General features: G+C 40.0%; 1 protein-coding gene across 3 annotated transcripts; it reads left to right on the top strand.

Moving 5' to 3' along the window:
* Nucleotides 1-40739: 40739 nt before the first annotated feature.
* Nucleotides 40740-112257, top strand: kdr (kinase insert domain receptor (a type III receptor tyrosine kinase)). 3 transcript variants are annotated; one of them, XM_043690792.2, is made up of 31 exons: nucleotides 40741-41073; nucleotides 43349-43563; nucleotides 46732-46813; nucleotides 48109-48314; nucleotides 50321-50445; nucleotides 55350-55518; nucleotides 59512-59651; nucleotides 61949-62117; nucleotides 65707-65824; nucleotides 66447-66622; nucleotides 71629-71785; nucleotides 75685-75817; nucleotides 76136-76244; nucleotides 78297-78647; nucleotides 78922-79068; nucleotides 79951-80082; nucleotides 85008-85114; nucleotides 85568-85703; nucleotides 86357-86461; nucleotides 88147-88260; nucleotides 92996-93084; nucleotides 96401-96557; nucleotides 98392-98489; nucleotides 99036-99158; nucleotides 99899-100010; nucleotides 100113-100212; nucleotides 101317-101422; nucleotides 102882-103027; nucleotides 104173-104266; nucleotides 105116-105201; nucleotides 110069-112257. In XM_043690792.2, the coding sequence occupies exons 4-31, from the start codon at nucleotides 48155-48157 to the stop codon at nucleotides 110265-110267; spliced, it is 3858 nt and encodes a 1285-aa protein (XP_043546727.2). In that variant the 5' UTR covers nucleotides 40741-41073; nucleotides 43349-43563; nucleotides 46732-46813; nucleotides 48109-48154; the 3' UTR covers nucleotides 110268-112257. The 3 variants fall into 3 exon arrangements, with proteins under 3 accessions (XP_043546710.2, XP_043546727.2, XP_087844306.1); XM_087988180.1 differs by having other exon boundaries at nucleotides 43346-43563; XM_043690775.2 differs by lacking the exon at nucleotides 43349-43563 and having other exon boundaries at nucleotides 40740-41073.
* Nucleotides 112258-144179: the final 31922 nt, after the last annotated feature.

Genomic DNA, 144179 nt, shown 5'->3' with positions numbered 1-144179 from the left:
TTTAGTGTGAGGTTGCATACTCTTCCTGGTGGTCCAACCTCCTGCAGTTCATTCACCCTCTGTGAGATGACGTGGTGAATTCACAGTGACGTCTGCTGGTAAAATTCTCTTGGATTATTGAAATTCCTGAGCTAATTGAATTAAGGTATAGATCAGCCAGGATCTAACACAATGGTGCAACGGACTGAAGGTATGGCTTGACTTATTCTGGTTTCTATACAGGCAAGATATCAATAGCGCACTCAAATCCCATGATGAAAACTGGTCAGCAAGAGGACCAAACAAATTGGCCCTCTCATGGCTTCAGAAAACAACTAATGATTTGGACACAGCTATTCTCAGTCCTGGGGGAAAGAGACAGAGAGAGATGGTCTAATGATGACTGAAAGTGGTCCCTTTGTTTTAATGTAGAACTGGAATTTTTAAAAAAAGAGCCTTTTTGATGGCAGTCTCCAGTAGTTCCTTTTCTCAGACTTTCCACTTTCTTTTGTAGTTTAATTGAGGTTACATGTTGAACACATAACCGATTTAATTTTAGGTTTTCACTTATTGAGGTGTACAGAAATATACATGAAAGCTAATTCCATTATGCCTACTATAAAAACGTACACAGCTAAAACATATTCTCTTCTTCTGAAGATGAGTCATACTGCACTTGAAATGTTAACTCTTTCAACAGATACTACTAACGCTTTCTGTTTTTGTTTAGGATATACAGCCTATGCAGTAGTTTGCTTTTCTTTTAAAGGATATTTTCACTGTGTTGGGGACCTTGAAATACGTGGAATTAGTGGATTAAACAGAATCAAAACCTTCATTCGAAGTCGGCAGAGTTGATGGTTATGTTTTAGAGCTGTGAGAGATCTATAGAATTATGTGTCCTGTAGGTGAAGTTACATGCTAGAAAAAAATAGCTGGAACCATAGATGTCAGAAAAAGATTACTCTTGCCATCATGTCTACCCCAGTCCTTTCCTCATGGATATTAACTCTCAGGATGTGGGCATCACTGCCAAAACCAACATTTGGCACCCACCCCTATTTATTTTAAGAAGAGGATGGTAAAATTTCTCCTCAAGTCACTGTGCACTGGTTGGTAATGGGTCTTTTACGATGCCTATGTGACTTAGAGGGAAATTCCCATTCCAGTTCCCGTGTCTTTCAACATAGTCGAGTTCACAAATTTGGGAGATGCTGCTAAAGAATGTTTTGTTACACTGCATCCTGATGCAAGTACTCAGTCTTGCAATGGTATGCCTGTGATGGAGAGGATGCATGCCTGGATAGTGGATGGTCTGCCAATCAAACTGACTGCTTTGTCCTGTGTTGTGTCAAGCTTCTTGAGTGTTGTTTCAGCTGCACTGATTTAGGCAAGTGGTAAGTGTTTTATTGCGTTCCTGCCTTGCAAAGGTGAGATACTTACTGCAGAATACTCAGTCTCTGAACTGCTCTAGCATCAATGCTATTTCCCTGGCTGCTTCAGTAAAGTCTCAAATCTGTGGTAACTGCAGGATGTGATGATGGGGTCCTCAATGACGATATCACGGTTGAATATCAAGACAAGTGGTTAGGTCCTGCCTGGTTAGAGATGGTTTTTACCTGACCACTATAAAGTGCAAATATTACTTGCATATCGCAGGCCTATATGTGCCCCTGAGCCCGGGGATCGTCCATTTCTGTCTACTTTCCTTTTACATTTTTCACCTTTTTTTGTTTTCTTTTTCTTTACAGTGTTTTCTGGTGGGTTAATCAATGACTTCAGCAAGGCAATAGTGGACACAGTTTCTCCCAGGCTCCTCCCAGCCACCAGCGGTGATAGCGGTGGACATAGCTCCTCCCGGCACTCAGGGCTGGCTGTAGCAGCAGCAGCAGCAAAAACACAGCTCCTCCTGGTGATCAATGTGAGACTCACAGGCTGACTGAGATTTCAGACGTGGCCAGGCCTGGGTGCCTTCATTGCATGGAGAGAAGACTTTAAGATCTATACGTTTTCCTCACCTTCTGGCTTTCTTTATCTTTGATTTTTTAAAAAAATTATGGTTTTGTAACCAAGATGGTGACAGAGCATGGCGACTTTGTAACTTTTCACTGTCCTCATGTATTCCTATTCTTGAGTACACATGACAGTAAAACCAAATCTACTTCTGATTTTTGCAGATTACAAGCACAAATTGTCACAATATCTGAAGAATTGTGAATGGAGCTAAGCACTGTGTAATTATCAGCAAATAATTGACTTTGGGCCTACGATGGAGGGGTGGATACACAGCTTCCAATAACCCAACCATTTTCCTTTGGGCCATGTTCCATTCTAACCAGTCACATTCACAATTAGTCCTGTTGGCTTCACTTTTGCTCAAGATCCTTTTTGCCATGTTTTGTCAAACGTCACCTTGATATCAAGGTCAGTCATTTTCACATTATCTCTTGACTATAACTTTTGTCACCATGTTTGGACCAAAGTTGTGATGAGATGTGGTCAATGAAGACCTTGATCAATCTGAACCAACCTGCTCAGTTTAAATTTTACACAAACGTGGCAGTTAGCTGTCAGTCATCATCTAATTAGTGCATTCTCCACAGCAATGCCTGTACCAGTCAGAATCGATTGGCCAATCAATCAGCACTCTCACCTCCTACAGTATGAGAAGATTGTTTTCTCTTTGCATTAGTATTTCTAATTAATTTTCCTGGGGGACAAGGCAATAGCCTTTGACACAATGCATTGTTTTTTTTTAGCAATGCTATCTATATCTCTTTGCAGTCTCCTTATGTCTTCTTTACAATTATTTCCTACCTATTTTTGCATAATTATCAAATTTAACAATCATGCATTGCTTTAATCCAAGTTATGAATACAAATCATTAAAATTTAAGATGCCAATATTCATTCCGGAGCACATCATTGTCATATTTTGCCTCTGTTTCAATTTAAGAACAAAATTAATAATGAAATAATTTATATTTTCCCTTCTGCTAATGTATAATGATTAATTAAGGGAAGTACTCAAGAGTTGTTTTAAAAAAAATTATGTTTTCAAAATTAAGCTAAAGTTGGCATAGTCCCAAAATTACAGCACGTTACACAGACTCTCAAAAATTGCTAACTCCCTAATAGTGGTTACTCACCAATTAATCAATGCTATCATTATTTTTATCAACCCAGTATTCCTCCAAGTCCAGTCTCTGCATGGTATTCTGGGTAGTTGTGTTTCATGATGCATGGAAAAAGAGGATGCTCAAGATGCTGCTGCTTTTCCGAATTGGTGCTTGCATCCAACTGCTCCACATAAACAAAGTGCCCTTCAATTTATCCTGGAAGGTTTATCTGGAATCACAGTCTTCTGAACTCAGGATTTCTTTTATCTAGTGTAGCATTAAGATTTTCAAATGTATTTTTGATATTTCCTGAGTACATGACAGGGCATAATATTAATGTAACATTAGTCTTTCCTACTTGTTTTGTGTGGGGGCATTACCTCAAAGCCTTTTTTGCTTGGAATTGAAGTTGTTACATCAAGTTATGTGATTGGGAAATTACAACTAACAACATTTTTGTCAGCAGAAATGTTGCAGCAGTTTCCTGCTTTCACCATAACTGCAGCAGAAGATAAGTAGACACACTCAATTAATATCCCTTAATTGTAAATCTTGTGGCCCCAAAGTTGTTGAAAAAAATAACAGCTGTATTAATATACAAAAGGACTAGCTACTTGTGACAAGAACAAACACCTCATCAAATACAGATTACCACAAGTGGTTGGGTGATTTATGCTGTTCCACTATTAAATATATGTCCTTAACCTGTCCTTGAGTTTCATGAAGAGTTTTACATTAATTACCCAGTAAACCTATAGTAGAAACATAAATATAGTATAAAAATAATATATTTTCAATGTTTTGAGCATTTTAATCACCTACAATCAACCTCCGTGGCCTAGAAAATGATCAAGTTAAAATGTGGCATTTGATTCCTTTTGGAGATTTTAAGAGATTTCAGAGACCTTTTTTTAAAATGACAATTTTTAAATGTATATCTATTTTTGTTTCTTACTTTTATTGTTGGCTCTTTTCTCATGCGCACAATCTAATCTTTCTTTTCATCTCTTTATTACTTTCTGTCCCTGATGTGACACTGAATTCACTGAATCCATAAATTCACCTTGTTTTCATTCATTCTGCTTTTTTAAAGATCAGGAAGACTTGCATTTATATCACACCTTTCATGGCCTTAGGATGTCTCTAAGTGATTTTGAGAGAATTAAGTATCTTTGAAGTGTACTCATTGTTGTGTAGTGGGCTCCAAATGTAGTCTCAATCCTTAATCCTCCTTGGTGGACCTACCCATACAATTGGTCTAACACAGCATGCAGTGAGAAGTCCTATTCTAACAAATTCAGCGCCAATGTATTTTCCAGGCTTAGACCAATGCTTATTATATCCTAAAATCTTTACACATATCAGGTTGGTGTCAACAACACAAAGTTTAATTCCTGCTTCAGCTGGGCTGGATTCAGCTCTACACATAGTGCAAATTTGGTACAATTGATAGCTCCTGCCTTTGGACAGAGAACTCAAGTAAAAGATCTCTCCACAACTCACAGTCTCTTTCCAGTCAAAACTAATCAGACCAAGTATTGTAATTGCTACATCCTTTGAGACATAGACATTACTACTTCTATACTTAATGAGGAACTGTGCCTTTCAAATGAATATTTGATTGTTAAAGCTGTCTGCTGAGGAGACCAGCAGGATGTCATAATGTTAATTGGACTAAAGTGCAGGTGGCAACTCTTCTAACAAGAGGATGCCAGGGTCAGGAAACATGTGGAGAGGGAGGCTGTGATCATGCAATTTATTCTGAAATTATGATCAGATAAAGGAAAATTAAAAGCTGTCTAAACTCACTTTCATGAACTTTAATTGCAGAATAAATCTACAGTACCTTATCTACATTCTGCAGGGATAATGACCACAATAATAGGCTGTGAGTTCAGGGCACAGCTTGTTGTAGTAGAAAATACTAACTAGGGGAATGTTACTTATGGGGCTTAAAAGGAAGAAGTTGAGTTCAAAAATGATTCTAGCCTTAACCTAAGAACATTTGCTTCTGTTAAGTCATAAATTATATTGTATTTTACATTCCCCTCATGTCAGTTACGTTAAAGGTGCCAAAATTCAAGTCAATTTCTTGCCTTTCGATTGCAGTTTAATCACAAAACAAAGCTGGCTTAACCCTAAACAAGTCAAAGACATTGAATATATTACAGTTCATTGTATTGGTCATGCATTGCTTACATTCATTTACACGTTTCTCATAATTGTATTGCCAAGTTATAGTTTAGTAAATATTCACTGAATGGTCTGAGCAATTTATCAAAGCTCCAGTGCCAACGTCAGCAGCAGCAAAATTACAAACAGCAGAGAGCCAGGAATGTACTGTAGATGGGCAAAATGATGCATCTTATTCAAAGGAGTTGATTAAGTTTCTTGAAGCTGCATGGTCAGTGATCAAAAGCATTTTGAGTCTTAAAATTAATATGAATAAAGAATGACCAATACTTGTGGCCGTTTTGAGCAACAGTTAACTTGATCACAATCTTCAGTCTTTTATTCCCTTGACTTCTTGATTTTGAAAAATACACCCAGAATTTGTTTCAGCCACAATATTTTTGTATTTTCCCTCTACCCCTAATATTCTCCTTCACGACTATTGACTATAGTTACAATTCAACTTGTAGTAAACAAAATGGCAAGCATGAGAAACCTTATGGAGGCTAAAACAACTCATGTTCTTCATGAGAAAATTGGGGATGAACAATAGCAGGTTTAAAATGCCTGATGCATAATGTCCTTATTTTGCTTATCACGGATAGGAGGTGGGGTGCAGAGGATTGGTGGTGCAATCAGAACAGTCTTCCATTTTGATTACATAGTCAACCGATATTGCATTTAGTATTGAAAGTATTCAGCAAGCAACTTTTCATCATAGGGAACACCAAATACTAGTAAACTTAAATGTTCTTCACAACCTCAAGAGATTGATCTCAATCAAAAGATGGAAAAGGTTAAAGAAAAAATGGTCAAGAAAAAAAGGAGGAAATTTTGCTGGGTTCTGTAGGCTCATGGTGAACCAAAATAAATAATGGAATTTCCTGAAGCTCGTTATTGTGGAGTGAAGAAATTGTTTCACATCATCAAAGAGAAGGAAAGGGGTGACCATAGTAATTTGGCTGCAATGCTTTCCATTGCTGTGAAAACTGAAGAGTGTTCAGGATACAAAGGGCAACAATGTTCAAAATGAAACGCAAATAAAGAGGCAACAATTTCACCATCTAAACCACTCATGAGATAATAGAATGGTAGACAGACACTATTTGGATTCCATCAGATTGAAACCCAGCAAAGAGAACAACTATTTATGATAAATTTAAGACTGTCATTAGGTGCTGAGGTGATTAAGAAGAGACAAGTTTGATTAAAATATTCACTCCTAAGAAGAAATCCTCCACACCAATAAAAGGTATCACATCAATTCAGAATGAATCTCCAGGTAACCCATTTGAGAAAGTTAACAAACTGTTTTCAACAATAATTCAATCCCTGAGAGGGAAGGAGAAAGTTCAAAATATTCAATGTGTTGATGCAATAAGTTTAATAATTAGCACTAATGGAAGATGTTGTGCGTACGTATCCATGGGAGACACCACTGACAGGAGACAAACAGCATATAAAGTTCCAAGATGTTTTTTTTAGATTAGATTACTTACAGTGTGGATCCAGGCCCTTCGGCCCAACAAGTCCACACTAACCCACCGAAGCGCACCCAGCCAGACCCATTCCCCTACATTTACCCCTGCACCTAACACTACAGGCAATTTAGCATGGCCAATTCACCTAACCTGAACATTTTTGGACTGTGGGAGGAAACCGGAGCACCCGGAGGAAACCCACGCAGACATGGGGAGAACGTGCAAACTCCACACAGTCATCTGAGGCAGGAATTGAACCCGGGTCTCTGGCACTGTGAGGCAGCAGTGCTAACCACTGTGCCACCGTGCTGCCCACAAAGTGGTGTGAAGAAAAATATTAACTTTTAAAGCTGGAACAACACCAACAGCTTTAAGAACAGATATACATTACCAAAATCCTCTGCAAAATGAATATGAGGTTAAAGACCCTCCAGATCAAGGGAGCAACACAGACATCAGATTGTCATGAAGTAATTCCAAGTCAACTACTTCCTACCTAACACAGAACCATTCTTCAAAATCTAAATTAGGAATACATTTGGGGAGAATAATGAAACTTTCAGATCATCTTAATTTATAAAGTGGAAGATACGAAATGAAAAAGTAAATATAAATGCAAACAAGTAATGACATAATAACTATAGAGGAAGACAATATTTGGGACAATGTTATATTTTGGTCTGAAATGATTACCACTTGATTGAGTGTAGTACGCATCACATACTGTGATGTTGCTAATGTAATAAATGTCACATCATTTACTGAACAAAACTGTAAGTTGGATCAGAAAGATAGATATTCAACTCCAAGTAGACCACTTGACGAAACCAGGAAACCAACCACACTCTACAGGCTATTCCTCGGAGACTATTAACACTTTAACCAAGTAAAGACAATCTCAAAATGGGCCAAAGGGCCTGTACTGTACTGTTCTATGTTCTATGAATAATTGGACCACAACCAGAATATAATCTAACAATAAATACCTACATAGTAAATAAACCCTTTAAATGGTGATGTGAAGTTAATTCATCCTTTCTGTGTTGATTTGTACAAGATTAAGGTCGAACGTTGACTGCAGTATGGTGTTTGAAAATAGCAGCATTGGAATCAAATTAGTTTTACACCCTGATTGGATTGCATGTTGCTGTTAGTTACACACATACAAGCTGCTTTTGTATGCTAGATTGTGGAGCTCTTCCTACGGAATTGTGCACACATATATCAAAACCCAGTTTTGAACATTAGTTGCCTGTGTAGCATCTCAACAAAATGGGATGTTAAATCGCCAATATAGTCTACATTGTCTCTTACATGCAAATCAATTTCCAACCCAAGTCAAAGGCTACGTTCATTTCTGTGCAGTATTTTGTGTGGCATCCCATGAACAACAATAAATTAAATATGATCTAAATTTAGCCAAGCTTAAAGCAGAAATGAGCCACTTGACCTTTGGTGACCAGCACAGGAATAGCTTCCTGTAAGAATGAAGGGAAGTGTCATATAAAAAAATAAAATAGAAGTTTTATGAAAGAATAACTTAACTAGTCATGTGATTTTAAAAATTGCAAGAGTTTGGAAAGTAAGGGTGATTTCCAGGCCCTGAATGATGTGGGCTATGACAAGAAGTTTGGGAGAATCGCGTGAGAAGTTGAGTGAGACCTTCCCTACATCGAGACCAACAAGTTGCTTTTTCAAATTAAGTTCTGGCCATCAACAGGAGATTCTCAAAATAAAACTACCTCTCAATAACACATCAATATAACTCAATCTCACTTCACAAATATATTTTGACCTATTCTACTTCCCATCAGAAAGAAATTAAATACCAAGAACTCCCAACATGAAAGTCGGATTGAATGCCCGGTGACTACAGTTCAGCACTTGGGCACCAGTATCTCACTAGCTTCTTTGTATTGCCATGGTATAGTCTTGATGCACTTAAAGTAAACTTCTGCTCTGCTCATGCTGCACTTTACAGCGGGCACCTATCATTGCAATGCTGTTGCAAGTGTACTCAGTGTGCAGGGCCTGGTATCCAATTTGTAAGACCATAAGACCATAGGAGCAGAAACTAGGCCATTCAGCCCATTGATTCTGCTCCACCATTCAAACATGGCTGATAAGTTTCTCAACCCCATTCTCCTGTTTTCTCCCTGTAATACCTTGATCCCCTTTACAATCAAGAACCTATCTATCTCAGTCTCAAATATACTCAATGACCTGACCTCTATAGCCTTCTGTGACAGTGAACTCCATAGATTCACTGCTCTCTGGGTGAAGAAGTTTTTCCTTATCTCTGTTCTAAAAAGGTCTTCCCTTTACTCTAAGGCTGTGCCCTCAGGTCCTAGTTTCTCCTACCAATGGAAACATCTTCCCAATATCCATTCTGTCCTGGCCATTCAGTACTCTGTAAATTTCAATTAGATTCCCCGCCCCTCCCCCCATCCTTCTAAACTCCATCGAATGTACACCCGGAGTCCTCAAATGTTCCTCATACTTTAAGCTTTTCATTCCTGGGACCATTCTTGTGACTCTCTCTGAACATGCTTGAGGGCCAGTACATCCTTCCTGAGATAAGGCATCCAAAGCTGCTCACAATACTTCAAATGTGGTCTGACCAGATCCTGATAGAGCCTCAGAAGTACATCCCTGCTTTTATACTCAAGTCGTCTCAAAATAAATGCCATCATTGCATTTGCCTTCCTAACTACTGACTCAACCTGCAAGTTCACCTTGAGAGAATCCTGGACTAGAACTCTAAAGTCTCTTTGCTCTTCAGACTTGTAAATTTTCTCCCCATTTAGAAAATAGTCCCTGCCTCTATTCTGCCCATCAAGGTGCATGGCCTCACACTTTCCCACATTGTACTCCATCTGCCACTTCTTTGCCCACTCTCCTAGTCTGTCCAAATCTTTCTGCAGCCTTCCTATCTCCTCAATGCTATCTATCCCTATCTTTGTATCATCTGCAAACTTAGTCAGAATGCTTCCAGTTCCTTCATCTAGGCCACTAATGTATAATGTGAAAAGTTGTGGTCCCAACACTGAGCCTTGCGGAACACCACTTGTCACCAGCTCCCACCCTGAGAAGGACCCTTTTATCCCCACTCTCTCTTTTCTGCCAGACAACCAAACTTCTATCCATGCTAGCAGCATGCATCTAATGCCATGGGCCCTTACCTTACTCAGTAGCCTCCTGTATGGCACCTTGTCAAAGGCCTTCTTGAAGTCCAGGTAGATAACATCCATTGGTTCTCCTCAGTCTAATCTGCTCATTACTTCTTCAATGAATTCTAGTAGATTTGTTAGGTATGATGTCCCCTTGATAAACCATGCTGACTCCGTCCTACTTTACTATAAACTTCCAAGTATTCAGAAATCTCATCCATCACGATGGATTTCAAGATCTTACCCACAACCGAGGTTAGGCTAATTAGTCTGTAATTTTCTGTCATCTACCTTACTCCCTTTTTAAACAGGAGTGTTACATTAGTGATTTTCCAGTCCTCTGGGACCCTCCCTAATTCTACTGATACTTGGAAGATTACCACTAACACCTCCATTATCTCTTCAGCAATCTCCCTTAGAACTCTGGGGTGTAGTCCATCTGGTCCAGGTAATTTATCCACCATTAGGCCATTCAGTTTCTCTAGGACCTTCACCTGGTGATGGCCACCATACTCAGCTCTGCCCCCTCGCTCTCCTGAAATTTTTGGTAAATTATTCGTATCTTCCACCATGAAGACTGGCATGAAGTAATTATTGAGCTCTTTAGCCATTTCCTTGTTCCCCACTACTATCTCTCCAGCATTATTTTCCAGTGGCCCAATGTCGACTTTTGCTTCTCTTTTGCACTTTATATATCTAAAGAAATCTTCCAGTCTTCTCTTATATTACTGGCTAGCATACCCTCATATTTAATCTTCTCCCTCCTTTTTTCGTTATCTTCTATAGGTGTTTGTAGGCTTCCCAATCCTTTGCTTTCCCACTGCCCCTCACCGCATTGTATGCTTTCTCTTTTGCTTTTATGCTATCTTTGACTTCCCTAGTTAGCCACGTTTGCCTCATCCTCCCTGTCGCATGCTTCTTTTTCTTTGGGATGAATCTCTGCTGTGTTTCCTGAATTACTCTCAGAAACTCCTGCCATTACTATTCCACTATCTTTCCTGCTAGACTCCTCTCCCAGTCAATTCTACCCAGCTCCTCCCTCAAGCCTCTGTAATTGCCCTTATTGAGCTGAAATACCATTACCTTTGATTCTATATTCTCCTTCTCAAATTGCAGAGTAAATTCTATCATATTATGATCACTGCCTACAAAGAGTTTCTTCACCGTAAACTGCCTTATCAAGTCTGCATCATTGCACAACTCTAAATCCAGTATTGCCTGTTTGCTAGTGGGTTCGACCACAAGCTCCAAAAAGCCAACTTGCAGACATTCCACAAACTCCTTTTCTTGCAATCCACTACCATCCTGATTTACCTAGTTCACCTACATATTGAAATCCCCCATGTTCACAGTAACTTTGGCTTTCCTATATGTATTTTCTATCTCCTGGTGTATCTTGTGCCCCAGCTCCTGGCTACTATTTGGAGGCCTATACATGACTCCAATTATGGTATTTTTCACCTTTGCGGTTCCTCAATTCTACCCACAAAGATGCCACACTATCTGACCCTACTTTGTTTATTACGTTGATTTAATTCCATTTCTCACTAATTGAGCAACCCACCCCATCTGCCCACCTGCCTATCTTTTCGATAGGAGGTATATCCTTAAATATTCAGCTCTCAGTCCTGATCCCCTTGCAGCCACGTCTCCATGATGCCCACCATGTCATACCTGCCAATTGTGATCTGCGCTACAAGCTCATTTCCCTTATTTTTTTACACTGCATGCATTCAGAAGTAACAATATTAGTTATATATTAGCCATCCCTCTTCTCATTGTCAGTCATTTTTTTCAGTGTCCTTGAAGTTTGATTGCTAACCCTTTCCAGATACTCTGTCCTATTTGTGTCTGTGCTGGAGACTTCAATAACTTCTCCTGAGTTCTGCCCTCTTACCTCCTTTTTTCATTCAGGTTTATTAATTTCCCCTATAACTGAACCCTCCCCCTCCCATTTAGTTCAAAACCCTGTCTCAACCCTAGTTATGCGATTCTCGAGGACACTGGTCTCAGCACAGTTCAGATATAGACTATCCCATTAGAACAGGTCCTTTCTTCCCCAGTACTCGTGCAAATGTCCCATGAATTCGAACCCATTTCTCTCACACCAATCTTTGACACACGCAGTTACCTGCTTAATCTCATTGACCCTGTGTCAATTAGCCCATGGCTCAGGTAGTCATACAGTCATAGAGATGTACAGCATGGAAACATACCCTTCGGTCCAATTCGTCCATGCTGACCAGATATCCCAACCCAATCTAATCCCACCTGCCAACACCTGGCCCATATCCCTCCAAACCCTTCCTATTCATATACCCATCCTGGTGCCTTTTAAAAGTTGCAATTGTACTTGCCTCCATCACTTCCTCTGGCAGCTCATTCCATACACACACCACCCTCTGCATGAAAAAAATTGCCCCTTAGGTCTCTTTTATATCTTTCCCCTCTCAGCCTAAACCTATGCCTTCTGGTTTGCACTCCCCAACCCCAGGGAAAAGACTTTGTCTATTTATCCTATCCATGCCCTTCATGATTTTATAAACCTCTATAAAGTCACTCCTCAGCCTCTGACGCTCCAGGGAAAACAGCCCTAGTCTATTCAACCTCTCCCTACAGCTCAGATCCTCCAACCCTGGCAACATTGCTTGTAAATCCTTTCTGAACCCTTTCAAGTTTCACAACATTCTTTTGATAGGAAGGAGACCAGAATTCCACACAATATTCCAACTGTGGCCTAACCAATGTCCTGTACAGCCGCCACATGATGTCCCAACTCCTGTACTCAATAAAGGAAACATACCAAATGCCTTCTTTACGATCCTATCTACCTGCAACTTCACTTTCAAGGAGATAAGGCCTCTTTGTTCAGCAACACTCCCAAGGACCTCACCATTAAGTCTATAAGTCTTGCTAAGATTTGCTTTCCCAAAATGCAGCACCTCACATTTATCTAAATTAAATTCCATCTGCCACTTCTCAGCCCATTGGCCCAACTGATCAAGATCCCATTGTAATTTGAGATAAACTTCTTTGCTGTCCATTGCACCTCCAATTTTGGTGTCATCTGCAAACATACTCACTATACCTCTTATGCTCATGTACAAATCATTCACATAAATGATGAAAAGTAGTGGACCCAGCACCGATCCTTGTGGCACTCCAGTAGTCACAGTCCTCCAGTCAGAAAAACAACCCTCCACCATCATCTTCTGTCTTCTACCTTTGAGCCAGATCTGTATCCAAATGGTTAGTTCTCCCTGTATTCCATGTGATCTAATCTTGCTAACCAGTCTACCATGAGGAACTTTGTCGAATGCCTTACTGAAGTCCATATAGATCACATTCACCACTCTGCCGTCATCAATTCTCTTTGTTGCTTCTTCAAAAAACTCAAACAAGTTTATGAGACATGATTTCCCACGCATCAAGCCATGTTGACTATTCATAGTCAGTCCTTGCCTTTCCAAATACATGTACATCCTGTCCCTCAGGATTCCTTCAAACAACTTGCCCATCACTGACGTCAGGGTCACTGGTCTATAGTTCCCTGGCTTGTCCTTACCACCCTTCTTAAACAGTGGCACCACGTTAGCTCCAGTCTTCCGGCACTGCACCTATGACTCTCAATTATACAAAGGTAAGGACTGATTAGGAATAGTCAACATGGCTTTGTGCGCGGGAAATCATGTATCACAAACTTGATTGAGTTTTTTGAAGAAGTAACAAAGAGGATTGATGAGGGCAGAGCGGTAGATATGATCAATATGGACTTCAGTAAGGCGTTCCACAAGGTTCCCCATGGGAGACTGATTAGCAAGGTTTGATCTCATGGAATACAGGGAGAACTAGCCATTTGGATACAGAACTGGCTCAAAGGTAGAAGACAGAGGGTGGTGGTGGAGGGTTGTTTTTCAGACTGAAGGCCTGTGACCAGTGGAGTGCCACAAGGATCGGTACTGGGTCCTCTACTCTTTGTCATTTACATAAATGATTTGGATGTGAGCATTAGAGGTACACTTAATAAGTTTGCAGATGACACCAAAATTGGAGGTATAATGGACAGTGAAGAGGGTTACCTCAGATTACAACAGGATCTTGATCACATTGGCCAATGGGCTGAGAAGTGGCAGATGGAGTTTAATTCAGATAAATGCGAGGTGTTACATTTTAGGAAAGCAAATCTCAACAGGACTCATACACTTAATGATAACATCCTTGGGAGTGTTGCTGAACAAAGAAACCTTGGAGTGCAGGTTCATAGCTCCTTGAAAGTGGAGTCGCAGGTAGATAGGATAGTGAAGAAGGCGTTTGGTAAGCTTTTCTTTATTGGTCAGAGTATTGAGTACAGGAGTCGGGAGGTCATGTTACGGCTGTACAGGGCATTGGCTAGGCCACTGTTGGAATATTGCATGCGATTCTAGTCTCCTTCCTATCTGAAAGATATTGTGAAACTTGAAAGGGTTCAGAAAAGATTTACAAGAATGTTGCCAGGGTTGGAGGATTTGAGCTATACAGAGAGGCTGAACAGGCTGGGGCTGTTTTCCCTGGAGTGTCGGAGGCTGAGGTGTGACCTTATAGAGGTTTACAAAATTATGAGGGGCATGGATGGGGTAAATAGGCAAAGTCTTTTCGCTGGGGTTGGTGAGTCCAGAACTAGAGGGCATAGGTTTAGGGTGAGAGGGGAAAGATATAAAAGAGAACTAAGGGGCAACGTTTTCACGCAGAGGATGGTACGTGTATGGAATGAGCTGCCAGAGGAAATGGTGGAGGCTAGTACAATTGCAACATTTAAGAGGCATTTGGATGGGTATATGAATAGGAAGGGTTTGGAGGGATATGGGCCGGGTGCTGGCAGGTGGGACTAGATTAGGTTGGAATATCTGGTCGGCATGGATGAGTTGGACCGAAGGGTTTGTTTCCATGCTGTACATCTCTATGATTCTATGACTCTAAATATCTCAGCAAGAGGCCCAGCAATCACTTCCCTAGCTTCCCACAGAGTTCGAGGATACACCTGATCAGGTCCTGGGGATTTATCCACTTTTATGCATTTCAAGATATCCAGCACTTCCTTCTCTGTAATATGGACATTTTTCAAGATGTCACCATCTATTTCCCTACATTCTATATCTTCCATGTTCTTCTCCACAGTAAATACTGATGCAAAATATTCTTTTAGTATCTCACCCATCTCCTGCAGATCCACACAAAGGATGCCTTGCTAATCTTTGAGGGTCCCTATTCGTTGCCTAGTTAGCCTTTTGTCCTTAATGTATTTGTAAAAACCCTTTGGATTCTCCTTAACTCTATTTGCCAATGCTATCTCATGTCCCCTTTTTGCCCTCCTGATTTCCCTCTTAACTATACTTCTACTGCCCTTATACTCTTCTAAGGATTTACTCGATCTATCCTGTCTATCCCAACATATGCTTCCTTCTTTTTCTTAACCAAAACCTCAATTTCTTTAGTCATCCAGCATTCCCTATACCTACCAGCATTTCCTTTCACTCTGACAGGAATATACTTTCTGTGGACTCTCGTTATCTCATTTCTGAAGTCTTCCCATTTTCCAGCTGTCCCTTTATCTGAGAACATCTGTGTCCAATCAGTTTTTGAAAGTTCTTGCCTAATACCGTCAAAATTGGCCTTTCTCCAATTTAGAACTTCAACTTTTAGATCTGGTCTATCCATTTCCATCCACTATTTTGAAACGAATAGAATTATGGTTGCTGGCCCCAAAGTGCACTCACTGACACCTCGGTCACCTGCCCTGCCTTATTTCCCACTATTTTGCACCTTCTCTTGTAGGTACATCCACATACTGAATCAGAAAATTTTCTTGTAAACACTTAACAAATTCCTCTCCATCTAAACACTAAGGCAGTCGCAGTCTGTGTTTGAAAAGTTAAAATCCCCTACCATAACCACCCTATTATTCTTCCAGATAACTGAGATCTCCTTACAAATTTGTTTCTCAATTTCTCTCTGACTATTAGGGGGTCTATAATACAATCCCCATAAGATGATTATCCCTTTCTTATTTCTCAGTTCCACCCAAATAACTTCCCTCGATGTATTTCCGGGAATATCCTCCCTCAGTACAGCTGTAATGCTATCCCTTATCAAAAACACCACTCCCCCTCCTCTCTTGCTTCCCTTTCCATCCTTGCTGTGGCATTTGTATCCTGGAACATTAAGCTGCCAGTCCTGTCCATCCCTGAGCCATGTTTCTGTAATTGCTATGATCTGCCAGTCCCATGTTCCTAACCATGCCCTAATCCAGAGATCATTACCTTTTTGGTTCTGCTTTTTAATTCAGATCCCACCTGCTCATATTCCCTTAGCAGAACCTCTGGCCTGGTTTTATCTATGTCATTGGTACCTACGTGGACCATGGCCACTGGATCTTTACCCTCCCACTCTAAGTTCCTCTGCAGCCCAGATGAAATATCCCGAACCCGAGCACCAGGCGGACAATACACCCTTTGGGACTCTCGATCCTGGTCGCAGAGAACAGTGTCTATGCCCCTAACTATAGTATCCCCAATTACAACATTTCTCTTCTCTCCTTTCACTTGAATGGCTCCCTGTACCACAGTGCTGTGGTCAGTTGGCTCATCCTTCGTGCAGGCCCATCCCATCCACACAGAGAGCAAAATGTTTGATCTGGTTAGACAAAGCTAAGGGCTGAAGATCCTGCAACTCTACCTCCTGGATCACTCTATCTGCATCACTCACAGCCACACCCTGCTGTTTCCTGATTACTGGCTGAATTCGAGTGAGTTCGTCTAAGGGGTGTGACTGTCTCCTGAAACACAGCATCCAGGTAACTCTCCCCCTCCCTGAGGTGCCGCAATGGTTGAAGCTCAGACTCCAGTTCATCAACTCTGAGCTGGAGTTCTTCCAGCAACCAAGATTTAAAACAGACTTGGTCATTGGGAACCACAATGGGGTCCACCAGCTCCCACATCATGAAGAAACAACACATCACCTGACTCTCCATCCTCATTTTATTTAATCAGTTTTGAAATTTTTTAAATTTTTTAACTGCTTTTGTATCTCTGCTTATGTAAGTTGTAACCAATAAATAGGTTTCAACCAACAAATAAGTTGTAACCAATAAATTAACAAGATTCAATTTAACACAGATTCAAATTTAGCAGACCTCTTATTAACCAATCAAATCACAGCCCTCCTGTGATGTCACCTTTCAGATTTTCCCAATCAGATTCAGAAACAGAATCACCTACCTTCCCAGGCTGCTCTCTGCTTGGCTCCTCTCCTGAAGTCAAAGCCCTAAGTCTACATGGTATGTTTATAGACCACTTACCTTCCCAGGCTGCTCTCTGCTCGGCTCCTCTTTTGAAGTCAAGGCCCTAAGTCTACATGGTATGTTTATAGACCACTTACCTTCCCAGGCTGCTCTCTGCTCGGCTCCTCTCCCCTTGAAGTCAAGGCCCCAAGTCCACCCGGTAAGTTTACAGATTGGATCAGGCTGTATCTCAGGATTTGCTTGCTGTCTTAGTGCACGCTAACTTTGAGCCTTCCTGGATGCTCACTGAACCTCTGTCTTAATGACAAAGCCGAACAAGTTTAACATGCTTGTCAGCAGTGAATCATTGACAGGATCGCTTTGACAATATCATGTGCCAGCCAAATGTATGGTAAACCTGCTGCAAGTGCAATAAATTGAATGGCCTTGTCTCAAAGTCTCAGGGGAGTAGTCCTAAGTTGAGGGAAACATCCTTTGGTCAGGGAGTCCAACACAGTAAATCAGGCAGCCATTGACATCAGTCCAGGGCCTTGGGCACTGTCAGGTAGTAGGTCAGGATGGACAAGGACAGAGGATCCATATCTCTACAGTGTAGGGTGTGGGTCATAGTCAACTATGGGCCCGGTGCAATCAGTGTGGAGAATCATGAGAAGGCAGCCAGTGAGCTGTATGAATACCAGTTAGCGATCTGGACTTTCACTACTTGGAGCTGTCCAGCAAAGTCACTTAGGATTGGGCCAAAAGCAGTCCTGGGAATTTGTCCACTAAATGACAAGGGAGAGGTATATCAACAGCTAATGCATTGTGGGAGGCTGGGAACTCGATTGTGGGGATTGGAGTCAGAATGCTGGGATGCAGAGGCAATTACACCAATGAAAAAGGCAATTTAACATATAAGGGTGTGGACACTATCAATTATGAGAGAGAACATTATCATACGGGAAGGATGGAGGTTATCTGCTGTAAACAGCACATTGCTTTCCGTGAGGGAGAGTTCACAAATGGATCAGGCATCTTTACATGATCTGCCTGGGACTGAGGTGATAAAGTGGGCAGGTGGCGAACCTAACTTGGGACTTAGGGAAATGTAATGTCTATGGGGTAAATGGGGATTGACAACTGGAAAGAAAATTGTTTATGTTTGAAGATTCACCAAGATGGAGAGACTGTGCTGAAGACACACTGTTTGGGTGGGGGGGCTACTGCTGTTGTTTTCCATTATGCAATTAGTGGCAAATACATAATGGAGATGAAAATGGCTGTGACCAAATCCAGAGTTGGGGGGAGCGATGTAAGGTCCTTCAAAGGGCAGCAGCATTACACAGACACCCAGACACTGAAGCTGAACAACTCCTCTGATGCTTTGTGACCCTTAGGCATTAACTTCATGTGTACTGTACAGTCCAAATCCTGGCTGTAAGCTCCCATGGCCACCTCATACAGGACAATGAATGAATCTGTACGATGGCTGTGATGTAATAGCAATGTTTGCTGACCAAGAATCTTCAAGTCCCCAAGCCAAAGTAGCAATCGCCTGCCATTTACTCATTGCCTGATCGTGGTGTAGGAGCTACTCAGTTCACACCTTGGACCATTGAATGTTGTCTAAAACTGGCTAGGATCTGGGCTTCCAAAATTGTATTTGCAGCTACACAGAGATTTGCAAACATAGCTGATGGTGAAAAGTGAACACATTTTATATATATGAAATCTTGTTTATATTGTTGCCTTACTAATGCCACTAAGATGCCCTTGGGTCTTCATTTTCTCCCTACCCCTACCCCGCCATGCATTCCTAAGTTCTACAGCGGGGGTGAAGGGAGCCTGCCTGACAGTGGAACCCATTGGCTGTGGATGTTTGGTTGGGTGACACTGGAGGTATTTTCTTCTAGAAACCTTAGCTATACTGAATGTTTCCACTCAGAGACATGTGCACCTTCCTCAGCTCAATCTCCCACAGGCCTGAGTGAGGCAGGCAGGGTGGAACTGGGAAGCATGGCCCCCTCTGGAGTGGCCTAAGAGGAGACTTCTGAGGGACCTGTGTGGGTTTCCTCCTTTGGCTGGTTGTCTCCTGGCACTACCTTGTAAGGACTCTCCAACTCTCGTTGTGAGGACAGGGATACCTAGAATCCTTTGTCACTGTTGCCCTGCTGAGCACCAATGATTGAATAGTGGAGTGCAGGTCTGTGGGTATTTCCAGCAGGTCAGCTGGACCTGGATCTCCATAGCAGCCACCAACATGCCCAGGAGACAGCTAGACAATTGCCTGCCTGAGGCAGCAGGTTCCCAATTATGGTGTTGCAATCCTGCAGCCACATCCTGCAGTGTCAAACTGACTAGTACCTGGCAAGCCTGCTTGCTGCTCCTGTTTCTGTTTGTGTCTTTGTATAAAGTCCATAATTGCCTACACTATGATGTCCTCTCTTGCCTGGGGCTTACCATATCCCAGGTATCCAGCAATCCTCTGATTGTCAGCAACTTGGGGCATGTATCCCTCAGCCATTTGCAGAAATGTAGCAGCGAAGTGCTCATCAGCAGGTACCCCGACTCTAATCTAGCTGACATATCCAGCGAGGGGTTGGTATCTGAGCTGATGGTTGGTGCAGGAAGCAGCCTTGCTAATGTATCCTCCGAGCCCACTCTCTCCCTCGGAGGTAGAGGAAGGGATGTCTTTCAGGGTGACCTCTTTACCCTGGCCACCACTGTCATCCCACTCATACCTGCAAGAGAGAAAGTGTTGGGCCCAAGGTGGAGAAGTTCTGGCATGTTAGCAATAAATCCACCAGGGGGGTGGTGGGAGAGTCTCCACAAGACAACTCCTGGTCTTCACCAATCAGGACCTCATAAGGGGTGAACATGTCCTACCAACTTCCCAAACCTGGCTCTTTCAGCCCTGCTGTGGGTCATTTACTCCTGTAATAAGAGAAACCGAATGATTGAGTGGGTGGCAGAGATATAGGAATAGCAGTTGTGCGTGTGTGTGCATGTGTGTGTCTGGTAACTCGAAGTTCATTCAGTTTTTAAATATTTCAGAATTCCAAGAAGCAAAATGCAAGAGAATGAATGACAACCATGCTGTAGTTCTAGATAACTTTTCAATTTTCTGTATGCACACAGATCATTTCCAGGACTAATCCATATTCTCTATGGATCAGGATTTTCTGTGGAAACTCTTCTGCTATATCATGCCCAGGTCAATCATTGAATATTTTTATTATTACTGGATACTGTCTAGAGAGTTCCTTTCCAATATTTTTATTCACTCTCAGGATATTGATGCTTCTTTTAAGACATGTATATAATGTTTATTCATGGTTTCCTTTGGGAAGGCGGTGATGGTTTTTCTTCCTGAACCACTACACTCTGTGTGATGCAGATACGCCCACAGTGCTGTGAGGTAGGGAACTCCAGGATTTTAATCCAATAACAATGACAGCAGAGCAATATAATACTGGAGTATGACTTGTTTCACAAACTGGATAATATCAGTTATGCAGGACACTTTGGCAACACTTTGAACTAACAAAGTGGGTTCGCCTCTAGAGCCATTTACAGATGAAAATACTATCAGCTCAAAAACAGAATGGATGCAATTCACATGGCGTTAAAAAGATAATCTCAAAACCTGAGATTCTTTTAAAATTTCAATACTGGGCATAAGATAAAACAAATATGTTCAAGGCAAGATAGCAATCAGATTCCCTAAAAGACTGGTAGAATGCAAAGGTTGCAGGAATGTCTGAAGTATATTTAAAGACATGTGTTCCACCTCATAACAAAATGAAATTGAACTGAAGCCCAAAATGTGTACGATTTTTATCCCAGCAAAAATTCTTTGAAGAAGGGACTGATGTTTGAAGTGGAATGTAAAAATACTATTTCATCCATCTATATTTTTAATGGCACCCGAATCAAACATGCATCCTTCTGAATTGGGTGAAGTGACTCTTATTTCTCAATACTTTTGATTCACCACGCACATATGGTGTTGGTTACATGAGTTAACTAGGTGGCTGCTTTTTGATGTTAACAGTATGGTTCAGTTCCCACACTGGTTGAAGTTACCACAAAGGAGTCTCTTTCTTGACCTTCTTTCCTTGCCTCATCCTCAAGTTAAACCATCATCAGACATCCCTCAATCTAATGAGGGGTAGGGACTATTGAAATTTTGCCTTTTATAATAAGGAGTCTGAAATTTGTTGCCACTGTTGCAGGTTTAAGGCAGAGCATGGGTACAAACTCCTTGAAAGGTATTCATTCTCCACTAGAAGTCAAATCTGCTGCATTTTGGGGTTGCATGGCAGTTGCTGTTGGTCCTAATAAAGACATGTTATGATGATAGGTTGGAACCCTGAGTGCTCTGGATATTTTTTAAACTTTTAATTCCACAATGTGCTTTTTCTTAAAAAAAGAGGATGACCAGAAACAAAAGGAAAAGACTGCAAGATCTACATTCAGTGTGGTCTTGCAAAGTCCTTTGTGGGACTCAAGGAATGTTGACGGGTGTCAATTAACATTAAACTGAAAGAGAGATTTCAGATAGAGAAAATAAGGGAGCTATCTCCCTTCTCTCAGCAGAAAGCTACCTCTTGCAGACATTTTTGGGTTTTGTTCCTCCAGGAAGGTAGAAACGAGTTAAATACTGACCATAGCAGGAGAAGGGATGTTATTAAAAGTAGGTGGGGTAGTGAACTGAGTTAATGTACTCCAGCCTGGATTCAAGCAATTGTATGCTATGGAGGTCATTGTCAAACTAGTCACACTTGCTATATACGTAAAAATACTCTCTCATGGGGAAGTGCTAGAAACCAACTTGCCAGTAAGCCAATCAGAAGGGAACAGTACAAAAGAATTTCAACTGGTCTCCAAAAGCCAGGAATCTCAAAACTGACTGTCCATCTGTCAATGTTTTACTATCTACTGTTCACAAGCTACCCAGAAAGACTGTTTTGCATAACTTCTAATATCTTTGGACTCAATTCTTATTCATAATCTGTCTGTATATGCGTTGAATTATTATTTATTTCCAATTTAATAAAGAATAACTCTTATATTAACTCAAGAGAGCTTAAGTTAAGCTCCTTCTTAAATATAAATTCATTTGATCTTGGAGAAAGGTATTCAAAGGGAGAGATATCGTTCTTAAAACAAGGGGACTGAATGGATAAAGATGAGGAGCCTATTCATCCCTCCTCACCCAGGAGCTTGACAGTTCGGGGTATCCATCAGGACCCAGAATAACTTGGAGAACTTCATGTGGGATTGGTTGTGTCAGGCATGGCCCCCATCCACCTTCATAAAGGCCCCCACGAGAAAAGATGGTGATATCAAGAATGGGGATACCTTCGGCTTATACATTCCAAGTCCTAACCCCTTAAGGAAATTTAATAGAATGTCAGAACTAGTCTCCTGCCTAATGGAAATGAGTGCTAACTGAGGATAACAGATGATTTTTAATGCAAATTTTTATTTTAAAAAAAACTATTTAACTGCAAGCCCTGTACAACGGGTGCCATTTGTTGGTGATTTTCCATGCTTTGAGGAGGCCACAACATCACTCCACTTGGACTTGGCATGACTGACTCTGTAACAGCTTGAAGCAATAACATATTCATCCACATCTTAGACAATGTGTGTCTATGGTATTCAGTTTTGTTTGGCACCAGAAATGCTGAGGTTAAAGAGTTTTCCATCCAGGCAGTAGTATTGAGACCAGAGGGCCAGTTAATCTTTAATGAGATGAATATCTACTGTCAGGTAATTGTGAATAGCATGGATTCTATCACAAAGCCTTGCATAAAACCTGCCCTGATTTTGAAGGAGTCTCTTTAAAGATAGGTGTGTCATATCACCTATGAAGCAGCTGCAAGATTGTTGTGAAGTTCTTTGGACATTCAAATCTTCCAAATGATCCAAATAGTCCAAATTCAATTGATTTACTGAATCAAGTACTTTGATAATTTTGACGAAAGCATTGCAGAGTTCCTGGTGTTGTTCTCAATAATTTTCTTGGCTTTACCTGAGAACAAAGACTGTTAAATGTCCTTTGGAAGGTTCAAACTGTGTGTCTAGGAGGATTCCTTACGCATATATCTTGTGACTGCTACAGCTAAACGAAAACTGGACAAAACCTGAGCTTGGACAACTGGCCGCTCCCCTTCCATTGTTAAACTGTTAAACTTCATAGATTCCTCAGCATCTCTCTGCCTTTATGATCTCTATTCGAAAAAACCAAGGGCAAAATAACCTTTTTAAAGTGATAGCATCATCACATCTGAATGACCAAAATTATGATAATTAGCAACCAATAAAATCAGATCATTTTATTGAAACCATTATTCCATTCCCTAAATACACGTGACTTCAATCCAATGTTTGCTGTTTTATTTTAACAACCTTTCTCCAACAAAATAGCATAAACTCCTTGAAATTGTCATATAAAGAAGCATGATTCAGCAAAACACTGTCCTTCAGCTGCTGCCACAGCAAAAAAAAAATCCTGTTCATTCACAAGCTTCAGGTTGGTCATTTCCAGCTGTTTAGCTGGTGCGAAAATTGCACTGCAGCCAATTGGGTGGTAATTACCACATCATTGCCAAAGGAAATAATCTCAATATCACAAACAGTATGATGCCACCCATCATTTTCAGAGGCTGGATGAATGAAGGCCAACTACTCCCAGACAAATATAACAATATTTAACACAACTCTTCTCAGAATGAAAATCCAAATTACTTTGTGTTTGATTCTGAAACAAGGAAATAATTGTGCCTGTTGATTTCGACAGTAACAGCATAGACACTTTTTTTTTCTCAATGCATTAACAATATCACTAAAAATAGCAACCAGACTATCTCTTCTCTTCAAAATCAACAAACCAACAGATATCCCTGAGGACCACCATTCCAGGATGAGTGGCAGGATGTGTGCGCAACTAGTGATCGCTGATGATGTCACTGCACTAGTAATCCGGTGCCCCAGCCTAAGGCTCAATAAAAATCTGAAATTAAAAGCTAGTTTAATAATAGTCAATCTTTTAAATACCCAACTGTACACTGATATCCATCAGGAAAGGAAAACTACCCAAAGCAAAGTGATTGACTATTAACTCCCCTCTGCAGCTTCTCAGTTCGAGGGTGATTAAAAATGTCTATATCCCATAGTTTTGTTTTTAAAACATATGACTGTCATCTTCTGCTCCTGATCACAGGAAAATATTGAGGACTTTTTTTTCAATGGGTTCCTGCACCATCCTGGGGGTTTTATGTTGTGTGTAGTCTCTCTAAACCCCCGTGTAAATATGAACCCATCTCCACTTAGCCAGCTCCCTCCAATGTTTTGGAGGACAGCTCATTAATTCTTTAAGGATGATGCTTGGCTGACTCCATGAGGGAATCCTGTCTCAGAGAGGTGCTGGCCAATCCAAGCCTAGCAACTACATGTTTGCAGTACCAAGGCAGTGCAGTGCCCAATGCATGTAGGGAAGGAGGTGGTGTTCAGCAATATAACTGGACATTGAGCTGAGACCTCTGCAGTCCAAGCCAATGGGCCAAAGTGAGGAGAAGGTAAGGGGGTGGTACATATTAGCAGGCTGGAGCAGGTGGGACTTGAACGTGGGCCCTCTAGTCCATGGTTAGGGACTACCATTGCATTACAAGAAGCCCTATCCATTATATTGGAGCAGTAGGATGTGGCCTTTAATTGAGCAGTCATTGTCTACTTAAGGAGTCATAAGCAGGTGAAGATATAGTGATATATCTTCAACATGATACCATGTGTTAGGGGTGGGGGCCAGTTGAACCAGGATATGATGGTGATCGCACATGCCTTTATTACCAGATCTAACTGCATATTTCTCTGCTCGTGGGAGGGTCGAGTGTACCTTGGGCTCCTACAATAACTTATGAAGGCTTATGCAATGTGGCTTGATTGACAGACAACTGACTATACATTTAAACTAAGATTGTCACCCTCCTACAAGTAATATGTATGATTTCAAAAGTGCCAGCAAGATTATTTCAAAAGCAGAAAATCTGCAGGGATTTGCCAGAATCTTCTTTACCTGAAGGCATTTAGATTAATAAAAATTTGCAAAGAACAGTTGCTGCTGCGTACCAACTAGTATTTTCTTTTATCAAACACAAAGAATTCAGGAGAAACTTGGCAGGTCTGGCAGCATCTGTGGAGAGAGAAACAGTTAATGTTTCAAGTCTGGTGTGACTCTTCTTTAGAACTCAAAGGTGTTGGAAATAAGTTATTTTTTATACTTTTGACAAGAGGCAGAGGAGAAGCATGAGGGCAGATTGTGTTGCAATGCTCTGAGGTTGTTAATAATGGAGAAAGAAAAAGTGAAGTAAAATTGTGTGAATTAAGTATTTTCCTTAAAAGCATTTTTTTGGGAAACTTGTGTGTTGTCTAAATTACCCAACTGGCTAGGCACAATAAATGATAAGAAACTTTTAGCATTAATTTTAATGTTATTAGCATAGATTTTTCACATATCATAATAAAACACCTTTCTCCCATCTCAGAAGCATGGAACAAATAAAAAATATTGTTTTTTGTCTTGATTATGGAGACGACTTTACACGTATTTTAACTTTTTGATCTGTATCACATTTTGTCCACTGCATCAAAAAGTAACATTCACGCCACACAAATGGCATACCATGATCATCACCAGTAAAAGACAAACTAACTATTGACATTCATTGATGTTACCATCACAGAATCTCCCACTATCAACATCCTGGGAACTACCATTGACCCGAAACTCAACTGGACCTGCCACACAAACACAATAGCTACAAGAGCAGGTCAGAAGCTGGGAATACTGTAGCAAGCAATTCACCTCCTGACTCCCCAAAGTCTGTCCCGTCATCTACAAGACACAAATCAGGAGTGTGATGGAATACACAACACCTGCCTGGATGGGTGCAGCTCCAACAACACTCAAGAAGCTTGATGCCATCTATGACAAAGCAGCCCAATTGATTGGCACTACATTCATAAGCATCTACTCCCTCTACCACCGATATTCAATAGCAGCAGTGTGTACTATCTACAAGATGCACTGCAAAAATTCACCCAAGACTCTTGGAAAGTCCCTTCCAAAACTTATGATAATTTCCATCTATAAGGACAAGGACACCAGGTACATGGGAACACCATCACCTTCAAGTTCCCATCCAAGCCACTACCATCCTAACTTGGAAATATAGTGCAGTTCCATCACTGTTGCTGGGTCAATATCCTGGAATTCCATGCCTAAGAGCATTGTGGGTCAAACCACTGCTGGTAGAACATAGAACATAGAACATAGAAGAATACAGCGCAGTACAGGCCCTTGGGCCCTCGATGTTGCGCCGATCCAAGCCCACCTAAACTACACTAACCCACTATCCTCCATATACCTGTCCAATGCCCTCTTAAATGCCCATAAAGAGGGAGAGTCCACCACTGTTACTGGCAGGGCATTCCATGAACTAACGACTCGCTGAGTGAAGAACCTACCCCTAACATCAGTCCTATATCTACCCCCCCTTAATTTAAAGCTAGACTGCAGCAGTTCAAAAAGACAGCTCACCACCACCTTCTCAAGGGCAACTGGGAATGGGCAATAAATGCTGGCCCAGCCAGCAATGCCTGCATCTCAGCAAAATTAAATTTTTTTTTAAATGTATGACTAATAATTACAGCATCCTGTACTATTTGCTGAGTCATGGGTTCAAGTCACATACCAGAAGCTTACAGGACTCTCCAGGATAATTCACGGTGATTCTGAAATCATAGATATTGTTGAATATACTGTTGTGATGTTAAAATTTTTAAACTAGCATATTCCCTGTTATAACAATTTTTATTTGACTCTTTTTTTTTTTGAATTTCTGTGGCCTAACATAGATGTTGGAGCAGTCAGATTGATCCCTGGGAAGGTTCATGCTGCAGCAGACTGGCAAGATGTAACCTGTTCTGTAACTTGTTGGTTCTGTAACTTTCTGTCTCACTGGTAATTGGTGCCTGGCTGTAATCGTGACTGCAGTGTATACTACTGCAATAACAAATGGGTTATCAATTTGAATTCTATTGCAATATAAACAAATATGGAAAGATGGCTACTCACTCAGAAAATCAAAAATGTTTTGTGCTGTTGCGTGCAATTCTGGTCTCCTTCCTATCAGAAAGATGTTGTGAGACTTGAAAGGGTTACGACGGTTGGAGGATTTGAGTTATAGGGAGAGGTAGAATAGGCTAGGGCTGTTTTCCCCGGAGCATCGGAGGCTGAGGGGTGACCTTTTAGAGGTTTATAAAATCATGAGGGGCATGGATAGGATAAATAGACAAAGTCTTTTCTCTGGGTTTGGGGAGTCCCGAACTAGAGGGCATGGGTTTAGGGTGAGAGGGGAAAGATATAAAAGAGACCTAAGGGGCAACTCTTTCATGCAGAGGGTGGTACATGTATGAATAAGCTGCCAGAGAATGTGGTGGAGGCTTGTACAATTGCAATATTTAAATGGCATATTGATGGGTATATGAATATGAAGTGTTTGGAGGGATATGGGCCGCGTGCTGGCAAGAGGTAATAGATTTGGTTGGGATATCTGGTCGGCATGGACAAGTTGAACTTAAGGGTCTGTTTCCGTGCTGTACATCTCTATGATTCTATGACTCGACATGGTGGATGTAGAAAGGATGTTTACTCTTGTGCAAGAATCTAAAACTAAAATTTAAAACAGGGGTCCCTGTTTAAAAATAAGGAGTCACTCATTTAAAAAAGAGAGGACAAAAAGTTATAAAACTTTTCCTCGAAAGATGGTGAAAGTAGAGTTGTTAAATATTTCTAAGTGAAGATAAATAGATTCTTCACAAGCAAAAGAGTGAAAGGTTAGCTCAGGTAAGCAGGAATATGGATAATCAGATCAATGTGATCTTATTAAATCTGGAGCAGGTGTGAGGGGCTGAGTGGCCCAGACATGCTCCTAATTCAAACCTTTGTATGTTGATGAGAAGTAGTCCCATCAACACCTTTAGTACCCTTAAGTATGATACGACAGGCATGTTAGTGGGAGAGATTTAGAAGAGATCTAGCTGCTTAACTTAGGGCATTTATAAAGTTCTGTGACAATCAGCAGCAACAGAAATGTAAAATATAACTGAATATCCTGTTATGTTCATATGAACATAGGAATAGGGAGCAGCAGTAGGCCATTCAGCCTCTTGAGCCTGTTCTTTATTTCAATATGTCGTTGGATAGCCAGCATTTTATTGCCTGTGCCCGAGTTGTTCTTGAAATGGTGATAGTGAGCTGTCTTCATGAACCACTGCAGTCTGTGATTTTTAAACAGTCACCCTTAGTTCTAGATTCTCCCATAAGTGGAAACATTTTCTCTATCAATATGCCTTAGGATTTTATATTTTTCAATCAAGTCACTCTTCTAAATTACAGCAGATACCAATCTGCTCAAAGTTTCTCATAATCTAACCTACTCATTCCAGGTATCAGTCAAGGATGCTTTCACTGAGCTGCTTTCAATGTAGTTATATCCTTCCTTAAATAAGGAGACCAATGTTGTGCACAGTGCTCCAGATGCAATCTCATCAGTGTGCTGTATAATTGAAGAATAGCCTCCACACTTTGTATTCAATTCCTGTCATAATAAATGACAAAATTCTATTAACTTTCCTAATTGCTTGTCGTTGCATACTAGCCTTTCGTGATTCATGGACAAGGCCACCCTTTACATCTTAGGGCTTTGCAATCTCACACCATTAAGATAATATGCATCGTTTTTATGTTTCCTGCCAAAATTGACAAGTTCAGTTTTCCAGGGTATATCTCATTCACCACATCTTTTGCCACTCACCTGGACTACCTACGACCCTCAGCAGTGTCCTTTTGTCCTTACTTTCCTATCTATTTTTGTATCATCAGCAAATTCGGCAACCGTATCTTCTGTCCCTTCAACCAAGTTGTTTCTATAAATTATTAACAGTTCAGGTCCCAGCATCAATCCTTGTTGCAAACCACTTATAATATCTTGCCAACTTGAAAAAGATACACTTATGGCTATTTTCTATTTCCTGCTGGTCAGTTAATATTCTGCCCATGTCAATATGCAACTCATACACAATGAGCTTTTTTTTCTACAATAAACACCATGAATTTTTATTTTATTTTATCCATCACTCTGCCTTAGTAATTGAACATTACTAACAAGGTTCAATGAGCAATACAGAAGGGCATAAACAGGACAGCCCGAAGCAGACCAAAAAGTAAGTGCCAAAGAAGTGAAGCCGCTATAGAGGACCACAGGTATGATAAACAGCAGAAGCAGCATGCAATAGGCAGAATTAAGCCATTCCCCAACAAATGGATGAAATAAAATTCTGCAGTCTTGTTGCATCCAAGTATGAATGGTGTTAGACAATTAAGTACTTAACTGAAACAGATTCACCATGAACATCAACACTTTTAATCATGGCAAAGCCTTGAACATCATTGTAAAAGACAAGGCTAAAGTGTTCGTATCGTTTCTCAGCCAGAAGTGCAGTGTGGATTGTCCATCTTGGCTTCCTCCTGAGGTTCATAGTTTCACAGAACCCAGAAGTGACATTGGGAGAGCATAGAAATGTCAGCATAAACTATGAAATGGGTGAAATAGGATACCAGCCTGTAATTTGTACAGAAGAGAGTCGGAAGGATTGTAGGATGATTCCTGGACTAGGTTATGGGCAATCTAACTTAGATATATAAAAATGTTTAAAAATAAAATGCATAACTTCAATATAGAAGTTATTTTTTGTTACAAAAGTTAATCTGCTGTTATAAACAAAACAATAAACTTTAAAATACAGAATAAATTAAGAAAATGTTCCATCCTTTTTAAAGAAAATCAAAGATTTGGAATACTAGACAAGCACTATTTTGTGGAAAGTATCCCTCATGCAGTTCTAAATATTAAACTAACTACTTCTATCAATGCCTATTACTGGTGTCACTTTCATGCATGTGCAGAGGGCTATCTTGCAATTGTCCATGTGTATTGGGATGCATCACTTTCAGTGAACATCTCTGGGGGAACAGCCACACAGCTCAGGTGGTGATTGAAAAATTGATTACAATTTTACAATCTGGTCTTCTCAATAGATCCTAGGATCTACTTTAATAGAATTATTTGATCTTGAGATATTTCTTTATGTCAGTTTACTTGATGAAGCCAACTTACAAGGAAGACTCCTTACAGAATGAAACGATTCTCCTTCATCATCAGTAATAGCAGGTTTATGGCAGGCACATGTTTGATACCAAAAGGTTTAATGGATTGTACCAATGCTTTAGGTTTCTCAATAGTGATGAAAGTTGCCATCTCCACCTTTAATACTGCTTGCTGTATGCTGCATAACATTGCCATTACCATGCAAAAAGCACAAGAAGATGAAGTCAATTAACCCACACTCAAGACCAAAGGAAAGTATAAATGTTAACTAGCAGGCTAACAATGCAAATTCTGATTGAGCTGTATATTTAAATGACAGAATCACTGAACCGTTATCGCACAGAAGGAGCTCATTCATCTCAACAGGATAAATGCGGGAAGGATGTTCCAGATGACGGTGGAGTCCAGAACCAAAGGTCACACCCTGGGATAAGCCATAGATCGAGTGAATCCATAGAAGAGTATAAAGGAAGTAGGAGTATACTTAAGAGGGAAATCAAGAGGGCAAAACAGGGACATGAGATAGCTTTGGCAAATAGAATTAAGGAGAATCCAAAGGGTTTTTACAAATATGTTAAGGACAAAAGGGTAACAAGGGAGAGAATAGGGCCCCTCAAAGATCAGCAAGGTGGCCTTTGTGTGGAGCCACAGAAAATGGGGGAAGATACTAAATGAATATTTTGCATCAGTATTTACTGTAGAAAAGGATATGGACGATATAGACTGTAGGGAAATAGATGGTGACATCTTGCAAAATGTCCAGATTACAGAGGAGGAAGTGCTAGATGTCTTGAAATAATTAAAAGTGGATAAATCCCCAGGGCCTGATCAGGTATACCCGAGAACTCTGTGGGAAACTAGAGAAGTGATTGCTGGCCTCTTGCTGAGATATTTGTATCATCGATAGTCACAGGTGAGGTGCTGGAAGACAGGAGGTTGGCAAACGTACTGCCACTGTTTAAGAAGGGCGGTAAAAACAAGCCAGGGAACTATAGACTGGTGAGCCTGACCTCGGTGGTGGGCAAGTTGTTGTTAAAGGGAATCCTGAAGGACAGGATGTACATGTATTTGGAAAGGCAAGGACTGATTAGAGATAGTCAACATGGCTTTGTGCATGGGAAATCATGTCTCACAAACTTGATTGAGTTTTTTGAAGAAGTAACAAAGAGGATTGATGAGGGCAGAGCAGTAGATGTGATCAATATGGATTTCAGTAAGGCATTCGACAAGGTTCCCCAAGGGAGAGTGATTAGCAAGGTTAGATCTCACGGAATACAAGGAGAACTAGCCATTTGGATACAGAACTGGCTCAAAGGTAGAAAACAGAGGGTGGTAGTGGAGGGTTGTTTTTCAGACTGGAGACCTGTGACCAGTGGAGTGCCACAAGGATCGGTGCTGGGCCCTCTACTTTTTGTCATTTACATAAATGATTTGGATGTGAGCATAAGAAGTACAGTTAGAAAGTTTGCAGATGACAGCAAAATTGGAGGTGTAGTGGACAGCGAAGAGGGTTACGTCAGATTACAACAGGATGTTGACCAGATGGGCCGATGGGCTGAGAAATGGCAGATGGAGTTTAATTCAGATAAATGCAAGGTGTTACATTTTAGGAAAGCAAATCTCAACAGGACACATACACTTAATGATAACATCCTTGGGAGTGTTGCTGAACAAAGAAACCTTGGAGTGCAGGTTCATAGTTCCTTGAAAGTGGAGTTGCAGGTAGATAGGATTGTGAAGAAGGCGTTTGGTATGCTTTCCTTTATAGGTCAGAGTATTGAGTACAGGAGTTGGGAGGTCATGTTGCGGCTGTACAGGACATTGATTAGGCTACTGTTGGAATATTGTGTGCAGTTCTAGTCTCCTTCCTATCTGAAAGATGTTGTGAAACTTGAAAGGGTTCAAAGAAGATTTACAAGGATGTTGCCAGGATTGGAGGATCTGAGCTACAGGGAGAGGCTGAACAGGCTGGAGCTGTTTTCCCTGGAGTGTCGGAGGCTGAGGGGTGACCTTATAGAGGCTTACAAAATTATGAGGGGCATGGATAGAATAAATAGGCAAAGTCGTTTCCCTGGGGTCAGGGAGTCCAGAACTAGAGGTCATTGCTTTAGGGTGAGAGGGGAAAGATATAAAAGAGACCTAAGAGGCAACCTTTTCATGCAGAGGGTGGTACACGTATGGAATGAGTTGCCAGAGGATGTGGAGGAGGCTGGTACAATTGCAACATTTAAGAGGCATTTGGATGGGTATATGAATAGGAAGGGTTTGGAGGGATATGGGCCAGGTGCTGGCAGGTGGGACTAGATTGGGTTGGGATATCTGGTCGGCATGGATGGGTTTCCACGCTGTACATTCTATGACTCTATGATTTAGGACTGAGATAAGGAGAAACATCTTTACCTACAGGTAAACATCTTTACCTGTAGACTTCTCTTCCACAGAAAGTGGCATATTATATGTTTTCAAGATGGAGATATAGTTCTTAAGGCTAAAGGAAGCAAAGGCTACAGAGAGAAAAGAGGAGGACAATGCTGATTTGGATGATCAGCCATGGCCATACAGAATAGCAGAACAGGCTCAAATGGCTGACTGACCTACTCCTGCTCCTATTTTTTATGTTCCTATGGTTTCACCACTTCACTGACTGAACAATTTACCAAGTGCATTCTGCCACCATCTCTCCATCAACCCTACACATTCTTTCTTTTTGATCTAATTCTCTCTTAAGAACTTTTATTGAATCTTCCTCCACAATACTTTCATACAGAGCAGTCTCGATCATAAGCACTTGATGAACAAAAATATTTCTCATCATGTCTCAATTTCTTCTTTTTATAATTGGTTTAATTCTGTGCCCACTGGTTCTCAGTCCTCCCTTCACTGGGAAGATTTTTCTTGTCTACCCTTACGATTTGGAACACCTCTATCAAGTGTGCTCTCTACCTTCTTTTCTACATTGAAAAAAGTCTCAACTTTTCCAGACTTCCTACCTAACTGAAGTCCCTTGTTCTTGAAATAATTCTTAAGAATCTCTCCTAAGAAGGCTTCTCCAAAGCCTTCACATCTTACCTAAAGTTCAGTGCCTAGAACTACTACAGCTGAGGCCAATGCAGTGTTTTATGCAAGTTTGTCCTAGCTTCCCTGTTCTAATAATCAATAACTATATTAACAAAGCCTAGGTTACAATATACTTAATGAATTGCTTTCTCAAGCTGTCACCTTATACATAAGTACATCCAGGTCCCTCTGTGCCTGTATCCACTTTAAGGTAATACCCTTTATTTTAAGAAAATAAAAATACAAAATACTGTAGATGGTGGAAATCTGAAATCCTTTTTTTTTTGGTTGTTTAGCAAATGAGATTGCCATCAAAATGGATCACCTTAAACTTTGAACACATCTGCCACTTCTCAGACCATTCCACCAACTCTCCATCTCTCTCTGAAGATCAGCACAAAGTCAGATTCTGGGGAAATTATGGTTTAACAACTTTAGTTGCAAACAGTAGAGCGCATGTCACAATTGTATACTGTCATTTCCAGGACCGTGTTGTACATAATGTTCTAAACATTTAAAATGAATGATTAAAACATTATAAATTTCAACAGGCTCCATCCAATGTACATATCAGACTGTTGGCAGAGCGGGTAAGGCTCACCATCAACTCCTGGAACATATTCTGTATGCCAACTTTTCTAATACTGCCACTTTACTCTTCACGTGACCTAAAAGTTTGTTTTCTCGTGTTGATAAGAGCCAGGCGAGAAGAAATAGAGCACACAGACGATATGCAGCGCGCCTCATGCTTATCTAACAGAGAACCAGAAATCCAACAAGTTCTTTACTCAACTGGAAATCGTGACAGAAGCTGGTCGGGCGTGACTGCGGGGGATCATCTACACGGCGAACAAAACATTCGTTCGAGCAGGAAGCCTCTCTCATTGTGGAAAGAAAGCACTTAAAAGAAGGCAGCTTTTTCCGATGTGTTATAATAGCCTGTTTGATTAATGTGAAACAGTTCGGCCTTGTGTAAACTACGGCGGAACATATGACCCTCACACAGTCATAGACTTAATCTCCTCCTGTTCGTTTCAAGATTGGTGTTCTTGACAAATAAAATCATAATATACAGTCAGCAACCCAGCAACTTGTGGTTGGAAATTAAAGTCTGTGAGGGAATCTGATGCCTAGTGGAACTGGTTTCTTTCTTTGGGAATGCACACTCGGGGAATTGAAAGCTCGCGCCTCCAAATAAACCTGTTGGTCTAAAGTCTGGCGTTGTATGATTTTTTTTTAACTTTGTACACCCCAGTCCCACACCGGCACCTCCAAATCAGGATAATTTATCATGAGATTAAAAAAAGATTACTGGGAAAATCATATAAACTATTTACAGCACCAGGACACATTGGTGGAAATTAAACAGCGTGAGTCCAGTTTGTGGTGTGTTTAGGATTGTGTAGCGTTGAGTGACAGTGTCTTCTGAGAACTCGATAAGGACAGACAGGGTCTTAACTCGGATTATATTTTAGTGTTTAGCCACATCAACTCGGAGCAGCTTCCGTTGAAGTGTTAGAGATAAGCAAAGTCCAATGCAGGCCTCAGTGGGGCCACCTCTGCACTTTCAAAGCTGATGAGTAGTTGATTGTCTTGAAGGTCTTGCAAATCCAAACAAAACTCCTCATCCCACCACTTGCAAACTTCTGGGGAGCGTGCTCACGGTTGAAACCCTGAGAATCATGGGGATCAGGCAGAGGCACTGCTGACCACTGAGCTGGCTGCTTGCACTCTGCCCGCGCCAATGGAACCAGGAAGGACTTACCCGAAGGCACTGCAAATGCAAAATATTCCACAAAGTAAAACCCAAAGTACAAATAGAAATTGCTGAGAAGACTTAGCAGGACCGGACAACATCTAGAAAAGGAGAAACAGGATTTACATTCCAGCTCGCTGAACTTCCAGCGAAAGCTCATCGACCTGGAAGGTTCCCCCTGAATGGCGATAACAATTGACAACTGTTACTTTCTCCTGAAGTTGTCATACTTTTAATTGAGCGTCCTCTAGATCTTAGCTTTTCTGTTTGATTTTGTTTTCCCTCCTGAATTTGGTGACTCATGCCGGTGATAAATCTCTGCATCATTCCCATATACAATTGAAGGCAGTGACTATCCTACCATTGGCAAAAAAAGACTGTCAACTCCAGTCTGTCTCAGTAGCGGCATATACTTCTGTCAGCTTCACTGCGTTCTGAAATACAACATATAGAGATACAACATTCTGCTGATTTGAATGAAAATCTCAAAGCAGCCTCGATGTCCAGAATTCTTAAACAATATCGAACGTAATGTTTGCTATCCCAGCGGCTAGTATGTAAACAGCTGACTTGCAAATGGAAGGGAATAGACTTGTTTGCCTCCAAAGGTGTTGAAAGCAGCACGCGCCCATCAGAATGAGGTTTGAGTCATCTGTTTGCGTTGCTGTGCAAAGCAGAAAGGTATTTATACAAAACTGTACATGTATAAAACAATCCTGCATCCAGACAATTGTGCACACCAAGGAGAACAAACTCAGCGTTTCCTCTCATTAGCATGACTCAGATGGAGAGGCTGGTGTTGCAGGGACTTGCAGGTGTCAGCCACATCTCTAACCCAGACTGCTGTGGCAACTCGAAAGAGTATTCTTCTTCTGATTGTGTTTTTGTGTTGACTGCTCACCAATGAGGGAGTGTAGTGGGGTGTGTGGATGGTGGCAGGGCTGAAGACATCCTCCCTAAGCACCCGGTATCAGTACGAGCAGGTCATCGCGCTACTTCTACACTGTTCTAACTTCGCAACCTTCCTCTGCCACACTGATTTCCTTCCTCCGTTTCTCTCACAAGCTACACCTCATGAGACCCAGTCACCGCCGACTGCTGCCAAATGACCGATAGCTTTGGCGCTATGGGTTGTACCTGAAATAATATCCTTGCCCTACTTTCTGTAGATTTATTGCAGTCATCGTGTTTGACTCACAAGTCAAAGATTTGGGAGCACAGACACGATCTTAAGTGTGTCTTTGCTGGCAAACGTACAATTGTAATGAATTGTAGCGGGCGTGGATACAATAATTCATAAAGGACAGACAGCAGGAAAGAGAGCTCACCAGCATGACAACGTTTTTGTAAAGTATGATGGGAAAACACGGCTGAGTCACGGGCATGCATAAATCTTTTTGCATCTAAAGTAAAACACTGCTATTGCTTACAATTAAATGTAAAAAAAAAAGTGCTGTCTGGAATTAACCGACATATCGAAAACAAATTACGTGGAATTTAATGTACTTTGGTGCTCCTGGTGTTCAAATGCCTCTGGTATGGTCGACACTTTCCAAGCATAGACTGGGACTACCACAGTGTTAAGGATTTAAATAGAGAGGAATTTGTTAGGTGTGTGCAAGAAAATTTTCTGATTCAGTATGTGGATGTGCCAATTGCAGAAGGTGCAAATCTTCACCTACTCTTGGGAAATAAGGCAAGTGACTGATGTTTCAGTGGAGGAACACTTTGGGGCCAGAGACCGCAATTCTATTGGTTTTAAAATCGCCATGGAAAAGGAGAGACAGAATCTTAAAAATTAAAGTTCTAAATTGGAGGAAGGCCAATTTTGACTGTATTAGGCATGAACTTTCAAAAGTTGATTGGATGTGGACATTCGCAGGTAAAGGGACTGTTGAAAAATGGGAAACCTTCAAAAATGAGATAGCAAGGGTCCAGAGACTACGTTTCGGTTAGAGTGAAATGCAACACTGGTAGGTTTAGGAATACTGGATGACTGGAGAAATGGAGGTTTTGGTCAAGAAAAAGAAAGAAGCATATGGCAGGTTTGGACAGCAGAGATTGAGTGAATCTACACAAAAGTATAAAGGCAATAGGAGTATACTTCAGAAAGAAACTGGGGGACAAAAGTGGGACATTAGATAGCTTTGGCAAATAGAGTTAAAGGGAATCCAAAGGGATTTTATAAATACATTAAGGACAAAAGAGTAACTAGGAAAAGAATAAGACCCCTCAAAGATCAGCAATGCAGCCTATGTGTGGAACTGCAGGAGATGGGGAAGATATTAAACAAATATTTTGCATCAGTATTTACTGTGGAGAAGGACATGGAAGATAGATGGTGACATCTTGAAAAATGTCCATGTTGTAGAGGAGGAGGTGCTGGATGTCTTAAAATACATAAAGGTGGATAAATCCCCAGGACCTGATCAACTGTCCCCTAGAAATTGGATGGAAGCTAGGGGAGTGATTGCTGGAGCCCTTGCTGAGATATTTGGATCATTGATAGTCACGGGTGAGGTGCAGGAAGACTGGAAACATGTGCCACAAGAAAAGTGGTATGGACAAGTCAGGGAACTATAGACCAGTGAGCCTGACATCAGTGATGGGCAAGTTATGGAGGAAATCCTGAGGGACAGGATTTATATACATTTGGAAAGGCATGGACTGATTAGGGATAGCCAACATGGCTTTGTGCATGGGAAATCACGTCTCACTAACTTGATTGAGTTTTTGAAGAAGTAACAAAGAAGATTGATGAGGGCAGAGCAGTGGACGTGATCTATATGGACTTCAGTAAGGCATTCGACAAGGTTCCTCATGGTAGACTGGTTAGCAAGGTTAGATCACATGGAATACTTGGAGAACGAGCCAACTGGACACAGAACTAGCTCAAAGGTAGAAGACAGAGGATGGCAGTGAAGGGTTGCTTTTCAGACTGGATGCCTGTGACCAGTGGTGTGCCACAAGGATCAGTGCTGGGTCCACTGCATTTTGTAATTTACATAAATGATTTGGATGTGAACATAGGAGATATATTTAGTAGGTTTGCAGATGACACCAAAATTGGAGGTGTAGTAGACAGCAAAGAAGGTTACCTCAGAGTACAATGGGATCGTGATCAGATGGGCCAGTGGCCGAAGAGTGGCAGATGGAGTTTAATTTAGATAAATGCGAGGTGTTGCATTTTGGGAAAGCAAATCAGAGCAGGACTTATAATACTTAATGGTAAGGTCCTAGAGAGTGTTGCTGAACAAAGAGATCTTGGAGTGCAGGTTCATAGCTCCTTGAAAGTGGAGTTGTAGGTAGATAGGATAGTGAAGAAGGCGTTTGGTATGCTTTCCTTTATTGGTCAGAGCATTGAATACAAGAGTTGGGAGGTCATGTTGCGGTTGTACAGGACATTGGTTAGGCCACTTTTGGAATATTGTGTGCAATTCTGGTCTTCCTCCTATAGGAAGGATGCTGTTAAACTTGAAAGGGTTCAGAAAAGATTTACAAAGATGCTGCCAGGGCTGGAGGGTTTGAGCTATAGGGAGAGGCTGAATAGGCTGGAGTTATTTTTGATGAAGCTATGGAAGCTGAGGGGTGACCTTATGGAAGTTTATAAAGTCATGAGGGGCATGGATAGGGTAAATCGATTAGATTAGATTCCCTGCAGTCCAATAAGTCCACACCGACAATCCAAAGAGTAACCCACCCCTGTCTGACTAATGCACCTAACACCATGGACAATTTAGCATGGCCAATTCATCTGCCCTGCACATCTTTGGATTGTGGGAGGAAACTCGAGCACCCGGAGGAAACCCACTCAGAGACAGGGAGAATGTGCAAATTCTACACAGACAGTTGCCTGAGGCTGGAATCGAACCTAGGATCCTGGTGCTGTGAGGTAGCAGTGCTAACCACTGAGCCACCATGCTGGGAAGGTCTTTTCCCTGGGGTGGGAGAGTTCAAAACCCTAGGGCATTGGTTTAGGATGTGAGGGAAAATTTTAAAAGGGACCTAAGGGGCAATTTCTTCATGCGGATGGTGGTACGTGTAAGGAATGAGCTGCCAGGGGAGATTGGTACAGTTACAACATTTAAAAGGCATTGATGGGTATATGAATAGGAAGGGTTTAGAGGGCTAAGTGCTTCCAAATGGGACTAGATTAACTTTGGATATCTGGTCGGCATGGACAAGTTGAACTGAAAGGTCTGTCTCATGCTGTACATCTCTATGACTCTATGACTTCAATTTGATGTAACTAATTACAAGATTTACTCATTTGAGTATCAGATGTCGCATAATGATGTAGAGCTCTGCAACACAGAAAATGGCCGTTAGGCACATCGCGTCTGCACTTGTCAAAAGCAACAACCGAATTATTCCAATTCCATTTCCAACACTTGGCCTATAACCTTGAATGCCTTGGTATCACACATGTACCTCGAAATACCTCCAGGAAGATTCAGGGCGAAGTTCCATACTCCCAAATTCAGACACCTTCCACGTTATCACTGCTATTGACAAAAAAAACCTTTTGACTTTGGCAGCGTCTGTGGAGAGTCAGCATTTCGGGTCCAGTGGCCCTTCTTCAGAACTGGCATTGCGGCTTGTGAGACCAGCCGCCTGTAGTTTCTCTGAGCTCTCAGGATGTCTCTTCACCTTCGCCAGGATCTGGACTGAGGAACATTCCCAACTGATGAGGAGAGAGGTTAGACTGGAACTCACTTTGAGACTCAATGAAAAGATATGACTCCACCTGCTTATAAGTAATCTTAAGAAAGTGGTGTAGGTACATTTAATTAGAAATGCAAATAGCTGGGGAGGAGGTAGCTATTACTGTACCAAAACGGAGTAAACACTATTTAACCATCTCACTGCTCGCTCTCCGTCGAATATTTGAGGAGAAAGTGAGGTCTGCAGATGCTGGAGATCAGAGCTGAAAATGTGTTGCTGGAAAAGCGCAGCAGGTCAGGCAGCATCCAGGGAACAGGAGAATCGACGTTTCGGGCATAAGCCTGAAGAAGGGCTTATGCCCGAAACGTCGATTCTCCTGTTCCCTGGATGCTGCCTGACCTGCTGCGCTTTTCCAGCAACACATTTTCAGCTCCGTCGAATATTGTAAACCCCATTTGGAGACAAGTACACAAGTTCAGCTGCGTATTGCACGTTATCCAATTATTTTCTTAGTGTTTGCAATATTGGATGCAATCCATAAAACTTATTTTCGCTTCCAAATAATATCAATTTGGCGTCAAGTTGCCATAATTGCAGCATGTAGAAATTTTACCATCGTAATTGTAGACCTGTTCTATTTAAATGTCTTATTTTCAACCTGAAGCGTTAACATGTTTTCACCCACAAAGAAATGCACTTTTACAGCCAATTCGGTGAGAATTTTCCTTTCCTGGTTGTTCAGGATGTTTAGGATCAACAGCGCCTTCACGTCACGTGATGAATGGATCAACTTTCGTGGTTCGGCACCTCCTCCCGTATATAATCCACAAATTGCCATGTCCACTTGACACTCATTGAACTGACCCCAGAATTGCAGCAGCCTCCTTTTCAGGGCGGACTGGATCCGAGTACCAGCTCCTGGATTATCACTTGAGCGGCGTTTGCAGAATTCCTATTGACTCCCAAGTCATTGAAAGGCGACCTTATTATGTTCCGCGGTTCGATCGACACTAAAAGAATAAAGCTGTGAGAAGCAGCGAATATTGAGAAAGGAGACGGATTGGCAGAGCAACGGGAGACCACGTTCATTTGGATCCCGGCATTCCCCCACGGTGACATGTGGAAGAAGTGGGGTTTCGCGCTGTTGATGTGGCTGTGGACAGAATTTTCTAATGCAGCGGGTGAGAGGGCTCTTTGTAAACTAACCTGGCAATGTTGTTTAATGTTATATTGAGTGGCAAGAGATTCAAATCGAAGATTTGATGCACAATTCACCTTAAATCGTAGGACATTCAAACTTTTCATAATGCAAATTTGAGGTAGTTCTGCTAATTAATGAAAACATTGTGCAATAATTACATACTCCATGTGGTATTACATTTCGTTCGAAACTTAACTCTTGAGTGTCAGATACACTGACGCAAAAGGTGCTTTGTTGAGATTATAAAAATTGACAATGTGAGGTGTCCACTGTATTCAGATGCAAGGAGTCCAACCCAGAACTTGGTAAACCCCATTGAACAAAAATAATGCTACTTTATCCCTAACAACTAGGCAGACTGCACCTTCTCGTTGTTTGAAGCAGCTTGACAATCGAGCTTCAAATCACTTGTGTCCTGGTTACTTCGAGTTACGTCAGATTAGCTTTTTTCTAATTAAGCTGTTACACAGCGCTGGAGCAGGTGGGACTTCAACCCGCGCCTCCTCGGCCAGAGGGAGGGACATATCACTGTGCTACAAGAGTCCCACGGTAAGATCAGTAAAAAGAAGTTTAAAACAACCCGTTCAGAGACTTACATACCTTTCTGGAATAGGTGGGACTTGAACCCAGGCCTCTAGTTCAGAGGTAGAGACACTACCACTGCACCACTAAAACCCGAGGCTGAGAGCCTTAGGCTCTAACAAATGACAGGAATCTGGTGTGTCTTTATAATGCCGGTGATTCGCTTTGAATTCCCTGTTCAGTGAGATACAAAAAATCGTTAATCGTTGAAGAACTGTGCACTTCAATGGAATTTCTGTATTAATCTGTGGTTTACAATGGGTTATTGCCCAGCAGTATCTCACGGATAATCCTGCTCTGGGTCCTACTGACTGTACTGCCATGCCCCATTTAAGCCGAAAGCTTGTGGAAAAGTCGAACAGCAATTCGGTATAAACTTCATTTATATTAAAAATAAATACGCTAGCTGCTGATTCGTTTTATACTGTGGGGCTTTTTTAGGCAGTCCACCGTGAAACGATTCACCCAAGAATATAATCTGGTGAATTGTACTGTGAACTGACAGCTGTCAGTGCAAAAGCCCCTCCCTCAGTAGCTCAGCTTTTAACACCGCTCGGTAAATTCCCAAGTAAGCTGCTAGGAAATGGAGATGGGCCGATCGGCCGGGGAAGGGGCTGTGGAGATTTCTGGGAAGTAAAAGAAGGAACATCAGGTGACCGAAGTCCCATTCTTTACTCAAAGCCAGCAAAATCGACTTTCCAAACGGATGGTGGAACTAGCTGCCAAGATCAGCTGCCCATCCAGGATATTCTTCCCAATCTGGGCAGCAGCATTGCGGATTGAAGTCACAATTCATAATAACTCTTCTCTCCGGGACCCCAATGAACATCGAAGAAGAATATTCAGTAGGATAAACAAACCGAAGTTCTATCATTATGAAGAGGGGTTAGACAGACAGGCAGATAGGTAGATGAATAGATGAATGTGAAACAAATCGAGGAATTGTGAGCTGTGACAATCCGACACGGAAGTAGAGTTGACACCTGAGACAGACATGACCTTATACAGTGGAGGGGCAAGTTTGAGGGGCTGAACGGCCGATTGTTATTTCTTCTGGAGCACAATGGGTTCCCCAGTCACATTCCCACCTAAATACCTCCAGTCAGGGGCAAACCAATTACTCAAGCTATGTAGGGTATCCAACTCATAAAGGCCGAATCCTTGAGTAATATCATTCCCAGAGTTCCGGATTGTTAAACTATATCTCGATTTTATATACCTGGATCCGGCATCTCTCGCTTGAAATCATAATTGTTGCACCTAATTTGGGCTCCGAAAGGAAGGGAACCAAAACAAAATAATTTGATTTAAAACCGTCCATTTTCACATTTATTCCTAGAGAAGGAAATTGAAAAGTGCCCCGGGGCGGATTACCGTTATTTAGGCTTTATAGTCACTGCAGTTCCCTGGTAGCTAATTAAAGGTGAGCGGTGGGTAAATGGTGCGAGGGGGTTGTGGATTGGAGGAAGGTGGGTTGGATCGCTGAAGTCTGCTGTCAACACGGATTGTTTCCTTGAAGTAGCTCATGACAGATGGGCAGGGGACGCGGTAGTAGTTGCTGATCAGAGGAAATCTGTTGGACAATAAGTGCAAGTTCCCTCTAACAGACTTTCTAACGAGGTGAATCTCTAAGTACTTTAAACTGAAATTAGCTCTGCATTTGCATCCAGCAGACCTGTTTATTCGTCCTGCAACCTAATTAGATGGAAGGACAACATACAACATACCTGTACCACAGCAGGATAACAGTAAAATATTTGTACCGTTCACATTTCCTGAACCGTCACTGTGAGCAATTGTCATAACAACAGCCGTCTTTTGGTTGCTGGATAGACGGAAACGTTATTTTAACAATGCAGTCTTTGATATAACGTACTGTACAATGCCAGTAAGTGAACCACATACAATTTCCTGTTTTAAGCACTTTGTAATGAACCCTTCCTATTCAAGACCTTTTCAATTTGTCGATGCTACAATATAAGGAAAATTGTTTAGAGAAAACCTTGAAATTCTCCTGGGCCGAGATAATCTGCTGATGGTCCATTTCATTCCAATCGTTTACGTCCTTTGTAAGTCCTAAACATTAGGCAACATCAGATCGGAAATGTGCCCAGAGTTTCAGTCAGTTGGCTAATGCTTGACCATCTTCCCTCCTCCTGTTATGATAGAGGTTGCATGACGCCATGCAATTTGAACAGACTATTTCAGAACTATTGAACTACAAAGTAAAATGCTCTGGATCTATCATCAGTACATTCCTGCCATTGTTAAAGCGTCCACCTAGTTATTTGAACATATCCTTTTCAATGCTATGCTTCTGACGGTGTACACTGTTTGCACTTTACAGTCACTGCTTCTTATTTTATCTGCTTTCATTTTTCTGACCTATTAAGTTGAAGTATTTTGTGGGGCAGTGAAAGGTGTATTGTGTCACACAAACTCACAAGATATTTATAAAGGAAAAATACCATTAACCCCATCCTAATAGATCTACTCAAAATAAAATGATGTTCCTCCACATACTGTTATAGAATCATAGATCCTAATTGTTTCTTTAATGATTCTAGGGCCTTTGTCTTCAACAAAATCTTGGTGGCCTATTTGTGTTTTGCATAACTTTATTGTAATCAATGCCAATGTATTCATTGCAACAAAATACATGAGACATATGAAATTGTGATATTTCCCACCTTTCAGCTTTCCATTGCAATTCTAAATGCCATTTTAGACAGAGTTTATTGCATTTTTATTAGATTAGCAGAAATAAGACCAAAAACTGATGAAAATCAAACTTAAAATGCATTGATTCATTACAATTTAGGGAAACAAAATCTTTTCTATGAGGTTAATGCTAGTAACTAAAGTTCTCAGTTTCTGGACCTGTTCAGACTGTTTCTCATCTGACATATATATACCATGGGGTAATGGAATGGGAAATTATACACTGAGACCCACATACCAAACCTGTGCTGGTTATTTGTCCTATAAGAGAAAAATTAAAGCCCTTGCTTTGTAACACAGTTTTGATTGCTGAGCACGACTTCTGCATCTCAGCACCAACAAGAAATAGATGCTTTTTGGTTAACTAATCAGCCAATTGACTCCAGTCTTTGAAGGTGTCTGTCAGGCAGTATTTTGACACAGTTATTCATTTATTTCAAGGCTTTACTTTTGCTACCTTTTAAAGCTGTAGCTCATGGGCCTTAGTTAATTTCACATATCTATATATCTGAGTGCAGCCTAATTAAGAACTATTTATATTCTACTTCGCAAGCCAGGCTAGGTCCAAAGGAGAAAAGAAGAATCAGAGGAAATATGTATTGAACGTCAACCTTGTGGTTGCAGATAATTCAAATGTAGCATGCCTTATGCAATCTTATCTTCAAGGGAATAGAGGAAGAAATGAAGTTTCCTCAGTTGGCAGGCTTCATCTTATATATCTGGTGTAGCTACATGCTAAGTGATTGTTCTCTGTGATATTTCATTGGACAGACTGAAATGGCAGTATAAAGTGCAATGCTAAAAATATACATACCTGGCATTTGGGAAATAAGTGAGGGAATTCACCATGAATCTTGCTCTGTGATGTGACCAGACCTGCAATAACATGTTTTTTAGATTCCTTGTTAGGCAACATTGTAAAGTTGGGCAATGCCTAGACATGTTTACCTTAGTCATATTTCAAAAAGCAGCAAATTTCTTCCTCAACTGCTCCCAGCATCTGACTACATTTGAGATGCATTCACACTTGGAGCTACCTCAGTCCAGCTATTGTATTAGTCTTCAGAAGAAGTGTCCCCCATCCTTCTCTTCCTGTAACACAACCACCAAGAGTCCAGTCTGTAAAAATTCTGGTCATCATCCTTGGCTTAATGCAGCCATTTCAATCTGGCAAATTCTTTAAGATGATCTTGCCAAAACTCTAGGTAGTATTTGATATGCCCCTTTGCTTTGTATACTCATAGCAATACATTGTAAAGTAAGCTTACCTCAGAAAATCAATAATATAACTATCCTGATAAAGAATGTTTAAGCTGCAATATTTTGTCAATATCTAAACAAATGAGTAGTTTGAAAATATCCATCTTTAAGTAGACCTGGTAACTTTTGCATAAGTGGCATTCCCTTAAAAATAGCTTCTCTATCACCATGTTAATTAATGAATTAAGTTTACCATGAAGTTAACCTCTTCTAATGCGTTTCTACATTTAACGTTCTACAGAAGAATATTCACCAACTAGGTCATTGTACTTTCCATTAATTAAATAGAAAATTTGTTTTCTTTTAAAATGAGGCATTATATACATATAGATCTAACTCTAGAGTCAGGCTTTATTCATTGAATCGAGAGTGAAAACAAAACCTAGATTTTTTTGAAATCTTGCACATGCAATTAATATGGGATTTGTAGCAAACATTGTATATGTCATGTAGATATATGTTTGGAATGTTCATCGAAGAGCTTGTCATAGAATGTCAAGATAGAAAGGTTTATCATAAAACCTTAATGCAGCAAATTCACTTTTACTTTTAAAAACAATGTAGTTAATGTTCAGATATATGTTGAACCATCGCTACTTCATCCTCATTGTTCTATCACAATTTCCAGTCTTCAGCTGGATCCTCAAATATTATATAAGACATAGTCACAAGGGCTTGAAAATACGTATTTTAAAGTATAGTTTTACAAGGCTCCTCACAGGAAATAGTCTCTAGACCCACCCTAAAAGAATTTCCTTCCTATCTCCCTACAGCAGTGGTTTCACATTTTCTAGTCCAGGCTACACCCTTGTGATGCATATGCATATGATGCCAATTGATGGGTGATCCATGGATACATTTCCATTCAATAACAGTAATAACAATAAGGTGGTAAGGCAAACAAGTGTCACAAAACAGACAACTTGTTTTGTCACAATTCTGTTCCCATTTGAATTGGACTTTTCAGGCTTCAACCTCACTTTAACATGATCAACTAGTATGCACAAATGGATTCACTCTGATTAGGTTTTGTAGGTGTTTCTGTTTGAAATTAACCAGATGTTTTAATTTGCAGGCTCCTACTTTCCCCCACACCTTAGCATCCAGAATAAAGAACATGTAATTAATGGTAATGACACTTTAATAATTACTTGCAGGTAAGAGAAAGTTCTGCACTTTACTTGAAATAATACTTTTGAAAAATTCATCATATATCACATAACTTTGCACTAATTTGTATGATTGCAAATATGCATATGTAAATATGCGAATATATTTGCACATCTATTCGAATAATTTATTCTGTCTTTCTTTATATGACCTACACATCTACAATGACATAAGTTCATGTCTTTGAATAAGATCATACTATCTTTATATACAAGTGGACAATGAAAGATAAACAAGTGAACACTTGTGTTACTGTACCGATTATAGTGCGAGCATTAACTTCATCATACCTTAAAATAATAATCCATGATTCACAATGTTCTGTATTAAAACATCTTAGTTAGGAGCAGCTTTGAAAGAGGCAGCAAGATCTATAAAATTTGCTGTAGAAGTTTTATAACCACAACTAATCATCTTTTGCTGCAGTGAAATGGAAAATAGGACAATATGATGTTATCATTTACAGTCCACAGTTGAAATTTCATTTCTGTCATCAAAAAATGATATGTGGACAACATTCTGAGTTCATATCTTTTCTCTGTGAATTCTCATTAGGAAATTTCCAAAATATCTCAAAATCTGGGTTAACTCGAAATATTAAATTTGACACCAATAATTTGTATGTAAAAGAAGTGAAATAAAATTGCTACTGTTCTTGGTTTGAGGCAAATGTTCAGATAAATATCCATTTGCTATAGTCTTTCCCCTTGGATTTCTCTTCCCAATGCCTTCAACGAATTCCTTTCATTTGATTAAATCCGTGTTGATATCCCTGAAACAAACATTTACCCAATGGCAGACTACAATTCCAAATACTCTTTGAGACAGCCACTGTTGTAGCAGGGCGAAGTATTCTATTAGATAGCATGTTCTAGACTTGCTCTTCTCTGCAATTTTCATTTTGAAACATTAGTGAAAATACAACTTAGTTATAAATTCTATTCAACTAAATTGCACCAGACTTTATTCATTACGGCACTTAAACACTCACGATATAATTTCACTGTGACCTTTGTAGTATATTCTACAGATGTTCTCTTTATTCCTACTTTTAATGATTATTGCAATCCTCTTTCCAATCGATAATTATGTGATACATCTGTTTAAATATCATGTGGTAATTTATATCCTGGTCTGTATTCCTTTTCGGAATCATAATAGGGAAAAATAGTACAATCGTTCAATGTTTCACCTCTTTGTATTGAAAACAAAAAATAAAACCAACTTTAGCCAGCTCCGCATTTCTAACTGAAGTCATGTTGTTTCTGAATATTTGCTGTAGAGGACGTGAACCGTTGGAATGGTCATGGCCCAGGAATCACAGTAGCATGGAACACAGGATATCCCTGACTGATTGCAGCAACCGTACTTCGTTTTGCAAAACTCTCATTTTGACAAAAACCATTGCAAACGATACAGGAGCATATCGTTGTTTCTACAAGTATTCTCCGGTGCAAGAAGCTGCAAGTATCTATGTCTTTGTTCAAGGTCTGAAAACTTCTCTTAAATTGTCTTTTGGTTTACATAATACTGTACTTGAAAATAAATCCCAGTTTCAAACCCTGTTCCACCTTTGTCATTACTCCCCTAGTGGTCACTTCTTTCAATGTAATACGATCTAAACATTCCAAAGTTGTAATTTAAAAAGGCAAGTAATGAAGGGAAAAAATTTAACCAGCTTTATTTTTAAAAGACAACATTATAAGTGATCGCACAAGTGAGAGTGGCAGCGATTCAAATTTAACGTATGGATATAAACACAAACAGAACACACTTTCAATTGCTTACATTTTCTCCAGTAGGTAGCATTTCAATTTAAACCTGCATTTCCTGAAGCATGTGGATTTGTTCTGTTTTATCCTTTGATCTCGTGGCTATGCCTCTTTTGTGGGAGCTCATACAGATTCTTATCAGACGCCGTACAAATGATCACCTTTGCTTCAACTGGAACAGTGTACCCACAATAAAGCCCACCACATGCTGGGGTTAACCTCCATAGGGTTCCTGTTTTCCGACTTCCAAAGCAATGTGGTTAAACGCAGATTGCCTGCAGCACTTCCTTCTGTCTTACCGATCAGAGGGAGTTAAAACGAAAAAAAAACAAACCAATTTCCTGATTGGTGTCCTTGACTCTGCATTTTATGTAAGTGGTCTTTAGACAATTGCGAATTATCCGCAAACAGCAATTTTTATAACAAAAATTAAAATTCTCCACCATCTATAACGCTTAACAAAATAAAACTTTTTGAAGAACATTGCAGTGATTTAAGGGGAAAGAATGTGGTATGTTCGATTTAAAGTTAGTTCGCCTGATGGTATTAAGTCCTGATTAAATTCACTAAATAAAATGTTTTGTAAGATAGCTTATTTAATGAACCATACAGCAAATCTATCCCGGTTATATAAACAAGGCAAGTATTGATAATAAAATAAAAACAGTTTGAGAGAAAATATTGCTTCCTACATATACAGTATTGGCATAGTTTTAGCTTGTTGTCTGCCTAATAGCTGGATGATAGCTGATGAGCTGTGAAAGTGATTGTTGGAATAAACAATTTCTCCACGATCTTAGGCTCAAAAATGTTTTCGTGCCTCATTGGATTTTACAGGAGTGCAGTGAAACGCGCTCATTGTTTTAAAATGGTTTATGCTGTTCGTGTTTGGCTGTTAGCGTTTGGACTCATTGACTTCATGTAAATTTGTCTTTTTCATTGAGTGGGAATATACACAGTCCCTTACAAGCTTTTGGAACTTTTTACTCCAATACTGGCATTTTTGTGCATTTATAATTTATTATGAATATTTATTAAAATTGGAAGGACATAGGCAAACATTGGTTAAATGTGAATGTCAAATTATCTCTCTGATCTCACTAATTTTTAGAAGTGGCTTGGTTAAGTTGTATTCATTTGATGGCTATTTCAGATGAAAATTGTCTCAGTAAAAGTACAACTGAAAGGAAAAAAATGAACAAAAAGATTTAGACCTGGATTTTAGAGGTTATTTAATTGCCACAGCTAATCCTGGTGGGAGAAAAGTAGATTTGACCATTAAATAACAGTGACCTGATTGCTCGGCAAACTCCATTTCTCAGATTTTCCAAATAGCCTTGCAAGGTACAGAATCGTTCCTTTACCCAAAATCAGTGACATCTGGAGCTCTTATCTGACAATTCTCTTTATGCAATAGTTTGAAAGTGGAAATTTTATTCCTTACATTTATAAACTATGAAGAATTAGAAACCAGTTCTGTACCAGTAAGCAATAAAAGAACAGTACACCTTACCATTTAATCTTGGTGTCATTAAGTCTAGTAGACCATACTCATAGAAACTATAGGCATTGTTTCAAATGAGTAATCCAAAAAGTTCTGCAATTATTACTCCAAGGATTTAATTGAAATTATCAACATTAAGATCATGAAATATGCTTGAAAATCATTTGTTGTCATCAACAATTTATTCCACTTCAAAAGATACGTTGTTTTCATTTTAGACAGTCAAATTCCCTTTGTGAATTCCTATCCTGGGAACCCAGAAGCATTGTACATAATGGAGACCAAGACAATAGTGATTCCATGCAAAGTATCCATGCCGGCTCTTAATGTGACCCTACATACGGTAAATATAACTGCTTATTTACATGACTGCATCATATAACTTCCCCAGGTTATGCTAAATTACAGTTTACATCATAGCAATCATGTTATTCAAGATATAAATACAAATATGCATTTCAAAATGCAATTTTGTTGGCAGCATGATCACATTCAGAATAATTTAGCATTTATTTTGGTTTGCAAATATTACAGAATAATGAAGAACTCCCTGAAATGGAAATGTTAAATTTGCCATTTTAGTATATCACAAAAGTGCTATATTACAAAACTCCAATATGGAGGCAGCAAATATTGAAGTCCTGAAGTCTGATGTTCACAACCTAAGAAATAAGTTCAAAAATAGCCTCTCAAATGTAGCATCCTCAGGATTACTCCTATATCCACATAGTAATGAGAATAGAAATAGGAAGATATGGAGGATCAGTGTATGACTTGAGTCATGGTGTAGGTGAAATGGCTTCAGGTTCTTGCACTATTGAGACCAATTCTTGGGCTCGAGCAATCTATTTAAAAGGAAAACATTACACATCAATAGGCATAGGACAAATGTCCTGATGGAAATGTTCAATAATGTGCTCATAGAGAATTTGAATTAAATTGGCAACAGGCTGGGCACCAGAATGTAGAAGAGAAAAGGTGAACAAAGCAGTGACAGTGTTCGGCAGTATTAAAGCAGAACACAGTGAATTATTGGGTAGGGCAGACTAGGGAACTACAAGGAATATAAAGACAGGTTCTGAATGCTTACATATAAAAACATGAAGAACTAGATTTATACAACAATATGGAGGCAAGACCCTCAAAAATGAGTGGGATCCAGATTCAGAAGTCTTACTGCCGTTTTTGATAGATCCTATTTTTTTCTGGTCGGAGAAAATGGGTGATATACAACTCACATGAGGGAAAGCTGAACTCAGCCGGGCTATTTGAGCTCAGGAAGTCAACAATTAATAGGATAGATGTAAATACTTTTTGAAGGGTGGATATGGTCTGGCAAATTGTCACACTGTGAACTTTTTAAATCTCCAGCTGTTTAGAATATAAGAAAAAGCCTCCCTGCATCAGTGAGAATTGAAGAGGATGTTACTAGCAATGACAATAATCACCTTTCCCAAAGACATGTAACTGATGTCTGCTTTCCTTGACCTATAATTCCTTCTGGCATGTTCACAGTTTGATTCATAGCCCAAAAATGTTATTAAAGGACTAACTGTGTTTTATCTGGGCTGCAGTGGTAGTGTCCCTATCTCTGAGCCAGGATGCCTGGATTCAAGTCCTACCTGCTCCAGAGATATATTATAACATTTTTGTACAGGTTGTTTAGAGGCTGTGTAACCTGACTTTAGGTTTACCTGAAAGGGCAGAACATTTGAAGAGTACACTGTTATGATGTTTACCAATGAGGAGGACATCGACAACTATTAGTCAAAGATGAGATGACAGAGTTAAGGAATGGCATGCAGATTGATAAGCAGGGTGTACTAGAATGATTGGTTATGCTTAGAATGGATAAGATAAGCTTAGAGTAGATAAGATAAGTCCAATGGTTTGCATCCCAGTTTGTTAAGGCTGGAGATATTAGAAGGGCACATCATAACCTTCCTTGATATGGGCAATATACCAGAATATTGGAAAATGGCTAGTGTGCAAGACATTGCTTATATCTACACAGACCAGCCAGTTTAATATTAGCAGTGATTAAAGTTTTGGAAAAAATGAAGAAGTACTTGGAAAGGATTGAGTTAATTATCAAGATCCAGCATGGATTTGTTAAAAGTAGACCGTATTTGATTTATCAAATTAATTTTCTGATGTTGAATAGACAAGATTGATGAGGGGATTGCCAATAAATGTTATCTGTTTGGATTCAAAGAAAGCCTTAACCAAGTTACCACATAAGAGTTTGTTGACAAACCTGACGGTAAAATTTTCCTCTCCTTGTTGTGATGTAAGCAACAGTGAGAATGATGGAAAAACAAGAAAACCTCAATGTCCAGAAAGGCTTTTGCAATTTTTTTCCTCAGCCTTGACCAGCAACTTCATTGGGCAATGACTACGGTATTTCAATTTATCTGCATCTGATTAAAGATCCAATTGCAATTGTCCTCTTGTTCCCTGAAAATCCAGGCAGCACAAATTGCTAATATGCAAGTCAGTGAGTAATCAGAGGCTGCAGCTCTCCAAATGCTTGTCCCAGTCATCATTCAATAGATCCATCACTCCAACATTCTTTCCCGCTGTATGGTCAACATCCTGCTTGATGTTTCATCCATGCAAGTCAGCATTGGCAAACCACCAGTCTCACCACATCATCGGGTCTGCTGTCAGACCAAATCACGCAGCTTTTTAGCCCTTCAACACTTCGGTGCTCAGGAGTATCTAGGGCTGTATGTTCCTGATAGATCATTTTGTGTGCGGGCTCACACACACACACACAGACACACCATGTATCCACACAGGATGAGTCTTAAGGCTTTTTGCTTGCTTTCTTAGCACTCTCACACTGACTTCACTTTAAGGGCTAACAGCTTTTGTGTGGATCACATTGCTTTCTTAGTTCACAGGATATTTAGTGCTCAGTTACAGGCGGCCAATCTCAGTGGCTTGTTTTTTTTAGCACTTAGGGAGAAGGAAGCATGTCACGGTGGGAGCCTTGAACAGTTGAGGAGGTGGACATGTTGATGTGAGGCATCGTGTGCCACAGTACTCTTGCAACGTGTGCTGGCAGATTATGTGGCAAACAAGTTGAATATGCTTCAACCAAGTAGCTATGTGTGATCATTAAAGTCCTTAGTGAGACTGAGAAATACAGTCAGTTGAGGGACTGATTCAATCCCAGTCAATGAAGGTTGGGTCATGATCAGTCAGGCACTTGGATTCCTGGATTCTGATAGGACTGTCCCCTCACCCTCCAGGGACTGAGGCATGATCAATCTGCAGGTCAATTGTAATCAGTTCTAGGGACTATAGTTCCATCAATTGGGGTGCTGCTGGTGACATTAGTCTGGGGAGTTATGGCCCTATGGATCTGAGGAAACAGAGGGGAAGACTTACTCTTCTGGAGTGCAGAAGATCATTGAGCTTCATTCTGCACTGTAGGGCATCAACTTCACTCAGGGCCTAGCACTGACCTGGGCTATAATTTCAGACAAAGCTGGCTGAGTTTACTGCTGTCGCCTTGTGTGTGAGTCCTGTTAAGATGGACCCGCGGGGTCCCGTCTTTGCGTGTTCTTTCGGAAGGAGAGACTCACACTGGCAACTATGGTTAGACGCAGACAGCCATTTATTCACAGAATCTTAATTGGTACAACGAATCTACAAGCATGCATTCGTTAGAGAAGGCGTTCTCCCTTCTCGTTCAAACTTGACACAATTATACTTCGCGCTGCCTGGAGTCCCCAGTCAGTTCGCCTTCCCCATTGGTCCATTCATCTGCGTGTGCTGGGGATCCGTCCTCCTATTGGCCGCATCGAAGTGCCTGTCCAGCTCCTGCTGTGCTTGACAATGGCTCAGCCATCCCCGGGAGCGGTTCCGATCCCGTATTCAATAGTTCATTGTTTCAAGGAATTACTATTTGTCTGACAGGCTAGCCATTTTCAATAGTTTCAGTTTAACTAAATTGACAATTACACTTATCAACTTTAGACTTAAATAGAGCCATTCACACTTAACAGTTACAGGTTCCGATAGAGCAATTAACACTTGTCTAACAGTTACAGATTCCGATCGGTTTCTTTATTAATTCCGAGTTTCGATGGGGCAATTGATACTGGCTGGTATTTACAGGCTCCAAGATTTAATTAACATTATGCATATCCCTTACAAGCTCCAGCCAGGTACTCGTGCAGTCGCCAGCAGCAGCTCGCTTGGCTGTTGTTAACCATTTCAGGACTGGAACTAGAAGTGTCTGTTGCAGAACTAGTGTCACCCTCCCTAGCCCTACATTAAACACCCCAGTGAAATCTCCCCAACAGTCCACAGGAAGAGGGATGGCCTTCCATTGGACCAGCCAATGTACCAACACCTCTAGATACCATCTGTGAAGCACATGATTCTCTGGGAAAGGCGCTGTAGAGCCTAATTACATAATTGATGAGCTGAAGAGTGGAAGATTACCTGAGAAAATGCATTCCAAGCCATAGTGGGCTGGTCACTATGAATTTCATTCAACAAGGCACTTTCAGGACCAGGTCCAATGGAGGGCCATCCCTCTTCCTGTGGACTCACACACAAGGCGACAGCAGTAAACTCAGCCAGCTTTGTCTGAAATTATAGCCCAGGCCCCAGCTAGTGTACTGTACCCATGACCAATTACCATATTTGAGAAAGATGTGAAAACCTTTGAAAGCGAATTTACTGGAATGTTTGCAGGGATGAGGGTTTTTAGCTGAAAGGTTAGGCCAATGAAACTGATATTGTTCTCCTTGGAGCTAAGGTGATTGAAGAGTCATTTGATTGAAGTGTTCAGGTTTCAAGAAGATAAAGAAAGAAAAGCTGTTTCCATTTCCAGATACTACAAGGATGAGGGCACTACAACTTAAGGTATTGGTGAGAGATGCAGGAGGTGTATGAGAAGAAATGTATTCACAGTGCATTTGTTAATGACCTGATATTCACTCTTATGAGGGTGATGGTGTGAGAGACAATCAACAGTTTTAGAAGAAAATTGGAGGGCACTTGAGGATAATTGACTTACAGGTTTGTACAGATACAGCAGGCCAGTGAGACTGACTGAATTGCTCTATAAAAGGCCAACATAGACCCTACAAACAGAATCCTATTGTTCTGTGCAGTTATATCTCTATATTTGTGAATTAATGTATACAACATCAACAATAGTTAACAATTAGATTTTCATATCACATTTTTAATTCACAAAATAATTCCTATTTAATTTTTGAACAGAAATACCCAGAAAAATACATTGCTGCTGATGAAATGACAACTTTCTGGGACAATCAGAAAGGCTTCACTATTTTGAGTCACAAGATCAGAGATGTAGGAATGGTCACATGTGAAACAACAATAAACGGAAGAGTCTATAGTTCCAACATGTATGTGGTGGTAGTCTTAGGTAAGCAGCATTTTGTACATTTTTACTGAAGTGGTTAAACTTAAATTAACTTCGATTGAGAGCAATCATTGGATATTGAAAATTGCATGCAGTGGGCGGGACATGTTCTCACCTGTTCAGAGGTTTTATGGAGCACAAGACAATTTTTCACAGACCTCATGAGGGCTGCTGAATTTCAAATCCTGTTACAACAATTCTACACAGAGTTAGATGCATTGGTGGTGCGAGGAAGAAACTAGTTTCTGAGAAGCAATCAAAAACTTCCAGTATCTATACTGTATTTGGCAAGCCTTTAAAGCTCAAAATTCACAAGTTACTGACATTGAAAATAAAGTGAAATCAGGATTCAGAATCCATTAATTAAAGTTGAGAATTTGTTCACTGTGTACCCAAAATAGTTGGCTAGTAATTCCTACCATTGATATTTGGCAAATTGGGCCTGTAGTTGTTGGTAATCTATCAAACAGAGATGACAAAAAAAAAGAGCTAAATCATCTAACCATGTCTATTCCTGAAGAAAGTTTTAACCTTTTTGCTAAGATCTGTCTGAAAATGGGAGCAGGTGGGAACCAATATTCACCCAGTCACAGTTTTAAGATCCCAAATTCGCTATGTTTCAAAGTGCAAATGGTGTGGCAAGGACTTGAAAATTAGTATAATTTCCTTTTATTATTTCTATGTACGTGGCTATAACTACAACATAACAGAAACATAGTTCAGTGAGGAAGACATTCTAATACATGTGTTTAAATAGTTCCTGCCTGAAAATAATATGCATGTTTATCAGTCTGTAAACTGAAACATCTGTACTATGACCTGCCTGTATCTCATTTTAAAAATACTACATTCAATCTGTCGACTGAGATAACAGATAATCGGAACTGGCCAATTTAAACTACTTCTCACAGTGGGGCTGTTCTACTGGCTGATAATCCTGGACACAGCTACAGACAGTAGGATGTCATTTTATGCTTATTGCCTGCTGAGCTAGAGATTCAGGTTGAAAGATCGTTTATATTACTGTGTCTCCGGTTTTATCAACAGGAAACCTAGCGTCCTGTGGTCAATAATTTGATTGCTTTTACACAGTTAATTATTTGCAAAATTTAATCCATTCAATGGAAGATTAATCTTGTAATTAGTTGAGGCTATATCCAAGAGTTTTTTTTATTTGCAACGGTATATCACTTGTTATCACATTTCTCCATGCCCCAGATAGTCACCTGAACAAGTTTAGAATGTCAGCATCACTGAAAAATTATTTCTGTAAGCTTTCTTTTGATTTTTTTTTGTGAATATGATTTCAATCTCAAGTCTGCATCTAAAAATACTGACATGTTTGCCAGTGAGAATTGATTATCTGAGAATTCTCAGTGATTGTTTCTCTGAGGCCGATAGCTAGATATATCATGTTGTGCTTTTGCATCCCATCCCATCACAAAGGAGCTGAAACCCAGTTTTGAACATGATTTCCAAAAGTACACTTGGGCTCACATTCCTAGAGAAGTTTAATGTCAGTGGTTTTAAATAGTCCCATCAATACTCAAAGAAATAGACATTTGAAAAGGATGAAAAATAAAGACTGAAGCACACACCATAGACAGATAGAACATAGAACATAGAACATAGAAGAATACAGCGCAGTACAGGCCCTTAGGCCCTCGATGTTGCGCCGATCCAAGCCCACCTAAACTACACTAACCCACTATCCTCCATATACCTATCCAATGCCCTCTTAAATGCCCATAAAGAGGGAGAGTCCACCACTGTTACTGGCAGGGCATTCCATGAACTAACGACTCGCTGAGTGAAGAACCTACCCCTAACATCAGTCCTATATCTACCCCCCCTTAATTTAAAGCTATGCCCCCTTGTAATACCCGACTCCATACGCGGGAAAAGGTTCATACTGTCTACCCTATCTAACCCCCTAATCATCTTGTACACCTCAATCAAGTCACCCCTAAACCTTCTTTTCTCTAGTGAAAACAGCCCCAAGTGCCTCAGTCTTTCCTCATACGATTTTCCCTCCATACCAGGCAACATCCTGGTAAACCTCCTCTGCACCCGTTCCAATGCCTCCACATCCTTCCTATAGTATGGCGACCAAAACTGCACACAATATTCCAGATGCGGCCGTACCAGAGTCTTATACAACTGCATCATGACCTCAGGACTCCGGAACTCAATTCCTCTACCAATAAAAGCCAGTACGCCATATGCCTTCCTCACCGCACTATTTACCTGGGTGGCAACTTTCAGAGATCTGTGTACATGGACACCAAGATCCCTCTGTTCATCCACACTACCAAGTATCCGACCATTAGCCCAGTACCCCATCTTTTTGTTATTCTTCCCAAAGTGAATCACCTCGCACTTAGCTACATTGAATTCCATCTGCCACCTTTCTGCCCAGCTCTGCAGCTTCTCTATATCCTGCTGTAACCTGCCACATGCTTCCTCACTGTCAACAACTCCTCCGACTTTCGTATCATCCGCAAACTTGCTCACCCAACCTTCTAACCCCTCTTCCAGGTCATTTATAAAAATGACAAACAGCAATGGTCCCAAAACAGATCCTTGCGGAACACCGCTAGTGACGGCACTCCATGAAGAAACTTTGCCATCAACTACTACCCTCTGTCTTCTTCCATCCAGCCAATTCCTAATCCAAACCTCCAATTCACCCTCAATGCCATATCTCCGTATGTAATATTCTACCCAAGATGAATTTAATAATTGAGGTGGTGGTTCATTGGGTGGGTGGCATGTGCGGGCCCTGTCACCTTCTCACTTCTCCCCCTGATTTAAGTCCATGCCAATAAAGCACATAAATTACCTTCCTATCTCACTGCCAAATGATGCCCTTAAGTGGTTCGTGAGTGTCCATATTGTAATGTAATACCCAGTGGCAGTGCCTGATTGAGGAACCCATTTTCAGGAAGGGGAAGCATACTGAGAATAATTCCCCTGTCTTTACTGCTGAACACCCACCCTTTTCCCACAATTTCTCCTTTGCATTCTCCATGTCACCATCACTTACATGTAGCATGAGCCATTGATGAATCCTGAAATGGGTGCATTGCTAGCAGTGTGTAGAGCTGCCACTGTTGAGAAGTGGCTTCTGGCTGCCTCCAAGGTGCTTGTCTCAGGAAAGCCTTGCTGCAGCTTTTACTAAGTCCCTGGTCATCAATGAATTTGGTGAATCTTCCCAAAAGGAGACAATGAAGAGCTCATTTCAGCTCTCCAGCCAGCACTGCCATGACATACTGCCCAATGTCATCATTGAAGAATATGCTAGTCAAGTCATTGAAGGAGAGCATGTATGGCTATGAGAACTGATTAGGCAGCTCACCATATAAAGAATAATTATAAACAGTGAGTGATTAGGCCAAGTGTTCTTGTTGTAATTTCTAAACATATCTATGACAGGGACTTTATGGAGATCAAAATAAAACATTAAATCTGCAGCTTTGATTTTGACTTGTTGTTTGCATGTGCTTTACTTGCATGATGAACTATCCATATAGTTAGAGATCAAAACTACAATTATTGTTTAAACCTTGAATTAAATCAGATACATTAAAGCATTAAATGTTTGCAATGCAATGACATACAAAAGCACATAATCCAGATACATTCTAAGCACAGTTAACAGAAGAATTTTTAAAAGATCTACTCACTTCATGTGATTTTGTGTAACTAAAAAAACATAATTTTAGATCTATGTTGAACCCACTGACATGATCAGGGAATTAGATGGCATTTGCCAATACAGGGAAATTTCCTCCACACATTTTGTGTAGTAAAATTATAAATGAGCTTTTTATAAAAAGACATATTCTTATTTACAGAGAGTGCACAAAGGTAAAACATTCTTACAATTTGTAATATCGTCTTCACGTCTCAACACATTTCTCAAGACTCAGAGCTGATTTCTGCTATTTTTGTGCCACTAAGTATGGATAATTGTATAATCTATCCACCCTACAGGAACCAAGATTCAGGAGCTTACACTGAACCCTCGGTCACAAGTGGAGTTAGCAGTGGGGGAACGTTTGATACTCAACTGTAGTGCCAAGACTGAACTCAATGTTCGGCTCGTCTTTAACTGGAAGTATCCTGGATTGAAGGTATAACATATGGAAGTTTTGAAGCTTTGCTTAGTTAAGCAAAAGAAAATCTAAATATCACCAAAGAACAAATCCATAGAGAAGAGAAAGATTTTGAATCTTGTCTTCAATACTTCATGCTTCAACGGGAAATGGGAGTAAATTTGGGTTGGAGGTAGTAAGTTCATAGTAGACAAAAGTATGCAACATTTCTCTGTTAATTAATGGTATGTCTAGGCGTAGGTGTCAAACAAAAATTGGTAAAAATCCAATTAGATACAAATCCCAAATGAAATGAGATTGTTCTTATATTAGTGAATACTTCTTGTGTTGCACATTTAGTGGTGGAAATCTATAAAATTCTTTACATTACATTGCTGTAGTCAAATTAGAATGGCAATACTTTGTAGTTATAGAATGTTCTTGAACTTATATTGGAAAGATAAAACAAATCTCCTGCAAAATTAATTGTAGTTGTAATGATTAGTTCCTTTAATGACAGGTGAAAAAAATGTGTCTGAGAACTGATTTGTATTTAGGAGTGAGTATAGTTTGAGCTAATGTAGTCTTGTAGTCTTTTCAGAAAGTTAGTGTATTGATGCTTTGACTGCTCTTTATTCCTGACGTAAAGTATTTAATGGCATAAATATCCTTAACAATGTGACCATTGTTAATGGTTACCAATTAACTTTACTTATCCAGAAGGTAAACAATTATGAATATTAAATCCAACTTCCTCAAGTCATAAATTGTTTTAAGAGGTTTTAAAATAATATCAAACTTTGCATTTTAACTTTTCTCTAACTTTTTCTCTTTTTCTTCACATTTCATTCATTCTAACTTGCGCTGTATCTTTATTTGCCTTTCTCTACTTGGTATGGCTTCAAATTTGATTATTTCTCAGCCAGTTAATCTTATTATTGATGGAAATACCCCTGTTTGTCTCATTGTGATGCCCTATTGCTCTTACTGTGCTTACTCTTTCAAATATCTTGTTGGAAAAAAGTTTTAAAGCCGAAACGTACAATTGAAAGTTGAACTAACGATCTCTAGTTCAAGCAAAATTTGACCCATTGATGATGATAAACATAAGCTTTTACTAGATTACCTCAGGAAAAATATTTCCTGACAATATCAGATAGAACCATTGTAGTGGGGCAGATCACTCATAGACCAAAAAAGTCGTGATAGAATGAATTTTCCCATTCACTGCTTTTCTGGGGGTCATTCTAATTTTTAAGTAATTGGTTAAATTAGGTCATATATACCTTTTCAAATTTTCATCCTGTCTATGTCAATGGGACAGAAGGTGAGTCACCATGAATAATTTAATTTAATATCTTGTACATCATCACCCAAAGTTGATGCTTATGTTACTATGTAATGGGTTACCACACAGATATTTCTACATCAGTAGCTGTCTTTCTATCGATAACTTGGAGGTTAGTTTGGCCAGCAGAGATGACCCATGTCATCTTGCTGAACTACATTTGCTCTTTTCCAATAGACATATCTAATGGCTTCTGAAATAAAATCTTGGCTTGAATATTAGTTGCAATTTCAAGATGTTAGTCAGAGAGTCTTCAGCTTGCAATTTTTATTATTCTCATTGCTATCATAAATATTTCATTCAATTAATTTTGATATACTCTGATGTACAGAGCCTAAAAGGACAGATCTCGTTATTATGTTCTTCTCAATGTAGAAAGAACCTGCATTCATATAGCATGATGTATGTTCTCAGGATGCCCCAAAAGAATGTTTCATACATTGTAATACTTCTGAAGCATAATCACTCTTTATGGCTACAATGGCAGTGTACACATAAATAAATTTCACATACAACAATGTCACTAAGCAGTTAACATGTTTTGAAGGAGGGAGGAATATTGGCCACAATACCAGAAGATCAAAGAATTCTTGAAGCACAGTGTTAATATGTCCTTTCCTGTGGGACAAGGGGTCTATGTGCAAGTATTATCCATCCTGGAGGTGTATAATAATGTGTCTGAACAGGTTGATTTAAAATAATCTATATTTTTTCTTGAGGCAATTTTAACACTTGACCACATAACAACTAGATAGGCCTTCTGCTAAATGTACAATAGAAAGCATATTTGATTGAGCAGAACTTTCTCACCATTTTACTGATGTTTAATGAAGTTTAAATGCTAGTATGTCACATAAGCAGCATTTTTCTTATTTGGAAGATCTGCATAGCCATAATGGAATTTACTTCAGAATATATCCAATAGACTTTGAAATATATTTTGTCAGATGCCTTACATTGCATGGGTCTTTTTTGTTAATTTTAATAGAACCCACACCTGGTCTTCAAAACAATGAAACAAGAACAACCTAAAGGGCTGGAACTCTCAAACATTTTGATCATAGATAATGTGACAAAAGGAGATGAAGGAACTTATTTCTGCAGTGCTTCCAGTGGAATAATGACAAAGGAGAACAGCACTGATGTCATCATCTATGGTGAGATCTTCTTTTCGATGTGTTGTGAAATACATGAATGTAACTGAAGAGGGACTGCTATAAAACATTGAGGGCAGCACGGTGGCACAGTGGTAAGCACTGCTGCCTTGCAGCGCCAGAGACCCGCCTCAGGCAACTGTCTGTGTGGAGTTTGCACATTCTCCCATGTCTGTGTGGGTTTCCTCTGGGTGCTCTGGTTTCCTCCCACAATCCAAAGATGTGTAGGTCCAACTCATCGATGTAACAATCTTATCCCAGTTTCTTCACTAGCCAAAGATTGCAAGCTAAATGAAAAAGCTAACTATGGCATCACGGTACAAATGCTACTCAATTTGGAGGAATGAAAGGGAGTATGGCAATATTAGGGGATAGTATAGTCACAAGGATAGATAGTTTCAGACAGCACTATCAGAGGGAGCTTCAAAGTTGTGTGGCCAGCCCAGTGCCAGGGTTAAGGGCACTTCCTCATCACTAGAGGTTATCTAAGAGTGGAAAAGGGAGCATCCATTTGATATGATCACTTAGAAGCCAAAGATCATGATTGAGCTAGGAATGCTGCTTTGCTATGGGAGGTTGAATTGTTATGGTCCAAATTAAAATGCAGAATGCCAAGAGTTGTTTCTGGATTGCTACCAAGATCAATATGGAAATTAACACAGGGACCAAGAAGGCTGGAGTGTTAAATAAGTGACTCTAAGATTTGTGTGTCAGGAAAAGATTTTGATTTCATGCAATATTATACTCAGATCTGCTAAATAAGGTAAATACCGTAGAAAAGAGAGAAAACTCAGTAGGTGGTATCTTTGCTGTTATGTTACCAGACATTGACCGATTATGTGCAGTAATTAGACTGTCTGATATAGGACCAGGTATAGGCTGTTTGGCCCTCAGGCCTGCTCCACCATTCAATAGGATCATGGCTGATTCGACATTCCTCACGTCCTCTTTCCTGTCCTTTTCCCGTTATCCTTGATTCCCCCCACTGAACAGGAATCTATCTATCTCAACTGTAAATATACACAAGGACTCTAATCCCACAGTTGTCTATGATAAGGAGTTCCAAAAACTCTCAACACTCTGAGAGGAGAAATATCTCCTCATCTTAAATCAGTGCTCCTTGATTCTGAGAATATGCCCTCTGGTACTAGACTCTTTGATGAAGGGAAATATTCCTTTCAGCATTTACCCTGTCAAACCCCATAAGAATCCTATTTGTTAATGTGATTATGTACAATCCATCCATATTGGGTTTGTCCTAGTGTACATTCTCTAAACTGTCTTCAATGAAATGATATCATTCCTTAGACAAGGGGACCAAAGCTCCTCAGCACCTTGTACAGTTGCAGTAAGATTTCTCTACTCTTATACTCACCCCTTGGAATAAGGGCCAACATTCCATTTTCCTCCCTGATTACCTGCTGCACCTGGGTGCTAGCTTTCTTTGTTTGATGCATAAGTATCCCCAAGTCCCTTTGTGTTCTTTTGTTCTCCTTTTCAAAATGAACAACTTCACATTTTCCCACACTGTTCTCCAGACTGATGCCAAATGTCTGTTTAACTCCTCTGCTTGGTCTTTGTTGCTCATAACTGTTGCTTCTGATGTCTTTGGAACACCCTCCCTGGAAGCTTTTGCCTTCCTAACCTCAACTCCCAGCCTTTTGTCAAGAAGCGAAATTTGTCTGTTTGTTATTTGTGTACCTAAAGATATGATGGTGCTGCACTGCAGCCACATGGGATTTTACATTGATCGGATGTTTTTTGCAATACAGTTTTATTTTTGTTGTTGTTCATTTGTGTTTGATTTCAAATGCATGAGCAGTATGCCCGCGACGAGGTTCAAATGGGTGAAATAATTTACTACCTTTGACAAGACTCCCAAAGAACATTTAGAAATGAGAAAAATAATAATGAAGAGTAAACATGGGGATATTCTGCTTTTCCCACTTTGCTGAAAATTTTGAAGAAGTAATGGAGATACTAGACAATGACAATAAAATAATGCAATTGATCTGGAATGTCAAAAAGCCTTTGGTAAGGTCTCCTATCATAGCCAACTTATAAATAAGTCAAGGAATGTGTTGTCAGAATGGATTACTAGATGGCTTCAAGATAGTAAGGGAAAATCGGGATCATTCAGAGTAGCATAAAAGCAGTGGAGTTCCATAAGGAATTGTGATAGGATCTCGACTGTTTGCAATTTGCATTCATGATTTGGACTTTGGACTTTGGACTAAAAAAAAACTGGGCTTGATTTTCCCCTCTCTGGAAGGGATCCAACATATTTGCCTCAGAGTAATTGGTCATATTAGGTGCTGAGAGGTGTCTGCCCCTTTCCCATGACCACAACAGTTAATTTCTAGCTGAGAATAGGTACTGTTTCAGTGTAACAGTAGGTTGCTAAGATTGTGTCTCCTGTCTGGTGCCAAGATTAAGCACATCTCCTCAGGAAGAAGAATTTGGAGTAGGAGGGCTGAGATCTAGTTGTCGTCCACATTGGTACCAACAACACTCTTGGGACTAAAAAAAACTACTGTAAGAACTTCAACAGTTAGGAAATAAATGAAAATGTCAAAATCTCAAAACATTAAAAAAAAATAATTCCTAGGAAACGAATATCACTACTGGGCCAACATAAATTGCCCATTCTTAGTTGCCCATGAGAAGAACTACTGTCATCTCTGTGGTGGACCTACATTAGGGAGGGAATTCCAGGATTTTGCCTGAGCAACAGTGAAAGAATAGCGATATAATTCCAGGTCAGGATGGTGAGTGACATGGAGGGGAATTTGCTGGTGGCGGTGTTTCCATGTATCTGCTGCCCTTGTCCTTCTAGTTGGAAGTGATCGTGGATTTGGAAGTTGCTATCTAAGGATCTTTGGCGAATTTCTGCAATGCATCTTGTCGATAGTACACACTGCTGCTACTGAGCAAAGGCGGTGGAGAGAGTGGATGTTTCTGGATGCAGTGCCACTCAAGGAAGCTGCTTCTTTCCAGATGGTATGACGTTTCTTGAATGTTTTTGGTCACCTAGACAAGTGCGGAGTATCCCATCACACTGCTGACTTGTGGCTTCAAGATGTTGGACTCACTTTAGGGAAGGAGGAGAGTCACTTGCTATAAGAGTCTTAGGCACGGACCTGCTCTTGTAACTATGGTATTTATTTATTAAGTGGACATGGACGAAACAAAATTAACAGGAAAGTCTGTAGCTCAATTCCCTCCACCCCCTATCACACTGAAAAAGGTAAGGTAATAAAGAGAATGACCTCATGCTGTTTAACGTAAACAAAAAAAAGTACATTTCGGCCATCAAGAGAGGCTCCCAGAGCCTACTGGAGAATATATATCCCTTATTGTGATGACTCAACGCTCTTCAGGTAATTTTTATTGTGCTGGGAGCCTTATTTCACAGACTGTTGTTGAACGTTAAGGATTGTTTTCCCAACTTGCTCACACAAATATAATGAAGTATGCTGCCTTACACAAACAGTGTCAATTCATATGGTGCTCAGAGATTTTCAAACCTTATGTTTTCAATGAGAACACTAAGCTTTACGGATCTGACTTTGTTTTCATTATGTGCTTTCAGACAGACCCTTCATCTTCATAGATCAGAAAGCCGGGTCGATAGTTGAGGCAGTGTTGAAAGAAAGAAATGTCAAAATTCCAGTGAAGGTTACAGCCTATCCCCAGCCAGAAATGAAATGGTAATTGCCAAATAAATGGTACAAATAAACAGAGTTACTGTATGAAATACCATATTATTTTCAGTAATATACAATAGAGTATTACAGATATGTGCAAAATAATTGGTTTTATGATTAATATCGACACATTTACATTCACCAGTCAGTATCTTTTAGCGGTTGGTCTGCTAGAAGAGACTGCATGAAATTGAAGAGTAAATTTCTGAATTGGAATATGTTTAGTGCAGAACACCAATAATCTGTACAAAAATATCAAGAAAATTTTTTATAAAGATTTCTGAGATTTTCAATCTGATTTTTGATCACTAATTTCTGAATGTATTTAAATATGCGTTATTTCACTTGGTCACATAATTTAAGTAATCCAATTGTCTATTCAGTTATTGATGGTAAATTATTTCACAGAAAAACATCTTAAAAAGATCATTTTAAATTTTAAAAAGCAGTACAATGATGCAGCCTGATTCGAATGTAATTTGCACTAAATCAACAATTCCTTAGTTAATGGCCAACATTGTTTTGCTGTAACACTACTTGCATTTCATTAAGCGTTTTCTATAAACGCTTAAATGGGCCTTAATGAAGTGTGCTTCACCAGAGTTTCTGATGGTTTGTTTTATAGGATAAAGAATGGAAGGCCAATCACTAAAGATCAAGCATACTATAAGATAAAGCAGGTTGGATATACATTGATTATCAACGACGTGACTGAGAAAGATGCTGGTAACTACACAATTATACTTAAAAATCCAATGACAAGAGAAGAGCAGCGGCACACAATCCAACTCTTGGTAAATGGTAAGAAGTAGAAATTTTGTGATCATTGACTTTTTAAATTGAATAATCTCATGTGAAAGGCCAATAGCATTAGCATAAGACATCACCAAGGTCGGAGGAGCAATAAGGTAAATCAAAATGCAACTGTTTGCTTAGTTTTTAAAGACAATAAGTTATAGGAGAAGGAAAGAGGAGGAGCTCTGCAGGTTTGAAAATGAATTCAAGTTGAAGTCTTTGCATGGACAAGATCGACAGAGATGTTTCTGATTCTGTATATAAGTGCATTAACACTCTTCACAATGGCATTTCATGTCCATGAGATTTTACCACAATAAAGGTACAAAGGCATGAATATGGTATTCATATTACAAGTTACCAAAACTTTCATGTGGAATATAAATTTCACAGATATGGTATAGGATAGGCAGTGGATACAGAACCTCATCACCTCAGGAGATCTCCTACCCACAGCTTCCAACCTCATAGTCTGGGAACCCCGCACTGCCCGGTTCTACCTTCTTCCCAAGATCCACAAGCCTTTCCACCCTGGCCGACCCATTGTCTCAGCATGCTCCTGCCCCACTGAATTCATCTCTACCTACCTCGACACTGTCCTATTCCCCCTAATCCAGGAACTCCCCACATACGTTCAAGGCACCACCCACGCCCTCCACCTCCTCCATTTTTCCTGCCCCAACGCCTCATCTTCACCATGGATATCCAATCCCTCAACACTTCCATCCGCCATGACCAGGTCTCCAAGCCCTCCATTTCTTCCTCTCCAGACATCCCCAACAGTACTCTTCCACCGACACTCTCATTCGTTTGGCCGAACTGGTCCTCACCCTTAACAATTTCTCCTTCGAATCCTCCCACTTCCTCCAGACCAAAGGGGTAGCCGTGGGCACACGTATGGGCCCCAGCTATGCCTGTCTCTTTGTTGGCTACGTAGAACAGTTGATCTTCCGTAATTACACCGGTACCACTCCCCACCTCTTCCTCCGCTACATTGATGACTGCATTAGCGCCACCTCGTGCTCCCGCGAGGAGGTTGAGCAATTCATCAACTTCACCAACACATTCCACCCTGACCTTAAATTTACCTGGACCATCTCTGACACCTCCCTCCCCTTCCTGGACCTCTCCATCTCCATTAGTGACGACCGACTTGACACTGACATTTTTTACAAACCTACCGACTCTCACAGCTACCTGGATTACACCTCTTCCCACCCTACCTCTTGCAAAAATGCCATCCCATATTCCCAATTCCTCCACCTCCGCCGTATCTGCTCCGAGGAGGACCAGTTCCACCACAGAACACACCAGATGGCCTCCTTCTTTAGAGACCGCACGGTGGCTCAGTGGTTAGCACTGCTGCCTCACAGCACCAGGGTCCCAGGTTTGATTCCAGCCTTGGACAATTGTCTGTGTGGAGTTTGCACATTCTCCCCGTGTCTGCGTGGGTTTCCTCTGGTGGTTGGTTTCCTCCCTCAATCCAAAGATGTGCAGATCAAGTGAATTGGCCATACTAAATTGCCCATAGTGTTAGGTGCATTAGTCAGACGGAGATGGGTCTGGGTGGGTTACTTTTCGGAGGGTTGGCATGGACCTGTTGGGCCAAAAGGCCTGTTTCCACACTGTAGGGAATCTAATCTATTGTACGTTATTCATAAAAATATATTTATATGCATAAATCATCACAAGCATTCTGTACAGTCTTTGCATATCAAGAACAAGCAAACATTGGAGTTTAACTCTTCCGACAGTTCTACCAAACTCAAAGGCAATTTACTAATGCAACATATTATTTACATATATTGATGCACTGAGGCTGGGCCTCTTGCTGAGATATTTGTATCATCGATAGTCACAGGTGAGGTGCCAGAAGACTGGAGGTTGGCAAACGTGGTGCCACTGTTTAAGAAGGGCAGTAAAGACAAGCCAGGGAACTATAGACTGGTGAGCCTGACCTCGGTGGTGGGCAAGTTGTTGGAGGGAATCCTGAGGGAGAGGATGTATATGTATTTGGAAAGGCAAGGACTGATTAGGGATAGTCAGCATGGCTTTGTGCGTGGGAAATCATGTCTCACAAACTTGATTGAGTTTTTTGAAGAAGTAACAGAGAGGATTGATGAGGGCAGAGCAGTAGATGTGATCTGTATGGACTTCAGTAAGGCGTTCGACAAGGTTCCCCATGGGAGACTGATTAGCAAGGTTAGATCTCATGGAATACAAGGAGAACTAGCTATTTGGATACAGAACTGGCTCAAAGGTAGAAGACAGAGAGTGGTGGTGGAAGGTTGTTTTTCAGACTGGAGGCCTGTGACCGGTGGAGTGCCACAAGGATCAGTGCTGGGTCCTCTACTTTTTGACATTTAAATAAATGATTTGGATGCGAGCATAAGAGTTATAGTTAGTAAGTTTGCAGATGACACCAAAATTGGAGGTGTAGTGGACAGCGAAGAAGGTTACCTCAGATTGCAACAGGATCTGGACCAGATGGGCAATGGGCTGAGAAGTGGCAGATGGAATTTAATTCAGATAAATGTGAGGTGCTACATTTTGGAAAAGCAAATCTTAGCAGGACTTATACACTTAATGGTAAGGTCCTAGAGAGTGTTGCTAAACAAAGAGACCTTGGAGTGCAGGCTCATAGCTCCTTGAAAGTGGAGTCGCAGGTGGATAGGATAGTGAAGAAGGCGTTTGGTATGCTTTCCTTTATTGGTCAGAGTCTTGAGTACAGGAGTTGGGAGGTCATGTTGCGGCTATACAGGACATTGGTTAAGCCACTGTTGGAATATTGCATGCAATTCTAGTCTCCTTCCTATCGGAAAGATGTTGTGAAACTTGAAAGGGTTCAGAAAAGATTTACAAGGATGTTGCCAGGGTTGGAGGATTTGAGCTACAGGGAGAAGCTGAACAGGCTGGGGTTGTTTTCCCTGGAGTGTCGGAGACTGAGGGGTGGCCTTATAGAGGTTTATAAAATTATGAGGGGCATGGATAGGATAAATAGGCAAAATCTTTTCCCTGGGGTCAGGGAGTCCAGAACTAGAGGGCATAGGTTTAGGGTGAGAGGGGAAAGATATAAAAGAGACCTAAGGGAGAACGTTTTCACGCAGGGGGTGGTGCGTGTATGCAATGAGCTGCCAGAGGAAGTGGTGGAGGTTGGTACAATTGCAACATTTAAGAGGCATTTGGATGGGTATATGAATAGGAAGGGTTTGGAGGGATATGGGCCGGGTGCTGGCAGGGTGTGACTAGATTGGGTTGGGATATCTGGTCGGCATGGATGGGTTGGACCGAAGGGTCTGTTTCCATGCTGTACATCTCTATGACTCTATGACTCTATAACTGAATGGACCTCCAGTGTAATTTGGCAGAAAGAACTCAGACAGTAGTCTTTCCCCACTGTGCCTTGGCGACCACTGCCCATGCTTTAGTGCGTCCTTCAGCACGTAGTCCTGGACCTTGGAATGTGCCGGTCTGCAACACTCTGTCAAGGTCAACTCTTTGCTGTGGAAGACCAACAAGTTTCGGGCAGACCAAAGAGCATCTTCATCAAGTTAATACAGGTGCAGTCAAAGTTTGCCTCTGTGTGCATCCCAAGGAACAGCCCATAGAGCACAGAGTCCTGCAACATGTAGCTGCTTGGGACGAACCTTGACCAAAACCACTGCATCTTTCTCCAGACTTCCTTTGCAAAGGCACATTCCAGAAGAAGATGTGTGACAGTCTCTAACCCTCTGCAGTGGCTTCACTGGCAGCGTGCAATGCACAGAGAGTCTGGGTGCAAATGAAAGATTTCACAGGTAGTACCCTTCTCACCATCAGCCAAGTGATGTCTTGATGCTTGTTGGAAAGCTCTGGTGATGAGATATTCTGCCAAATGACTTTGACAGTCTGCTCAGGGAACAACCCGACAGGATCTGATTGCCTTTCACAGTATCCTCACATCATCCCCTCCTCTCAGTGATGCTGATTCCATTGAGATGAACAGAAACTTCTTCACCCAAAGAGTGTTGACACAGAAAGTGATTGAGGCCAAAACATTGAGTCTTTTCAAGAGGATTTAGATTTAGTTTTTAGGGCTAAATGGATTAAAGGGTATAGAGAGCAAGTGGGCACAGGGTACTGAGTTGATCAGCCATGATCATATTGAATGGCAGGGCAGGCTTGAAGGACCGAATGCCCTGCTCTGGCTCCTATATTTTAGGTTTCTCTGTTTAAACTGTCATTGGATCTTGACCTCACCCACTCCTCTCTTCCATTTATATTTTTCATACATCACTCTCTCTTCGCTCTCTCTCTCTCGCTATAATATGTGTGTGTAATATATAAAACTCCTGTATATATTTCTATTTTCCAAATTAATTCAAAACTTATTGTTGATGAAGTTCAACTTTGACTGAGACCCAAGGGTGATGACAGTTTGGCCACCCTTTCCACAATCTGTCACTCTGCCTTCCACTGAAATCCCTGAAAGGAAATTGAATGATGTGCATCACAGGCGGCTGACCACTTTCTCATTCCATCCCCTTGATTTATTTTGATAGGATTTCTGAGTGTATTAAAAAATTCTGCATTCTTTAAAAATTCTCTCTTTTAAATGGGTTCACTTAAACTCTTTTCGGAATTTTTATTTCAAATAACACTTGGGAGACCGTATTCATTGCTGATCCTTAGTTGGCCAGGGGACATTAAAAATAGACAGTGTTTGGTAAGATTGGACTCATGTGGAGAACAAAGCAGTTAGAGATGGCGGGGTCCTTTCCCCAAAACACATTAGTGAACATTTTGGGTGTTTACGGCAATTTAAGAGTTTGCACTTTCTTTTGGTGCTAGATCAAATATTTCAATATTTATTGAATTCAACTTCATAAGTTACTGTGGGGGAATTTGCAGTCAGAACGCTTGGGTTGCTTTTCCAGGACCGCACCCAATAGCCCGCTGTATTCAGCATGTTGAATATTTATTCACAAAATCAAGTAATTTCTTAAAATGCGATTTTAATACTTATTTTGCAGTTCCTCCAAAGATTCATGAAAAAGCTGTGGCTACATATAATGACTTCTATAGCTATGGAAGCAGACAGACTCTGACTTGCACGGTCTATGGCATTCCTTCTCCGGACAGGATTATCTGGGAATGGCAACCAGTAGAGAACTGTAGCTTCCTCCACCAGTAAGTAACCAATAATACTATATCATTAAAAATTAGATTCAGTTATTAAGATTGAAAACATACATATTTGAAGACGTAAATACCTGACTCTTGATTTATTGTGTGTTTCAAGACTGGTCAGTGGAGATCGCTGATTTTCCATGTATCAACTTCTGCGGCCATGGCACACATTCTTTGTAAAATAAAAAAAAGTTTTCTAAAGTGAAAATTAAAGTGCAATACATATGTATCTTAAGCAATATAATAGGACAATAAATAAGGTACAGGTTCAAAAGACTTACAGATGAAATAAAGTCTAATATTTTTTATTCACTCATGTGATGTGGGCATCGCTGACAGGCCAGCATTTATTGCCAATCCTGGTTGCCCTTGAGAAGGTGTTAGAGATCTGCCTTCTTCAACCATTATAGTCCATGTGCTGTAGATAGTCCCATAGGTACACTTACAAAGGAATTCCAGGATCTTTGATCCAGAAACAGTGAAGGAATGGTGATCTATTTCCAAGTCAGGGTGGTGAGTGGCTTGGAGGGGAAAATTGAAGCTGGTGGCATTCCCATGTATCTGCTGCCCTTGTCCTTCTAGATGGAAGTGGTCATGGGTTTGCAAGGTGCTGTCTAAGGATCTTTGGCCAATTTCTGCAGTGCATCTTGTAGATAATACACATAGCTGCTACCGAGTGTCGATGGTGGAGGGAGTGAATGCTTGTGGATGTGGTGCTAATCAAGCTGGCTGCTTTGTCCTGAGTGGTGTCAAATTGTTTTGAGTGTTGTTGGGACTGCACTCATCCAGGCAAGTGGGGAGAATTCCATCACACTCTTGACTTTGCCTTGTAGATGGTGGATAGGCTTTAGGGAGCTACTCACGGCAGCATTCCTAACCTCTGATGTGCTCCTGTAGCTATTGTGTTTAAATGGTGAGTCCAGCTGAGTTTCTGGTCAATGGTAATTCCCACAGGGTTTGGGGGATTCAGTAATGGTAACAGTATTGAATGTCAAACGGACAGTGCTTAGATTGTCTCTTATTGCCAATGATCATTGACTTGCATTTGTATAGTCCAAATGTTACTTGCCACTTGTCAGCCCAAGCCTGGATACTGTCCAGACCTTGCTGCATTTGAACAAAGACTCCTTCAGTGTCTGAGGAATCACGAATGGTGCTGAACATTGTGCGATCATCGACAAACATCCTTACAGCTGACCTTATTATGGAGGGAAGGTCATTGATAAAGCAGCTGAAGACAGTTGGGCTGAGGAGACCACCCTGAGGAACTCCTGCAGAGGTGTCCTGGATCTGAGATGACTGACCTCCAACAACCACAACTATATTCTTATGTGTCAGGTATAACTCCAACAGTGGAGAGTTTGCCCCTGAAACCCATTGATTTCAGTCTACTTAATGTCGTAGTCATTCAAATATATCCTTGCTGTCACCACACCTCTAGAATTCAGCTGTTTTGTCCATGTTTGAACCAAGGCTGTAATGAGGTCAGGAGCTGAGTGGCCCTGGCAGAACCCAAACTGGGCGTCACTGAGCAGGTTATTGCTGAGCAGGTGCTGATTAATAGCACCGTTGATGACACCTTTCATCACTGTACTGCTGATCGAGAATAGACTGATGGCACGATAGTTGGCCAGGTTGGATTTGTCCTGCTTTTTGTGTATAGGACATAATTTCTGGAATTTTCCACATTGTTAAATAGATGCCAGTGCTGTAACTGTACTGGAACAGGTAGGTGAGCAGCAAGTTCTGGAGTCCAAGTCTTCAGTACTATTGCCAGAATATTGTCAGGACCCATAGCCTTTGCGGTATCCAGTGCCTCCAACTATTTTGTGATATCATGTGGAGTGAATCTAAATGGCTTGTATCTGTAATGCTGGGGATCACTGGAGGAGACCAAGATGGATCACTCAATTGGAACTTCTGGCTGAAGATTGTTGCGAATGCTTCAGCCTTATCTTTTGCACTGATGTGCTGGGCTTGTCATTGAGGATGGGGATATTCGTGGCACCTCTTCCTCCAGTAAGTGTTTAATTGATCACCATCATTCATGACTGAATGTGTTAGAATTGCAAAGATCAGACCTGGTCCTTTGATTGCGGTCTCACCTTAGCTCTTTCTACCACTTGCTGCTTATACTGTTTATCACACATGTTATTCTGTTGATAGCTTCACCAGGTTGACACTGCATTTTTAGGTCTGCCTGATTCTGTTCCCTTCTGCAGTCTCCATTAAACCAGGGTTGATCCCCTGGCTTGATGGTAATGGTTGAGTGGGGGATTTGCCAAGCCATGAGGTTACAGATTGTGCTGGAGTATAATTCTGCTGCTATTGATGACCTACAGCACCTCATAGATGCACAGTCTTGCAAGACCTGTTTAAAGTCTGTCCCATTTAGCATAGTAATGGTGACAGGCGACACGTGGAGATTATTCTCAATATGATGGTGGGACTTCATCTCCACAAGGACTGTGCGGTGGTCACTCTGACTGATGCTGTCATGGACAGATGCATCTGCAGCCAGCAGATTGGTCAGGATGATGTCAAGTATGTTTTTTCCTCTTGTTTGTTTTGAAATCTGAGTGCCTAGTTCTGCAAGTCCTGTAGTACTTCATGAGACTTGACACAGTCTTTCAATAGCTACAGAGTTGTAAAAAGACTTATGCTCTGCAGCAACTGAACTCCTAAAAGATCTGTTTCGATGTGCCTATACAAGATTCATTTATTTCAGAGGAAGTATATTGATTGATATTTACAATGAGTTATAACCTCTCACACTAGGACCCAAGAGGCTTCTCTTATCTTGGCTCAGCAGAAGGTCCGGTAGACTTCCTGCATGACAATCCTGGGCAATCTGCTTTCCTGTTGTTTGTTTGGCTACTAACTTCCACTTGCTCTTTCCTCTACCACCCCCATTGTTTTCCTTTTTCAATCACGGATGCAAGAATTTTATTGAGGACTGCAGAGGTTTCTCTGTCTCCTTATCTTCCTCAGAAGTTGAATTATCTCTGGCACCAAACTTCATTTATCAAAGCCATTCTTCCAAAAATAGGTATTTCCGTCTGTATGTATTGTAATTGGAAATCATTGAAGGAGTTTGAATAATATTTTGAAATTTATTTCTGTATATGTTATTTATATATATATTTATGTTTTTATATATATATATATATAGAAATAAATTACATATATATATTTTAAAGGTTAATTGATTTCAATGATTTTTGTTTTGATTTGGCAAGAGTGTGATAAGAAATGGTTTTCGTTTTCATTGAAATAATGAAACTTTGTGGGTGACCCAATAATGCTTTGCATTTAGATAAGAAGACTGCAGTGTTTGTTTTGTGAATGATTACATTTATATATTTACACAAGAATGGTAATCGTCATTAATGTCATATTGAAGTCAACATTCTAAGTAGTTCAATATAAGACAGATATTTTCAAACACTTGCTGATTATATTAGCGAAAGTCCACTTTTATTAACTTGTTCAACATGAAACGCTTTCCTATTTTTCTAAGAACTTAGTTTAGTTGGATAACACTTTTTACATAGTGAGGTCAGAGTGAGTGCCAACAACTGTTCAACTGTTTGAATGAAGAGAGTATCATAGTTAATTCCAATCTTGACCACTTCTACATTGACAGAGCTAACAAGAAGTCCATACTGATAATCCTGCAGGGATATTGCAGCTGGTTATAAACTAGCATTGCTTATATATCAGATCTGTTAAAAGTGCAGACTCAGGATAGAGATGAGGACTTCACTGATACACATACTCCATACCGAAAATTTATTTTGATCACTGAGGAAAAAGGAGACCACACTCATTATTTGCTAGAACCACCTACATTTTATTAATTTAATGACAATGCACTGATGCTAATTTATTTTTAACAGTTCTCAAAGAGAATTGAGAAACCCCTCTCAGTTGCATGAAAATAAAAACTGGAGGAACGTTGCAGACAATGATGGCAGCAACAAGATCGAGAGGACAGAGCCTCGGACCATTTTTCTTGAAGGGAAGCACAAGGTGAATCAACCGTTAACAAATATAGCTAAACAAACACACTCAATTTTAAATGCCATTAAATTAATAAGTATATAAACTAAAAGGCAATATTTACTCAGACATTTATTCAGACTTAAAAGCTGAATAGTGAAATCCATTATTTAGCTAGAATTAATTATTCTTTGTGAGACTGTACTAATCTTTAGAATTTTATATTTTAATTAATTGCTTATAAGTGTCTCTTTCTACATACACTCCTTTGGTCAGAATGAATACTGATATCTGAACTCATCCCTGTGCATTACTTATGTGGTCCTGCTTTCTGAATGTCCTTTCTAGGTGGTCAGCACACTTGTGATTCAGGCAGCAAATGTCTGTGCTATGTACAGATGTCGGGCTTTTAACAAAGTGGGACGAGATGAGAGGGTTATCTTCTTTCATGTAACCAGTGAGTAAATGCTGCAACATCTTATTAAGAGAAAGCCTGAAGGACTCAGACTTGCACTTTGAGATTTGAGAACTAAATGATTACAAACATATATATTGATATACCGAACAGCTGTCATGGCTCCTGGAAAAGCAATTGTTTAAAAATTGAGGCAATCCTCATACACTAAGTAAGCTCAATGTTGCAAATAACTTTATAACAGACGACTCAAATTGTGAATGGATTATTTATATGCAGTCAAGCTCACATTAACAAAGGCAAATAATGAAAAGGCAGATTTTATGGAACAGCTGTCCTGACCTGACAGTTTCAGTCATTGTAGGCAGTGGTCTTCTCTCATATTTATCTGTAACAGTTAATAGATGGAAGATCGCATAGGTTCCACTGATTACTGCATCTGAAAATCTGCATTGGAGTGTTAATCCCTAAAATTGACTTTAAAGCTTTAACAAAATGCTAAAAGATCAACATTTCCAATCTTGAAAGATTTTGAAAACTCTAGGGTGTAAGTGGTTGCCAGTAGTATGAAGTGGTCTTGATAGCAAGATGGAAACTATTTTCTCTTTATTAACTTAAAAATAAGCTTGTTTTGTGCTTTGTACTTAATGGAGAATACATAACTCAAGTTGCTGTTTTAAAAATATCTTAACTCTTTCAAAAAAAAATGTATTTACTAAAAATAGACTTGTGGAGCACTTGATCTTACCTCCCTCTTGTTACTGTTATGTAAAGTTGTATATGCAATGGCAATTGAAGGAAATCTATCACTTTTCCAATTATAGTCAGGGACATAGGAATAGGTTGCAGGTGAGCAGAAATTTATAGCTATAATCTACTCATCCACTTCCACTGAAAACAGTGGCCAGGAAATTGGAATTGCATTTCAAATTAGAATGCAATCCAGATGCAGTGCACATGCCTAATGAGGCTTGTGTCAGGATTACAGTATATTGGCCTGTTAGCCTCATTAGATCAGCATAGACAAACTGCAGACATTATTCACATTACCAGAGACAGCTTGATGCAAGTATTGATTGTCCTTAATTATTAGCAATGTGGAACTCCTGTTGATCCAGTGAAACATCACATCCTATGATAGTACCATGATCCTCTTAAGTAACTTGAAATTTAAAGTCTGACGTCTTCAAAGTAGATAGATACTCTTTTAAATTTATTTTGTAACCTGTGATTAAGTTCAAGTGTTAGTCACTTCTTACAAAATTCTGACTAACAAATTAATTATTTTTGAGTCTCAGTGTGTGGACTGTTTGGGAAATTTTATTTCCTGCATAGAAAACAATTTCATGTGACCTTATTAAACCACGGAAATCACTTCTTACTGAAGAGACAATGGCATTTTACTAAAGTTTGTTTTAATCTGATAAATTATCATTCTTGTTTTAGCAGACAAATATATGGTCAAGTCTGTTTATACACCACTGATTAGATTAGTAGACAATATGTTTATGACTCTTGTATTTATAAAATGTTGAGAAACAATGGTTACAACTGAATACAAATAGTGAGAAGCAGGTTTCATTTTGCTAATTTTCTTAAGAAATATTGAACAATAATTAAAAAGATCAAATATGAGTGCCTTTTATTATTTGAAGACCCAGGTGTAAAATATGTTTTCATTCCTTGGCTATGGTTTTGTATATTTACTACTCCGCCAGCTGTAATATTTGGCTAGACTAACCAAGCCGAACAAATGCTTTTCAAATTAAACCTTTTTAACACTGGGCACTTCATTTGATCGAAACAAATTAAATGAATGACTGATTCTAAATAAGGGAAATATTTTTATAATTCAGATGCAAATTTGTTTAATAGTTCAACATTAATATACATTTTAAGTGCCTTATGCTTATCAACATTAACTGCCTTTTAAAAGACAAACTATTAGTGCTTTCCTCAGAAAAAGATAAGATTATTACCAGAACTCGAAGAGTCTTTGCAAATTTTGGTACCTTTAACATTATTTTGGTAGGCATTGTATAGCAGCTTCATAGAGAAGAAACAATTGATTAGACTATAATATTGATTTTTCAGAGGGACTTGAAATTAATTTGCTGCCTACTGATCGCCCCATTGAAAAGGATAATGTAACTCTTCAGTGCAAAGCAGACAAATTTACATATGAGAACCTAAAATGGTACAAGGTCCATTCTAAAATTCTCCAAAGCTGCCGTGGCAACCTTGCCATCCTCCCATGTGAAGATCTCCAACGTGATGCACAACCAATGACCTGGAGGATGGTTTCTGATCCCAAGACTGAAAATATTACCATTGAACTCAGCTTTGGCAATGTATCCCTTCATGATCAAGGAGTCTATCTTTGTGAAGCCCAGAATAAAAAGACTGGTGAAAAGCACTGTATAATGAGGACTGTTTCTGTCGAAGGTGAGAAAACATGGATCCACATTGTGCTACTACTTTTTGGTGAATATTTCTGCTTATGAGAGTAATAAATACTGGCAGTGTCAGCTTTTCCATTTAATAGTAAATGGTAATATTGGGCAGAAACAAATTTCAGGTGTTGTGTAAGAAAGTGGTGATCTGCCCCTTTTTGATTTTCAATTCTATTCATACAGTGCAATCAATTCACAGTTCTAAAAATGTTTGACAACCCAGAAAGATATTGACTAAGTAAAGTTTCTGTTGATCTTCATTGCAGCTCAACAGATTCCATTGGTGCTTCAGAATCTAACAGACCAAACGGTGAATATGAGTTCGTCCATAGAGATGAAATGTGATGTGGTCGGCGCACCGAGCCCACATATTATATGGTACAAAAATAACAAGCAGCTTCTGGAAATGTCAGGTAGGGAGATTAAAATTACCCTGAATAAAACCTATATTGAAGCATACCTAAGTAACAGTGCCAACATTCAGGTTTATTTGACTCATCTTATAAAGCACCATGGCAATTTTTAGGAGTAATTTTGATCTTGGATGATGGTGTTAAAGTAGATGAAACTGTACCAGCTCTGTTATCCATTTTTTCCTGGTTTTCATTTCCACTTATTGAGGTATGCAGCATCCATTTAAAATTATATCCAAAGTCAAAATTACCCCAATGCTGCCTAGATTACTTAGGAACAGAAGTAGGCTATTCAGCCCCTCAAGCCTGTTCTACTTTCCTTTCATCAGTGCCTTTAAGGAATATCTGATTAATTCACATTCTTCCTAACATAAAAAAACTCAAAATGCCTGTTTTAATCAGCCATTGGTTCCCAGTAAGAAAAAGTGCATAATATAGGTAAGGGAGGAACTCAGCACTGCCAATGCTCCTGCAATCAAATAGCAAGCTCACTGTCAGAGCAACAAGAATATTTATTCCATTGGTATTACTGGATGATGGGTATCCTTGTGCAGATGTACTGAATATTATGCTCAGAAGTGAAGGGGAGGGAAGAAGAGAATAAAAAAGTAAAACTGATGCAGATTTAATGTAATAAATATTACTTATTGCTTCACAGTATACAAAGAAAGCCAATTCAAGTTTATAGGTGTTTTAAAATATTATACAAGAAATAATGAACATTATATCAAAATGATGTTTGGCACTATTACTTTTTAAAATCACCTTATTATTCATTGTTTCTTTTCATTTTTGTTCGTGTAATGAATTGCCATATTGCGACTGCTGCAGGAAATGGTGATCCATTGATCTAACATGGTGTGTCTGTCTGTGTCCTGCCAGGCATTGTTCTAAATGAGCTGAACAGGACCTTGACCATCCAGAGATTAAAGAAGGAAGATGAAGGAAGATACAAGTGTGAGGCTTGTAACATACAGGGCTGTGCGGAGACTTCTGCCCTGATTGCTGTGAAAGGTTGGGAAGCCAAGACAAAACCAAAATGATTTTCAGTCTGAATAACAATTGGGTAGTTTTAAAATGAAATGTGATAGTTGTGGTCAGTAAAGAGAAAGTATTCTTATTGTTTGCTCATGATATAAGGTTATTATGGCACAAGTTGTTTTGTAATCATTTTATAATTATTTACTGACAAATATAGTCGTGTACTCGAAATAATAAATATACATGGATTTGCATTTTGTTTGCTAGCACAGAACAATTCTTTCTATTAACTATCAAATGCTGGGCTGTACTTATTTTTGTTGTGTGGAAATAAAGGGTATTTTTACATTAACTAATTACTAAAACCGTTTCTTAAAATAATAAAGCCTTTCTATCTAAATCTTGGTCCTTATTCTTCATACCATAATCTTACTAATGTACAAATCTGTTACTGTTAATATCTACACAACAAGGAGAAGACATTATTTTAGTTGTAGATATTTTTAATAAACTTGTTTCGAGATGTTATAACATACCTTTGGAATAGGTAGGACTTGAACCCATGAAGTAACACTATTTCATTTGTGCTTTATACAGAAAACAACAATTGTGCATAGCTACCAACTAAATTGTATAACTGTGTTCATTGATAACTTAAATTCTGACAATAAATAAGTTAACTGGTGACAGTATGGAGTTAAAGTGTTGACTGAATCCAATGGTGAATTGAAGCTAAATAATTGCTCCCTAAATTTTCTACCTTAGTCTGATTATTTTAATTATTGACTATGTGTGAAGAACATACTGAGTTCATTTGTGTCAGGATGTTTAAAAAAAAATTATTGCAATCTTGAATGAAAGCAGAAATTGCTGGAAATATGCATCAAGTCTTTCATCACCAAGACAGAAAATGTAAGAATTATAAATTGGGTAAATATCCATTCTGATGAAATGTTAACTAGTCTTTTCATTTTTCAGATGGTGATAGACTTGCTATGTTATTCCAGCATTTCTTGTTTTTATTATAATTCAGTGAGTTGCTCATTTATATTATTTAGCTTATCAACCTATACTGTGAATTATGTTTTAGTACTTATCAGTGATGATTTACATTGACTTGAAGTGCACTAAAGCTCCAACTGGAGGAGCAAGGGGAGATGTCGGGCCACTCATCCAATCATTTTTTTAAAGAACTTAACTAGTCCAGTTTTTGCCACTGGGTTCATCCTACTCTTGTCGCTATTGTATCCATGGCCGTGGAAATCCAAGCCTGGTAGCTATAGTTGCATGATCTGGTGGTATCAGGTATTTCCTTTTTCCTGTATCTTTCCTGTGCCCATTGATGGCACTTCCTACCCACACCCCCACACTCATAAATCACACTTTCTCCTTTATCCTTGCCTGATCTCTCAAAAGTGGGCAAGCAAGTCATATCCTAGCTAAATCCCCCTTTTTATCTTGGTGTTCACTTCCAGTGATGTTCTCTGTTAGGCCTGTCTGACATGAGCACTGCTTCGATTATTATCATTCATAGAGATATACAGCATGGAAACAGACTCTTCGGTCCAACTTGTCCATGCTGACCAGATATCCCAACCCAATCTAGTCCCACCTGCCAGCATCTGGCCCATATCCCTTCAAACCCTTCCTACTCATATACCCATGTAGATGCCTTTTAAATGCTGCAATCACACTAGCCTCCACCACTTCCTCTGGCAGCTCATTCCATACACATACCACCCTCTGCGTGAAAAAGTTGCTCCTAGGTCTCTTGTATATCTAGGACTGGATTTAAGTTCCTGACAGGTGAAAATCTCTCCTCCAACCTATTAATGTCCCATGACCCGGTTCCTCCAAGACATTTTAGCCAGTGAGGGGTGCTCAGATCAGGGTGCCATTAAAGCAGCCCAGTGGTTGGACTCTGGCCTCTTGTGTCACCCTACTATCTGGATGTGAGCATTTTGCAACAGTTTTCACCACTGGAAGACACCAGCAGCATACCAGAACTTTAAGAATCAGGGGACATGTACATGTAATGGACATTACTAAGGAGAAGGAAGCTGAAAGGTCTCAAAAGTGGATAAATCACCCAGACCAGATTAACTATACCCCAGAGTTCTGAAGGAGGTAGTTGAGGAGATTGTGGAAGCATTGTTGGTGTCCTGTCAGGAATCACTAGAGTTAGGGTAGTCCCAGAGGACTGGAAAATGGCTAATGTAACACCGCTGTTTAAGAAGAAAGGGAGACAGAAGATAGGAAACTATAGTCTGGTTAGCCTGATCTCAGTTAGAGTCATAGAGTCATAGAGATGTACAGCATGGGAACAGATACTTCGGTCCAACGCATCCACGTTGACCAGATATCCCAAATGAATCTAGTCCCATTTGCCAGCACTTGGCCCATATCTCTCTAAACCCTTCCTATTCATTTACCCATCCAGCTGCCTATTAAATGCTGTAATTGTCCACGCCTCCACTTCTTCTGGCAGCTCATTCCATACACATATTAACCTCTGTGTGAAAAAGTTGTCCCTTAGGTTCCTTTTAAATGTTTCCCCTCTCACCCTATGTCCTCTAGCTCTGAACTCCCCCACCCCAGGGAAAAGATCTTGTCTATTTACCCTATCCATGACCCTCATAATTTTATAAACCTCTGCAAGGTCACCCCTCAGCCTCCGATGCTCAGGGAAAACAGCCCCAGTTTATTCAGCCTTTCCCTATAGCTCAAACCTTCACAATCACCTAATGAAGGAGCGTCGCTCCGAAAGCTAGTGTGCTTCCAATTAAACCTGTTGGACTATAACCTGGTGTTGTGTGATTTTTAACTTTGTACACCCCAGTCCAACACCAGCATCTCCGAATCAATCCTGGCAACATCCTTGTAGTCTTTTCTGAAACCTTTCAAGTTTCATGACATCCTTCCCTGGGAGGGAGACCAGAATTGTACACTGTATTCCAGAAGTGGCCTAACCAATGTCCTGTGCAGCCACAACATGCCCTCCCAACTCCTATACTCAATGCTCTGCTCAATATTGGAAAGCATACCAAATGTTGCCTCCACTATCTGCAACTCCACTTTCAAGGAATTATGAACCTGCACTCCAAGTTATTGGTAGGAATTCTGAGTCCGTTATTAAGTGGAGTTCCACAGGGGCTAGTGTTGGAACCACAACTATTCACGTTATACATTGACAACCTGGACAAGGGAACTGAGGGCAGTGTTGCTAAGTTTGCAAATGACACAAAGATAGGTGGAGGGACAAATAATGTTGAGAAAGAAGGGTCAGTACAGAAGGATTTGGACAGGCTAGAAGAGTGGGCAAAGAAGTGGCTGATGCACTACTTTGTGGGAAAGAGTGACGTTATGCATTTTGGTAGGAATAATAGAATCATAGAAATCTTACAGTGTGGAAGCAAGCCATTCTCTCGTCGAGCCCACACTGACCCTCCAAAGAGTATCCCACACAGACCCATCCTTTACCCTATTTCTATAAAGCTGCATTGCCCATGGCTAATCCACCTAGCCTGTTATCCCTTGACATTATGGGCAATTTAGCATGGCCATTCTACCTAACCTACACATCATTGTTGTAGACTATTTTCTAAATGGGGAAAGGGTTCGGAAATCTTAAGCACAAATGGAGTTGGGAGTCCTAGTTTGGGATTCTCTTAAGTTTCATTTGGCAGTTAGGAAGGCAAATGCAAAGTTATCATTCATTTTCAGAGGGCTATAATACAAAAGCAACAATGCACTGCTAAGGCTGTGTAAAGCTGTGGTCTGACTGCATTTGGAATATTGTGAGCAGTTTTGGGCCCCATATCTGGGGAAGCATGAGGTGGCATTGGAGGAGGTCCAGAGGATGTTTACAAGAATGATCTGTGTCTGTACCCAATGGAGTGTAAAAGGATGGGGGGGGGGGGGGGGAGGGGGGGGTGGCGGGAGGTGGATTCTGATTGAAACTTACAGAATATTCAGAGGTGTGGATAGGGTAGATGTGGTGAAGATGTTTCTGCTGCTAGTAGAAGAGGCTCGGACCTGAGAGTACACAGTGAAGGGATGACCTTTTAGAACTTGGATGAGGAGGAATTTCTTTCAAGGATGGTTAATCTGTGGAAGCTATTAGTGCAGAAGGCTATTGAGGCCAAGGGTTTGAGTACATTTAGGACCGAGATAGTTGGGCTCTTGATTGGTGAGGGGATCAAAGGTTACTGTGAGAAGAAAGGAGAATGGAGTTGAAAAACATATCAGCCATGATGGAATGATGGAGCAAACATAATGGGCTGAATGGCCTAATTCTACTCCCTTGTCTTGTGGTCATATGGTTATGGATAGTTTCCACTTGTGTCTATTGGAGTCTACAGAGCCTTGCTCATTTCTGGACAGAAACAACATGTAAAGATATTATGTCTAACTCGACTCAACAAAATAGTTGGTTCATTTATTAGGGCATCATCATCATTTACAGCCAACCTGCCTGAATAAAGTTTAAACAAAGCTTGGCACTGCATTGTCAGTGATCATTAATTAGGTACACTGTCTGTGGTAATACCTCTTCAAGATTAGAGTCTACTTACCAACCAATCAGCAGTCTCCTCTTGTATAGTATATCTTGTTTTCCGTAAACTTTGTTATTCTTACAAAATTTCCTGATGAGCACAAGGTGAAAAGATTTGACAAACTTTATCTTTTTTTCAGCAATACATAGGCATTGCTTTTTTTTGTCGTACAGAGTAGGATATATATTTCTGAAATCATGTGAATACTGAGGTATATTGTGAAATTTCGTTTTTAACTTAATGTAAATTGTTATTAAAAACTCATCTTGCCCACTCTTTTTTCCAACTGTTTTGGTATCGATGTAAAGCTTGATCTGTGCATGTATCTAGTGCTTTATAAATTCCTGTCTATGATAATATGTAGCTCCACAAAACTGAAAGGATTTTTTTCTTCTATTTTAGGATTTGAAGATAAGGCAAACCTTGAATTGATCATCCTCGTTGGCACTGGTGTGATTGCCTTGTTCTTTTGGTTGCTTCTAATAATCATCTTGCGAACAGTAAAACGGGTAATAAAACATTTCACTATTGTCCCATGGGAACATACATTGACTGACAAATGAAAACTGACTGTAGCCTTTTTATGTGGATCTTTCCTTTGTGTTTAAAACAACACGTGCATTTTTTTCTTCCTTTCCTTAATGCAGCTGCATGATTCAATGAAGGATTGACTAATGTGTGTTAATTAGAATTTCTATTCATGGGCGAGAAAAAGCCTCATACCTCAATGCAGCATGCTTAGGATGGCCCTTGTGTATTACAATGAAATGTGAAGTAATTGCAAGTTAGGCAAGCATGTTCAATTCAGCTGGTGTGCTGGATGCTTTTGTTTGTTTGGCAACATTTAATTCTGGATCATTGACTGCTCTGTGTCCTTTCTCAACAGTCAATAAAGTGAGCAGAACCATTCTGTGAACACAGGGCTGGCAGTTAAAGTAACTTGACTTGTCACTCTTTTCCAGCCCAGTGATGCAGAACTGAAGGCTGGCTACTTGTCAATCATCATGGACCCAGATGAAATGTCTATGGATGAACAGTGTAAAAGACTGTCATATGATGCCAGTAAATGGGAGTTTCCCAGGGATAGACTTAAATTAGGTGAGATTCTACACTCCAATCCTTATGAAGGCCATATGTATTCCTTCACCTGCACACACAATCTCTCAATTGACCATACATTTATACAATTGTTACATTTGATGGTACTGAAATATTTTTTGTTCTGTTAGTAAGTCTACATCCTTTTGTCTGCAAGCTTTGTGAAGGATTTTACCATCCTTGACTGAGAGTTATAGATCAGAAGATTGGGATAAAGCCAGTTATTATTATGCTGTGCATGTTTACTTGTTTCTCCCTCTGAAAATTTGATTAGTAAGACTGCAGTAAACAAAACCTATGAAAATCTGTTCTTTACAGAAGAACATGCCCCTGCAGTAGTCATTAGCCATAGATGTCTACAGTGCAGAAAAAAAAGCCATTTGGCTTGCAGAGAAAATATATTACATTTTTGTAAATACGTTTTGACAGTAATATTGACCTGTTCCTTGGTAAGCCACAGCTTCATTACTAACACCAGAGTTATTGAGTTTTCTTCGGTAAAACCTTTTCCCTTGAATGTTGCATACTATTGTCTGAAAAGGCCCCAATTTGTATTCCCCATAGTGTGGAATTTGCCAAGAATTTTCAAAGCAGCTGATTTATTAGTTCATATAATTCTCATGATTGAAAGGTCCTTTTATTTCTTTAATCAGGCAAACCTTTGGGTTGTGGAGCTTTTGGCAAAGTGGTTGAAGCAGCTGCATTTAATATTGAAAAAGCCTCTACTTGCAGAACTGTTGCTGTCAAGATGTTGAAAGGTAAATGAAAGCTGGAAAGATTTTGTTTAAAATTGTCAGTCTACGTTTGCTCAACTTCTGAAGGCAGTTTTTCCAAACCAAGAACAATCAATTTATTTATTATAATTCTCATTATTTGAAAAATGGCAGGTGAGAATGTAAAATAAAGTGGCATGCCACCACCCACCGGTGTGCCATCTGCCTATCTAGCCTTGCTGCCCAATATGAGATTGGGAGGTATCAAAAGGGTCACACACTTGGAGCTGATTGAGGCCCTTATGCTGGTGTTTAATGCTGTCCACATTCAGATTTGAAGGGCAATGGGAGAAGCCTGTGCCCGGTCTGTAGCATGTCAGGTTTAACCCTGTAGACTTTACTCTTTCTTGAGCTCCTCATTCCTAAGTCCCCTCTGATGGATTTTATTCTGAGCATCTATCCTTCTCTGCCCTACGTTGTTCAAAATTCCCTTTCCACTCGCCTCGTCAAGACCATGCTAAATGTCTTGCAATCTTGGGGCCATGCTGGCACTGCCCGTAATGCCCCAGTGGATTTGTTTGACTGGCGATTCTCGGGGTGGGGGAGGTGGGGGGGTGTGGGGCTGGATCTTCCTGAACCTGAGGGGTGGAGGTTCCCCCTTCAATTTATTAATGAGTTATTAAATGACTGTGGCAAAGATGTTGCTGTACTGGACCTGTGCTAGTCATGAGCAGGGAACTGTAGCATCTTGTTAAAACTGATCCATGGTCTTTGTGCAGCTATAATGTGCATAGTATCTGGGAAAAGAGTCCATTAGACTTTGTAGGATTTTCTGCCACTGAAATGTTAAGGTTCCAGCTGACCTTCATTTACAGTACATTTCGTAAATCTCTGCGTCAAGAGTATTCTAAAATCTCTCAAAGCAAAACAATCAGAAGAATGGCTCAAATTCTGTAAGGAAATTGTTAATTAGGAGAATATAAGTTGACAATAATGTTGAAGATATGTCTTCAAGATAGTATACTTTCAAAATTATGCCCCTTTCCCTTCACAAAGGTACCTTTCAGAGACAGGTCTTTATTTCTGATCCCATTTTCCTACTTTCTAAAAAGCTATCAGAAACTTTCTCCTCCAATAACTACTTTAAATGTTGACTGCGAGGGAACTCAGAATGAGATTCAGTGGAGATATGGCTGAGTCTTGATGTAACTTTACATTTTTGCAGCATGCTTATCTTTTAGGTTAATTGTCTGAGTTGGAAATCTGGTTCAAATAGCATTTCCCATAAACAGTTCAGATAATTGGTGTTTGTCTGCAAACAAATATATTACGGGACACAATTGTAAATCAGTCACAAAAAGGAATGGCAGAAAATGTACCATGTACATGATTGATGATTTTTTACTTTGCTTAGATCTTTAAATGTGGTGATTTCCTGCAGTATGGGCTCGAATCTTCACCTAGGGTTAGGTTTAGGGTTGTGCTACATTCATTTTGCTGTTTATCAACCAAATTCTGGCAAAAAATAACTAATGTCTATTAATGTATGAGCACATTTAATCATCCAGCTGTACACTTCAGATTATAAACTTATAAGGCAGAACTGCAGCACATGAAATGGATCTTCACAATAGAGTACAAAATTTGTTAAGTTATTTTCATTCATAATCTCAAATGATTTTATTTGCAACAGTTAGGAGCACATTACTTTATCTCACTGCTGTTTTCAGAAGGAGCAACGTCTAGTGAACGAAGAGCACTGATGTCCGAACTGAAGATTCTTATTCATATTGGCCATCACCTCAATGTGGTGAACCTGCTTGGAGCCTGCACAAAAGCAGGAGGTGAGTCCATTGCAAACTCTTCCCTTTGGCTACTTCCAGGCTAACAGCTCTTTACTACCCTTTTCTGTGGAATACAATACAGATAACTCATGGATATCTACTTTTATTATCATGCATCTCAATATGATCTTAACCAAGTAATTTATCTTTGCACGGCAGTGAATGAATTACCATACATCATTGTACTTCCAGCAAAATTCAAAAGTAACTCCAAAAATAATTCCAAATTGTGTTTCACCTAATTTGGCCATCATTGTGTGTTCCTTGAATAATTTTTAGTTTCGAAAAAGAAAGATTTTTTTTCAGCATGAATTGTAACAAAATAAGTAAGTAAGGTGATGTGACCTTCCTTCACCATTGTTCTCCAAAACATTGATATCAACTCCACATGGTTTGAATCTATCTGGGTGAACAGTCAACCAAAGACTGCTTTTCAAGATCACTATATACGTCTGAAAACACTTTCCAGTTTGAAGCATAGCCACAGCTGTAATCTAGAAAACACAGAAGCCAATATGTGCACAGCAACCTCCTACAAACAGCAAGGTTGAATGAGAGATAAATATTTGCCAGGAGGACACCAGGGAAAACACGTTTGTTCTTCTTATTGTTCCATGGAATCTTTCCAATCTATCCAAGCTGATATTTGGGATATCAGTTTGAGATGGAGTGCCCATCTTAATTTTAGAGTTCAGGCCCTAAAGTCGGACTTGAACCCAGAAACTAGGAGGATAAATTGCTACCAACTAACTCCTTAATGGGGCCTGTGAATCACCTCAATGTTACCATTATCCATGACAAAGGTTTTGAACATTTCACCGTAAGATCATAGGAGCAGAATTAGACCACTCAGCCCATAGAATCCACTCTCCTCGTCAGTCATGGCTGATATGTTTCTCAACTCCATTCTGCTGCGTTCTCCCTGTAACCCCTGAATTCCTTACCAATCAAGAACTTTCTAGCTTTGTCTTAAATACACTCAATAATATGCTTCCACAGCACTCTGTGGCAGAGAGTTCTATAGATTCAGCCTTCTCGGATTGAAGAAATTGCTCCTCATCTCAGTTTTAAAGGGTTCATCCCTTCACTCTGATGCTGTGCCCTTGGTAAAAACAATGACTGCAGATGCTGGAAACCAGATATCTGGATTAGTGGTGCTGGAAGAGCACAGCAGTTCAGGCAGCATCCGAGGAGCAGTAAAATCGACGTTTCGGGCAAAAGCCCTTGTGCCCTTGGGTTCTAGTCTCTCATACCAGTGAAAGCATCTTCTGCATGTCCACTCTAACCAGGCCTCTCAGTATTCCATAAGTTTTAATCAGTAACTCCCTTCATCCTAAGCTTCATCGAGTACAGTCCCAGAGTCCTCAACCGCTACTCAAATAAAATGCACTTCATCCTTGGGATCATTCTTCTGAAACTCCTGTGGACCCTCTCCAAGTCCAGCACATCCTTCCTTAAAATACGAAGCCCAAAACTGCTCACAATACTCCAAATGTGGTCTGACCAGCGACTTATACAGCCTCAGCAGTATATCTCTGCTTTAGTATTCTAGCCCTCTTGAAACAAATGCTAACATTGCAGTTATCTTCCTAACTGCCAAATGAAACTTATGAGAATCCTGAACTAGAACTCCCAAGTCCCTTTGTGCTTCAGAGTTCTGAAGTCTTGCCCTATTTAGAAAATAGTCTACACTTCGATTCTTCCTACCCAAATGCTTAACCTCATACTTAACTATGTTATATTCCATCTGCCAGTTTTTTGCCCATTCTACTACCCTGCCCAAGTCCTTCAGCGTTTTCGCCATCTTCTCAACACTAGCTGTCCTTCCACCTATCTTGGTGTCTTCTGTAAAAATAACAACAATGCCCCCAGTTCCTTTAACCAGATCAATAATGTATAATGTGAATAATCCCAACACTGACTCTTGTGGAACTTCACTAGTCACTGCTTGCCATTCTGAAAAAGATCCCTTTAACCCAATCCTCTGCCTTCTGCCAGTCAGCCAATCCTCTATTCCTGCCAGAACCTTGCTCCTAACACCATGGATTCTTATCTTAGTTAGCAGCGTTCTGTGTGGCACCTTGTCACAGGCTTTTTATAAATCCAAATAGATGATGTCCATTGGCTATGCTTTGTCTAACTTGCTCATTAGCCCCTTAAAGAATCGTCAGGCATGACCTCCCCTTGACAAAGCTGAGCTGACTTTGCCTATTTTACCATGCACTTTCAAGTACTCTGCAATCTCATCCTTTATAATGGTTCTAAAATTTTACCAATAACCAAGGTCAGGCTAACCAGCCTAGAATGACCTGTCTTCTGCCTCCCTTTCTTCTTAAACAGGGTGTCACTTTAATCATTTTCCAGACCTCTGGAACTCTTCCTGACTCCAGTGATTCCTGAAAGATCGCCACCAAGGCATCTACAATCTCTTCAGCTACCTCCTTCATACCCCTGAGTCCATCTGGTTCAGAATTTTTATCCACCTTCAGACTTTTCAGCTTCCCCAGCACCTTCTCTTTGTGATGGCCACTATACTCACCTCAGACTCCTGACTCTCAAGAAGGTCCAGTATGCTGCCATGTCTTCCACTATGAAAACGATCTATTGTCCAATGATTTGAGTATGGTAATGGCTTTACTTAGAACTCTTACAATTTGAGCCTAGCACATTATATCTTATGACTTATTAAACACCTCTTCCCCCCGATTAGGATTTGTATGAACTAATAAAGAAGTTTTTAGAAAAATGGAAATTGTTTGATAATTCTTTTAAATCTACTCAAAATAATTAGGCTTTGAGTATGTGATATTCTGACCAATGCTAGCTCCTTACTCTGAGCATCTAATCAGGGATTCAGCCTTTTTCATTACAGTTAACCTTCCACAGATTGTCTCAAAATTAAATCGGAGATTATAGCCTTCCCTTTGCAAATAGAATCTCTGGATCATACAAAACAAGAGGCTATTTAGCTTATTAGCCTAATACCCCGATGTCAATTTGTCCCACTGTGTTGATCTTTCCTCATAACCTTGCACTTTATTTAAGAACTGATCCAATTTCCTTTTGGAAATTACAATTAGATCTAACTCCACCAATCCTTTGGGCAGTACATAATGTAATTGCAATGAGTTGCAGAATAAGAAAAGTCTCATCATCTCCTCCCTTAGCTTTTATTTTTCCCAATCATGTTAAAGTTATGTACCCTTACAACTAATCCTCTTGTCTATGAAAATAATTTATCCATTCTTGCTTCATCAAAACCGTTTCTAATTTGTAGAATTTTATAATTTTATTTCTAAGCATATCTGCCAGAGGAGGACATTGTTGGCTTACCTTCATACTCTAGTGAAATCTTTGAGAACACACATTTATCTTCATGCCAGGCGCTCCAGTAATATCAATTTCCACTGACCTGGAAAGAGTCCTCCTTCCTTCAGAACTGCACTAACAAATTTTGACAGCCATTTGTTTATAAATTATGCATCACTTGTGTGTAGCTAACCAATGGTAGTCAAGAAATGTGTACCCTTCACCTGCCTTAACCTCACTGCAAAAGACATATGCTAGTTAAATAGTTGGGAAGCTATGTTGGGAGTAGCCAATCTCTAACGTCACACCAAAGAAAGATTAACATCTGTCAAAAGTACACATGATTGAAAAATTACTAGTTTTAGTTCAACCTAAGAAATAAAGTATTATCTTTCCTAGAATTTGTAGTTTAAACTATATCCACACTGAGTATCTACAAACTTACTGAGAAACTAACGGAAACTTTCTAGTAAATGAAATTCTTCACATGAAAGCTCATCTTTAGATTATAAATGCAAAGTAGAACAGAGCTGTGAAAAATAAAACATATGTTTATACAGAGCTTTTGCATAACTTCCAGATAGCTGATGCACTTTACAGCCAATAAAATACTTTGTTTGATGTATAGCTACTATTGAATTGTAAGAAATGCAATTGCCAATTTGCACACAGCAATGCAAAGAGCAAAGTGAAAATAACCAGCTAATTTGTTTTTGAAATGTTAATTGAGTGATACATATCCACCTAAATCTACCTCCTCTGTTCATTCTTCAAAATAGAGGATGGGATTGCTCAAAGGAGACATAAAGTCAAAGCCTTTAATCTTGATTTCATTGTTCTGTACGAACCAAGCAATATTATGATCTTTTACACCCACCTGAGCAGGCACATCTGCTGCTGCAGCATATGTATGGTACTGCACTGAGTGTCAGCCTTCATTTCCAAGATGTCAAGCCTTGTGACGAAGAGGCAAGAGTGTTCTCAAGTGAAGAACTGACATTGTGCTAAGTGAAAAGCCGCAATTCATTTAGTGGCACTGACATGTGTAGTTCTGGACATGTATTATAGCCAGTTCCAACTAGCAACACCTTGGTGATTTTCCACTGATTGTTGGGTTTCTTTGCCAGTCTTTTATGAAACCCAAACCATTAACATTGTGAACTGGTGTCCTCTCCCCAGTAATCTAATATAGTGTCTGATGAGTTTTTTTTAAATAGTTGTTAACTGCAGTGTTACTAATACACAAATCAGAAATACTACAATAGAATAGTTCCCTGGATTTGCATTGATAAAGCTATTTCATTCATTTCATTGATAATTTGTGTAAACAATAAACAGTATGTACTATGAAATAATATTTTTTCAATTGTGATGGTACATTTCTGGTAAGCCATTAATATTGTTAACTGTGTTGTTCTAACTCCAGGACCTTTGATGGTGATTGTTGAGTTTTGCAAGTATGGGAATTTATCAAACTACTTGAGAAGCAAGCGAAGCAACTATATCCCCTACAAGGTGAATCCATATTTCTCTACGTTATACAGATTCTGATGAAGAATCACTGGACTCAAAACGTTAACTCTTCTTTCTTACCAGACATGCTGCTAGATTTGCTGAGTTTCACCACCAATTTCTGTTCATCTTACATACTTACAGCATCTTTGTTTTATTTATTACATACTCCTGTTTTCAAAGAGGCACAGTTGCAGTGCTCACAGAGGCCCCCAACTCTGGGTTAAATTGAGAGAAAGGACTTCCATTTTGAATTTCATTATCTTAAAATTACCAAATATTCTTCATGGCCAATAAATTACTTTTACAGTGTAGTCACCTGTGTAATGTCAGCCAATCTACTCACAGCATTGTCCCATAAGTGGGGATGAGGTAGTAACCAGATCATCTGTTTTTAGTGATGTTGCCTTTTGAATTTTTATTCCTGAGATGTCAGACCAGACCTTGATTTAAAATCTCACCCAAAGGTGGCATTTCCTATGTTGCTGAACACTTCCAGTACATAGTCAACCAAAGTGTCAGGTTGGATGATGTGTTAAGGTCTCTGGATGTCCTGTTGGATGGTGATTACATGTAGTCATTGCCGATGGAGAGTGCCCTGAGATGTGGATGACTAATAGAGGTTCCAGAGGGGCAAGCAGTGAGCTGGAACCACCAAGTTACTGCTCTAACATTCATGTCGGGAATGGTCACTGTCTAGTTTCTATCCAGTGACTGGCAGAATGGGAAACTACATATTAATGAGGGCAGGTGAAGTAATAATAAAAATGCTAGTACATGCTAATTCATACAAATAGGCTCCCTGCTGTGAGAATCTCATCTCACTATTCACACTTGGTTGGAAAATGGTGCTTTTTGTTCTTGATGGTGGGAATCATCTCACTGGACATTGGACACAGTTCTCCTAACTTCCAATGGCCACATCATTCAGTGCTGGGGGAAGAAAACACCCTATACTTTGCTTATAATAAATATACATATTTCCTAACCTGTTCGCTTAATTGTTCAGATTGATTGAATATGTATATTGAAACTGAGAAGTTGCAAAATTTGGGGCAAATTAGTTTTTGAAAGAGAATTCGGAGGTAATGAATTTAAAAATTAGCATAATTTGACAAGATTTACACAATAGGCCTTCAGATCCTCTCTCAATAATCGACAGAATGATAGAGCTGACCTAGAGGAACAAATTTGGCCATGAGTTACTAAATGACAAACAACTCAAATTGAAGACATGAGTTAAGTGAAAATGGGAATGTCTTATGCAATATATGCCAATATTTCATGGAATCATAGAATATACGGCTCAGAAGAAGGTCCTTCAGACCAACCACAATGTCTGTGCTGGAACACTTTTGAGTAAGTTCCAAATCTCATGTAATGGTTACCTTGGAAGACCTAAAATGTGGACAGAATTCTTTTCTGAATGGTAAGGAAGCAGTGGCTGCCAGTTAGGAGAATGTTATGTTTGGAGAAATATTTTCAATCACATTTGAAAGGAAACGTTATTGGGTTGCTTTTATTCCTGAACTACATAAATGATTTGGAGTTCAATAACACAATTACATTAGCCTGATTTTCAGAATGTGACAATTCCTGTCTTTTGGAGTTTTTAACAGAATGGTTTGATCAATAGATGTCTTTAAACATTCAGTGTTTGCATTCTTACTTTTGATTTTGAGCTAGATTTTGATTTTAAAATTCTTATCCTCATGTTCTAACTTTCACTGGCCTCCCCCTTTTTATCTCTGTAATCTCTTACAGCCTTACAATCCTCTGAGATTTGTGCACTCTTTCAACTCTGACCTCTAGTCTATCCTGATTGCACAGTTGACATTCAACGTCTAAGCTCCAAGTTTGTGAAATTTGCTTTGTGTCTGCCTCTCCACTGCCCTCTCTTGTTTTAAGACACTCCTTAAAACCTACCTCTTCAACCAGTTTCTTTTCAATCATTGCATGGAAGGTGGGCATCAGTGGCAAAGTCTTAATTGTCTTTGAGCTGATTGACTTTATCAGCCATTTAAAAGGGTCTTTAAGGGTTAACCATATTGTTGTGGGTCTGAAGTCACATGTAGGCCAGACAAGGATAGAAAGTTCCCTTCCCTAAAAGAAACTGGTGAACCAGATGGGCCTTTATGACAATGATTACATGGTTGCCATTAGACTGGCTTCAAATTCCAGAGTTTTCTTATTCAATTTAAATTTCACCATCTACCGTGATGGGATTGGAACACTTGTCCCCAGGCTATTTTTTTTAAAATTCATTCACAGGATGTGGGAATCACTGGTTAGGCCAGCATTTGCTGCCAATTGCCTACAAGACAGTTAAGAATTAATCATATTGCTGTGGGTCTAAAGTCACACGTAAGCCAGACCAGGTAAAACAGATTTCCTTCGCTAAAGGGCATTAGTAAACCAGATGGTTTTTTTTTTCCTGACAATTGACAATAGTTTCATGGCCATTATTTGAATCTTAATTCCAGATTCAAATTCAAATCCACCATCTACCATGGCAGGATTTAAATCCAGGTTCCCAGATAATTACCTGGGTCTCTGGATTAAGAGTTTAGCAATATACCAATAGGTATTAGCTTGGGTCTCTGGTTTACTAGTCCAGTGATTTACGACTACATCATCAGCTCCCCTGATATAATGTTAAAGGTATTATATAAATGGAAATTTTAATTGTTAAGCAAATATTGTTATTATGTAACTTAGTAGGTAAAAATGGACAAATTCATTAAGAAAAAACACATGGAAATATTAAATTCTTTTTATCACTCTAACAAATTGTATGTCAGTTAGAACAATAAAGTTGGCAGTCCCCCATTGAAAACAATGAAATCAGAAAACAGAAGAACTATGTTTCCAGGCTAGCCTCTGTTCATTGCCCTTTCATGATCCCATTGTCTTCAGTCTAATGAAAAATCTGCCAACAGAATTCCTATGTGACTGAGTCATATCAAAAGATGGCCAGATGACAGGCATTCAACAATGGTGGCAAATCTTTAACACCACATAAAAGTTGTCAGCAATTTCTGCAAGTGCTCAGTAATTGTAATCAATTATGATCCATTTTGAAACAATCTGGGACAGAGAATTCATCACAGGCAGCAACATATTCAACATTCCCCTGCTTCAACATAGAAACAGAGCTGAGAACAGATTCTCAGGTCCAGCGATGCATATCTTACTGATCAATGCCCACTAATTTCAACAGACATCTAGTTGTTAGGTTATCATACTCTTGCATGTATTGTAGATATTGTATAACATGTTCTCTTTAATCATTTGCATTTTTATTCTCTTCTTGTTACAGAGCAAAGCACTGAAGTCAAGACAGGTAAAAGAAAAGGATTATGCTGAGATGGAGAGAGAGTTTAAACGGCGCTTAGACAGCATTGCAAGTAGTGAGAGCTCCACCAGTTCTGGATTTGCAGAAGAGAAATCACTGAGTGATGTGGAAGAGGAGGAAGGTAAAGATTTACCTCATTTCCACAGGTCTATCTGATGGGACATCTTTGTTTAATTTACAAAATTGCGAAGAAGCAGAGAAATTCTATGCATGAAAAAAATAATCATTTTGTGTGAAATGTTCTTATTGAAGTAATGGATGAAGACGTTTGCAAATAGCAGCTTGATAATTGAATATTGATACTGATAAATGTAGATAAATTGTGATTTGAAGTTTTTTTTATTTGTTCATAGGATGTGGGTATTGTTGGCATGGCTAGCAGATATTAACTAACCTTAACTGAGAAGATGGGGGTGAGCTGCCTTCTTATCCTTGGGCTGCAGTGACACCCAGTGCACTGATAAGAAGAGAGCTTCAAGAATTTGACCCAATGACAGTGAAGGGACAATGATGTAGTTCCAAGTCAGGATAGTCTTGACTTGGAGGGGAGCTTACAGTTGGTGGTGTTCCCTTATAAAGGGCGCCTTGACCATCCAGATGGTAGAGGCCATGGATATGGAAAGTGCTGCCGGAGGATCCTTGGTTAGTTACTGCAGTGCATTTGTAAATGTTGCTCACTGTGCATTTGTGGTGAAGGGAATGAAAGAAGATTGATACTTCTTTCCAACACTTTACAAATAATTAACAGTAGACTGGCAGAGCAAGAATTGACCACATTAGATTTTTCTCTGCTCTTCATACATAGGTCAAACGCCCAGATTTCCCACATTGTCAAGTAGATGCCAGTGCTGTAGCTGCACTGGAACAGCTTGGTGAGGGGCTAGTTCTATAGTTCAATCCTTCAGTACTATTGCCAGATGTCATCAGGGCCCATAGCCTTTGCAGTATCCAGTGCCATCAGACATTCTTCATAGTATGTCAAATGAAGCAAATTGAATGCAGACTGGCATCTCTGATGCAAGGGACTTCAGGAGTAAGTCAAGATGGATTGTTAACTCGTCACCTCTGATTGAAGATGGATGCAGATATTTCAGCCTTTTCTTTTGCACTGATATGCTGGGCTCCCCCAACCATTGAGGATGGGGATATTTATCAAGCTTCCATTTGAAATATTTAGTTGTCCATCACCGCTGGAGAGCTTAGATCTAATCTTTTTTTGTTTGCCACTGTTTGGCACACAATTAGTCCTGTGTGGTAGTTTCACCAGGTAAACACCTTACTTTTAAGTATGCCTGTTGCAGCTGCTGTCATGCCCACCTGCATTCTTCAGGGTTGATCTCCCAACCTGATGATAATGGTTGATTGAGAAATATGCTGAATCATGATGCTATAGATTGCAGCTTAAAAATGTGTTGCTGGAAAAGCGCAGCAGGTCAGGCAGCATCAAAGGAGAAGGAGAATCGACGTTTCGGGCATAAGCCCTTCTTCAGGAATCAACCAGGAATCTCCTTCTCCTTTGATGCTGCCTGACCTGCTGCGCTTTTCCAGCAACACATTTTTAAGCTCTGCTCCCCAGCATCTGCAGTCCTCACTTTCTCCTGCTATAGATTGCAGTTAAACAAAAAGCTGCTGCTGATGTCCCATAGCACCTCATGGGTGACCAGTTTTAATTTGCTAGATTGGTTCAAAGTTGATCCCATTTAGCGCAGTGATAGTGCCATACAACATGACTGAGGGTATCCTCACTGAGAAGATGGAACTTTGTCTCTATAAGGTCTGTGCGGTGGGCATTCCTACTGATACTGACATGGACAGATGCATGGTAGAGGTAGATTGGTGAAGATAAGAACAAATGGATTTTTCCCGTTGGTACACAAAATAAAGCACATCAATGTGCTTTAAAGTAAAAGTACCATTTTGATAAAGCTCCACCAACTCACTTTTATTTCTTACAGTTGCAGATGACCTCAACAAGAACTGGTTGACAATGGAGGACCTTATCTCTTACAGCTTCCAGGTAGCCAGGGGGATGGAGTTCCTGGCATCACGAAAGGTGAAAAAAAACATGTTATGACCTCACATTTTATTAATCTCAAAAACACATAATTCTCGTTATTCATATACAATGCACGGGATAACAAACCTTCAACAAATGCATTTTCCTTTCTAAGTACATTTTATCCATGATACTGCCTTCTTTTAAATGACTTGGGGTCAATGCTGACTTGATGCAATGAGTGATAGCAAGTTGACAACTTGCTTTACATTTGCTTTCTATGGAAATAAAAGCCAAGAGAGAGGTAAAACAGGCTGCTGACTTTCAAATACTCATTGCAAAAAAAATCAAGATTTACATTGTTCTCTATAACCAAGTGCTCTGACTTCTTTTAAGAGCAACAGTAATTACTTTTCCTGCAAACAAAAGATTTCTCTCAGCCATTCTTGCAAATATTTCTCTCAGATCCAATGACACTGCTATTTACTAGTTTAGTGGTTGTATGAATGATGAAGAGATCATATACTCCTCATGAGAAAGACATGTGAATAAATGATAAACAGAAAACAAGACAAGATCAGTAAGTTTCTATTCCCCTTTCAGTGTATTCACAGGGATCTAGCAGCACGCAATATACTCTTGTCGGAGAACAATGTGGTGAAGATTTGTGACTTTGGTTTGGCTCGAGATGTTTATAAAGACCCAGATTATGTGAGAAAAGGAGATGTAAGTATATGAAAATTAAATTCTGCAAATATTACACTGTTGTTAAATTGCAGCTCAGTAATCTTAATGGAGAAGTTCTCATCATGTATATGTATAAATTATAATAATTTCTGAATCAGATTGCCCATATATTATAAACCTGATTGATTTTAATACCATGGAAATTTAAGAAGTGGACGTGGAGCTGGTTATAAAATAAGGTTTATAAAATAAAGTTTGTTATCTGCACACGTCACAGTCTCAAAAGGACCTTTATTAAGGATCAAATGATGTCCTATGTGACTGTAACAAAAGTAAACCAAATATATGTCTGAGCACTGAAAACTAAAATATATTCTGTTGAGTCCTCTTGTGACAGTGACTAATACTGCAGACCTCACTCATTTAAATCAACATTAGTAGTATAATAATCCAATAATAGTGATATTTTATAAAATATTGTTTTTATAGCAAAGTACAGAAGGGTCATGCCTTTGATTTATTCATGTGCCCTCTCTGCAGTAAGACCTGTCCACTAGGAATATCAATTCTTAAAATAACCCCTTTCAATACAGCCTTTCCTAAGAAACTTCTGTGGTGTAAAGTTCAATAACACACAATTGATAGTTTTAACTCTATGAAACATACTGATGAATGATACATCAGATATCTTTAGGATATAAAATAATGTAACTTAAAGTCACCTTTTGGAATATTTAGGTGAGAATGTTTATTTAAACTCGGAACATGTTCTTTTCTAGGCACGACTACCTCTTAAATGGATGGCCCCAGAGACCATCTTTGATAAAGTTTATACAACACAGAGTGATGTGTGGTCATTTGGGGTTCTACTTTGGGAAATATTTTCATTGGGTGAGTGCTTCCAGTTCTTCAGAAAAAATGTTTTTGGGAAAAGTTTTAAAAAGAGTGCTAATATCTCAGTGAAACTAATGTGCCATCTTACTCAACTCCTAGGTGCCTCCCCATATCCTGGTGTTCAGATTGATGAAGAATTCTGTCAAAGACTCAAAGATGGCACACGAATGCGATGTCCTGAATATGCATCTGCAGAAATGTAAGTCATAGTATTTCCGTGCCAGTCTCCTTCTCTAGATTCTCTCTAACAGAGCCATGGCATTTGTTATGCACTGGGACAAAATTCATTCAATTGTACGATTCTGAAATTCAATACATACATAAAATACAGGAGAAAGTGGGGACTGCAGATGCTGAAGATCAGAGCTGAAAATGTGTTGCTGGAAAAGCGCAGCAGGTCAGGCAGCATCCAAGGAGCAGGAGAATCGACGTTTCGGGCATGACCCTTCTTCAGGATTCCTGAAGAAGGGCTCATGCCCGAAACATCGATTCTCCTGCTTCTTGGATGCTGCCTGACCTGCTGCGCTTTTCCAGCAACACATTTTCAGCATAGATAAAATACACTCAATATTGTTTATTCTCCAATGATTAAGCTGATTTTGTAGAATTGTGTCACAGACAATGGATTAGCTTGATTTTGGCCTGAGTAGATTCGATGGGCCAAATGACATTTTTCTGTAGATCTCTCTGACTCTATGTCAAGGAGGCTTGTCGTATCCAACTGGCAATCCAGTTGGTCCCACCCTCCTTCTCTTTCGCCTATAGCATTACAGTTTCATTTCACTTTCCGATTTGCTTTTGAGAAGTGGAAGATGGCATGGCTTTGAAGGATTTTGTTGGGACAATATGTGGATGAAAAGTTGGAGGGTAAATCCTTCACAGATACTAGAGCTAACAGCACAGGAAGAAAAACAACTGGGGGTTATTCTCTGGCTGTGATTAGCTAAAACACAATAAAGCGAGAGAAGCACAGACCCACTCACCTGGGTTTCCTGTTAGTGAGAGAGGAGGATGGCGTAATCATTCACATCAAAAGCTGTGGGCAGGTTGAGAAGAATGAGGAAGAAATATTTACCTTTGTCTCAGTCATATAGGATACTATTTGATCCTTTAGAGACAGTGATGGCAGCAGAAACCTGATTGGAGGGATTCAAACATGAAGTTCTGTGACAGAGTTGCATATGACAGTATATTCAAGGGCATTGCAAGACTAAATGTAAAACGCCAACAGGTCCCTTTGACTACCTTACTTCACGTGGTATCTGAATAAATTTTGAACATCCTGATTGTTCTGTCCCGTCAGCTATCAGACAATGCTGGACTGTTGGCATGGGGACTACAAAGTAAGACCAGTCTTTTCTGAACTAGTGGAGCACCTTGGAAACTTACTGCAAGCAAATGCTCAGCGGGTAAGCATATATTTGTGAAATGTGTTTGCATTGCAAAATAACTTCAGTTGATTTTCTCTGAGAACAGCAGTTCCTCCTGGTAAACCATTGAAAAACCTGGGTGGCTGTCTGTAGGCATGTGAGAATCTTGTAAATCCCTGAGGCTTCATGAATTCCGAATGGACTCAGAGATAATTAATTTCACATAGCTTGTTAATGAGCCTAATTACCTTCCCATCACTAGCTGGATGTTTCTGCCTCTTTTTAAAAAGGACCAGCTTTCCCATTTCCGACGATCAGGCATGTGGCCGTCCATATGATTGTCTGAGTCTGCTGGCCACCTTGCCTGCTCCAGCAGACTTAATTAAATTCTGGGAATTCTGTGGTAAATGACTCACCTCCTCACTCCCAAACTCTTTGCACCATCTACAAGGTACCAGTTGGGAGTATGATGGAAGTCTCTCCCCTTTGCTGGCTGAGTGCGGCTCCAACATATTCAAAAAGCTCAAAACCATCCAGGAGAAAGCAGCCTAGGTGATTGGTAGCCCATTCCACAACCTTCAGCAGTCACTTCCTCCACCACCAATGCATCGAAGAAGTTGAATATATTTGTTCCTCTTGGTTCCTTCACCACCTGCCACAGCCCCAGTCTAGAGACTGTCCTTTAAGACTTTGCCAGCTCGGTCAGTAATGAGTGCCGAGTCTCTCCTGGTGATGGACATTGCTGTCCTCTACCCAGAGCACATTCTGTGTTGTTTTTGGATGTCTGTATTTTATTTGAAAGAAACACAATCTCAGCCAGAGATGTAATTGCAGTGGAACCCAAACCAAAACTGTAACGTGTAAACTAAATAACACAATTATTTAGTTTATAAAGCTCCCTTCGTGTGAATGTTCTTAATAATGCAACCTTTTACCTTTTATACTTGAATAATATTTTAGCCATTGATTGCAATTATTATACCAAAAATAAATCCAAATAATTCTCCAAAGTCGCAGAAGTCTAATTTATTAGTAAATAAATTGCCTAGATATCAGGTCATGTGGAATCAAAAAGAACACTGGAATGTAGCTTGTCAATCCTTAATACAGGTTTAAAGTAGCAAGCAGACAATAAGACCATAAGATATTCAAACTGAACTAGTCCACTCAGCCCATGAGTCATCTCCACCATTCAATAAGATATGGCTAATTTGATAATCGTCAACTCAACATTCGATGTCAACTCAAAATCGTCTTTTACCCATAACTCTATTCCCTCACAAAGTAAAAGCCTATATATCTATCTTTTGAATATACTTAATGACTCAACCATAGAACCCTACAAGGTAAAAAATTCCCAATTTACAACCTTCCCAGCCAAGAAATTCTTCCTCTTCTGCCTTAAATAATTGTGACTTTACATTGTTTTTGATTCTGTGCTTTTGATCTGCAAACAATATCTACAAAAAGCATAAAATGCCTCTCCTGCAATTATTAGGATGGGAAGGACTATATTCCGCTGAACATGTCACTGACCATTGAAGATGATTCCGGGCTTTCTCTGCCAACTTCACCTGCTTCCTGTACAGAAGAACAGGAAGGGTGTGATCCAAAATTCCACTATGACAACACAGCAGGAATACGGTAATTACCTGATTGTCATTCTATCACTTCTGAAGGCAGTCTTCATGTGTTTGCGAACAGAAGGAAAATGAGAGGAAACGGTGCTGAGCCAATTTATTTGATTTTTCACTCAGCTCAGAGGACTAAACAGAACAGTTACGGCACTTAACACTGGACAATAAATGAAAAAATTATGGAAACTTTCCAAAAGTTGATAAAATTCAAAGTGTTAAGTGAGTAGCAATAAAACAATGCACCAGTTGATCAGAAAGGAACTATGAATTACAATAAGTAGCAAAATAACTGACTGATAGCTCACTGTCAGTAAGGTGTTTATTGCAGGATCGCACACTAGCTGTTGACACTTGCAATAGGTAATGTTTGATGCTGTTACCTTCAAATATCACAGGCTGAAAATCCATGGCCCTTCTTTGCTACTCAAATAACAGCTCTGTGGATACATGTAATTTCTTTTTCTGACTGCACAGAGTGTCTGCATTAGTTTTGGGATCACTTGATTAAACAGTCTACCCCTACTCCTATTTCTCACGTTATGGCCACTGTTGGCAAGTGCTGGCAGGATTGTGAGCTCTTTTTGGGATGTTGGGCATATTGAAATGCGTGCTCTGGTGACAGCTTGGTGAGGGTGACTTGTGTTGTCCCAGTTGGCGCACACTTGAATCAAGCCCCTCTACAGGTGAAATCATGTTTGGGTTTTCCCGCAGGGTGACCAACTCTAAGGAAACAAAACAAAGGGCACTTTATGAGGCAGTGAGTGGTAGGTATTGCTAGTGAGACCAGAGTCCTGGGCAATGAGATGTACTGTTATTAAGTTATTTGTCTGGGAAGCCACAGGACAACAAGATGATTCAATGTTTTAGTGTACCCTTTGGAGTCTAGTGCTTACAGCAAGGAACCTTCGGAAATTGAGTCCTTTTGTTCTAATATCACAGGTACTAGCAAAGGCACCCTTTGTGAGTTTCTTTTCTGGAAATGCTGAATTGGAGAACCACATTTCACATAAGTTAACCTAAGGACGAATTGTACCCATATCTGCTATTTGAGACATTGCTACAATGATGTCTGTTAAATAAATTTTTTCTAGAATTTCAGAGCATATGTTTTTAAACACTACATACCACGAATCTTTTTGTTCCTTTCTCTAGATACTTGAATGGCAGTAAAAAGCGAAACAGGCCTGAGAGTGTTAAAACATTTGATGAAATACCAGTGGAGCAAACAACTGTCATTGTGCAAGAGGTACATATAGATGCATAAAATTAGCTCTTCATTTTCCCAATAGTAATTACATGTCTGTCTTCTAATTTATTTCTTAATGGATTAAGATAAATAGTTGATTATGAAGATAATCCATGGATAATACAAATATTTGCAATTCAATATTTGCAAATATTGAATTGGAACTATGAACACAGAAATAAAGAGGACAGGTTCAAAATTAACAAAGCTAAGACATTATGGAAGTATTGTCAGCACCAGCATGGCAGTGGTTCAAGGAAAAAGCCCACCAGCATCTTCTCAGGATAGGTAGGGATGGGTAACAATTGAAGATTTGCTGCTGTTGCCTCGATCATGAGAACAAAAGCATTGTTAGTTGAGAGAAATATTCCACAGAGTATTGCATTATAAAAGACTGACAGGTTTGAATCAGTGAATAACTTGGAGGTGCAGATTCATCATGATTCCAACAAGGAGTGGTAGCTGTGGAGACAGCAATACATGTATTGACAAGAACAGCTATTCAAAGGATATAGTCTCAAATTTTTATTGAAAAGTGGAGAATGGGAAGTGAGTTGACATATCTAAGATAGCAAGTAAGAAGTTAATGCTGGAAATGTCAGTGTGCATGAATATTTGATTCAAAAAATCAAAATTCTGAGCATTTTAGATAGAACTTTCTCTCAGAAGAACACATGATGGAAATTGAATCCATGATAGGAGTGTTGTGTGTGACCTATGGACAGAGCAGATTTAATGAGAATGTTGCTCCTTTCTTATTCCATGCATCCTTAAGAGTTTATTTGTCTTCACTAACTGCTTTGTCTTCATTAATTGCTTTGTTTTCACTAACTACTTTGTCTTCACTAGGATAACCAGACTGATAGTGGCATGATACTTACATCAGAGGAACTTCAAACACTGGAAACAAGGCAGAGTCAGAGTTTGGCATTCAGGTAAGCTCTCACTACCCATGGTGATTTATAATAATTTTCTTCTGAAGAAAATATTATTCTATGGAATCGTGCATCATTTTTGTCAAGAGGTTAATGCAAATCTCCAGTTTGCTTGGCACCTTGTCAAATTTTCTTTTCCAGAGTGAGTTTCTGTCTGAAAGTATCACTGACAGTAACTTTGAGCTTCAAAGGTGTTTCGAGAATTGACTGATGATACAATCTTAACATGTGCAGATGTCCCCTGATAGTTCAAGGAAATATTACAAATACTTATCGCTCAATCTGAACCAATCCTTTGGCAGGCCGAGTATGTAATTTTATGTTCTGTGTGACACAAATGTTTTTTTGTCCCAGTTTATGTAAAACACCTGATGTTCTGCAAATGTCTGTGGAACTCATTGAGCGTCATAAGTTTTAGGAAGGAGTAGACAGATTTTGCTAACCACAATCCACTCCCCAACACTGGAAATTTTAAAGACACCTCCAGTCCTAGCGAGAAGCTGTTCTACATTTTTATTCCAGGGTTACTTTCCTTCATTGTTTTGGCTGCACCGTTCCTTCACAATATTTCCCAGTGGGAGGGTAACAACATCCAGTCATTACTAATTCTGGAGTTTAGAATAATGGTACAAAACTGAAAAGAAAAATATGGTTTATCTTGGCAGCATTAGCTCCATTTTAAGGAAATTGTTTTCTAATGAGCCAAAAATCTTTGATATCTGATATATTTCCCAATGGGATTAGAATGTACTGTGCTTGGAGTCAATATCACAATCTGTTGGATAAAAACAAATAGATTTTAGAATCCTAACATATTAAACAGTACAATATAATTCTGCTGTTTCTCAGAGGTACCATAAATGCTTTATCACAAACTAATTGCATTTTATTGCCAGATCAAGTTTCCTTGACAATGAGAAACATGGGACATAAGAGGACAACTTGGCCATAAGATCATGGTTGACCTGGTCATGGTCTGAAACCCATTTTCCTGTTTGCATCCCAAAACTCTAGATCCCCTTGACTATCAAAAGTATACCTAGATCTGCTTTGAATAAATTCAATGACTGAATCGCTTCTATTTTCTGTAGAAGAGAATTCTGTAGATGATGAAGCCACTGAGAGAAAATAATGTCTTTAATCTCTCTGTCTTTCAAAAAGGAAGACTTAAATATCTCTTAGTTTTAGTTCTAGTTTTGCCCACAAGAGGAAACATCCTCCTAGTATCCACGCTAGAAATTCTTAGTTCAGACAAGCTTTCACAAGAGCCATTTATCTTAAGGAATCATGACCTATTTTCAACACATGGATCTCCTTCCCCAAGGGATGCAAAATGGACTGCCAATTGGAATATCACTGATTTTGTGTCATTGCCAAAGAACAATTTTAGTCCCGTTACTCCACTTGCTCACTAAATGATTTGGAACCAGAATCTTCGGCTGGTATCTGAACCATAACCCTGATTGTTCTAAATAATTTTTGAGGGAATTTTTGGAAAATAGTTTTCTTCTGTGACTTCTCTGACATGCTTGGACCCAGGATCATAGACCCAGGGTGAAGGGATAACCTTCTAAATATGAGATGTGGAGGAATTTCTTCAGCCAGAGGGTGGTGAATCTATGAAACTCATTGCCGCAGAGGGTTGTGGAGGCCAAGTCATTGAGTGTGTTTAAGACAAAGATAGATACAAGTCATTCCTCTACAACATGATGGTTGCATTCCTGTGCAACCCTATAATATAAAATAATCACGCTTTATATACAGTGCTTAAAGTGTAATCACATTACAGCTAACACATTTTAAAAGTTCGAGCTTTAGAAACAGTGTCCCTAATTCATCAATCACATTGCAGTGAATTCATGCTAATGAAACACGTGTTATAGTAGAATAACATGTGGGTTCTTTATTAGTAAGGGTATTAAGGGTTATGGGAGAATGCAGGAGAATGGGGTTGAGAAGCATATCAACTATGATCAAATGACAAGCAGACTCATAGGCCTGAATGGTCTAATTCTGCACCTGTTTCTTCTGGTCCTATACTGTTGTCATAGTAGTTAAGAATGTGCAGGTTAGAAACTAAGCCTAGGTATCTAGAGTTCAGTCTTCATGTCAGAATTTTCTGAATGGTCTGTTAGTGTCAGAAACTCTATTGTTCTCAGATGTGCCTACAAAGAAATGAACTGTTGGGATTTGCTGTGGTGAGTACTCTGAACATCAGTATTCCCACTGACTGGCCTTCACTGTGTGTGCAATTAGTAGAAATACATCTGGTTAAACCAGATAGCGCTAGAAATGAGGTTTACTGGGGAGGCTCAGGCTGATACCAACGCTTGAATTGCTGAAGTAAGAATGCAGTTTCAGATTTTAAAGCTGTGTTAGATTTGGAGGCACCTACATTGGACTTTCAACACTTTTTACATGATAGGCATCTTTGATTGCACCCTTACTGAAATAGGCACTCACCATTTACAGTCTAATTAGAAACTCCCACTGACTCTGGAATACTTGTCGGGATCAAAAGCTTATGTTCTTGGAGCCTAAATCCCAAAATAAGGTCTGGGATCAATGACCTTCTGAATTTCAAAAATTGCAACTGTAAGATTATAAGATATAGAAATAGAATTAGACCATTTTGCTTCTCCACAATTCACACATGAATAATATGTTTCTCAACTGTATTCTTTTGCCTTTTGCATGTAATCTTTGATCCCTTTACCAATAAAGAACCTATCTATCTCTGTCTTAAATACACTCAATTGCTTAGCCTCCACAGCCTTTTATGGCAATGAGTTCCACAGAGTTGCCACCCTCTGGCTGAAGAAATTGCTCCTCATCTCAGTTCTAAAGGGTCGTCCATCACTCTGAGGCTGTGCCCTTGAGTGCTAGTCTCTCCTATTAGTGGAAACATCTTCTCCACATCCACTCTCCCAAGACCTCTCAATATTCTGTAAGTTTCAATTAGATCCCCATCCCTCCCCACTCCTTCTGAACTTCATTGAATATAGACCCAGGGCCCTCAACTGCAGTCCTTCATCCCTGGCATCATTTTTGTGAACCTCCTGTGGGCCCACTATAAAACCCATATATCCTTCCTTAGATTACAGGGACCAAAACCTCTCACAATATTCCAAATGCAGGTAACCAGAGCCTTGTACTGCCTCAGCAGTACATCCCTGTTCTTGTATTCTAGCTGTCTTGAAATGAATGTTTGCATTGCATTTGCTTTCTTAACTACCAACTAAGAATCCTGAACTAGGCCTCCCAAGTTTCTCTGTACTTCAGATTTCCAAAGCCTTTTCCCATTTAGAAAATAGTCTACATCTCTACTCTCCCTGCCAAAGTGCATATCCTCACATTTTCCCACATTGTATTCCATCTGTCAGTTCTTTGCCCACTCTCCTAGCTTGCACAAGTTATTCTGCATTGTCCTTGCTTCCTCAACACTATCTTTTCCTCCAGCTATCTTTGTATCATCTGCTAACTTAGCAAGAATGCCCTCAGTTCCTTCATCCAGATTGTTAATGTGTAACACGTATAGTCGTGGTTCCAACATGGATCCCTGAGGCAAACAAAAAATGATGAAAATCACAATGAGTCAGTCAGGATCCGTGGAGAGAGAGCAAGTAAACATTTCAAGTCAAGATGACTCTTCATCTGAGCAGGAACTCTATGGAACTCACTAGTCAGCAGTTACCATCCTGAAAATGTCCCACTCTCTGCCTTCTGCCAGTCAGCTAGTCCTCTATCTGTGCCAATACCTTGCCCATAACACTATGGGCTCCTAGCTTGTTTATCAGCCTCCTCTGCAGCACCTCGTCAAAGGCCTTTTGGAAATTCCATTGTAACTATTGCATCCTATTAATTTGATTTATCCTCTAAAGAGGTTTCATTTAAAAATTGCTATTTTTTCATACTGACTAACATTTTGCAAACAATAACTCACCTTTATTTTACTGATATATAACAATATCTACATTTTGGGATAAGGATGCACGATAAAAATTATGCGAATCTGCAAATTTTCACAGCTTATACAAACAGTTATCTGACTGAAGTACTACAAGGTTAGGTACAGTGCAGCAGATGAAGTAAAAGTAATAAACAAAAATAACAGTTGAGAGTTCGAAGTTCTGTCTTTATATGCTGGGCTCATCAGTGCTCAGGCCTCAACTCCAGTTGGTGCTTGATTTTTCCATTGGGCGAATGCTTGGGGAGGCCTGCAGTTCGGAGCTGGGTATTATTTTTCATTCTTCCATGGGCTTGATGCTGCCCCAAGAAGTCTGAAATGGCAATGACATTTGTGTAAAGTCATACTGCATACCTTTAGACTTGAGCACAGTACAGTAGACAACCACCAGATATATTCCTAAAACTGTTGTGCCTCATGCTTTGAAATTATTCAACAATCATGCCTTTGGATTAGTTTTTCACTTAGATTTTTATTATGTCATAACTTTTTGGAATAGATCTTTAGCTTCATGCCTTTTTGTCTGCTTAGATTTGAAGTTTTGCATCATATACCATTTGAAGTACTCTGCCTGAGCTATACACCAGTGAATTGCAGGAATCGAGGGAAATCCTTCGGGATTTTTCTATTGCCCTTAAGTAAAATGGAATGGGCAAAGCTGCTGAGACAAGTGTGTCTGAATTGTGGCAGGGCTGTGTGGCCTAGTGCATATCAAGGAGTTTTGTGGATGATCATATAGTATAAACAACATCCATTTGTTCAGCTACCTTTGCCCAGGCAAAGTTGATTACATTACAACTTACTTACAAGCCAAAGTAGACTTCCTCAACTGTAATTTTGTATTTGCACTATTTCTAAATGATGCACCTAAAAGGTAAAATATATCTTGTTTATCCACAGTGCTTTAATCCCTAGCAAAAGTAAAGAGTCTGTGTCATCAGATGGCTCCAACCAGACGAGTGGCTACCAGTCAGGTTACCATTCTGACGACACTGACACGGTTCCTTATCCGAATGAAGAAGCAAAAACCAAGGATAATTACTGCACCTTCCCGACTAATTACAACCTTGTCATTCGATACAGCGCTCCGCCTGTTTAAGAATTCACTTCAACACTCAGAGGATGCCAGCTTGTAGCAAATTCACCAAAGCCTTAATTGAATAAAGTTACCACATATTTTATCTAAAATATTGTCAAAATTATGAACTTTGTTCTAAACAATGGAACTGTTATTCAGATTGACACGAGGTATCTTTGTATTTCAGATGAGGGCAGTGGAGTAACTTGTGGTCAATAATACACCTACTGCTAAACTAACTCCACTTTGTTTTGTTCTTGTAAGTACAGCTTTGGCTGTCCAATACATAGACCGTCACACAACACACATGAAATAAACAAGGCTTTCAGAATTGATCTTTGGAAAAAGTGACAAACTTTGACTGTTACATTGATGTCGGTCATCACTTCCCACAAGACATTGCATCAAGTTGTCTATCAAACTTCAAACAATTCGAGGCTGAGGAAAGGCAACAGTTAAATGAAACACTGCACAATTGAAAGTTACTTAGTAACTTAAGACAGGGTTCCTAATAGAAAATGAAACTGTCTGAATGTATAAATCCTATATTGTCATATTTCATCTCTGTTCAATGGATAGCTCTCGAGTTAGACATTTGTATGTGTGCAGAGAGAGTGTGAGAGAGGAAGTAAGATCGGCACCTATTTATAGCACCTGAGTGTTGAATGCATTTTCACAAATAAATGTAATATATTGAACACAGATAATAAGATACAGATAATTGAATGAGTATGCTGTATGCTGTACATGTCCTTACTGCCATATCAAGGAATGTTGGATTGAAGGGGGTAAACAGTAAACCAAGGAAGGTTCATTTGGTGGTACATACACTGTTTCCCGAGTGGCAAACAAAGTAAAATGCTTCCAAAAAAACACATGTAAGCATTGAACTGGAAATGAGAGAAGATTGTGCTTTTATAATATATATATATAGATCAAAATACAGTCCTTTTACTACTTTTGAATGTGAATATTCAGAGTCTTTGTTATGGTTTGCACAATCACCATGGGATAGACCCAAAATGTGATCAGTGTACTATTTCTTAAAGGCAAGATTCTTTATAACAAAATTACTTTATAAGGAGAGAATATTTGAAAGGCTTTTCATTTTAGCTTGTGTTCCCTCTTTAGTTTTCCGAAAGTGAAATGTTTCGAAAGATACAGTATTACAGATGAATAATCATCTGCTCAAGGCAATTTGTACTTTTGTAAAATACATATATTATGTTTTTGCAATTACTTAGATTTGTATCCAGTTTTTCAACAATAAGCTTATAGAAAACCAATGTCTTATAGTAGAATCATTTGGTGATGTTAAAGGGAATTAATTGAAGTTGTAAACTTGCTTGCTGGACTAAACTTTAAATTGAGAGGATCAAGTGGTTCATTTGACCAGTTTTTCTACCTATCTCTTGAATATTGTGATTTTGGACATTGCACATGGAACATACAGACAATACCAAAAGTTTACTTCTCACACTAATTTGCTACTCGATGACCTGAATGCACTGGTATTTTTGCAACCAGTTAATTTTGTATTATGGTTATTCCCATTTCCACAGCAATGTACTATTTTTAAGAACATAAAGGAAAGGAGTAGTCCCTCAATCCTTCTCTGCCATTTGATACAATCATGGCTGAATCTGCCCCATAGTCAGATGATGAAAATTGATTTCAATGCAAGCCAGGTCTTAAGGTGAGAGATTCACCACAGTTGGCTTTCTGCCTGACAGTTAAATTTATTTCCCCAGGCTTCAGTTAGTTCATTTGTTAGTAGCATAATTCTGATCCACAATAACTTGCCCAGGTTTACAACTGAAAATTTGGTGTCCTCAATGTTGTGTAAACTTTTGAGCTAAATACACACTTGTAGCTCAAAAAATGTTTTCTGTTGCCTGTAAATAAAGTATTTTGTCTATATATGTTTTTTTAGACTTCTTAGGAATTGAACAATGTGTAAAAGGTTCACTTCTGCAATTTATTTTTAATAAACATTTTTTATATATTTGAAGATTTTGTGATTACATTCCCAACGTTTTGGCTTTTGGATTATTGTATAGCAGGTTAATCTAGATATTCTCATCGGCACATGATAATTGGATATCCAAAACTGCCAGGCTAAAATGTTCGGAGTCCCTTTCCCTGTCAAGAATATGATGATTTTCGCCAGATTTCCACAAACTTGGGTCGACTTGAGAGTCTTTTTCCTGATTCTGGGATTCTCAGCCTTATTCATGGGTTGTCTGATTTTTGAGAGATTCTTTTAAAGGTACATGTGGTTTGGATCATAGGTCCACACCCAACAATCTCTACATGGTCAGCTGAATCATGAAGAAAGACCTGGCCTATTCCTCCACAAGCTCTATGGAGTAAGGCTAGGTTCTTAAAGGATCATGTTCACTGCACATTGAAGGTATCATATACCATAAGCTGTAGGCTGCATGAGAAACCCTTTGGCAGATAAGTTCAGAAGGTATACCTCAAGTCTGATGGAGCACTGTTTGCACCCCAAACAACCTCTTGGCCACTCATGTCTCCTTGCCAAGGTTTGACACTTCCATGCCCACTCACACAATATACACTGTTCAGTGAATCACATGCAACTAACTCAATAGGATTCATGACTCCTCAGATACTGAAGCAGTCCATGTTCTAATGCAACAAGACCTGGACGATATTCAGACTTGGGCTGAAAAGTGACAAGTAACATTCATGCCACACAAATGCCAGGCAATGACCATTACTAATAAGAGACAATCTAAACACCATAACATAACATTCAATGATATTATCATCACCATCCTGAGGGCTACGACTGGCCAGCAATTCAACAGAACTCCCCATTTAAATACACTGGCTAAAAGGGCAGGTCAGAGGCTGGAAATACTGAGTTATATACCTCCTGACTCTCCAAAGCCTGTCTATCCTCTCCACAGGTCAGGAGTGTGATGGCATACTCCCCAGTTGCCTGGATGGGTGCTGCTTCAATAATACTCAAGAAGCTTGACACCATCCAGGACAAAGCAGCCCGCTTGATTAGCACCAACCAACATCCACTCCCTCCACCACTGTCACTCAGTAGCAGAAGTGTGTACCATCTACAAGTTGCCCTGCAGAAATTCACACCTTCCAAACCTATGACCACTTCCACCTAGAAGGATGAGTGCAGCAATTACATGGGAACGCCACCACCTGCAAGTTCCCCACCAAATCACTCACAGTCCTGACTTGGAAATATTTCACTGTTCCTTCACTGGTACAAGTCAATATCCTGGAATTCCTTGCTGAGCAGCAATGTGGGTCTGCTTACAGCATGTGGACTGCAGGGTTTCCTGAAGACATCTCACCACCATTTTCTCAAGGAATGGGGAATAGGGGCTGACTCAGCCAGAAATGCCGACATCCCACAAATGAATAGAAACAAAATTCCATGTGCTTAATCCTCTTGTTTCTCTATCACAAGTAAATGAAATGTATTTAGTAGTCTTTGCATGCAGAGTTTCAGTGATCCCTCATTCAATAAGACTATCTTTGCTAATGCTGCCAAAGAGTTCAAAACCAGTCTTTTATCCTTTGCTACACCATTCCATCAGACTTCAGTAAGTTTCAAGACCAACAAATGCCTTTACTGAACTCACCAATATAGAAACAGAAATCAATCGGGAACTAGCCTCAAGTAGATGTTATTGAAAACATATTCAGCTCTGAAAGGTCAAGAAAAAGCATTAGCTGGAATCTTGAGTTTAAAAATCGCACTGCCGGCATCAAATCTGTATTATACACTTACTAATGGCTGCAAACATTCAACACGCACTCCCAGTACCTGCACTAATTGGCATTTGGCGTGGCCCACATTTAGAAGTATACGCCGCAACTTGGAGACCATTTTGGTATGGAAAAGACATATAGCACTAAAAATATTGACACTAGGCAACCAAAAATGCCATGTCCTCGACTGAGAATTTGGGATCAATGTAATCTTGGGGAGAAATTGTGGGGGAGAGGGAGTTGGCAGATGGTTGGGAATGAATTTTCAGTGCCTCCTAAAGACAGGAACAAATTCCGAAAGCCCTTGAAAATACCAGAGGAAATATTCACACAACAGACTCAGTGATGGTGAGAATGTGTATAGCATATAAGCAGACAAGGAAAGAGTTAAGTTCTAAGTTTTGCAAAACAAGAGTTTCAGCTGAGCATGACTCAGATCAGATAAGACCTTATAGTTAACAAAGGGGTGCTGGAGGCAAGGGGAATGTGTTAGCAAGGTGGAAGAGCAGTCATTATGGAGAACCATTTAACAAGATCAGGTAGCATTCAGCATGTGAGGTCAGTTTAACAAGGTGAAAGGCATTGATGTGAAGCCAGTTATTCATTGTGTAACAGCAGATGGCTTAATCTTCACTATTGACACTTGCTGATTGTAATGGTTACCCAATCAATATGAATGTTGCCTTATCTGGATGCTCCTCCCCGTGAAATGACTATATAGTTCATTGAGAAACTGCCGTTCCAGAGAAAACCGTGAACTCATGGTTCTGTGCATGTGGGCAATCGTTCTCTCTATCTCCAGGGCCTGGTATAAAGATGAAAGAGGTAAAACTATACTGTGTCTCTGAGCATTTTGCTTCAACTGAGGGGGGAAGCGGGATGACAATGGTTGCCTTAAGTGAGTCCTACACTTGTTTTTCCCACCTCTATTCCTGTTCCCACTGACTCTAAGTGGTCAAGAAAACCATCTCCATATCATTTAAGGACTCATAAAATATTCAATTCATTGTCAAAGAAAGATGTAGCCTTTGCTTGTCAACTGTATTTAAAAGATAAAAAGGTGATTAAACATGAAGAATGACTCCTGTGATTACTTTGGCAATTATTGTACTTTAGCAATAATAATATGATCAGCTGCCAGGTGGAAAAGGACACCTTAGTTAATAAATCATAACAACTAAAAGCATACAGCTATGCAAAATGAATTTCAGTTACAAGTGTATCAACTTTCAAAGATAACAAATTATACACAGAATACATGGCATTCTCATTAAGTCACATACAATAGAATTGTGGATGGCAGATTTATCAATAACAATATCTAACTTTAGAAAGTAATACCATTAATGAAACAGTTAGCTTAGGAAGTATCAGGTTCTGCTTGATAGTTTGACTGTATTAGTTCTATTGCACTATGTTGGCCAAAGAATAATAACATAACTCCAAATGTAGATATTGACAAATGCATGTAGCCTTTCTAAGAGTTTTAGTAAGAATCAAACTGCAACAAAATATGCTATGATCAATTTTTGCAATTTTTCTGAACTTCGTAAAGAATAACCTGATATGTTTCTTATGATTAGCTGTCTTATTTTTGCTAAATTATTTAATTTTGTATCTATTCTTTCTCTCATATTTTTAAAGTGATCAAGAATTTGAATATAATGTCCTAATATTGTTCTGTAATCAGTCTGAAGTGAGTTAAAATGTTCTGACCCCTTAGTATGTGATTTTATTTTTCTGCTGCTGAGAACATTATCTGATCTCTGTCTAATGCTGATATCACTGTGATCAAAAAAATTGTTCTTGCAACTAAGTCTTCCAAGATTTCACAATTGCTTTAGGTATATATTTATTGTTTTCTTAGAATTCTTGTAGCCCTGGTGAGAAAGTGACTGAATGATGCAACATTAGATTTTCAAGGTGAATGCATGAATAAATAATCTGTTTATTTAAAACTACAAAAGCTTGCTGCTGATTATTTCAATTTGTTTTCACACCCAGTCGTCAAGACATACAAACTTCCTCCTTTTCAAATAGGCACACAGTTATGGACAGTAAGGGAAGGGATGTGAAGATAATGGAGAATTAGGCAAGAAGCTGTGTTGGCATGGATTTTTAAAAGTAATTTTAACTTTAAGAGCATCATTGAATATCAGTGTGCACATCTGTAGAAAAAAAAATAGGCCCACCTTTTATTTTCAGGTCTAAATAATTTCTAAATGATTAAAAACTAGTGTGAACGAAGGTCAAATGCAACTATCCATGAACACCTGGAGCACTGGATAGAGGCCAAGTCAGTTGAAGACAAAATAGCTATTTTCCTGCAATCAATCATATTCCCTTTGGGAATTTGAATTTGAATACCCCTCCTCCAGTATTTCTTGCATTCAGTTTTGTTAATGACAGGAAGCGTATTTTAAAGTTTTCTTCATTTATTACTGTGTTAGAATCTGCCTGTGCATTTTTCAGCAGACATGTTCAGCACCTGCAGTCACTAAAGTGAAGCATCTCTGAAGTGGAGACAAGTTGCAGGAAGCCAGGAGGATGACTTCCTGCTTCAGTTTCCATTCCAGACGCAAAGTAGAAAATCAACCAATTTTTATTTTACCATGAGTATGACAGGGATTGTGCGACTGAAATTCTTTTGAGACTTGATACAATCAGGGACCTGCAAATCTGATCCTGCAGACTTTGCAGTGCCTACCTCAGGCAAAATTCCAGGGAAAGCCTTCACCATGTGGCCCACTATTTGGATATCTGTTCTACCATTGGGTTAGGTTTATCAGGCCCATTCACACTGATCTTCGCATGACTCCAAAAGAAAGGGTGTTGAGGAGATCTTGAGTTGGTTTAAAGAATTACATAGCTCCCAATTGTCCACGTGAAGGACAGTGTACCATGGTTCCTTGAACATACTATTCTCCACAGATATACTGGATCTGACTGGGACCAGGTAGTCTGAATTCCCCAGGCTCAGTTCCACATGCTTGGCATAACGTGCCTTGAAAGAGCCAAGTGAAAGTGTCCACTCTCGCATGATAATTGCAAACCCCTGGCAAAAGTCATTTCATTCAAGGGATTCCGAGGAAGGATCACCGGACCCGAAATCTTAACTAATCTTTCTCTCTCCACATCACAGACTTTGTCAGAACTGCTGACTGACCTCTTCCAAAAATTTCTGTTTTTGTTTCAGATCTCCAGTATCCACAGTTCTTTCATTTTAAAAAAAATATATCAATTAATGGGCAACTGGAGAAGTATTTGAAAAAGAATATTCTAAGGGAATATGGAGTAAATGCAGGAATTGAATGTGAAATGTACAAGTTCAGAACAGTACAGGGATATGAATCATAGAACCTTGTTCATTACTGTAATTCTGCATGACTCACTCTTCCTATTATTACTGATGCAAAGTCTTCACCAACTAACCTGTGACTGATGATTACTTATAACTTCTTTTCTGTGAAATAAGTAAATAAATCAACAGGCCAGCTCAGGGTTTCGGTAAGTCATTTCGCTCTTGAACTGCCTCAAGAGACAATCTTGTAAATCCACTTGCTGCTGCTGCTGTGGTTCACTGACTCAGCCTGTTTATTTTAAATCTACTGTCACTTGCATATCAGTTTGGAATGGCTACACCTGAAGACATATGAAGACAGTAGACCTTTACTGTGCTTACTCCCATCATCCCACGGTTACTGTTCACAGATCATAGGAGGAACAATTTTGTTAACAAGAGCAAAGTCTGGGAAACCCTGCATACCATTCTGATCAACCAACAACACGAAGCCAGATACTGGAACCTCAAGCGAATTGGAGCCTGAGGATTCTGCAATAGCAATCAAAGAATTCATGAGAGTTATGTCAACCGTATTCAGTGCCTGTAAACTGGAGGCTCTGCTGAATGGGAATAATCCCCATAGGGAAAACTGAGGCCTTTCTTTAACTACCCATGGGCTGATGTTCCCAGCCCATTGGTGATGAATTAGGAGGGCTGGCAATAATTTAGGGGAAGAGTTGGAGAGGGCAAACAAATGGCTTCCTGTGCAAAGGCATATTGTCCCAATGTTGAGAATCTTAGTGCCAGGGCTGTCCACTGGGTTGTTAGTGTAACTAAGCGAAAGTGGAGGCTGCTACTTACGTTGTCCTGATTGGAATGACCGGCTGCCACATGGACAGAATGCCAGGTAAACCTGTGTGAGTTCCAGAGTTAACCTTCTTCGATGGGCATTGCATGGCCCACAGAAAGGGTACCATTGTGGTAATAACAATCCCCATGACAATGCCAGTGTTGGTGCACCATGAATCCTTGAGCCACTCTCCACCCCTTGCGGATCATCGGATCCTGTCTCATCTTGGTTTCCCCCAAGCAACCTCAATATTCTTCAAGACACTCTTTCCCTGGTATTGCAGTCTCAGAATTGGCCACCACCACTGGTAACATAGGTGATAATGCCAGCTCTCTCTTTGGATCACTGTCCTCAATTGGGTGGTGCTCCTGGCAGTCAACAGTTTGCTAACTGCCAGCAAAATGTAGCCCCAGAATTTCACTGTCCAGAACCCTGATGGTGGGAAATTGATCCCACATTTTCAACTGCTGCGCCTCTTCATATTCCTTGTAGAAACTGAATCAATATTTTATGCCGATCTGAGTTACACAGATGACGGTGAGTCCCTTCTCCTGCAGTAGAAATGTTGTTCCTCTTTACATTAGTATTCTTGCAAATGTCCTGATGAGCGCTAGATGAAAAGTAAAGACAACAAGTGCCTTTTGTCAGCAATACTCAGTCTATTGAATCAGATCACTATCCTTCAACTGTGTGAACAATGTACAATCACTGCTGGTCTGCAGCTCTTTGAATGGATATGTCTTTCCTGTTCGGATTCCTTAGCCATGCCTGTTGCTTTTGGTCCAAGTTTGGCAACTGCCTGATGTGGTGATGCCTATTATAATGTGTGGCTTGATGTGCTAAGAAGGCCTGCATCTGTATATATACATACACATTGACAGTCCCATTGGTGTTAATATGGAGTCAATATCTTTGAAGTTGACGTTTTAGTTTCCTGCCCATTGACAGATCTGACAGACCACATCGGAATGGGGTGGATTGATAATGTATTGTAGAAATCAATCTTTTTCTTCTAAGGTGTCTTGATTGTGTGGGCCCCATACCTCTTTCGATTGTGGGTATCTTGGTGATCCTGTGATGTCTTCAAACCCAGGACTGTCTGCAAATTAGTTCAAGCATTCATTAGCCTGGTCTGTGAGTATCTCCAGTTGCATAAATGGCCATGAAATCCTCAAATCCACATTTCTGAAGAAGGTATGATTTGGCGGTGCTGGTGTTGGACGAGGATGGGCAAAGTCTGAAGTCTCATGACACCAGGTTCTAGTCTAACACGACTATATTATTTGAAATCACAAACTTTCAGAGCACTGCTCCTTTGTCACATGAGGAAGGGTGACTGGAACCAAAACATTAATTCTGATTTCTCAAGGAAGAAAAGCAGACAATGTGGAGAAATTCAGTAGGTCCGAGAGCAACAGAGTTAATGTTTTAACTCAAATATGACTCTTCTGAAGAAGAATTCTGAAGAGTTGCTACTGCTCTTTGATACTGTACTAAAGATTTGTTTTTGCAGCCAAAATGGATGCTTCCTGCTTCCTCGCAGCTAAAATGTAGTAAAACCTTTTGCAGCTAAAAATGGAGGAATGCCACCATTTTCACAACTTCACTGGACGAAAGTGTTTGTGGCCTTACATGTTTGTGGTCTTAAAAATGATTCCTGTTTCCTTTACTGAATGAATCCCACAGCCTATGGTTTTAATAATGATGGTCTCTTTGATGACAGATTGTTTCTGACTGATTCCTGCTGTCTGCAGCTTTAATAATAAACCATTTATTTTATGTTTTCTTCACGAATGGTTCCTGCTGACTGGTTTCAATGAACGCTTCTTAAATTTTATCTCAATTATGGTCCATTTTGCAAAACTTTAACTACTCAGTTAGCCAATCTATATGTGCTTGTAGCCTCCTCAGATTCTCCTAGACATTTACTAGCCAACTTACTTTTGTGACATCAGCAAATTCACCTAGCCATTCCAAAAAGTTTTAAAACGTTGAGGCACCAGTACTGATCCCTGACGCACACCACTCATTATATCTTGCTAAGCAGGTAATGATTCATTTAAGCCTACTTTCTGTTTCCTGTTAACCAGTCAATCTTCTATTCATGCTTGTATGATCTCCCCTTCAACAACCTTTGACATGGCACCTTATTAAATGCCTTCAGGAAATCCAAGAATAGTACATTCACTGCTTCCCTTCTATCCACAGCCCATGTTTCTTTTCGATGAACTCCAATAAATTGATCAAACATGATTTTCCTTTTCAAAAAAACACATTTACTCTCCTGATTACCACAAACTTTTCTAAATGTTCTGCTATAATGTCTTTATGATTTGGAGTTGCTGGTGTTGGGCTGGGTTGGACGTAGTTAAAAATCACAGAACACCAAGTTATAGTCCAACAGATTTATTTGGAAGCACTAGCTTTTGGAGAGCTGCTCCTTCATCAGGTGGTTGTAAAAAAGCGAGTGCTTCCAAATAAACCTGTTGGACTATACCCTGGTATTGTGTAATTTTTAATAATGTCTTTAGTAATGGATTCTAACATTTTCCTTATGGCAGATATTAAACCAACTAGCCTGTTTGAGTCTTGTTCTCTGTTTACCCCCAACTTTTTGAATAAAGGAATTCCAGTTACTATTATTCAATATAATTGAACCTTTCCAAGACCCAAGGAACTTTGGACTTTTCGAAACACTGTATCAGTTATCTCACTGGCTACTTCTTTTAAGAGTCTAAGGTGAAATCTATAAGGACCCAGAAACTTATCTGACCTCATGTCCAACTATTTAGTCAGTACCACTTCCCTGTTGATTCCACTTTTCATGAACTATTCCCTCATATCCATTTTGTGATTACAGCTGTTTCTGAGATGTTGCTTGTATCATCTATACTAAAGCTCAATACAAAATACCTGTTTAGTATTTGCCATCTCCTTATTTTCCATTATTAATTCCCAGACTCTTCTTCTATTAGATAAATGCTAACATTGATAACCATTCTTTTTAAAAATATTTTTTAGATATTATTGCTATCTATTTTTATATTATTAGCTAGATTACTCTCACTTTAACTTTCCCTCTTTAATCTTTTAGCCATTCTCTGTATTTTTTTATCTTCTGTCAAATCTTCTGACCACCTGTCCTCAATTCTATGATTTTTCTTTAAATTTGATATTTTAGTAAACTACACAGATAGTGGGACAGCCTCTAGGATTTGTTATTTCTTATTTGCAGGTGTCTTTTTTTTGTATTCTTAAATATTCCCTTGAGTATCTACCATTGTATCTGTACTGACCTATCCTTCAAACCTAATTTGCCAGATCACTTTAGGTAGTTCTACTTTCCTGTTATCATAATTGTCGAGACTGTGGTGCTGGAAAAGCAGAGCAGGTCAGGCAGCATCAGAGGAGCAGGACAGTCGACGTTTCAGGCATAAGGCCTTCATTAGGCTTGATGAAGTGCCTATGCCTGAAAAGTCGATTCTCCTGCTCCTGGGATGCTGCCTGACCTGCTGTGCTTTTCTAGCACCACACTCTCAACTCTGATCTCCAGCATCTGCAGTCCTCACTTTCTCCCGTCATCATAATTGCCCTGATTTATGTTATAATATTAGTCTTGGACCCACTCTTCACCCTCATACTGAATGTAAAATTTGATCATATTACATTCGCTGCCACCTCAGGGTGCTCAAAAATAAGGTATTAATTATCTTATAGCTTTAATTATCTCAATGGATTGTCCTAAGAATCTATTCAAGATGATTCTATGAACACCTCAGTTGGGTTATCTTTGCCAATCTGATTTTTGCAGTCTATATACAGATTAAACTCCCCCCATGATTATTGCTGTATCTTTCTGCTGTTATTGTGAGCAAAATTAGGGCGCATGGTATTTAGTGAGCAAAGTTAGGGTGCATGGTTAGATTAGATTATGATTACATTAGATTAGATTACATTACAGTGTGGAAACAGGCCCTTTGGCCCAACAAGTCCACACCGACCCGCCGAAGCGCAACCCACCCATACCCCTACATTTACCCATGACCTAACACTACGGGCAATTTAGCATGGCCAATTCACCTGACCTGCACATCTTTGGATTGTGGGAGGAAACCGGAGCACCCTGAGGAAACACACGCAGACACGGGGAGAATGTGCAAACTCCACGCAGCCAGTCGCCTGAGGCGGGAATTGAAGCCGGGTCTCAGGCGCTGTGAGGCAGCAGTGCTAACCACTGTGCCACCGTGCCGCCCACTAATTGGTATTGGGGGCAAAGTATTAACTTGGATTGAAAGTTGGTTGGCTGATAGGAAACAAAGAGTAGTGATAAACGGCTCCATTTCGGAATGGCAGGCAGTGACCAGTGGGGTACCGCAGGGATCAGTACTGGGACCGCAGCTTTTTACAATATATGTTAATAATATGGAAGATGGTATTAGCAATAACATTAGCAAATTTGCTGATGATACTAAGCTGGGTGGCAGGGTGAAATGTGATGAGGATGTTAGGAGATTACAGGGTGACCTGGACAAGTTAGATGAATGGTCAGATGCATGGCAGATGCAGTTTAATGTGGATAAATGTATGATTATCCACTTTGGTGGCAAGAACAGGAAGGCAGATTACTACCTAAATGGAATCAATTTAGGTAAAGGGGCAGTACAGAGAGATCTGGGTGTTCTTGTACACCAGTCAATGAAGGTAAGCATGCAGCTACAGCAGGTAGTGAAGAAGGCTAATAGCATGCTGGCCTTCATAACAAGAGGGATTGAGTATAGAAGCAAAGAGGTTCTTCTGCAGCTGTACAGGGCCCTGGTGAGACCACACCTGGAGTACTGTGTGCAGCTCTGGTCTCTAAATTTGAGGAAAGACATTCTGGCTATTGAGGGAGTGCAGCGTAGGTTCACGAGGTCAATTCCTGGAATGGCGGGATTACCTCACACTGAAAGACTGGAGCGACTGGGCTTGTATGCCCTTGAGTTTAGTGCTGAAAATGTGTTGCTGGAAAAGCGCAGCAGGTCAGGCAGCATCCAAGGAACAGGAGAATCGACGTTTCAGGCATAAACCCTTCTTCAGGAAGGGCTTATTTTACCCTTGAGTTTAGAAGACTGAGAGGGGATCTGATTGAGACATATAAGATTATTCAAGGATTGGACACTCTGGAGGCAGGAAACATGTTTCCGCTGATGTGTGAGTGCCGAACCAGAGGACACAACTTAAAAATGCGGGGTAGACCATTTAGGACAGAGATGAGGAGAAACTTCTTCACACAGAGAGTGGTGGCTGTGTGGAATGCTCTGCCCCAGAGGGCAGTGGAGGCCCAGTCTCTGGATTCATTTAAGAAAGAGTTGGATAGAGCTCTCAAGGATTGTGGAATCAAGGGTTATGGAGATAAGGCAGGAACAGGATACTGATTAAGGATGATCAGCCATGATCATATTGAATGGTGGTGCAGGCTCGGAGGGCAGAATGGCCTACTCCTGCACCTATTGTCTATTGTCTATTCTCTATTGTTTACTTTATCCTGTGATCTACCATGTGGTTACTGTGAGGGGCCTTTGCACCACTTCTAGAAGGGACTTCTTGCCTTTGCCGTCTCTCATCTTGATTCAAATTAAAAGCTCTACAACATGGTTTCCTAAACATATGTCATTTTCTCTATTGTATTAATACCATCATTAACTAACCGAGCCACCCCTTCACATTTTCCTCTTGTTCTTCCTAACAGGGAAGGCAGATGAACTCAGGGCATGATTAGGAACATGGGACTCGGATATCATAGCAAATACGGAAACATGGCTCAGGGACAGGCAAGACTGGCAGCTTAATGTTCCAGGATACAAATGCTACAGGAAGGATAGAAAGGGAGGCAAGAGAGGGGAGGGGGGGTGGCACTTTTGATAAGGGATAGCATTACAGCTGTGCTGAGGGAGGATATTCCCGAAAATACATCCAGGGAAGTTATTTGGGTGGAACTGAGAAATAAGAAAGGGATGATAACCCCTTTGGGATTGTATTATAGACTCACTAATAGTCAGAGTGAAATTGAGAAACAAACTTGTAAGGAGATCTCAGCTATCTGTAAGAAAAATAGGATAGTTATGGTCGGGGATTTTAACTTTCCAAACATAGATTGGGACTGCCATAGTGTTAAGGGTTTAGATGGAGAGGAATTTGTTAAGTGTATACAAGACAATTTTTTGATTCAGTATGTGGATGTACCTACTAGAGAAGGTGCAAAACTTGACCTGCTCTTACTCTTGGGAAATAAGGCAGGGCAGATGACTGAGGTGTCAGTGGGGAAGCACTTTGGGGCCAGCGACCATAATTCTATTAGATTTAAAATAGTGATGGAAAAGGATAGACCAGATCTAAAAGTTAAAGTTCTAAATTGGAGAAAGACCAATTTTGACAGTATTAGGCAAGAACTTTCGAAAGCTGATTGGGGGCAGATGTTCACAGGTAAAGGGATGGCTGGAAAATGGGAAGCCTTCAGAAATGAGATAATGAGAATCCAGAGAAAGGAAAGGCTGTTAGGTATAGGGAATGCTGGATGACTAAAGAAATTGAGGGTTTGTTTAAGAAAAAGGAGAAAGCATATGTAAGGTATAGACAGGATAGATCGAGTGAATCCTTAGAGTATAAAGGAAATAGGAGTGTACTTAAGAGGGAAATCAGGAGGGCAAAACGGAGACATGAGATAGCTTCTGCAAATAGAATTAAGGACAATCCCAAGACTGTTTACAAATACATTAAGGACAAAATGGTAACTAGGGAGAGAATAGGGCCCCTCAAAGATCAGCAAGGCGGCCTTTGTGTGGAGCCGCAGAAAACGGGGGAGATACTAAATGAGTACTTTGCATCAGTATTTACTGTGTAAAAGGAAATGGAAGATATTGACTGTAGGGAAATAGATGGTGACATTTTGCAAAATGTCCATATGACAGAGGAGGAAGTGCTGGATGTCTTGAAATGGGTAAAAGTGGATAAATCCCCAGGACCTGATCAGGTGTACCCTAGAACTCTGTGGGAAACTAGAGAAGTGATTGCTGGGCCCCTTGCTGAGATACTTGTATCATCAATAGTCACAGGTGAGGTGCCGGAAGACTGGAGGTTGGCTAATGTGGTGCCACTGTTTAAGAAGGGCGGTAAGGACAAGCCAGGGAACTATAGACCAGTGAGCCTAATGTCGGTGATGGGCAAGTTGTTGGAGGGAACCCTGAGGGACAGGATGTACATGTATTTGGAAAGGCAAGGACTGATTAGGGATAGTCAACATGGCTTTGTGCGTGGAAAATCATGTCTCACAAACTTGATTGAGGTTTTTGAGGAAGTCACAAAGAGGATCGATGAGGACAGAGTGGTAAATGTGATCTATATGGACTTCAGTAAGACGTTCAACAAGGTTCCCCATGGGAGACTTCCCCAAGGTTAGATCTCACAGAATACAGGGAGAACTAGCCATTTGGATACAGAACTGGCTCAAAGGTAGAAGACAGAGGGTGGTAGTGGAGGGTTTTTCAGACTGGAGGCCTGTGACCAGTGGAGTGCCATAAAGATTGGTGCTGGGTCCTCTACCTTTTGACATTTACAAAAATAATTTGGATGAGAGCATAAGAGGTACAGTTAGTAAGTTTGCAGATGACACCAAAATTGGAGGTGTAGTGGACAGCGAAGAAGGTTACCTCAAATTACAACAGGATCTTGACTAGATGGGTCAATGGGCAGAGAAGTGGCAGATGAAGTTTAACTCAGATAAATGCGATGTGCTGCATTTTGGGAAAGCAAGGCTTAACAGCACTAATACACTTAATGGTGAGGTCCTAGGGAGTGTTGCTGAACAAAGAGACCTTGGAGTGCAGGTTCAAAGCGGAGTCGCAGGTAGATAGGACACTGAATAAGGCTTTTGGTATGCTTTCCTTTATTGGTCAGAGTATTGAGTACAGGAATTGGGAGGTCGTTGGTTAGGCCATTGGTTAGGCCACTGTTGGAATATTGCATGCAATTCTGGTCTCCTTCCTATCAGAAAGATGTTGTGAAACTTGAAAGTGTTCAGAAAAGATTTGTAAGGATGTTGCCAGGGTTGGAGGATTTGAGCTATAGGGAGAGGCTGAACAGGCTGGGGCTGTTTTCCCAGGAGCCTCGGAGGCTGAGGGGTGACCTTATAGAGGTTTACAAAATTATGAGGGGCATGGATAGGGTAAATAGGCAAAGTCTTTTCCCTGAGGTCAAGGAGTCCAGAACTAGAGGGCATAGGTTTAGGGTGAGAGGGGAAAGATATAAAATAAACTTATGGGGGGCAACTTTTTCACACAGAGGGTGGTACGTGTATGTAATGAGCTGCCAGAGGAAGTGGTGGAGGCTGGTACAATTGCAACATTTCAGAGGCATTTGGATGGGTATATGAATAGGAAGGGTTTGGAGGGATATGGGCCGGGTGCTGGCAGGTGGAACTAGATTAGGTTGTGATATCTGGTCGGCATGGACAGGTTGGACTGAAGGGTCTGTTTCCATGCTGCACGTCTCTATGACTCTATGTACCCTCCAATACTCAGGTTCCATTCTGTGTCATCCTGTAGTCATGTCTCTGTAATGGCTATTAGGTCATGCTTATTTGTTACTGATGACACTAATAGGTCCTCTGTTATATCTTGCATGTTATGTCCATTCAGATGCAAAGCCTATTGTGTTATTCTGCTCCTAACCACCAGCCTTTTCTATTTATTTGCCTTTGCATACATATTTTGTTAGCCTCACATCAGTTCCTATACTATTTTAAGCCTTAGTCATAAAACAGAATGTAGCTACTTATCAGAATCTATCCAAACAGTTAGTTATTCCATGAAGGCAGAATGAAAATCAATATTGGGTGAGAATAAGCAAAGGGACACCATTTTCCTCTATTTGCCTAACTCCCTTCCTCATCCAACTTCATTCACTTTGTTCACAATCACATTGAGAAGCCTGCATTTGTATACTTTCAATTAGTTCTGCTCCAGGCACAGAAAGAAAATGTTATTTTCCCTAAATAACAAACGTTACCTGCTTTCCAGTGAAGAGCCTGGTTAAGCCTGGATGAAGTTTAGAATTTAAACAGTAAATCTGAGTTAATTTTCAACTTTGAGACTTGTTGAATTATAGGGTGACCAAGATTTGCCTCACTCACCGAACTCCTAAGATTGTGTTCAAAGTCACCCTCAGTGATCCTTACACCCTTGAGCAATGGTGATATGAAGTACAGTTCACAAGAGAAGGTGACTTCATGAAAGGTGAAGTGAGAATTCTTTATTCAGGACAAAATGAAAAGGAACAGGAAGTAGCAGACAAGAAAATGGTCAAGTGAATGAAAATAAATGTTAGCCAGATAGCTGGATGGTGGTAAACTGAGCAAGTATTGGGGATTCAGCAGGTTGGAACTCCAGCTTGCAAAGGAATCCTCTTATATTCTAATGCTTGCTACACACAGATGGTCAATGCACCTTGCTTAGAACCAGGAAAATCTGTTTATGTGACAGACATTAAGTGCATGATGTGTAACTTGCTGTATCTCTGAGTAGATTTTTTATTGTTGAATTAGTCTTGGTGGAGTGGGAAATCCCAGATTAGATTCAGCTGGTCACGGGTTTGCTGTATTTAACTAATCCAAAATTCTTCTCCTTGTAGCTGAGTTCATGAGTGGAAAATTGACCACCTTTATCTTTTGGACAGTGGAGTCAGGTTGCAACTTACCCACACCAGTTCTTTTTGAGTAAACAGCACATGAATTGGGTGCTTCTTCATCGTTGTCTTAATTGCAGTTAGGAGTCTATCAGCCGAGTCAAAAAGTGTGGTGCTGGAAATGCCAGCATCTGAGGAGCAGGAGAGTCGACACATTGAGCATAGGCCCTTCATCAGGAATGTGGAGGTTGCCCAAGGTGCCTAAGAGATAAATGGGAGGGGATTGGGGCTGGGGGAAGGTAACTGGGAATGTGATAGGTAGATAAAGATTGGATTGAAAGTGATAGATCGGAGAGGAGGAGCAGACATTTGGGAAGGAAGGAGGCATTGCCATTGTTTTTCCCCATTCCCCTCCACAGCACCACCAGTCCCTCCCATTTTATGCTGACAGGTCACCTGCTTCTTCGCCAGCTTTGTGAACAACACTCTGGAAAATCCAGGAACCCACCACAATATCTCCAAAGATATTTTCAATGTACTTTCAGACACTGTGCAATAACAGAGTTCTTAAAAAACATCTGGCCCTTTAAGCAACATTCATGCAGATCCTCCTTGCAGCACAATGCTTCAACTTTGAAAATGACACTCGAATGTTTTGACTCCAGTTGGTTCCTGCAGTGTCTGGTTTTAGGCCATCGTTTACTGAGAGAGCGAGGGCTGTCTATCAGTTATTACATAACCATTTTGGATGATATTGTTCCCATGGTTGTGAGCAGACTATGAGATGTGAGGGTTGCAACAGAGACTATTGGTAAAAGAGTAACAGAGGTATGATGTATTGAGGTGAAGTTAATGATATGATGGCACAGTATGGTATTGGAAGATCCATTTCCTGACCTTGACCACAATTTTAAAGTCATTGAACTTCTCACAGTATCACACCCAGATTGTTGGGACTACATCACTGGCATTTACCTTTGTTTCCGATGCCTTCTCATTGCATGTCTCCAGGACATCCAACTCCTCGGAGGATTAAGGCCATCTCTTCTCCTTTCCACTCTTTCCACCAAGACTGCTAGTAGAGTTCTAAAAACCTATGGCCTACTATCTTCCTTGATCATTCTTTCATCTTTCCCAGGTTGTATTCAGTTGCAGAACAAATCTTTCACACATGATCTACTAGTCTTAACTGTTCTATCAAAGAGATGACAAGTAGAGTCTAAGGAAACAATTATAACCCAAAACAGAGAGAGGCATAACTGAAGTCCACACAAGCAGCTAAGGTCACACCTTTGACCCAAAGAAAGTTGGAAGAGTTAAAGGAGATGTTAAATGTGATGATGAACTCGGCCAGGCAGAGGAGGGTGGTGGTGGATGGAGCCAGTTCAGGCTTTTTTACAAGGAAGAAGCAGAGAGCCCTGAGATCATCCGGGCTTGCACATCCATGGTGAAGAGGATCCAGCTGGAGCCCAAACTCTGGAAATCCCGTAACTGACATCAAGCATCAGGAGAATTATGGGTGTAAGTAGGGAGAGACTAGAGAAGGAGAGGAAAAAAAATTGACTCAAGCTAGGTAGAAATAAGTTGTATGTGGCAGGAGCAGGCAGAAACAATGGGTCTAACCAGGGTAGTCCCGTTTGTGGATTTGGGGAAAAGGTAGAAGTGGGCTGTATGGGGTTGGGGACTGTGAACTGGGAGGCAGTTGGTGGGGGTGAGGGGTAATACCTTGATGGGATGAAGTTGTTGACAGTCATGGACACAATAACCTGCGGTTCAGTGGTGGGGTCATGTTCCAGTGAGAGATAGGAGGAGGTGCCCGAGAGCTGTAGAGTTTGGTCTGCTAGACAACAATAGCACCAATCTGGTCAGCAGGCTTAACTACAAGGTCAGGGTGATGGATCTGAGAATATGGAGTCCAGTCAGCTGAGAGGGAAACAAATTCAAATGGGTGAGGGAAGCAGAGAAATTAAAACAACTGATGCCACTCTGACATGCTTTAATGACAGGTTGACTGCAGATAAAAGGCAGAGGCGGGGGATGGAGAGTGTTGGAGGAGGGTGAAGGCATCTGTGGGGTGGGGAGAGGACTCCTGTCCCTTCCCCCACCAGCTTTGGCTTCAGCATAAATAAGACTGTTTTCCAAGCTGCTAACAGTTCTGATAATGCGTAACTGCATTCTAAACATTAACTCTGCTTTCTTCCCAAAGATACTGCCAGACTTGCTGAGATTTTCCAGCAATTTCATCTTTTGTTTCAGATTTCTTGCATCCACAGTGCTTTGTTTTATCAAAACAATTATGAACCATCAGCATATAATTCTACTCAAATGTTCCCCCTCACACACACACGCATATGGAAACGAAAAGAAATAATGGATGGTGTCGATGAGGATAAGGACTGGGAAGGCAATGGTTTCAAGAGTTCCCATTTACAGGTTTACTGGGATGATTATTATGATTCTTGTGCTGGTTAGAACACTACTTCTTGGTCTTCCTTCTATTCACTGGTTTATAGGATAGGCAAGGGACCTGTTTACACTTGACTTCTTTATTCAAAGTTACAGCTCACAGCAACTACTGAATGATATGCCAACAGGTTTTCTTCAGCAGATGGGTAGCTTTTACTGCAGAGAATAGACAGCATTCCCAAGCTGTTAGAAGTTTGAAAGCCCTTCACTATCTTGTACACAGCCCCAGGCTATTCAGTTACCAGAGAACCAATCACTTAGCTGTTAAATCAAAAATGTTTAACTTTCTCCCTCATTTAGTTAGATTTACAGCTACTTCCAACACACAATTGCAAATTCTAAAGTGTATCACTGTGTAATAGTTCAATTTCGCAAAACAATTAAACTCACTTTCTTCAATCAGCTTTAGATGGTATTGACTAGCTAGAGCAGAAATAATCACACCACAAAACTATTTTTGTTTCCAAATAAATGCATTTCCTTTTTTTAAATACAGAAACCATTTTATGAAAATATTTCAGTAAAGTTAAATTATAGCTTACACCAAGAAACAGCCGACTGAAAATTCTATGAACTTATTTTAACTTTGTTTCATGTTAAAGTCAAAATTTATTTTAGAAAGAAGCATAAGATTGGGCAGACAGGATGAGTTGAGATAAGGTGGAGGAGGGCAACACCACCAGAGACCTGTTAAGTTGAAAGTTGTGTGTGTGTGCTGAAAATTCTATGTAATACGATGTATAGTGGGGAAATCTAGTTTTTCAGAACAATTCAATAAGTTAATTCAGGCCTATTTAGTAGATATAAATCTTCTGTAGATTGGCAAGGTTAGCAATTTAATTATATATCCGTGTGAACAGCCAGGAGTTTTATATAAATACCAGAACGACTGAATATTTCAGCCTCAGTTTACCTTCCTTTTCCAGTGTGTGACTTCCTTTCAAATGATCTGTTGCATAGTGAATCCAGTCACGAAGAAGCAAGAGGAAGTTTTTAATTAATGTCTGTTAAAAATAGTTTTTCTCAAGAGAAGCCATTTCCCTTGGATTCTATAAAGCTGTTTGCCAGTTTAAGATATCAAGATGGCTTGATTCTTCCCAAATGCTGGAAAATATACAACAGAGACATGTTTCCACTTATGGCCGTTTAGTAATAAATTCCCATCAAACATGGTCTGGAGTAGATGTTTCACATTAAAAACCACCTCAGTGGAGATAACTACTTCATATCAAACCAGGAGTGACTTCAGTACATGAGAGTATTAAAGCACAGAAACAGTCTCGCCAGCACATTAAATGTTTTCTTTGTGAGCCAGCCAAGCTTTGTCCCACTTTTCTAATCACTTCCAATACCACTTACTATTTCATAGAACATAGAACATAGAAGAATACAGCGCAGTACAGGCCCTTGGGCCCTCGATGTTGCGCCGATCCAAGCCCACCTAAACTACACTAACCCACTATCCTCCATATACCTATCCAATGCCCTCTTAAATGCCCATAAAGAGGGAGAGTCCACCACTGTTACTGGCAGGGCATTCCATGAACTAACGACTCGCTGAGTGAAGAACCTACCCCTAACATCAGTCCTATATCTACCCCCCCTTAATTTAAAGCTATGCCCCCTTGTAATACCCGACTCAATACGCGGGAAAAGGTTCATACTGTCGACCCTATCTAACCCCCTAATCATCTTGTACACCTCAATCAAGTCACCCCTAAACCTTCTTTTCTCTAGTGAAAACAGCCCCAAGTGCCTCAGTCTTTCCTCATACGATTTTCCTTCCATACCAGGCAACATCCTGGTAAACCTCCTCTGCACCCGTTCCAATGCCTCCACATCCTTCCTATAGTATGGCGACCAAAACTGCACACAATATTCCAGATGCGGCCGTACCAGAGTCTTATACAACTGCATCATGACCTCAGGACTCCGGAACTCAATTCCTCTACCAATAAAAGCCAGTACGCCATATGCCTTCCTCACCGCACTATTTACCTGGGTGGCAACTTTCAGAGATCTGTGTACATGGACACCAAGATCCCTCTGCTCATCCACACTACCAAGTATCCGACCATTAGCCCAGTACCCCATCTTTTTGTTATTCTTCCCAAAGTGAATCACCTCGCACTTAGCTACATTGAATTCCATCTGCCACCTTTCTGCCCAGCTCTGCAGCTTCTCTATATCCTGCTGTAACCTGCCACATGCTTCCTCACTGTCAACAACTCCTCCGACTTTCGTATCATCCGCAAACTTGCTCACCCAACCTTCTAACCCCTCTTCCAGGTCATTTATAAAAATGACAAACAGCAATGGTCCCAAAACAGATCCTTGCGGAACACCGCTAGTGACGGCACTCCATGAAGAAACTTTGCCATCAACTACTACCCTCTGTCTTCTTCCATCCAGCCAATTCCTAATCCAAACCTCCAACTCACCCTCAATGCCATATCTCCGTATTTTCTGCAGTAGCCTACCATGGGGAACCTTATCAAACGCCTTACTAAAATCCATATATACCACATCTACCGCTTTCCCCTCATCAACCTCCTTCGTCACCTTTTCAAAGAATTCAATAAGGTTTGTGAGGCACGACTTGCCCTTCACAAAACCATGCTGACTATCCTTGATCACATTATTCCTATCCAGATGTGCATAAATCCTATCCCTTACAATTCTCTCTAAGACTTTGCCCACAACAGAAGTGAGACTCACCGGCCTATAGTTACTAGGGCTATCCCTACTCCCCTTTTTGAACAAGGGAACCACATTTGCTATCCTCCAGTCTTCTGGGACTACTCCTGTAGACAAAGAGGACATAAAAATCAAGGCCAATGGCTCTGCAATCTCCTCCCTTGCTTCCCAGAGAATCCTAGGATAAATGCCATCAGGCCCAGGGGACTTATCTATTTTCACCTTTTCCAGGATTTCCAACACCTCTTCTCTACATACCTCAAAGCCATCCATTCTACTTATTTGTGACTCAGTATTCTCATCGACAACAATGCCCTGTTCCTGAGTAAATACTGAAGAAAAGTATTCATTCAGTGTCTCCCCAATCTCTTCCGCCTCCACACGCAACTTCCCCCTACTATCCTTGACTGGACCTATTCCTACCCTAGTCATTCTTTTATTCCTAACATACCTATAGAAAGCCTTAGGGTTTTCCCTAATCCTATCGACTAAGGACCTTTCATGTCCCCTCCTTGCTGCTTTTAGCTCTCTCTTCAGGTCCTTCCTGGCTACCCTATAACTCTCAATCGCCCCAATTGAACCTTCACGTCTCATCTTGAGATAGGCCGCCCTCTTCCATTTAACAAGGGATTCCAATTCCTTATTAAACCACGGCTCCCTCGCACGACCCTTTCCTTCCTGCCTGACAGGTACATAATTATCAAGGACACTCAATAGTTGCCCCTTGAACAAGTTCCACATATCATTTACACTCTTGCCTTGGAGTCTACTTTTCCAAGCCACACATCCTAAGTCATGCCTCACCGCATCATAATTTCCCTTACCCCAGCTATAATTCTTGCCCTGTAGTACACACTTATCCCTCTCCATCACGAGTGTAAAAATCACCGAATTATGGTCACTATCCCCAAAGTGCTCACCTACCTCTAATTCTAACACCTGGCCTGGTTCGTTACCCAGAACCAAATCCAGTATGGCCTCACCTCTTGTTGGCCTGTCTACATATTGTGTCAGGAAACTCTCCTGCACACATTGAACAAACACTGACCCATCTAACGAACTTGAGCTATAGCTTTCCCAATCAATATCAGGAAAGTTAAAGTCCCCCATAACAACCACCCTATTACTGTCACTCATCTCCTGAATCACCTTCCCAATCCTTTCTTCAATGATTCTAGGACTATTAGGAGGCCTGTAAAATACTCCTAACAGGGTGACCTCACCTTTCTTATTCCTAACCTCAGCCCAAACTACCTCAGATGGCAAGTCCTCATCCATTGTCCTTTCCACCGCTGTAATACTATCTTTGACAAGCAATGCCACACCTCCCCCTCTTTTACCCCCACCTCTGACCCTACTAAAACATTTAAATCCCGGAACCTGCAACAGCCAATCCTGTCCCTGTTCTAGCCATGTCTCCGTAATAGCCACAACATCGAAGTCCCAGGTACCAACCAACGCTGCAAGTTCACCTACCTTATTTCGTATACTTCTTGCATTGAAGTATACACACTTCAAGCCACTTCCCTGTTTACAGGCACCCTCCTTGGAAATTGATGCCATGTTCCTCACCTCCCTACACTCCAGGCCCTGCACCCTGAAGCTACAATCTGGGTTCCCATGCCCCTGCCGAGTTAGTTTAAACCCCCCCCAAGAGCACTAGCAAACCTCCCCCCAAGGATACTGGTTCCCCTCAGGTTCAGGTGTAGACCATCCTGTTTATAGAGGTCCCACCGTCCCCAGAAAGAACCCCAGTTATCCAAAAACTGGAACCCCTCCCTCCTGCACCATCCCTGAAGCCACGCATTTAATTGTTCTCTCTCCCTATTCCTCGAATCTCTATCAGAATTTCCTTCTTCAAGTAACTATATAATTCTCTTACAAAGGTACTTACAGTATAGACTTTGATTTAACATGCTTTTGCAATGTAGATTTTCATGTTCCAACTATCTTCTGGGTATAGATTTGTTTCTAACATCCCCTTGAATGCTTTTTCTGACTGCTTTAAATCTGTGCCCTTTATTACTATCTAAAAACAATGTGATCCCATTACCTCATCTTAACTACTTCATAATCTTCAATACCTCTCTCTCAGGCATTCTTAACATCCTTCAGTCTAATGAAGAATACAATTTTTAAAACTCTGCTTGATAGCATCTGGTAATAAATCACTGTTTCACTTCTCCCATTGCATCTCTATCCTTGGTATGATGGAATGCCCTCAACAATGGATGGAATAAAAAGCAGCCTGTAAGAGCAGGAAATGAGGGGGGTAACCATACCTTATTCAGCCAAAGCCAACGCCTGTCAGTTGCCTGTGAGAAATTCAGGGAGCCAGGCTTTCACCTTTAAGGCAGGGTCTGTGGACACAGCGGTCTGATCTTTTTGCATGTAAGGAAAGGCAGCTACGTCAGACATGTGGTTACTTAACAGTCAGAGAATGGATCCCTGAAGCAGGGCATGTCCAGCCAAAGAATGAACTCTGAGGAAGGGTGAAAGGACGCCAAGGACTGGTCAAAGATGATGAAGAGATGTTCCAGGATAAAAGCAAGATGGTCGAGGGTAAGGCAGGAAGATTTAGGGGGAAAGGTGGAAGATTGAGAGTCACTAGTGAGGTTGAGACGACAACCAGAATCTCCAGGATGACTGAAGGATGAAAGAACAATCAGATGTTGGGAGGGTCAAGGAAGATTGGCAGAATGAGGTTGGGAGTGAATGGACAGTAGCTGGAGAACAATGCATGTATCTATCGACATGACTGTTAAGGAAGTTTGAACTCACAGAAAACTAGGTAGTTGTGGGATGGGAGGAGTTCTGGGAGTGGCCCTTGTATTGCCTTTGGCCAAGTGCATCTGCTTTAGGAATGAAGGCAATGTAAGAGGAGTGCTTGTATCATTGCCTGGCTTCTTCACACAATACACTTTGTGAAGTGACATACGGCCAATATTTTTGCAAACTCAGGCAGCGCAGGAGAGGAATCACGAGTAGAGCCACCAATGCACAACAAAATATACCCCAAGATCATCAGCACACAGCACTGGCTGAGGGGCAGGGATGCCAGGTGGAAGGCAACCAGGGATGTCTGGTTGAAGAACATTGGCATGCCCGATGTATTTCGAACAAGCATCTACTTTCAGATGACTGAAAGCCAATGTCAGGGATGGCTAATGCCGTCCCAAGAGGTGGTAACGGCCTGTTTGTGCTCCTATAAAACTTGCTGATCTGTGGCTTTGGAAGGAATACCCAAAGTCCTACAGAGGACTGTTATAATATTGCACATTATAGAGGAGACCATAGAATTGTTGCAAATGTGTTTCCGCTGCCTTAATTGGCCCAGCACGCATTGCAAATACATGCCACAGAGCATAGCCGGGCTGTTGGAGTCTCCAGTGCATTGAACAATATTACAATGCAAAAGGAAGAGTAATTTGCCTGTTCTAACATGAAGAGGCCGCTCATCTCTTCACATGGTAAAGTTGGAGTGGAGGATGAGCAAGAGGACAGAGGTATTTCTGCACCTCTGCAAATGCAGAGATGCCACACAGAGATAGACCAGTGTTGCCAGGGAAACTGTCATTTCAATCATGTACATACATTCAAATTAGGAGGAGAAATAGGCTGTACGACCCATCAATCATGGAAACATAGACATGGGAGTAAGGCCCTTAAAGCCTGCTCCACCATTCAATATTATCCTCATCTCGGTCCTGAAAGATTTTTTTTTAACCCATGGACTGTCATTCCTGGTTCAAGACTCCTCAGTCATCAAGGCCATCCTTCCTGCATCTACCTGATTTTTATAGGTTTCTATCAGATTTCTCCTCATTCTTCGAAACTCCAGTGAATATAGTCCTAACTGATGCAGTCTCTCCCTGTACCTCAGACTGACTACCCAGAAATCAGTCTAGTAAAACTCTTTTGCACTCCTTCAATGGCTAGAACACCCTTCCTCAGATAAGGAGACCAAAACTACACACAATATTCTGGGTGTGGTTTTCCCAATGCCCTGTACTGTAATAGCTCCTATATTTAATTCCTCTTGCTTCAAAGATCAACATACCACTTGCTTTCTTCACTGTCTACTGCATCTATATGCTTACTTTCAGCGAATGGTGTACAAAGATACCAAGATTTTGTTGAACCATTCCCTTTCCCAATGTTTCACCATTCAGATAATGATCTTCCTTCCTGCTTTTGCTATCAAAGTGAATAACTTTACATTTATCCACATTATACTTCATTTTCCTTCATATGTCCACTTACTTGTCCAAGTCACACTGAAGGTCCTTTGTGTCCTTGTCACAGTGAATCCTCCCTCCCAGCTTTGTGTAATTCATAAACTTGGAGATATGACATCTCGTTTCCACATCTAAACCATTCAAATATGTATTCTATAAATCTCGTGAATAGCTGGGGTCTAAGCACTGATCCCTGTGCTATCCCACTAGTCACTGTATGCCATTCTGAAAAAAAACATTCATTTGTTTCTATTCTGTTCTTTCCTGTCTGATAACCTGTTCTCTATCCATGTCAGTACAGTACCCCAATCCCATGCATTTGAATGCTACGGGCAAATGTGAGATCTTATTGGAAGCTTTCTGAAAATCACAATCCACTTGCTCACCTTTATTCACTATTAGTTACATCCTGATTACAACTTAAATTTGACATTCTAGCCTATCCCTGATATCCTTTAGTTCCATTACTTATTAAGAACAGATCTCCATCTGCCTTAAAAGCATCCAAAAACTCTGCTTGATCATCTTTTGAGGATGACCTCATCTGAGAAAACCTTTCCCCTCCACTCTGTCCTAACTGAGCACAGAGTTTGTTTTATACAATGCCCTGGTTCTAGATTTCACCACAAGTGAAACCATCCTTTCCACATTTACCTGGTCAATGTCCCTTACAATTTTAAAGATTTCAATCAAATTGCCTGTTAGTCTTCAAATTTCCAGTGGATATAAGCTCAGTCTGTCCAACCTTACCTGATAAGATAACTCAACCATTCAAGGTTATTAATCTAGTAAATTCACTTTGGAGTGCTTCCAGACTTTACAGACTTCACTTAATAAGGAGGCCAATCCTGCATACAGAACTCAAGATGTGGTCTCACCAATAACCTGTTTAGCTGAAGAATAACCTCACTACATTTGTATCCAATTCCCATCACAATAAACAATAGCATTTTACTGCCTTTCCTAATTATTTGCTGTACCTATATATGTTAACATTTTGCACGTCATCCACTAAGACCATCCCTGTGCATCTCAGAGCTCTACAATCTCTCACCATTTTGATAATGTGATTTTTTACTCATTCCACCAAAATGGACGATTTCAGATTCCCCACTTTATATTCCACTTGTCAGGCATTTGCCTACCCACTTGACCATCTACATTGCTTGCTAACCACCTTATGCATTGTTACTTTATTTCTACTTACTTTCTTACTTGCCTTTGTGTTAATTTAGTAACGATATCTTTTGTCTCTTCATCTAATTCTAATTGTCTCTTTATTTGTGTAAACTGTAAAAAGTTGAGTCAACACCACTGAACCCTGTGGCACATCATTCTCTATATCTTACTCACCAGAAAATGATCTAAATAAACCTACCCTCTGTTTCCTGTTTGCCAGACAATCTTCTATCCATGTCAATATTTACTCCGTACACCTTCTATGATCTTTAAGGTGGCCTTCTGGAAATGCAAGTACAGTATATCCACCAATTTCCCTTACTCGCAGCACATGTTACTGCTTTCACAAACTCGAATAGATCAGCCAAACATAATTTTACTTGCTCCAAACCATCTTGACTCTGCCTGTTTACCTTCCATTAATAATAGCTTCAAACAATTTTCTGAAGACATTTTATAAGCTAACTGGCCTATAGTGCCCTGTTTTCTATCCCCACTCTAACTGTAAATAAGTGAGATATATTTACTAATTTCTAATTTAATGGAACCTACCTTGAATCCAGGAAATTTTGAAAAGTTAAAATCAATGCATCTTTAGCCATCACTTTTAAGAGCCTAAGGTGAAATTCATCAGGATCTGTGGCTTTGTCAGCCTGCGCTGCAAAAATTTGCTCAACATCACCTTTCCGTTCAGCACCTTCCTTCCTTCTATTTCTAGATTTACCAACAAACAACAAAGGACAGTACAGCACAGGAAGAGGCCCTTCAGCCCACCAAGACTGTGCTGACACATGATGCCTTCCTAATCTAAAAATCTTTTGCATGTATGTGGTCCATTTCCCTCTATTCCCTGCCTATTTAAGGTCCTTTTCAGTGTTGCTATTGTATCTGCTTCTACCACATCCTCTGGCAGCACATTCCAGGTACTTACCACCCTCTGTGTAAAGAATTTGCCTCTTGCATTTCCCTTAAGCTTTCTCCCTCTTACCTTAAACCTATATCCCCTAGTAATTAAAATTTCTAACTTGGGAAAAAAAGACTCCAACTATCCATTTTATCCACGGCTTTCATCATTTTGTAAACTTCAATCAAGTCACCCCTCAGCCTTCAGCATACAAGTGAAAACAAACCAAGTTTGTCCAATCTCTCCTCATAGCTAATACCTTCAACAACAGGCAACATTCTGATAAACCTTTTCTGTGCACTCTCCAAAACCTCCACATCCTCGAGTAGTGTGGCAACCGGAAATGTACACAATATTCCAAATGTAGCCTAACGAAAATTCTATATATCTGGAACATGACTTGCCCATTTTTATAGTCTACACCCTGACTGATGAAGGCAAGCATTACTTACACCATCTTTACCACCTTATTCACTTATGTTGCCACTTTCAGGAAACTGTGGATCCGTGTGGCAAATCCCTTTGGATGTTAATGCCTCTAAGGGTTTTGCTCTTGACTGTGAACTTACCTCCTGCAATAGACCATCCAAGACACATTACTTCACATTTGTCTGGATTAAATTCCATCTACCATTTCTCCACCAAAGTCTCCAGCCTATCTATATCCTGCTGTATCCTTCAGCAAACTCCTCACTATCCACAGCTCCCTCAATCTTTGCGTTATCTGTAAACTAACTAATCAGGCGCCACCTACATGCTCCTGCAAATCATTTATATATATTACAAGCAGGAGAGGCCCCAACAGTGATCCCTGCGGAACACCACTAGTCACAGATCTCCAGTCAGAAAAACACCCTTCCCTTGCTACACCTTGTCTGCTGTGACCAAAGCCAGTTCTGTATCCATCTTATCAGTTCAACGCTGATCCCCTGTGGTTTCACCTTCTGTATCAACCTTCATGCCTCTCTAATCTAAAAATCTTTTGCATATGTGGTCCATATCCCTCTATTCCCTGCCAGAGGACGTGGTAGAAGCAGATACAATAGCAACACAGAAAAGCACCTTAAATAGGCAGGGAATAGAGGGATATAGACCACATAGATGCAAAAGATTTTTAGATTAGAAAGGCATGCAGATTATCCCTGTTGCTTTTTTTAAACCAAAAAATAATATCACCTTTACTCCGGTCCTCTGGGATCTCTCCTGTGTCCAAAGAAGATACAAAGATTTCTTACAAAGTCCCAGCAACTTCCTCCCTCATCTTCCTCAGTATTCTAGAATAGATCTCATTCGGTTTTAGGAACCTGCACACTTTAATGCTTTTCGAAACACACAACACCTCCTCCTTTCTTATACCAACATGCCCTAGAATATCAACATACCCCTCTCGAGACAAACCATCCACCATGTCCTTCTCCTTTGTGAATACTGATTCAAAGTATTCATTAAACACCTCACCCACATCCTCAGGCTCCATGAGTACATTTCCTCCTTTGTCCTGGAGTGGACCTATCCTTTCCCTAGTTACCCTCATGCTCCATATGTATGTACAGAACACCTTGGGATTTTCCTTAAACCTGTTTTGTCAAGGATATTTGATGGCCCCTTTTAGAGATCTTAACTCTTTGTCTAAGTTCTTTACTGCTTTCTTTATATTGGATGTATATTTAGTCTCAAACAGCCACTCCCAATCTACAGTCCGCAGTTCCTGCTTAATATCGTTGTAGTTAACCTTCCCCTAATTTAGTACTTTGTGAACTGTATTCTTCCATAACGATCTATAATAACTCTTAACCGATTTTATATTTGTAGTTAGCTTTCTTTCATACTCTAATTTGTGCATTCCTATTCATCTTTTAGTCATTATTGACTGTTTTTCTATTGTGTTTAATCTTCCAACCTACCATACATCTCTTTGCAATGATACGCAAACTGTTATTGCTGAATAATGGAACTGTCCTTTTTGTATTGATTTTGTGCATTCTGAAATATTTCTTCTCCCACTGTGCTGAGGGAGCTTCCTGTAGCCTTCAGGAAAAGGAACAACTGGAAAGAATTCCAGGTGCCTTACACTTCTCTCACTTAGATGCATATGTACTGAGCCCATGACCATAGTAACAGAATGCAGGTCCTCACTCAAGTTTTTGATTGGTCTGGCTGTCATAGCAGTTGCCAACCTCTCTATAGCAAAAGATGGCTTACACATGAGCGTACTTAATGGTGGATTCATTCTTCAACCATCCACACAATTTGCCACTTGGGTCCTGCCACCTCTGTGAGATTTTCTCCCATCTGACTCTGTATTCCTAGCAGACTTATTGTAGCCGTGACCAGAGGTCCATCATTAACCTCAGCATAGGTCACCAACAGCCCTCCCAATTTGGCTGACACAGCCTTCCCCAACTGATGCGACAGGTGCATAAAGTGATCATCATCAAGGCCTCTGATCCCATGCATAAACCCTCCAAAACACTATGAACATTGCTGAACTGGTTGAGGCAGAAGGCAGATAATAATGCATTTCTAGACATTCTTGTTTTTCATTGGAGTGGAGTTATTGGCTTTTCCAGGGGCTTTGACCTTCTTTGCCAATGGTGATGGGCCACAGTGAGAAAAATACTGAAAGACCTTAAAGAGAAGCTCAGGATATTACAATGTGCCAATGTCTCAAACATGAAATTTGGAGGCTTTCTCACTCTGTTGCCTGGTTAGTCCAGTCCATACCATCCTGCTCATCCAGAATCTCGAAGCTTCCCCTTTAGGTATTAGCACTTCTAGATTGGACAGTCCTCCTCCTGTCTTGCTACTCCCTCTGGCATCGGAGCTCTCTTTATCTTGCATAGTAAAGTGGAGACTTAAGGGCACGTCAAATGAAACCTCGTTGCCTTGACCCCATGTACACAGAGTAGTGTTGGATATCAAAGATAATGGATTGTCATATGGAAGGGGGGCAGGATGGGGATGAAGGATGGCAGATTGCAAGGAAGATGGAGACTGTGAGCTGCAATAACATCTAAATGTCAGGGGGATGTGCGGTTGGAGAATCTATATTCAAAGTTCACATTAATTCTCCTTACCTGCAGAGATTGGATGCTTGCAAAAGCACATCTCATACAGCCTGTCCAGATTTGAAACTGAGCCGGCTGATGATAGGGTCAGACATGCTCCTGCCATATAAATACACATGGGGTACATAGTTACTACATACATTTACAACTTCCAACACTTACAGTTAGGTTCTGCAAGTTTTCAAGCACAGCCTCAGATCTTGTACAAGTTTAACCTCTCTTACCCTGCATTTGCAATTTATGCAATTACCATGGTTCAGCTCTTCATTAACTAGAAGGCAGCTCACCACCACTTTCTCAAGAACAAGTAGGTACAGGCAATAAATGCTGGGCAGCCAGTGATTCCCATATCCCATGAATGAACAAAAAATATCTTATGAATATTTTTCCTCAACCATTGAGGATCTGTTTTCTTGTCATTGCCAAAAGATATTTCTCCCATTTTATCACATACAATCACATTTTATTTTATTGCTGTAAATCCTGGTTTTTGCTACGTTTCAGATTGCTATTCCCTGCCTCAGTCTGCTGTATTTCCCTAAATTAGCTTACTGTAGTCTGAAATTAATCCTTCAAAAATTTATTATAGATCTTAGACTTGATTCCCAGAAATTTGTAATGTCTTTACCCACATATTCTGATCAATGATTATCAAAGAGCACTGTTTCTCTGAAATGTTAAAAGATTTTGTTCGCCAGCATAAGTCACTTCCATTTTTGTTGGAAGCATTTTTACAAGCTTGATTGTTGATGTTGAATAAATACAGTAAACTTTAAAATAATTCTAATCACCAACTTTGTATGAATAATTGGGAAAACTTTTAGGCAATAACTCACACTTTCTCAAAATACTCGAATAAACATTAATCTGCTTACTTGATTGCAATCAAAGAAACAGAACAGGAATATAAAAGCTATTCTCCAGATTTTCAGGGGCAAAATGTTAACGAGCAGTAAAGATCACTAAGTGCTTTTTGGTATGTTTAAGACATGATCGTGTAAACACCTTATGACTTTCATGAGGAGATTATTTTAAAATGTGTATGCAAAGGTTGTCCATCCTAACTGCATAAAAGTACTCACTCAATCATCATATCGCCCTTTGCACAATTAATCAACAAATCATAAACCAAAGGTTATTATTTGGAGTGGAAAATAGAGACTTAGTACTTGAGTCAGTATGACATCAAACTTGTTGAACTACAATTAGAGATGTCATATAAATGGACATATGTTTGCTGCAATTCAATAAAAATTAATCACAGTTTTTATCTGTTTACTTGCCTTGTGGCAGATCTTCTTATATTCAGTCACAGGCTGGCATCATTGAGGATATCACTGGCTGAGCCAGCATTTATTGCCCATTCCTAATTGTCCAGAGGGCAGTTAAAAGTCAACCCCATTGCTGAGAGTCTGGAGTCACGCATAGGTCAGACCAGGTAAGGATGGCAGTTTCCATCCCTCAAGGACATTATTGAACCAAGTAGGCTTTGCCTAACAATTGATTCACAGTCTTTATGAGACTCGTAATTCCACATTTTTATTGAATTCAAATTCACGCATAGCAGGATTTGAACCCAGGTCCCCAGAACATTACCTAGGTCACTGAATTAATGGTCCATTAATAATACCAACAGGCTGTCATCTCCTCACGTAGATAATGCAAGCTCAACTTAAGTAATACCTGTTATGTTTTCAACAGCTAACCCAAAGTACTCCCTGGCTAATGAGTTTTCATTTTTCCAAGTCTACATTATGTCAGGCAAATGCAACACCAAATTTTTATTAAGAAAACTACAAACTCAAAATAAGAAGATACTTTGT

This window comes from Chiloscyllium plagiosum, unplaced genomic scaffold (assembly GCF_037043375.1).
Source record: "Chiloscyllium plagiosum isolate Xiang-an unplaced genomic scaffold, Cpla_swu_hap1 HiC_scaffold_1, whole genome shotgun sequence".
Taxonomy (NCBI): Eukaryota; Metazoa; Chordata; class Chondrichthyes; order Orectolobiformes; family Hemiscylliidae; genus Chiloscyllium; species Chiloscyllium plagiosum.
Note: the sequence above shows the minus strand (reverse complement) of the source record. Positions and strands in the feature narration are given on the sequence as shown.

What these genes read in the sequence shown, in the direction of transcription:
- kdr (XM_043690775.2), top strand. Translation starts at nt 41,010, where the DNA reads ATGTGGAAGAAGTGGGGTTTCGCGCTGTTGATGTGGCTGTGGACAGAA. An exon ending in TGCCCTGATTGCTGTGAAAG is followed by an intron (nt 80,083 to 85,007) that starts GTTGGGAAGCCA and finishes CTTCTATTTTAG; the next exon opens with GATTTGAAGATAAGGCAAAC. An exon ending in CAACTGTCATTGTGCAAGAG is followed by an intron (nt 104,267 to 105,115) that starts GTACATATAGAT and finishes TGTCTTCACTAG; the next exon opens with GATAACCAGACTGATAGTGG.